This window comes from Prionailurus viverrinus, chromosome C1 (assembly GCF_022837055.1).
Source record: "Prionailurus viverrinus isolate Anna chromosome C1, UM_Priviv_1.0, whole genome shotgun sequence".
Lineage (NCBI taxonomy): Eukaryota > Metazoa > Chordata > Mammalia > Carnivora > Felidae > Prionailurus > Prionailurus viverrinus.
The window spans coordinates 42,861,774-43,005,952 of NC_062568.1; the positions used below are offsets into that span (position 1 = coordinate 42,861,774).

The 144,179-nt window shown below is 37.7% G+C and overlaps 1 protein-coding gene and 1 pseudogene across 2 annotated transcripts; one reads left to right on the forward strand and one right to left on the reverse strand.

Annotated features, from left to right (window-relative positions):
* Positions 1-9,939: 9,939 nt before the first annotated feature.
* On the forward strand, positions 9,940-10,727 carry LOC125171599 (tRNA selenocysteine 1-associated protein 1-like; annotated as a pseudogene).
* Positions 10,728-17,514: 6,787 nt separating this feature from the next.
* Positions 17,515-111,261, reverse strand: ITGAV (integrin subunit alpha V). 2 transcript variants are annotated; one of them, XM_047870107.1, is made up of 30 exons: positions 110,978-111,261; positions 100,489-100,616; positions 74,470-74,561; positions 71,956-72,070; positions 66,850-66,911; positions 64,364-64,409; positions 61,263-61,388; positions 59,206-59,250; positions 58,375-58,418; positions 58,229-58,285; positions 55,517-55,569; positions 54,960-55,162; positions 49,587-49,778; positions 47,311-47,356; positions 45,848-45,955; positions 44,061-44,119; positions 42,405-42,559; positions 40,570-40,707; positions 36,365-36,432; positions 34,394-34,541; positions 33,778-33,870; positions 30,682-30,761; positions 30,224-30,304; positions 29,400-29,505; positions 28,388-28,546; positions 27,582-27,692; positions 22,916-23,029; positions 22,707-22,814; positions 21,987-22,109; positions 17,515-21,254 (listed from the first exon to the last, which is right to left on the reverse strand). In XM_047870107.1, exons 1-30 carry the CDS (start codon positions 111,160-111,162, stop codon positions 21,159-21,161), a joined length of 3,141 nt encoding a protein of 1,046 aa, XP_047726063.1. In that variant the 5' UTR covers positions 111,163-111,261; the 3' UTR covers positions 17,515-21,158. The 2 variants fall into 2 exon arrangements, with proteins under 2 accessions (XP_047726063.1, XP_047726064.1); XM_047870108.1 differs by lacking the exons at positions 17,515-21,254; positions 21,987-22,109; positions 22,707-22,814 and adding an exon at positions 22,154-22,488 and having other exon boundaries at positions 22,952-23,029.
* Between the last annotated feature and the right edge of the window lie 32,918 nt (positions 111,262-144,179).

Here is a 144,179-nt window from a genome sequence, read left to right on the forward strand (position 1 = left end):
TTGAGTTTAAGTGGAAGGAGCTCTTAAAGACTCCTGACAAGCAAGCTGAGTGCCAATTCGTTCTATTTAATTTTTTCCCAATTTTTTACAATTTTTTCACCTACTTCGTGTTAAACTTTGTTTTCATAGAAAAATACACTTTGCTCAAATTTATATTTCACCCATTCCTTAAAATACATAGCAAAAATAAGTTTCAGAAGAGACATAACTGAATTTTTGGCACACACGCAGAAAGCAAAACCAAGCAGACTTTCCGGAAGGTGAATCCTGCTAACTCCATGTGGGTTACTTGTCAGTCAGTGTGTTTTACAGAGGAATGGAAGCTGCCAACTGATGTAGGAAGTTATTTTCAAGTTCATAATCTAGGATACTGTTCATGCTTGATACAATGTAACTATTAGTGTTAGAAATTCTTCATTTTTATTTTAAAAAAATACTGCCAGAGCCATCAAAAAGCAAAGTATACTACCATACATATATTATATAATAACTTTTTACTGCCTAAGATCTGCTGGTACCTCCCAATTGCTCTTAGCATAAAGTCCATAATCCCTAATAGACTTACAAAGCCATTTGCTATCTATCCTCTGACTACCTAGGCTCATCTCTGAATATTTGCTACATAAACATACTTTGCTGTGCACACGTGCACACACACACAGACACACACACGCGCGCACACACACACAGAGCGTGTACAGAGAGAGCACCAGCGAAGAGACAAAGCATTTCTTTTACTCCCTCAAATTAGACTTATTTGAGTTGCCCCTAGACCTTCATATGTTGATTTCCTCTGCCTGGAACTCTAGTCCTTCACATCTTTAACTGGTAAGCTCCCATAGAGCCCGAAAGGTTAGTTTAGATATTCCTTCCTCCAGAATACATTTCCTAACACCCTTAGCTTTGATTAGGTGCCCCTCATATGAGCTTTCACATCACCTCATATTTCCCCTTAGAATTCTATTATTTAAAACAGATTGCTCCTAAGAAGAATAGGGTTAGATTCCTGTGAGTCTCTGGTTCACAAAATTTTTATCAACTGATCAATGCATAACTTGTTTTATGTGTGTCTTTGTTTAAAGACACCTTATTACATTTTGTTAGTTCATTAACATTGAGCTCACAGCCAATAATACTATAACTCATGCCTGAAAGAACTTTTTCTAACACATGTACTTTCTCTGTAAGAAACATCACAGCCTTCTTGGGCTTAGGAACACTAGACAGCACTTCAGCACTGTAATTAAGGGCCATTTTATTTTTTATTTATTTATTTTTTTAATATATGAAATTTATTGTCAAATTGGTTTCCATACAACACCCAGTGCTCATCCCAAAATGTTCCCTCCTCAATACCCATCACCCACCCTCCCCTCCCTCCCACCCCCCATCAATCCTCAGTTTGTTCTCAGTTTTTAACAGTCTCTTATGCTTTGGCTCTCTCCCACTCTAACCTCTTTTTTTTTTCCTTCCCCTCCCCCATGGGTTTCTGTTAAGTTTCTCAGGATCCACATAAGAGTGAAACCATATGGTATCTGTCTTTCTCTGTATGGCTTATTTCACTTAGCATCACACTCTCCAGTTCCATCCACGTTGCTACAAAGGCCATATTTCATTTTTTCTCATTGCCACGTAGTATTCCATTGTGTATATAAACCACAATTTCTTTGTCCATTCATCAGTTGATGGACATTTAGGCTTTTTCCATAATTTGGCTATTGTTGAGAGTGCTGCTATGAACATTGGGGTACAAGTGCCCCTATGCATCAGTACTCCTGTATCCCTTGGATAAATTCCTAGCAGTGCTATTGCTGGGTCATAGGGTAGATCTATTTTTAATTTTTTGAGGAACCTCCACACTGTTTTCCAGAGCAGCTGCACCAGTTTGCATTCCCACCAACAGTGCAAGAGGGTTCCAGTTTCTCCACATCCTCTCCAGCATCTATAGTCTCCTGATTTGTTCATTTTGGCCACTCTGACTGGCATGAGGTGATATCTGAGTGTGGTTTTGATTTGTATTTCCCTGATAAGGAGCGACATTGAACATCTTTTCATGTGCCTGTTGGCCATCCGGATGTCTTCTTTAGAGAAGTGTCTATTCATGTTTTCTGCCCATTTCTTCACTGGGTTATTTGTTTTTCGGGTGTGGAGTTTGGTGAGCTCTTTATAGATTTTGGATACTAGCCGTTTGTCCGATATGTCATTTGCAAATATCTTTTCCCATTCCGTTGGTTGCCTTTTAGTTTTGTTGGTTGTTTCCTTTGCTGTGCAGAAGCTTTTTATCTTCATAAGGAATTAAGGGCCATTTTAAACAACAGAATAAATAATGGAAAGTACAAAACTGAAAAAAAAATCGCACTGAGTAGACCACCAAAAGGACACATTATGAGAGCAGAAGGAAGAAGGAAGAGCATCACCTTGCTTGACTTCAGCTGGGAATGTGAATGCTGTGTAACTAAAATTTTTCACTGATCTGCACATTTCCGTGAATAACCATGAAAGTACTGATTTGGGGGTGACAAATACATTTCAGCAAACAGGCAAATTCAGAAATATGGAATCATGAATGAGGAGGAACTACTCCTGTGTGTGTGTAATCTATATAATACATTTCTTTTGGTGTAAGTAAGAAAGACTGGATAAAAGAAATTGTAGGGAAGTCAAATGATTCTGAAAAAAAGATGAACGCTATCAAGAATTAAGAAAGAGGGGCGCCTGGGTGGCGCAGTCGGTTAAGCGTCCGACTTCAGCCAGGTCACGATCTCGCGGTCCCTGAGTTCGAGCCTCGCGTCAGGCTCTGGGCTGATGGCTCAGAGCCTGGAGCCTGTTTCCGATTCTGTGTCTCCCTCTCTCTCTGCCCCTCCCTCGTTCATGCTCTGTCTCTCTCTGTCCCAAAAATAAATAAACGTTGAAAAAAAAAATTTTTTTTGAAAAAAAGAATTAAGAAAGAATCTGCCCCTGCAGTCCCAGAATCCAGGCATGCCCTAATGCAAGGCTAGCCCCCTATATACCAGGCCGACAACCTTCAGACTCAGCGTCCAGTCTAGCTCCTATGGCCCCAAATTCCAGGCCTGCTCCACTGCCTGAATGGCCCCTATGGCCCCAGTCTCTAGGCCCACCACAGCCCTAGACCAGCACCCATGCACCCAGGCTCAAGTGGACTCTGTGTCCAGGACTTCCTCCTCGATTCAGGCACCACGCTTGCCTCCATCAACATCCATCAATATCCAGAAATCAGTTGTGATACACCACAATAACAAAATGAAGGATAAAAGTTTAATAATTTAAAAGTTCTCAATAGTTTCAGAAAAGGCATTTGACAAAACTTAACACCCTTTCATGATAAAAAACATTCTCAACAAATCAGATTGAAGAAATGTACCTCAACATGAAGGCAGATATGACAAGACCACAGCTAACATCATGCTCAATAGTGAAAACTGAGGAGTACTGGGGTGGCTCAGTCGGTGGAGCATCCGACTTTGGCTCAGGTCATGACCTCACAGTTTGTGGGTTTCAAGCTCTGCTTTAGGCTCTGTGCTGATAGCTCGGAGCCTGGACCCTGCTTCAGATTCTGTGTCTCCATCTCTCTCTGCCACTCCCCAGCTCGTGCTCTCGCTCTCTCTCTCTCTCTCTCTCAAAAGTAAATAAACTTAAAAAAATGTTTTTTAAAAAGAGTGAAAACTGAAAGCTTTTCCTCCAAGATCAGGAAAAAAAACAAAGATTCCCACTGTTATCACTTTTAATAAATATAGTACTAGAAGTTCTAGCCAAAGCAAATAGAGAAGAAAAAGAGATAAAAAGCATCCAAGCCATAGAGGAAGAAGTAAAATTGTTTGCAGATGACATGATCTTATATATAGAAAATCCTTAAGACTCCATCAAAACTATTAGGACTATTAACAAATTTAGTAAGGTTGTAGGATACTAAATTAACATACAAAAATCAGTTGCATTTCTATACACTAATAATGCATGATTCAAAAAAGAAATTAAGAAAACAATTCCCTTTACAATAGCATCAAAAACAAAAGCAAACAAAAAAACTTTAGGAATAAATTTAACCAAGGAGGTGAAAGACCTGTACACTGAAAACTGTAAAACACTGATAAAAGAAATTAAGACACAGAATTAATGAATAGAAATCCCTTGTTCATGAATTGAAAAAAATAATATTGTTAAAATGTCCAACTCCCTACAGCCATCTATAATTCAATGCAATACCTATCAAAATTCTAGTGGCATTTTTCACAGAAATAGAAAAAAATAAGACAACATAAATAAAAGGCATCCAAATTGGCAAGGAGGAGGTCAAACTTTCACTCTTAGCAGATGACATGCTACTCTATGTGGAAAACCCAAAAGACTCCATTGAAAAATTGTAGAATTGATCCATGATTTCAGTGAAATAGCAGGATATAAATCAATGTACAGAAATCGGTCACATTTCTATACACCAATAATGAAGCAGCAGAAAGAGAAATCAAGGAATCGATCCCATTTACAATTGCACCAAAAACCATGAAATACCTCGGAATAAGCTTAAACAAAGAGGTAAAAAATCTATACGCTGAAAACCATAGGAACCTTATGACAAAAATTGAAAACGACACAAAAAAATGGAAAAAACAATCCATGTTCATGGATTGAAAGAACAAATATTGTTAAAATGTTGATACTACCCAAAGCAATCTACATATCCAATGCAACTCCTATCAAAATAACACCAGTATTCTTCACAGAGCTAGAACAAACAATCCTAAAATCTGTATGGAACCAGAAAAGACCCTGAATAGCCAAAGCAATCCTGAAAAGGAAAACCAAAGCTGGAGGCATCACAATTCAAACTTCAAGCTTTATTAAAAGTTATAATCATCAAGACAATATGGTACTGGCACAAAAACAGAAACATAGGTCAATGGAACAGAATAGAGAACCCAGAAATGAACCCACATGTATATGGTCAACTGATCTTTGACAAAGAAGGAAAGAATATCCAATGGAAAAAAGACAGACCCTTTAGCAAATGGTGTTGGGAAAACTGGACAGTGACATGCAGAAGAATGAATCTGGACCCTTTCTTATTCCATACATAAAAATAAACCCAAAATGGATGAAAGACCTAAATATAAGACAAGAAACAATCAAAATCCTAGAGGAGGAGAACACAGGCAACAACCTATTTGACCTTGGCCACAACAACTTCTTACTTGACATGTCTCCAGAGGCAAGGGAAACAAAAGCAAAAATGAACTATTGGGACCTCATCAAGATAAAAAGCTTCTGCTCAGCGAAGGAAACAATCAGCAAAACTAAAAGTCAACCGACAGAATGGGAGAAGATATTTGCAAACGACATATCAGATAAAGGGTTAGTATCCAAAATCTATAAAGAACTTAACAAACTCAACACCCTAAAAACAAATAATCCATGAAGACATAGGCAAAAGACATGAATAAACACTTTTCCAAAGAAGACATCCAGATGGCAAACAGACACATGAAAAAATGCTCAACATCACTCATCATCAGGGAAATACAAATCAAAACCACAATGAGATACCACCTCACACCTGTCAGAATGGCTAAAATTAACAACTCAGGCAACAACAGATGTTGGTGAGGATGCAGAGAAAGAGGAACACTTTTGCACTGCTGGTGGGAATGCAAACTGGTGTAGCCACTGTGGAAAACATTATGGAGGTTCCTCAAAAACATAAAATTAGGACTACCCTACGATCCAGCAATTGCACTACTAGGTATATATACAAAGGCTACAGGTGTGCTGTTTTGGAGGGGCACATTGCCTCAATGTTTATAGCAGCACTATTGACAATAACCAAAGTATTGAAAGAGCCCAAATATCCATCAATGGGTGAATGGATAAAGAAAATGTGGTGTATATATATATATATATATATACACACACATATATATACATATATATATACATATATATACACACACATATATATACATATATATATACATATATATATATATATACACACACATATATACATATATATGTGTGTGTATATATATATATATATATACACACACACACACAATGGAGTATTACTCGGCAATCAAAAAAAATGAAATCTTGCCATTTGCAACAACGTGAATAGAACTTGAGTGTATTATGCTAAGCAAAATAAGTCAGAGAAAGACAAATGTCATATGATTTCACTCATATGAGGAACTTAAAATACAAAACAGATGAACATAAGGGAAGGGAAACAAAAATAATATAAAAATAGAGAGGGAGACAAACCATAAGATACTCTTAAACACGGAGAACAAACTGAGGGTTGCTGGCAGGATGTTGGGTGGAGGGAAGGGCCAAAGGGGTGAGGGGCATGAAGGAGGACACTTGTTGGGCTGAGCACTGACTGTTATATGTAAGTGATGAATCACTAAATTCTATTCCTGAAATTGTTATTACACTCTATGTTAACTAACTTGGATTTAAATTAAAAATAAAAATGAATAAGCAAGTAAAATTTAGAAAAAGAAATAGAAAAAATAATCCTATAATTCATATGGAACCACAAAAGAATGTGAATTAGCCAAAACAATCCTGAGGGGGAGAAAAAAAAAAAGCTGGAGACATTACATTGCCTGATTTCAAAATGTGCTATGAAGCTATAGTAGTCAGAACAGCACAGAACTGGTGTAAAAAGAGACATATGGATGAATGAAACAGAATAAAGAGCCCAGATATAACTCTAGACATTTATGGTCAACTAATCTTTGACAAATTGCCAAGAACACAACAATGGAGAAGGACAGTTTCTTCAAAAAATGGTATTGGGGAAATTAGTTATCCACATATAAAAGAATGAAATCACACCCTTATCTCATTCAATAAATAAAAATCAACTCAAAATAGGCTAAAGACTTAACTGTAATACCTGAAACTATACAACTACTTGAAGAAAACAAAGGGGAACACTTCTTGATATTAATCTTGTCAATGATTTTGCACATGACTCCAGAAGCACCATCATTAGGAGCAGAAAAGAGTGAGACTACATCATTCGTAAAAGCTTCTGCACAACAAAGGAAACAACCAACAGAGACAACCTATGGAATGGGAGAAAATATTTACAAACCATACATCTTATAAGGAATTTAAGCAACTCAATCACAAGAAAACAAATAAACCAATTTTAAAATCGGCAAGTAGAATAGAGAGCCCAGGAATAAACCCAAGCAAAAACTATTTATGACAAAGAGGCAAAAATATACAATGGGGAAATGACAGTCTCTTCAATAAACGGTGCTGGGAGAACTGAACAGCCACATGCAAAAGGAATGAAACAACTACTATTTTACACCAAATACAAAAAATAACTCAAAATGGATTAAAGGCCTGAGGAGCAGCTGGCTGGCTCAGTAGGCGAAGCATACAACTCCTGACCTCGGGGTTGTGAGTTCAAGCCCCACATTGGGTGTAGAGATTCCTTAAAAATAAAATCTAAAAAAAAAAAAAATGGATTAAAAACATGAGTGGAAGATTTAAGCTATAAACTTTTAGAAGAAAACATAAGCAATAAACTCCTTGACATCCACCTTGACAGTGAGTTCTTATATTTATTTATTTTTCTCTAGAATTTTTTACTTTTGTACATTTGCCTAATTATTAATTTCCCATAATAGACTCTTAAAGACAGTGAGTTCTTAGATCAGACTCTAAAAGCAAAGGCGACAAAAGCAAAAACAAAGAAGTGCAACTACATCAAATTAAAGAACATCAGCATAACAAAGGAAACCATCAGCAAAGGAAACCATCAGCAAGCCAGGGCATCTGGGTGGCTCAGTCAGTTAAGTGTCCGACTTCAGCTCAGGTCACGATGTCAGTGGTTTGTGGGTTCCAGCCCCGCGTGGGGCTCTGGGTTGACAGCTCAGAGCCTGGAGCTTGGAGCCTGCTTCAGATTCTCTGTCTCCCTCTCTGTCTCTCTCTCTGCCCCTCCCCTGCTTGTGCTCTGTCTCCTTCTCTCAAAAATAAATAAACATTAAAAAAATTTTTTTTCAAAAAAAATGAAAAGGCAATCCATGGAATGGGAGAAAATATTTGTAAATAATATATCTGACAAGAGGTTAATATCCAAAATATATAAAGGACTCACACAACTGGGCAATCCGATTAAAAACTGGTCAAAGGACTTTGGTGGGCATCTGATTGGTTCAGTCAGTTAACCATTCGACTTTTGGTTTTGACTAAGGTCATGACCTCATAGTTCATGAGATTGAGCCCCAAGTCTGGCTCCGTGCTGAGAGCATGGAACCTATTTGGGATTCTCTCTCCCCCTCTCTCTCCGCCCCTCTCTCTCTCTGCCCCTCTCTGTTCATGCTCCCTTTCTCTCTCTCTAAATAGCTAAGCTTATTTTTTAAATAAACTTTTTTTTTTAATTTTTTTTCAACATTTATTTATTTTTGGGACAGAGAGAGACAGAGCATGAACGGGTGAGAGGCAGAGAGAGAGGGAGACACAGAATCGGAAACAGGCTCCAGGCTCTGAGCCATCAGCCCAGAGCCCGACGCGGGGCTCGAACTCAGGGACCGCGAGATCATGACCTGGCTGAAGTCGGACGCTTAACCGACTGCGCCACCCAGGCGCCCCTAAATAAACTTTTTTAAAAAATTGGGCAGAGGACCTGAAATAGACATTTTTCCAAAGAAGACATGCCAATGGTCAACAGACACATGAAAAGATGCTCAACATCACTCATCATCAGGGAAATGCAAATCAAAACCACAATGAGATACCACCTCACTCACACCTGTTACAATGACCAGAATCCAAAAACAAGAAATAACAAATGTCGATGAAGATGTGGAGAAAAGGGAACCCTTGAGTCCTGTGGTGGGAATGTAACTCTCCAGCAAGGAAAACAGTATGGAGGTTCTTCAAATAATAAAAAATATAAATTCCATACAATTTATCAATTCTTCTTCTGGATATTTATCCAAAGAAAATGAATAAACTAATTTAAAAAGATATCTGTACTCTCATGTTCTTTGAAGCGATTTTTTAAATAGCTAAGATATAAAAACAACATAAGTGTCCTTCAGTGGATGAATGGACAAAGAAAATGTGTTACACAGACAGACAGACACACACACACCCACACACACACACTGGAATATTATTTAGCCGCAAAAAAGAATGAAATCTTGCCATTAGTGACAACATGGATGGAATTGAGGGCATTATGCTAAATGAAATAAGTCACACAGAGAAAAAAAAATACCTATGATCTCGTTTATATGTGAAATTAAACAACAACAATAACAACAAACCAAGCTCAGATACAGAGAATGGATCGGTGGTTTGCCAGAGGCAGGGAGTGAAGGGTGGGAGAAATAGGCAAAGGGTGTCAAAAGTTATAAACCTCCAGTTATAAAATAAATAAGATACAATGTGCAACATGGTAACTAATATGAAATGCTGTATTGTATAATTAAAAGTTGCTGAAGAGACCTTAAAAGTCCTTAAAATATATATATTATGTAAGTAAAATATATATATTTATGTAAGTAAAATATATAATATTTATGTAAATTATATATATATATACATATATATATATAGTAGCTGTGTATGGTGACAGAAGTTAACTAGACTTAGCGTGATCATTTTGAATATATACAAATATCCAATCATTATATTTTACACCTGAAACTAATATAATGTTAAATGTTAATTACACCATAATTAAAAAAATATATTTTTGAATGTTTATTTATTTTTGAGAGAGAGAGAGAGAGAAGGGCAGAGAGGGAGACACAGAATCTGAAGCAGGCTCCAGGCTCTGAAATGTCAGCACAGATGACTTCTTTGTAGAAATTGACACACTGATTCTAAAATTCATATGAAATTGCATGGGACCGCATATAGCCAAAACAATCTTGAAAAATAAGAACAAAGTAGATGGCCCTCGCTGGTATCCCAGCTGGCTACTTCTCTGTAAAAAGCACAGATTTGGCCACAGCTAAGAAGGGTTTGCATAAACTTAATGGGATACTTCTCCAGGAGCCACACTTGCAAAACGTTTTAAACTAAACTATGCCACTTATGGGAAATAACCAGATAATAGCCCTGAGTACTCCCTTTTTTGAGGGCGGAGGGCTGACTCCAGATGTTGATTTTGGCAAGTTGTATGTATATGGTTGACTGTCAACATCTGCCCCTCCTGTTGAGGAGGCAAGGTGGTTTTGGACCAGGCAGGCAGGTGTGACTAAGGGTTTTGGTTTTATGGAATTCACAGATGAACAGGAACAGAAGCAAACCCTGATAGAATGCCAGGAAGCAGTGAGACTGGGGTCTAAACCAGTGCTTTTGAGCATGGCAATGGCTAAAGTGAGCCATATGAAGCCAGTGGAATATAATCAGATGTGTCTTCATAGCTGTAGCCAGTGTTACTAGCAGTACCAGAATTACCATGCCTAGTGGAGCTATGACCAGAGAACACAGGCAACAACAGCTATAGTTACTCCCAATATGGCTACACCCAGAGCACCACACAGACCTATGAAGAAGTTGGAGATAGTGCACTGAATGATCCCTCGCCATAGCTGGATGTGACTAAGGCCAACAAGGAGTTCATGGAGCAGAGGAAGGAGCTGTATGATGCACTAATGAACTGTCACTGGCAACCTCTGTACATAGTGTCTTCAGAGACCCCCCCCACCCATGACACAGCCAAGACAAAGGAATAGCCAGAATGAATTATGTGAGGGAGAAGACAGAATATTTTGCTTATTTATTTTATTTTTTTTTCTTCCAAGATTTTATTTAAATTCAAGTTAGTTAACATATAGTGTAGTACTGGTTTCAGGAGCAGAATTTAGTGATTCATCACTTATATATAACACCCAGTGCTCTTCCCAACAAGTGCCCTTCTTAATGCCCATCACCCATTTTAGCCCATCCCCCCATCCACCTCCTCTCCAGCCAACCCTCAGTTTGTTCTCTGTAGTTATGAGTCTCTCATGGCTTGCCTTCCTCTCTGTTTTTATCTTATTTTAATTTTCCTTCCCTTCCCCTATGTTCATCTCTTGTGTTTCTTAAATTCCACATAGGAGTGAAATCATATGGTATTTGTCTTTCTCTGGTTTATTTCATTTAGCATAATGCACTCTAGTTCCATCCACATCACTGTAAAAGGCAAGATTTCATTGTTTTGATGGCTGAGTAATATATATATATATATCACTTCTTTATCCATTCATCAGTCGATGAACATTTGGGCTCTTTCCATAATTTGGCTGTTGTTAATAGTGTGGCTATATATGTTAGGGTGTATATGCCCCTTCAAATCAGTATTTTTGTATCCTTTAGATAAATGCCTACTAGTACAATTGCTGGATCATAGGGTAGTTCTAGTTTCAACTTTCTGAGGAACCTCCATATTGTTTTTCCAGAGTGACTGTACCAGTTTGCATTTCTATCAACATTGTTAAGAGTGTTCCCCTTCCTTCTCATCCTCACCAACATCTGTTGTTTCCTGAGTTGTTAATTTTAGTCATTCTGATGGGTGTGAAATGGTATCTCATTGTGGTTTTGATTTGTATTTCCCTGATATTGAGTGAAGTTGAGCATTTTTTCATATGTCTGTTGGCCTTTTGTATGTTTTCTTTGGAGAAATGTCTGTTTATGTCTTCTGTCCATTTCTTCTTAACTGGATTATTTTTTTTTGGTGTTGAGTTTAAGAAGTTCTTTATAAATTCTGGATACTAACCCCTTATCTGATATGTCATTTACAAATATCTTCTCCTGTTCCCTAAGGTGTTTTTTAGTTTTGTTGATTGTTTCCTTTGCTGTGCAGAAGCTTTTTATTTTGATGAAGTCCCAATAGTTCATGTTTGCTTGTGTTTACTAGACGTGTCTAGTAAGAAGTTGCTACAGCCAAGGTCGAATAAGTTGTTTCTGTGTTCTCCTCTAGGAATTTTGATGGTTTCCTGTCTCACATTTCAGTCATTCCTCCATTTTAAGTTTATTTTTGTGTATGTTGTAAAAAAGTGGTTCAGTTTCATTTCTCTGCATGTCGCCATCCAGTTTTCCCAACACCATTTATTGAAGAGACTTTTTTCCATTGGATATTCTTTCCTGCTTTGTCAAAGATTAGTTGTAGATGTGGATTCATTTCTGGGTCTTCCATTCTGTTCCATTATTCTATGTGACTGTTTTTGTGTCAGTACCAAACCGTCTCAATGACTATAGACTTTTAAAATAGTTTGAAGTCCGGATGACTACACGTTTGCTGTTCTTTCTCAAGATTGCTTTGGCTATTCAGGGTCTTTTCTGGTTCCATACAAATTTTAGAATTGTTTGTCCTAGCTCTGTGAAGAATGCTGGTGATATTTTGATAGGGATTGCATTAAATGTGTAGGTTGCTTTGGGTGGTATAGACATTTTAACAATATTTGTTCTTCCAATCCGTGAGCATAGAATGTCTTTCCTTTTCTTTGTGTCATCTTCAATCTCCTTCATAAGTGTTCTACCATTTTCAGAGTACAGATCTTTTACTTCTTTGGTTAGGTTTATTCCTAGGTATCTTATGGTTTTTGGTGCAATTATAAATGGGATCAATTCTTTGATTCAGAAAGAATCCTTGGGTACCTGGGTGGCTCAGTCAGTTAAGTGTCCGACTCTTGGTTTCAGCTCAGGTCATGATCTCACGGTTCATTAGTTTGAGACCTACATCTGGCTCTATGCTAACAGCACGGAGCCTGCTTGAGATTCTCTCTGTTTCTCTCTCTGCTCCTCTCTTGCTCACTTATGCATGTGATCTCTCTCTCTCAACATAAATAAATAAACTTTTAAAAATTTTTAGTTAAAAAAGACAGAATTCCTTTTAAACAAATTATTGCAAGAAATTTTACTTTTGGAAATATGATTTTTAAGATATAGTAATCGACTATTTCCTTACATTATGAATATTCCTGCAATACTGCTGTCTTCATTTGATGGTGAACCATTTCATTTGAGTTTTAAAACCAAGGGACCAACTGTTGAAGAGGGCTGAACAAGGTTAACATTTGTATTTCTTTCAACAAAAATCATTTACTCAATAGGTCTATCCACACTCCTGGAGATAAGGACAGTTTGGGATTATTAACCAAAGCGGATCATATGATTCAAACAGTTACTAAATCCCAGTTTTAGAGGTCTTTTTAGGTAACAGGCATGTAAGTCACTGAGATTATAGTCAGAATATGTAGATTACCTGCTGTAGGTCAAAGAGTAGGCAATTTCATCTACGGCATTTCAGGTAACACTCTCCACCCAACAAAGTTTTCCCAAGTCTGGTGGCTAGGTAGAAGAGAATTCATTAGCCATTCTAGCTGGGATGGCCCAATGTGTGGTAGGAAGTGATGGAGCCAGATAAATATAGACCAAAGTCTTAAGATATGGAGTTTGTTAAAAGACCGGGTCCAGATTTTCAAAAGCCTGCATTGTTTTAGGGGCAAACCTGTTGAAGAGCATTACCAGGCCATCTATGTGAAAGCGCTCCAAACTTGACCTTAATTATATAAATTCCATTAAATAGGTATACATTTTTAAAAAAGAGAACCCAGGAAACTAGGACTTTATGGTTTGGAAAATTGTCAACATATCTAGATTGCAAAAGATGCAAAAATTAAGAGATTCACTGTGAAAAGAGTTTGCAGTAAGGAGAACAAAGAGATTGTGCAAACTTCTGCTAGTATCTCAGAAAGTTTTCTTTGAAGAGATTAAGCATGTGACTCATTGATCCCCTCAAACATCTCAAAAGTAGCCAAAAATAGAGATAGGATCATCCAGCGAAGATATGTAGAGTAGCATCTGGTATGATGGAGTGAGTCTTCTTGATGTACACAGGAGATCCACAAGGTTCTTGAAAATTTTACATCAGCAGAAACACTGCCAGATTTGTCTAAAAGGGCTGAAGTTCAGAGTGAAAAAACATATGGGGCCCACAAAGTGTTCCCAGCAGAAATAGGCTGTTAACAATACAGTACTCAGCTGCAAACGTGCTACATTTCATGGTGGTGGTTGGAGGGTGGGGCAGGGGACGGTAAGGACCACTCAGGGTGTCGGGGCCATGAGCCACAGAGAACTATTCACAGACTTTGAAACCAAATGGAGTTTCCCAGCTGGATTTTTAAGTTGCTTGGGACCAGTGACTTCTTGTTTTTCCTTCTAGTTTTTTTCTTTTTTGAACCAAAATATCTCTGTTAGATGCTTGTTCCACCATGATATGTTGGGAACAGATAACTTTATTTCCTTAGTTTCACAGGCCCACACATAGGGAGAAATTGTATCCCAGGATGGACCATAACTCAAGCCTCATTCATACCTAATTTAGATGATTTAGATGACAAGATTCCGGACATTCAGGCTAATGAGATTAAGGAGGGATTGGGGACTTTGAGTTGCTGCTGTGCCAGTTTGGCTTTGGGTGACTTTGAGATGGGTTTAATGTATTTTGCATGTGAGACTGAAGTAAATCTTTGAGGGCCAGAGGTGGACTCTTGTAGACATAATGCAGCACTCCTTCCCACCACCCACGAAAGATGTCCGTGGCCTAATCCCTGGATGCTGTGTATATATTGCCCTTCATGGCAGAAGGGCTTCACAGTAATTTAAAGCTAATTTATTGTCTAGGGCGTGATAAAGGATTGATGTTCATCCAATGACCAAGATTGCATAGACCTATGAGAGGATACGGAGTGGGTAGGGTGAAGAACTGGATTTGGAAAATTAGAGGTGAGAAGAAGAGACCATCTCTCCCATGGTGTGCAAACCAGATTCACAGGTCTGTTATTGAACCACTGCTATACTGCATGCAGCTGCTTTACGGTTCTCTCGAGAGACTAGGACTGTCCAATGGGAATAAGGTGAAATTAGTTACTGCTATGTCATGTCTGTTACTAGGAGTCACTGAGTACCTGTGAGATGATTGAGAAAAGAGGTTCATTTTTTGCTAGTAATTTAACACCACTTGGTGGTGAAATGCTTGGCTTTGGTTCAGGGGTAAAGTCAAAATCAAAAAGTCAAAGCCAAAATTGGTATTACTACAAAGTAGGAAATTTGCATATTCTTTAATAAACTCTTCCCTTTCGTTCCCTCACTAAAGTACACTGAGAAGTTCAAACTCATTTACTTGTCTTCTAATTAGGTGATAATATCTCTGAATTTTGAAGGTGTTTGTGTCACTTTTAATCTCAAAAACAACTTTAACTGCACTGTTCAAAGATGAGAAAATTTATAAACCATCAACTTTTTATCTCTTATGGGAAATTTAACACGTATCCTACACAAGATCAAGAATAATTTCTATTACCCAGGTGGAGACCATAATTCTCCAAATTAAGTACTAATAATTATATACAGCATTTAGTACTTTTTATGAATAACTTTGTAGTAACTAATTAATATTCTAACTACAAAATTGGCTAAAAAGTAATCCCTAAAGATCCCATTTTGATACCCTAATTTCTGAGAACTGGAACAGAAGAACTTTGAAAGAAATTAGGGGTTTTTTTTTTGTTTTTGTTTTTTTTTTTTTTTAGTAACATGAAGGTAAATTACTGAGTAAAGCTCAATTCCAAAATCTAAATGCTCCTTTTATTAAAACAACACCAATATATGTTTGTTACTTTTCAGAAAATAGGGCTGATAAGGGAAGTGAAGCAGGGTGCAAAAGGAAATCTAACCATATAACTCTCTAGGCAATTCAGAACAGTTGAGAAAGTGATAAAAATATTACTTGGAAAAGTATTGGTGTTGCACCAACTAGTATGCAGGCATCTCAGCCTATTCACTAAATAGTAACAAATCTATTTGTAAATGGTGACTAGTAATCTAGGCATTGTGGCACAGCAGAAAGCATACGGAACTAGGAGTTTGAATATATAAACTGTAGCCCCAATCCTGCCAGTAAAAATTTGGACATGAAATCAACTCTGGGCATCGTTAACAGTACGAAAGGGTGAGGTAAACCCACTCCAACTTGTGATGTTTAGCTGTTTGACCATGATGCACATAGTGGTTTTTTTGTGATTGTACTATTTGGGGTTCATTGAGCTTCCAGACTGTAGGTTGCTACGTTTCATCAAATTTGGCAACTTTTTGGTTTCAAGTTAGTCTACCCCATTTGCTCTCCTGACTCCTTTTCTTTTATGCCTAGATTGACTCACGGGTCGGGAAGGCTATTTATTTTGTAATCCCTCCTCCCACCCACTGTCCACCTGCAGTGCTTCAGTTTAGATGAATCCTATTCATCTCCAAATTCAAGGAGTCTTTCTTCTCTTTTGTCCACTTTTAATCCTCCTGATTAAAAAATCCCCCTGAAATTCTGATTTCAGATATTGCATTTTTTAGTCCTAAGATTTCCACTTGAATCTCTCGTTAATTTCCAAATCTATTTTGAAATGCCCATAAACTTTTACATTTTTCTAGAGTCTTTAACGTATTTTTTATAGTTATTTAGTCATGTCTGCTAAACTGTTTGTGGGTCTCTTTCTACTGACCCATTTTTTTTTTCCTTCAAACCATGGGTACATTTTCCTTTCTTCTCATTTACACACACATGTGACATTGCAGATAAGACATGGCAGTCTTTATAGGTTATCTTCCTCTCAAAGAAACTGCCTAAATGAGCAAATAACTCACAAGTGAGTCACCTCAAATTTGTGGAAGCTTGATTTTTATGCTTTGTTAGGGTCAGCCATTGGCTTTGCTCTTCCTCCTAGGGCCAGTTAATCAATCTTGGGATGTAGTATTTATTCCTAAGGCATAGGAGTTTTCAATGGAAAGAATGGGTGTTTCAAAGCTCCTGTCACTGGGTAAGACATGAACTCCAATCTTGTTTCTCCTACAGCGGACAGAGCTAAAATAACTGTGCAGCTCTTTCAACCTTTTGTTTGCTGTTTCCTTTTGGGCTCCTTGGAGTTTCACTAGAGGAGGGTCAGAGTCAGGGTCGGAAAAGGATTTGAAGCATGGCTCTTTCTTTTCCTGGATTTCCCCCTGCACCTTTTAGCCATGATGGCAATACCATAATTGCAGGAAATGAGAGGGCCCTTTTCTGCTTGCATTCTACCCACACAACAGAAAGTAACTTCCAGGAAAAAGGTGGTTCCCCACTTTAAGAGTCAAATCCCCTTCACTTTCTGCCAGCATTTGGTAACTTCAGTGTTTTCAAAAAGTTTTTTTTTTCCTTTTTCCTTTGTTCATCGTTTACCATTATTATCTGATAAAAGCCACCCTGCCATTATTGGAATTTGAAACCCATTTTAAATGTTCAATGTCTATGATTCTGTGATCTGTAATAGGTGTCTTTTAACATTCAGTTCCTTTTGCTCTTCTGTGTTACTTTTCTTCAAATAAATAGCACTCTTAAGAATTCAGACTTTTAGAGATGTACCTCTTTGACGTCATCTTTTTAGTGCATTATTACTGGCTTATGTGATTAAAAAACAAAACATCACAGAAGGAAAATATAAAGTCCATACACAAAAGTGGCACCATATGCTCAAGTTTATTGAACAGACACAAGTTACACATTGGAAACTAAGCAGAACACTGTACCAGTTTTCACTAACTCAAATCAAGTCAGCAAATGACAAATTTTAGAAGACGCTCATTTTATGTCTCACCCAATGTGGGTGATCATAAGAGAAGCTTAACAAAGAAAATTACATTCTATGTTATTAGATAGCAAGTTAATTTGATATACATAGCTTCCAAGTTACTTTGAGATATTTCAAAGAATTTCAAAACCAGTAGGGAATAGCTCATGCCCAGCTTGAAATAAAATGTAGAATGTACCTTTTAGGGGTAAATAACTTCATTTGTATATCCATAGCAGAATCACTCCTTCCTACTAATCAAAAAATTACTGAGTCTCTATTTAGATTAGGTTTACTAAATTAACAATGACTCTGAAATTATCTAGGTTTGGTTACATTGTTATATTGCACTTGAGATCAATAATTCAAAAATCCAGGACTTGGTACCTCTCCCAAGAAGTTCATTATCTATCAGAAATTACAATGAAATATACACATATACGCATGCTACATGTCCATAGGTTCGCTGTTCAACCTAGCCTACCAACAAGTTAAAAGGGATACTCTCCAAAAACCAGAGCGTTAAGTTATTTCAGTGGCCATTTTTGATCCTTTATTCAATTTCTGAATTTTACATTTTTTAATTTACCAAACTACCCCATATACACACTACCTAAGAGCACTTACAAAGTGGCATTAAGATCGGCAATGGTCCTACACATGTATTCCAAGAATGACTTATTCTTCTCCAAGCTTGGTGTTACACTCTGCAACACAGAAATCTCTATCAACTTACAGATCGTTTGCTTTATAAAAAGCAGCTGAGGAATTACATACTGTACTTCTGCCACTTACATCTCTCTTAGGGTCATCATTAACCATCAAAAATCGTCCACAGTCCTCTTAAGGAAGCCATTATAGTAAGTATAGTCTCTTTTCCTAACACTTTAATTTTCTCTTTATATGAAGTATTGATGAGAATTTACTATGAAGTAGTAGTTTCATAACACAGGTAAAATTGTGGCACTAATGTTTTAATTGTTTTACACTTCAGAATTATTAAGAAATGTATCAGAATTATTACCATAATAATTCAGCACAAGAAAAAGGGAAAGGGGAAAAAAGGAAAGGGGAAAATAAAAAAGGAAAGAATGTCCCCCACGCAAATGTTTCTCAAAGTATCAGTTCTAAAATAAATGCCTAAATAAGAAATTAACAACAGTATCAATATTTCTCACCAATATGAAATGCTTTAAATATCCTCTACCTCACTCATGTTTTTAAAAACTGATCAGATTATAAAAAGTTTACACTCAAGATGGAAATCACAAACATAGCAGTATTTAAAATGTTTGCAAATTAAAACGGCTTTCATAGAACTATTGTTTGACAATTCACATGCTGCTTTAGGGTAAAAAGAATCCCAACATTTTCCCAAACATTTTCCTCGAAGAGTAAGCTTCCCGATTATACTTCTACCATGTGTTTGTAAAGATATACATTTTCATTTTTTAAAATACTATTGCTTAAAACTACAATTCATAAAGGGAATTTAAAACATCATACTTCCAACAACATCCTTCAAACTCCCATACAAGATTATACCTTGAGAAAGAGACCATAAAAGGAACAGAATGTGCAAAAGTAAACAGTAACATTTTTTTTTTTTTTAGAGTGAATTTCTATCCAACATATACTTTCAGGGATGACTATTATAAGGTGGGAAAACAGGTAAAGTGAAAGTTGTCACAGACCAACTTAGTGACTGGTGGCAGACCCTAGGATAAAAATATTTTTTTTCTTAAAAAACTTTAGACTTACTGGCAATAAAAATACTTACTGAATATGACTATGACCTTTTAAGCTACTAATGAAATCTATACTACAAAACCTATTAATTTTGAAATTCATTAAAGCTAAATACAGGGTCTTGTCATGTTCTAACATATATAACTCACGTACCTCTGTTTTATGAATATATTCTGGCTTAGCCACTTGTGTAGGGAATTGAACACAAGATAGGGCAAAGTAAACCTCAATTATATTTAAAGCATAGAAAAATATTCAATTATTTAAGGGAAATATTTATCGTTGCCTAATGAAGACAGCAGTTAAAAACTTATTAAACTCACAATTTCTAAAGCACAACATGATGTAATTGCACAAAATAGGTAAAATTAAGAGTCATTCCCAGACCTTGAGGAACCGTGAATAAAGCACATATTCCTCTAGAAGAAATCATCACCCTAGAGGCATATAAAACTATAACATGCCACCTGTGCAGCTTTTATATAAAAATTCCTAGAAAAGTAATTTAGGTTAATAAAACTATAAAAGTTTTAAAAGGCGCCCAATAACTTGAATTGCTTATAAAAGTAACTTTTAGAAGTCATTTCGATAGCGGAGACTGCTTTTACCCGTGATACCTTGCTTACATAAGGTAGTATCCACAGGAGTAGAATCATGCTGTTGCTAAAAGCGAACTAGTAAACTACTTTAAGAATTTCAACTCCAAGCGTTTCTCACGGGGTTGGGAGTTTAGATGCAGGTTCCTGCAAACTGTAAAAATCCCTCATTAATCTCAACCTATTCTTAGTAACAGTTTGGGAAATATAAGGAAAAATACATATATAGGAAGAAAATAAATTAATCCCAACTAAAAATTCTTGCTCTAAAAGCGTACCATTAATAAGTAACTCTACCAGAGAACTACAAACAGAATCTTATAATTTAAATGCTTTCTTTTGTTGTTGCATTGTAAATATCCAGGCATATACACTGGAACACATGTACTTTGGAAAGGATTCCCAACTGCATATGGCTTTAAGCATCATTAGATCAGGGACAATTAAACTATTACACAAAAGAGGCATTTTTGATTATAAACTTTTTAGTATAGATTGGCTTAAAGGATCTGAAATAGAACCTAAACTTCAACAAATTCAAATGTACTGAAATAGACTGTGGAATAAAACAAAAATAAAAATGTAATAGCATCTACCCAACTGTCATATTAAAATACTACACTTTTGCTATTCCAGGAAAGAATTTTGATGGATCTGCTTTTTTTTTTATTAAAGTTTATCATGTAGGTTTAATATTTTAAAATCCAAGTTCATGCAGTTATAAAGTTAGAAGCTTAAAAACTCAACTGTAGTGTAATGTATATTAACATTAAGTTCCTGCACAAAAGATGTGGATCCGAAGGTCCAAATATGGATTGCTTTGAAACAACAAAAACAACAACAAACAAAACCCAACATACAAAATCAGAAATAGTAATTGTAGGAGGTACTACTTTGTATAAAGTGGTAACTCAGGCACTACCTGTCTTATGTACACAGAAGAAGAACTATCACTTGAAATTTTATTAAATACCTAAAAAACACAAGTCAGTGGATGTGCATTAAATGTATGTCTGAACTTAATTATTAGAAAAAGGTTGACAAATATTGCTCTTGTTTTGTGGTTAATACCAACAGGCACCATCAGCAGTACAGTCTTGGAATTTTATTCCTTGTGAAGGAAACTGAAACCTATGATGAAGGTGGTAATTCTCATGGGTCAGGATGTAGCATAACTTAAAAATCACAGTTAAGTTTCTGAGTTTCCTTCACCATTTTCATGAGGTTGAAGCTGTTCCCTTTCTTGCTCTTCCTGAGGTGGCCGGACACGTTTAAAAAAGCCCATCTGTCAGTTGAGGAAAAACTAACATTACTGCCACATCAGTGAAGAATATTACAAGTATTCTGAGTGACTATATTATCACCAAGAAAACTTAAATGGCACGTCGTACAACTTCCTTAAGATATGCGGTGCTCCTCTCAACAATAGCCAAATTATGGAAAGAGCCTAAATGTCCATCAACTGATGAATGGATAAAGAAATTGTGGTTTATATACACAATGGAGTACTACGTGGCAATGAGAAAGAATGAAATATGGCCTTTTGTATCAATGTGGATGGAACTGGAGAGTGTTATGCTAAGTGAAATAAGTCATACAGAGAAAGACAGATACCATATGTTTTCACTCTTATGTGGATCCTGAGAAACTTAACAGAAACCCATGGGGGAGGGGAAGGGAAAAAAAAAAAAAAAGAGGTTAGAATGGGAGAGGTTAGAGTGGGAGAGAGCCAAAGCATAAGAGACTCTTAAAAAACTGAGAACAAACTGAGGGTTGATGGGTGGAAGGGGGGGAGGGTGGGTGATGGGTATTGAGGAGGGCACCTTTTGGGATGAGCACTGGGTGTTGTATGGAAACCAATTTGACAATAAATTTCATATATTGAAAAAAAAAAAAAGATATGCGGTGCTCCTTATGTATCATTAAAGTTCCTTCTCTATTCTTCCTTCTTTCCCTTCTCCCTTGCCCTTTTCTTCTGCTTCTCCCCGCTCCTGCTCTTCCTAAGTCCATTACTTACCCTGTACATTACAAACACCAAAACAGCCAGCAACAGCAATCCTGCTAACACTGCTAAAATGATCACCCACACAGGCACGGGCATGGGTGCGGGCTGAATGCCCCACGTGACGTTAGTGGTAACCTGGTGGGGGCAAAAAGGTTTTGAGTTTTAAAAATAATTCACCGAATCATTCAACAAATGTCTAAATGCCTACTACATCTTATTTTAATGATACTCACATTATTTTCTTTTGTTGTATATGATAATTTGTGATTGATTACATATTTGGTATCAATAGCATGCACATACACACATAAAATTCCCAACAACAGGTTAACTTCAGAAGTGATAAAGTGATTTTTAAATAGTTAAATCCATCTTTGATATATTAGTCCCATTTTTTCATCCTTAAATTAAAGATCTTTATAATCTTTAGCCTTCACCTATTATAGTTAATTTCCGACTTTCTAACTTTGTGGGGAAAAATTCCCCAAATTTCCACCCATGAGATTTGTATAAGCTAAGAATCTCTTACACAGGACAAGATGCTAAAGTAAAAGGTCGACCTTTAATATTCTGGGGTGAGGGAGTAAAATAATATTTAACTAGGTTATAGACCTATCAACCAACTTTTAAATCACCAAAACAGTGAAGGGGCCAATATTTAAAATAAAATAAAAAATATCTATGGCATTGGACTGGGTGTACTTATTGCATTTCCCCAAATCGGTGACTTACTAATGTGGAGTTGAAGATATCCTCAATTGGAAGGTTCTTATAAGGAAACTCAATGACATTAAAAGAAGCAGATGACTTCAGAGAGTATGAATGATTCTGGTTTTCTTTCTGTATGGAAATAACAATGAAATGATTTCCTAGATGGGAGGCCTTTTTCATGTCTTTGAGAAAATGGATAAGCTGGCTGAATGCTGCACCTGTCCACTTACATTCATAAAGGTCTCAGTCCACAGCAGGGACTTTACATACAGGATTGCACTCTTTCCTCTGTCTAGTCGTCCAACCTGGCAGACAATCTTCAAGCACTCAGCAATTCCACAGCCCTGCCAAAACAAATTCTTTACTTATAAAAAAATGTCTATCATTTCTTCAGCATATGAAAATTGGACATTTTAGTTGTTTTATGTGAAAGCCAAAGAGATGATCCAGATTCTTTTGCATTATAAGAAAAATGTTTAAAATGCATAGGCTAATAGTGGAGTCTATGAATGCTTTTGCTAAAAGGGGTTGGTTTAAGGGATGCCTGGGTGGCTTAGTCAGTTAAGCGACCAACTCTTGATTTCAGCTCAGGTCATGATCTCATGGTTTGTGAGTCTGAGCCCTGCATCGGTTTCTGCGCTGACAGCATGGAGCCTGCTTGGGATTCTCCCTCTCCCTCTCTGTCTGTTCCTCCCCTGCTCCTTCTCGCTCTCTCTCTCCTTCTCAAAAATAAATAATAAACAAACAAACACAAACAAACAAATACAGGGGTTGGTTTTAATGCGATGTGGTATAAAAGGATAAGACCTACAATATTAAAATATATATTTTTATGGCTAGTATTCAACATCCTTTAGGTAAACCCAGAGCATGATCATTTTAGAAAGACATGAAAATCAGATTAACAATACACCTGTAGAAAAGAAAAAGAAACAGAATGAATCTTGAGCAGCTCTTCCACGTTTCTGCTACATTCCGTGTTTTTATCAGTAACTTGAAGGCAGGCAGTCAAAGATAGCAAATATTCACCACCTTCCATGTGCTGGTCAAATTGCATTAGACATGTCACACGCATAGTCACAACGCTACCCAGCAAGTGAACTTGCAGTCTATGACAAGGAATAGCTTCTTTGACCTGAGGAAGGGCATCCGTGAAAAGCCTGTAACTCACATCACAATGGGGAAAGAACAAATGCTTTCCCCTGAAGGTGACAAATAAGACAACAATGCCCACTCATTGACACTTTTATGAAAGTTGTTCAAGAGGTTCTAGCCAGTATAATTAAGCAAGAAAACAATCAAATAAAAGTCATCCAAATTGGAAAAAAAGAAGTAAACCTCTCTCTTTTCAAGATGACAGGATCTTGTATACAGAAAACACTAAAGAATTGACAATAAAACGATTATAGCTAATAAACAAGTACAGAAAAAGAACAGAATACAAGATTGACAAACAATTAAGTTGCATTTCTATATACTGGTAATGAAAAATCTTAAAATGAAATGAAGAAAACAATTTTATTCAAAAGACAATCCCAAAAGAATAAAATGCACAAAAGTAATTTAACCAGGAAAGTGCAACACTTAAACACTTACAAGTACAAAGTATTTTTGAGAGAAATTAAACACTTAACTAAATGGAAAGATATCTCATGTCCAAGAACTGAGAGACTTAATATTATTAACATGGCAATACTCCTATATTGATACAGATCCAATAAAATTGCTATCAAAATTCCAACTACCTTTTCTGTAGAAATGATCAAACTGATCTTAAAATTCATATGGAATTATAGAGGACCCTACATAGCTAAAACAATCTTGAAAAAGAAGAAAATGTTGGAGGGCTCACACTTTCCAATTTCAAAACTTACTGAAGAGCTATAATAAACAATTTGGTACCGGCATAAGAATATGTATACAGACCAATATTAAGAGTCGAGAGTATAAAATTTAGAAAACCAAAAAACTTAGGTGTAAATTTTCAGGATGTCAGGTTTGGCAATGGTTTCTTGACTGTGACAGCAAAAGTACAGGTAATAAAAGAAGAAAGACTTGACAAATCTGAACTTCTTCAAATTTGAATACTTTTCACATCACTGGGATACTATCAAGAAAGTGAAAAGACAACTAACAGAACGAGAAAATATGTGCAATAACAGCTCTGAAAAGGGAAGTATCCTGAATATATAACGAACTCTTCATGACCTAACAACAAAGGCAAACAACCCAATTTAAAAATGGGCAAAGGATTTGAATAGACATCTCTAAAAAGAAGATATACAACAGAAAAGATGTTAGACATCATTAGCGATTATTGGGAAGTACAAATAAAACCACGATGAGATACCACTTCACATTGACAAGGATGACCATAAACAAACAAACAAAAAAAATTAAGGCAATAGTAAGTGATGGCAACCATGGAGAAGAAAAATTCATGTTGCTGGTTGCGAATGTAAAATGGCACAATGACTTTGGAAAAGTTTGGTAGTTTCTGAAAAGTTAAACAGAGTCCCCATATGACCCAGTAATGGCATCTCTAGATTTATTCCCAAGAGAACTAAAAATATATGTTCACACAAAAATGTGTACAAGAATGTGCACAATGGCACTATTCAAAATAAACAAAAGGTAGAAATAATCTAAATGTTCATCAACTAAGGAGGAAACAAACAAAATGCCATATACCCACAGAATGGAGTATTATTCAGGCATAAAAAATGACTGAAGTATTACTGCATGCTGTACCATGGCGAACCTTAAAAACATTATGCTGAGTCAAAGAAGCCAGACACCAAGGCCACATATTTTACGACTGTCCAGAACAGACAAATCTTTAGACACAGAAAGCAGATTAGTGGTTTCCAGAGACTGATAGCAGGGAAGAATACGTAGTGACTGTATAATGGGTACAGTATTTCTTTCTGAAAGTGATGAAAATATTCTGGAATTAGATAATGGTGGTGGTTGCACAATGTTCTGAGTATACCAAAAATCACTCCGTTGCATACTTTAAAATGGTTAAAATGGTGACTTTTATGTAAGTTTTATCATAAAGTTTTTTAATGTCCTTCTGTAGGAGGATAGAACACACAGGATCAAAAGTAGGGTGGGGGTTAAAAGTAATTTCTATTTCACATGGGTTGGTCAGGGAAGTCCTGTCATAATCTGATATTTAAAGACATAGAAGGAGATGGGGAAATAAGCCACAGGGAAATCTGGACAAGGAGCATTCCAGGAAGATGGGAGAACAATTTTCAAAGCTTGGATGTAGAAACATGCTTGGGATGTCTATTCAATGAAAAGCAAGGTAGCAAAAACAGGAGGTAGAGAATAAGGAGAGGAAATGCAAATAGCAAGGTAGAAGGGCCTACATTTTGTTGGGCCTAAAGGCTTTGCATGCTCAGGCTTCCTCTCTGACTTAGCTGGGAAGGCACTGGAGTAACATGACCTGATCTCCATTTAAAAGGATCACTATGGCTCCTGTGTGGCTAACTGTAGTGGGGAAAAAGGCAGAAATATGGAGTCCAGCTAGAGATTTAGCAACAGTCCACGTGAGACACAAAGGTGGGCTGGGTGAGGCTGTGGCAGAGGTAAAGTTGCTGAGAAGGGACCAAATTCAGGGTCTTTTGAAAACAGATACTGAGGGGTGCCTGGGTGGCGCAGTCGGCTAAGCGTCCGACTTCAGCCAGGTCACGATCTCGCAGTCCGTGAGTTCGAGCCCCGCGTCAGGGTCTGGGCTGATGGCTCGGAGCCTGGAGCCTGTTTCCGATTCTGTGTCTCCCTCTCTCTCTGCCCCTCCCCCGTTCATGCTCTGTCTCTCTCTGTCCCAAAAATAAAAAATAAATAAATAAATAAAAAATGTTGAGAAAGATTCTTACTAAATATTTAAGAGAAATTCCAGTAGGCAGTTGGATAATGGAGCTTGGAGTTCAATGCATAGGATCAGCTTCGAAATGTAAATCAAAGTCATCCAGAGATAGTATTTATAGCCACGAGAGTGAATAACATCTCTCGTATAGCACTATCTGATTTGAACTTCCTACAATGATAGAAATGAGCAGTAATGGACATATCTCTACTTCCCAAAGTAGAGTAAAATGTGGCTGATGTCTATAATATTAGCACAGATCTAATCAATGAATACATGCAGAGCAGGCAAGAAATTTGAGGTGTGAGCCCTGGAATACTCTACAGAGGTAAAGGTCTGGAAACAGAGATTAGGAAGTAGCCAGTTGATGTAAGTGAAGTATTAAGAGAGTAGAGTCCTAGAAGAGAATGAGGAGTGTTTCACAAAGGAGGAAGTGACAAATTATGCCAAAAGCCACTGAACAGTTGAGGCGGATGAGAACTAAGAAGAACTATGGAATTTGCTGATATAAAAGTAACTGGTGTTCGCTAATGAACATAAACACTATACCAGGTTCTCTGCTAGTGGATGGTTTGAAGATCTGTTAAACTTCAAAAATTTAAATGATTAGCCTTTATAACCTTATAGTCATTACACTGGCTGACTCAACAAAAGTTAATCATAGCGCTAATTATTCTTGTAATATATTTTTGTTGATGCCTCCTGGGTTCTTCTTCCAATATTGCATGAAAGCCTCCGAGATCAGGATGAGGTCAAGAAGGAGGTCAGTTAAAGGAGTAAGCCAGAAAAATAAGCTGGAACATGAAATATTTTTATTAAGCAATTTATAAAGATAGATCATTTGAAGAAACTCTGGTGTTAGTTTGAATAGGAACATGGAAAGTAAGAGGAGTGAATAGTATAAAAATATATGTAGTTCTTCCAAGCACAGCTGTTGTTATTTTTGAAATGTTCTTTGGCATCAGTTCTATAATCACATATTTTTAAATGTTTAAAGTGCTTGTTGTTGAAATGGCGCTTACCAAAGTGTGAACATCTCCTTCGCTGAGGGTGAGATCCCGCTTAGTGATGAGATGGTTCCGGTCACCTTGCCCAGCAATTGTGTCATTCTTTTCAGTTTGTGAACTTGAGATCTAGGGTTACAGAGAAACTGGTAGTACATAATATTGGAAAACATTCTGCACTGACATTTTGGCATAAACTGCTACATGTGATTAAAACATGATGACTGAAAATGTGGCATGACAAATTCACCAGTTAATATATGGTGGAAAGTAAGCACAAAGAATAAAGATCAGAGATTCCCTAATATGTGGGAAAACGTTATCTCCACCGAGCAGTGATTTTCTCCCTTGCACAGCTAGAGGGGAAACTGATAAGACACATTGAAACAGCCTGAAATGTCACGGTACATATCTGTGATAAGTGTCAATCATGAGTATATATTTTTTTGTTCTGTTTTCTAGTTAAGAAAAGAGCCAGGTTAAGTAAAATGTTAGATCTTTCTCCAAAGACAAAAATTTCAACAACAAAACACCCCTGACACAATATTGTATGTGGATAAACCACAGTGTAATGGAACCACAGTCAAATTAGGTCACTACATAAATAGATGACTCATTAGGACTTCACAGAGGAATGAATCAATCCTTTCTCATTATACAAATAAACAATTTAATCCTTAGTATACTGGTTATGAAGTAAATTATTTCTGTAGAGTAGGTGTGTGTATTAAAATGGTTGTTTTATTTCATGCATTTCTTTCACAGATTTAGAAAGGAAAGCTTTAAATATCATCATAATAAAGAGTTGCTATTAAGCACATTACCTTAATTCTCAAAGGGTTGATCTCCATATCTGAAGTACAGTTCATAGGTCCATCAATATCATATTGAAGGATGTATAACAGAGTGTTATTGTTGTATTTGTAAGGCCACTGAAGATTTAGCATTGCCTTGCTGAATGAACTTGGACCATTGTTTCTCAGCTAATGGGGAAAAGAAAATGTAAATACTTTGAGCAAAAATCAATTCCGTAATCCCCCTCCTACATCAACCTTAGGAATCATTAGTGATAGGATTTGAATAACGGCAGAGTTTCCAGTTATTCTGACGTTACAACATGATCATTACGAGGCAAAGGAGATCAAACTCAACATTTATCTCTAGTGTAGTGCAGTATGTGTCAGAATGAAAATATAAACAAAAGAGGAACGTATGGAAAAGTTTTTGATGAAAGATGGCATAGAAAATCTTGATGATCTGCTACAGGCACTTTCAATTTTTAGGTAGAGCTGCAAACCGTCCATATGCAAATACTCAGCAATGACCTAACGGCTGTTATTCAAGTAGAACTAATTGGTTTTGGACAACAATTTGTATGAAGTGCATTCTTTAATCACTTGAAGCTACTTGTCTTAAAAAGAGGAACTTCATGGGCGCCTGGGTGGCGCAGTCGGTTAAGCGTCCGACTTCAGCCAGGTCACGATCTCGCGGTCCGTGAGTTCGAGCCCCGCGTCGGGCTCTGGGCTGATGGCTCGGAGCCTGGAGCCTGTTTCCGATTCTGTGTCTCCCTCTCTCTCTGCCCCTCCCCCGTTCATGCTCTGTCTCTCTCTGTCCCAAAAATAAATAAACTTTAAAAAAAAAAATTTAAAATAAAAAGAGGAACTTCTGAATAGGGAAAAAATTCAAATAAATCTCTGGTACATCCTTAAACTATGCAGAGTTTACATAAACACTAAACAAACTTGTTTTGTTTTGTTTTGTTTTAACAAGTTGCCCATCTGTTCTTCTCTTTAAAGGCTCTCCACCAGGTACCAGTTAAAGTCAACAACCGCAAACCTCATAGATGTGCTGAACAACTGGCCCAACATCTTCTTCAGTCTCCGGATTCTCCTTATGCTCCCAGTTTGGAATTGGAAGAAAGATATGATCGGGACTTGAAACTCTAAACAATGACCAAAGAAAACCTACCATGAATACCAAAATGATATGGTCAGTTCATTTTCAAAAGTACCCTGTATCCACACGAATAAAATCAGAATTAAAAATATATATATATTTAAAAGGAAGAAAAAGCTATATGTATGTGAGCACGCACATCCACCTACACATAAACTTCTCTGTATTGAATCTAATGTAACAGGTGTATTGATAAGTCAATCTGCATGAAAGTTCAATACACTTATTTTGTGCCTGCTGTTGCCATGTCTGATTTATTTCCAGAGGGTTACCAAGTAAATATTTGGAGCTTTGGAATAATACAGCTAGGTCCTTCTTTCTACAGAAGCTCCAGCTCTAGTAAAAATATCATGAAATATGAGTGCTACTCCCCAAAAGAAGTTACTGGGCCTACTAGTTGCTTTTTAAAAGTAACTGCATTTTAAAGCAGTTTAGGGGCACCTGGGTGGCTAAGTCACTTAAGTGTCTGACTTCAGCTCAGGTCATGATCCCACAGTTCGGGGGTTTGAGCCTCGCATAGGGCTCTGTGCTGAGAGCTCAGAGCCAGGAGCCTTCTTCAGATTCTGTGTCTCTCACTCTCTCTGCCCCTCCCCTGCTGTGCTCTGTCTCTCTCTCTCTCTCAAAAAATAAATAAACATAAAAAAAAATTTAAGGCAGTTTAAATCTCACAAGAATGTGACACTCAACTTGGTAATCATACTGACCCTCTTATCTCAACAGCAGCTAAGACAGCGAGGTCAACCTTGTAAGATACAACTGGGCTTACTTTGTCAAAGAGATTGGAGCTGAAAAAGAAAAAAAATATATATTTAGGCCTGAACTGAGCATAATTTTCATCTAAGACGTACAGGGGCAAATGCAGTGAAACTAAAAATGAACAAATTAAAAGTAAGAAAGAAAAAAACGTACAAAAATAATTTTCATTAGCATTTAATTCCAAAAAGATGATCAAATTTTACTTCTTTTACTTTTGTTTCACAAGCTCAAAACTAACAAAATTATTCTTGTGATAGGAATATTTATTTAAAAAAATGGTATAGTCAAGTACGGGAATTTTAGCCAGTTTTATTCCATAACATTTAGAATATCTTACATAATATATTTATGACAAAGAGTATTTCCTCAATAGTTAATATGAACTGAAAACAAGTTGTTTTCATACCTTTGGATTTGTAAATCAAATTTCACAGAAGTATCCATCTCTGATTGCTGGTGTACATTGAAACGAAGACCAGCTAGGAGCTGGAGGGGGAGGAAGGGATAGTAACGTTAATCAAAACAATGTCTCATCAGTGAAATTTAAATTCCAGTGTCCAAATCAACGAGTTTTTCTAAAATAGGGTTTTTCTGAGCTTATAATAAAACTGAAAGTACTCTAACAAAGATAATTAAATCTGATCTTCTATTAAATCTTTTATTTCATATACATGGGCCAATCCACAAAGGAGCCTATTAAACAATTATTAACATAATTCTATCTCCTCATAATACCTGATATTAACTTCATAAAAATGCCAAAGTAAATATCTGTTGATTCAATGAAAATACACTGATTTGGTGACAGGAAGTTAACAACTGAACTTGTAATGGATCAGGAAGCAAGCAGTGAATGGGTTTTAAAGAGCAAGGAAACCTGGCCACCACAGGCATGAGGGGCAGGGCCGGACCCAGAATTTCCCCACCTCTCTCACAACTCCATTGCAACCATTATCCTAAGTTTCGCAGGGGGGAAGCTGTTACCTTAAAGAAAACAACGGGGCTAATAAGGTAAGAGAAAGCAGACTTCTTAGGGAATCATTTATCATACATAAAAGCAAGACTGGGGACTTCCATCAAGCTGCCTTTCACTTTACAAAGCCTGACGCTGGCCACCTGAAATAACCTGAACTTATCCACACTGGATGAGCTGTGAGTGAGAAGGCCAGAGAGCGTGAGAACATAGAAAAATAAACAACACAGAAAGCACAGAAATAAACATAGAAAGATAAGCAAAGAAAAATAAAAAGCATTTCACTTGTTAAACATCATTATATACATGTGGAAAAATGCAACTCAGGGTACTTTGTTCAAGGCGTCTTCCCTAAGAGACCATATATTTAGAAATAATAATGACTTTTTTAAATTTTTTTTTTTCAACGTTTATTTATTTTTGGGACAGAGAGAGACAGAGCATGAACGGGGGAGGGGCAGAGAGAGAGGGAGACACAGAATCGGAAACAGGCTCCAGGCTCTGAGCCATCAGCCCAGAGCCTGACGCGGGGCTCGAACCCTCGGACCGCAAGATAGTGACCTGGCTGAAGTCGGACGCTTAACCAACTGCGCCACCCAGGCGCCCCTGAAAGCACTCACTTTTAATAGTGACAGTACATAGTGACATGAGAACATAGAAAAATAAACAACACAGAAAGCACAGAAATAAACATAGAAAGATAAGCAAAGAAAAATAAAAAGCATTTCACTTGTTAAACATCATTATATACATGTGGAAAAATGCAACTCAGGGTACTTTGTTCAAGGCGTCTTCCCTAAGAGACCATATATTTAGAAATAATAATGACTTTTTTAAATTTTTTTTTTTCAACGTTTATTTATTTTTGGGACAGAGAGAGACAGAGCACGAATGGGGGAGGGACAGAGAGAGAGGGAGACACAGAATCGGAAACAGGCTCCAGGCTCTGAGCCATCAGCCCAGAGCCCGATGCGGGGCTCGAACTCACTGACCGCGAGATCGTGACCTGGCTGAAGTCGGACGCTTAACCGACTGCGCCACCCAGGCGCCCCAATAATAATGACTTTTAATGTTAAATATTCTTAAAGAAATGTGGAACTTTTATTGAAATATATTTGACATATAACATTGTGTAAATGTAAGGTGTACAACATGTTGACTTGATACATTTATAAACTGTAATATGATTGCCACTGTAGCTATAGTTAGCATCTCTCCGTGTCCCATAATTCCCATTCCTATTTTATGGTTATAAGGATCTAGTCTCTTAGCAAGGTTGATGATTATAATACAATATTGGGTTTTTTGGTGTGTTTTTTTTTTAATGTTTATTTATTTTTGAGAAAGAGAGTGAGTACACGAGTTGGGGAGGGACAGAGAGAGGGAGACAGAGGACTGGAAGCAAGCTCTGCACTGACAGCAGAGAGCCCCATGCGGGGCTCGAACTCATGAACCTGAAAGATCAAGACCTGAGCCAAAGTTGGACACTTAACTGACTGAGCCACCCAGCATTGTTTATACAATATTGTTTATATTCGCTATGCTGTGCATTAGATCTCTAAGACTTATTTACCACTAGTTGCAAGTCTGTACCCTTAAACAATATCTCTCCTGTTAGATGTTGTTTAAGGATAAATGTGGAATATGTAGCCCCATATTGTCAGAGATCTCAAATTACCAAAGTCTTCGTGCTATTAAAGTAAATCCTATTGAAAAAGTAACATGAAGTACATTCCCATTTTCCTTTGATAAGAATTCTACAAGACACATTTTTGTTTACTTTTTAGAGCATTTGGGAAGCGACCCATTGAGCGCATCTTTTCAAGCTCCTGGGCTCCCTTCTCTACCACTTCAAGGGGAGCCCGATCCAACACTACGGGCCTCTTTGATTCTATTCAGTTCAAAGATATAGGCTTCCAAATTCATGAGATAATTCTATCTCACGTAATAATGACAGTCTTAGTATTTGTCAGAGTAGGTCTAAAGATTCGTTAGGTTATGGGGGTGCCTGAGTGGCTCAGTCTGTTAAGCATCCGACTTCAGCTCAAGTCATGATCTGACAGTTCATGAGTTTGAGCCCCGCATCGGGCTCTGGGCTGACAGCTCAGAGCCTGGAGCCTGCTTCAGATTTTGTGTCTCCCTCTGTCTGCCCCTCCGTTGCTTGCACTCTGTCTCTCGCATTGTCTCAAAAATAAATAAACATTTAAAAAAAAAAATTAAAGATCCGTTAGGTTAAAATACCAGAGTTACAATTTGAGTCCTTAGTTATTAACCCATGTTCTCATCCATTTAGCAAACTGAAGGCACTGTAAACACGGCTTACTGACTACAGTGTAGCAGCACAATTCATTATTTTATTATCTTACTCAAAACCCGACAAAACTCTGCTAATCATTACATTCTAAATCAAAACCAATTTAAAGATATTATTCTGAAATATTTATTAAAAATTTACTATGAACAAACCCATAGAAAATTTTGCCATTTTCTTTAAAGGAAAATAAAATCCATTTAGCTAAATCATCTTACTTGAGTTCCAGCCTTCATTGGGTTCCCAAGGTCACATACCACCTGGCGGGTTTGGTTTTCTGTTTTAAATGCACAGGAAAGTCTAGCTAAGGCCTTTGATAGGTCAAAGGAAAAAAAAAGAAAAAGATTGGAAAGGTTATAAATTAATGACCAAAACAAACAACAAAAGAAGCAGAAGCCATAGACTATGAAGTTCCTAGATGACATCATACAATTGGATAGTTAAGTTTCTTGTTTCAAAAATATATCCATTTGAGCAAATGGGGGGTGGGTATTGTGTACAATTGCCACAGATGAATGTAAAGATGTTTCTGAAGGATCCCTAGAGGATTTAGATACATAACCTTATTATCCCTAACAAATTATTTGATGAACAGTCTTAGACACTTTATCTATCTGACCTTGTTTCAGGCATTTCGCTAGCAATTCTAAAAATGTCCTATCAGTGCAAAGTATTGGGCTTGAAAGGAATTATGTAAGACAGGCACTCTATTGCCTAGCAATGTAGCCTTAAGTAGAATGGCTAGGCTCGTACTACACTAAATAGGGGAGTAACTTATTAATGTTAATGAGACCTATGAGTGCATTTCGATTTTTAAAGAGGCAGTCTGCTTACTTCACTATTACGGACAACCCCGATGAAATCAGCCTGGGGTGGGATGGAAACGATGAGCTCAGCTTCATAGGCACCTTCTCCTTGATTCTGAGCCTTAACAATCAATGTCAGAGGATTGTCGTCTCCAATATAGATCTTCTTTTGATCACTACAAGTTAATACAAATATAGACAATGAAAAAAGACTGCACGGGGAGAATATGATTGTTCCAAGAAACAAGAGAAACACAAGACAGCACTGACATGTTCAACAGTGTCTCAAGATATTTTAAGACTCTTTCACAGCTCAATAGGAAACTGGAAATAGCACATTGGGTGCAAATCCAATGCTTCTCTCAGTAAAAGAAAGCATTAATGTCACTAGCATCTTGCTATCAGTCATATCTATTACTGAGGTAACTTTGTATCTCTTTGTAGTACTTTTTAATTCCCTGATTTTTTTTTCCTTAAAAGCTGAATAAGGGCCACTTGGATGGCTCAGTCAGCTAAGCATCCAATTCTTGATCTCCACCCAGGTCATGATCTCACGGTTCATGAGGTTGAACCCTGTGTTGGGCCTGAGCTGACAGCACAAAGCCTGTCTGGGATTCTCTTCCTCTCTCTCTGCCCCTCCTCAGCTCACTCACACACACTCTCTCAAAATAAATAAACTTTATAAATAAATAAATAAATAAATAAATAAATAAAGCCGAATTAATCACTGTCATGATTCTCACAATATTCTTTAAAATTTTGGGGCGCCTGGGTGGCTCAGTCGGTTAAACGTCCGACTTCGGCTCAGGTCGTGATCTCGCGGTCCGTGAGTTCGAGCCCCGCGTCGGGCTCTGTGCTGACAGCTCAGAGCCTGGAGCCTGTTTCAGATTCTGTGTCTCCCTCTCTCTGACCCTCCCCCGTTCATGCTCTGTCTCTCTCTGTCTCAAAAATAAATAAACATTAAAAAAAAATAAAAAAAAATAAAATTTATATATCATTGGGGTGCCTGGGTGGTTCATTCAGTTGGCCATCTGACTTCTGCTCAGGTCATGATCTCATAGCTTATGGGTTCGAGCCCTGCATCAGGCTCTGTGCTGACGGCTCAGGGCCTGGAGCTGCTTCAGATTACGTGTCTCCCTCTCTCTCTGCCCCTCTCCCACTTGCACTCTGTCTCTCTCAAAAATAAACATTAAAAAATTAAAATATAATAATAAAAAAATAAAATTTATATATCATTTAAAATACTAATCAGAGGGGCATCTGGGTGGCTCAGTTGGTTGAGCATCTGACTTCGGCTCAGGTAGATCTCATGGTTCATGAGTTCGAACCCCGCATCAATTGGGCTCACTGCTGTCAGTGCAGAGCCTCCTCAGATCCTCTGTCCTCCTCTCTCTCTACCCCTCCCCTGCTCACATTCTCACTCTCTTTCTCTCTCTCTCTCAAAAATAAAATAAAACTTTTTTTAATGTTTGTTTACTTTTGAGAGAGATACACAGAGTGCAAGTGGGGGAGGGGCAGAGAGAGGGAAGGAGATACAGAATCTGAAACAGGCTCCAGGCTCTGAGCTGTCAGTATGAACTGAGAGATCATGACCTGAGTTGAAGTCAGATGCTTAACCTACTGAGCCACCCAGGTGCCCCCAATATAAAATAAAACATTTAGAAATGTAATAGTAATTTTTTTTACTAATAATCAGAATCCTTTAGTTAACAGGGTATTTACAATGAAATATATCTTTAAGAAGATATACTGCTACCTTGTAACACTTCTCATGCTGAATGGAAATACATCTGTCAACCAAGGCAAGTAGTGAAAACAGTGCATATCTTTTTAAAGTTCAATACTGATAGTTTTACTATTAAAGAAAATCATGAATTACCTTTCAACATAACTAGTTCATGTTAAAATATAGAATAGGATATTCTATATTTGGATGGAAGAGTGTGTTCTTCCATTTAAATTTCTTGTTAGGCTCTTTATTGTTTGGAGTAACACTTACCTATCTACAGAAACTTCCAACTTGGGTTTGCAGACATTGTCTTCCCCACAGTCAAGCAAAATATGGGCCTAGAAAAAAGCATTTTATTTTTTCTATGTGAAAAAACACCAATACAGGATACATCTGCAGTGTAGATCAATATACGTGGATGTATGTGAATATACACATACACACATATATTTATATACACTCATCAAGTTATTTGCATAAAAGGTGTCATGGCTGCTTATTTTTAAACAGGTCGGTGTAGGTAGTCAAAAATGAAAAAGAAGAAAAACATTCATAGGATATAATACAATTAGTTGTAACCTTTCAGTTCTATCTCAACTTAAGCTGTTATGGTGTGGGAATGAAGTGTCGTGTAGAGAGAAAGTAACAGTCAAGAAGTGAGGATTCAAAAAAATGAGAAAGAAATGAAGATTCAGCGTGAACCTGCTGCTACTAAGTAACTTGTGTGATCGTGGGCAAAACAAATTTCCCTTTTAGAACTTCTTGTTGCAGACTATGCCTCTGCCAGCATCCTGGAAATATGGGGGCAGAGTGTCAGAATAAGGAGCTACGGGTGCATGGCAGCAATTCTGACAGGCAGATCAAAGGGAACAGAAACTGGACAAAATGAGGCCAGAATATGTGTGGCCACTTGGAAGGAGGTGAAGGAGAAGAGACTAGAAGCACTGAAGCCAATCCAGGAGGGGTGACATAAGCAAAAACTGAATTTTCTCCTTTCAGATCTGGCTGTGAGAGTGTGGAGGCTAGAGCGGTACGGAACGGTACGGAACACCCAAAAGACAAAAACAGTGGGAAGTAGCAGAAGAGACTGGGTAGAGTGTGAATGAAGGAAATACAAAAACTGTAAAAAAGAAGAAAGAGAAAAAGATGAAGCCATTCTTGGTTTGTCCAGTGTTAATATTCAAAGAGCTTCAAGCCCAGGGGCAGACAAAAAGAAGAGAGAAAATGACTTAAAGGGGGAAAATAATGAGAGGCTTCCTCTTCCAAGTCACAAGGGATAAACAGCCACACAGAGTAAAATTACATGATACAGATCTTAACTGCCAATTTAATTGGAATGAAACAACAATATACGTGAATTAATTAAATGACATAGACGTAAGCAACTGCTATGCGCTTCAACAAAGGGGAAAAGGGGGAAGGGCTGGGACTATTACAAGAACTTTGTGGTGATTCCATAAGTCATACCAGATACAGTCATTGCCAAACTCGTTTAGGAATAAAAAGTAGATTTTGTAGATAATAACAGTAACTAGTGATATGGTGAGTATTAAGAGACCCAGTCAAAATGATGAGTATGTTAGGTTTGGAGTAAGAAATATGTATGAAGTATTAATAATACTGTGGCAAAGGGATATTTGCCTAACTGCTACCATACACTGAAGAGAAAGGATTTAGCTGGCATTGGTGTAACCACAGTATTAAAGCTATTAGAAAAATAAGTTTCAGAAATGGAAAAGCACACAGCAATGCCTTCCATTCATAGGGAGCTAAATCTCTCTATATTTAACAACTTGCACAGGGTACGAACTTAATCTACATTTGCACAAATAAATGGAGGGCAGGGAAAAAAAAAGCCACTCTTCCTACAGAAAGCACTCTGGTCTCTTAACTGCAAAGCATTAGGCTACAGAGAGGGAAACTCAACAGCTGCCCTGTCCATTACAATAGCCACCAGTGAGCCACATGTGGCCTCTGAGCACTTGAAAGGGGTCTCGGGGTAGCTGAGAATTGATTTTCAAATTTTATTCAATTTTAGTTAATTTAAATTTAAATTTAAAAACTGATACTTAATTCCATTACCGGAAAACTGTTAGTATGTTAAGACAACTTGGGTATGTGAATCTACTTCTTCAACTATAAACCATATGAATTCCAAATACAGAAAAAATATTTAGCATCTGAATTGAGATGTGCTATTATCATATAATACATTCTGGATTTTGAAGACAGCAAAAAATAGAATATAAAATATTTCACTAACAATTTTTACATGGATTATGTGCTGGAATGACAATAACTTGGATATTGTTATGGGCTGATCTGTGTCCCCGCCCCAAAATTCATATGCTGAAGTCCTGAATGTGATTTTACCTGGAGATACGGTATTTAAAGAGGTAATTAACATAAAATGATACCATCAGGGTGGACCCTAATGCAACACAATGTATAAGGAGATTGGGACAGACACACGCAGAGGGAAGACCGTGTAAAGACTGTGTAAAGACGAAAGGAGAAGGTAACCATTTATAAGCTGATGAGAGAGGCCTCAGAAGAAACCAACCCTGCCAGACACCTTGGTCTCAGACTTTAAGCCTCTAGAACCATCAGAAAATAAATTTCTATTGTTTAAAACAAGCCACCCTTCGGGCGCCTGGGTGGTGCAGTCGGTTAAGCGTCTGATTTCAGCCAGGTCACGATCTCACGGTCCGTGAGTTTGAGCCCCGCGTCGGGCTCTGGGCTGATGGCTCAGAGCCTGGAGCCTGTTTCCGATTCTGTGTCTGCCTCTCTCTCTGCCCCTCCCTCGTTCATGCTCTGTCTCTCTCTGTCCCAAAAAAAAAAACAAAAAAAACAAAAAAAAACGTTGAAAAAAAAAATTAAAAAAAAAAACAAAAACAAAAAAACAAGCCACTCAATCTGTGGTTTTTCATGACAGCAGTGCTAGCAAACTTTATATTACTAAGTTTAATTGCACCTGTTTTCTACCTTAAGAAAATGTTGCCAACTAGCAAATTTAAAACCACAAATGTGGCTCATGTTAATATTTGTATGGAACAGCAGTACTCTATGGAGAAAGTGTGGTAAAACAAGTCTGTAATATGACCAGTGAAATGAAGGACCCATCTTAGAAAGAAGTAAATAATGGGAACAAAGGATGGATAATTAACATAGAAACAAGATTATATAATAAAGCTAAGCATGCATAGAGAGCATGCCTCTCTTGTATACACAGGCACTGTTGAAACATACGTAGGACGCAAAGGACACAACAATGAAGGAGAGCAGGAAAGAAAGCTAGCTATTATTATTAAAGTTATTATTTCTCTCCAAGGGTTTTCAAAAGTTATCCTACTTACTTAGGTAACTTTAAAACTGGATTGGTATTAAAGAGACTGGTGATCTCAGTAAGCTACTCAAAAGTAATGTTAACGCTAACAATTCTATAATTATAAAGAGAAAATAATCATAACTCCTATATCAAAACACATAATGTAAAAGGTCAAGTCACAACTTTTTCAAAAAGTATAAAACTGAATGACAGATCCTAAAAGGCTCAGATGTTCATTATAAAATGGTTAATTAACAAAATACTATATATCCATTAAAAATAAGAAATATACACAATATGAACTAATAAAGAACTACATTTTCAAGTTCTATATTGCTGGTGGCAGAAAGTATATATATACATTATATATGATACAATGTGTACAAAGTAAAAAATATAAATTGTTAAAATATAAAAATAATTGTTAAAATATAAAATATAATAAAAAATAAATATAAATATATAAAAATTGTTAAATAATAAAGACTTAAAATATATTTTAATTCGCTTTATGTTGCCTTACACAGTCTTCTCAAATTACAAATAAAAAAAAAACCTTGAGACCTTAGTAACTTAGACAAAGAAGATATAACAACCTAAATTTAGGGTAAAGTATTCTGTGGGAGTAGAACTATTAATCTAACAGTATAAACATGCAATAAAAAAGCGGAAGAAATAGGAAATGCAATATCTGAATACATGGGTTTTACACAGGACTTTCTTAAAAATATTGTAATATAGTCTTTAAGAAATTTTGTTTGATTTGATGAAAAGAATGACTTCCATACTACATATACATATGTGTATACATATGCTATTTTTTACAATTAAAATGTAAATCAGAGAAAACATAGATATAAAACTTATTCAGCAAAATACTAAAATAGTATGTAAATACATTGGCACTTTGTTTTCCTTGAACTATTTTACTGTTTTATGAATATGACCCTGTCTTTCTCTACATAACTAAGTTCTGAGTGGCTTCAAGTATCTCTGACCTGAAAATTCAGATACCTTCCCCTCTGACTTTGACTAGAAACCAACATTTAAAAAGCAATCCCTTATGATATTTAAAAATATGAAGTGTAAGACTTTAAAAAAATTAAAGTATAAAATTAGTGATAAGTGGAGATAGTACATACAGTACCTGTCGACTAATGTTGGCAGGAGTGAACTGGTTAAGGATAGGTTGCAAGCCTGTCACATCAGCAGCTGTTCTGTAATCCAACCGATAGTCCATAAAAACAGTAATCGGAGTGAGTTTGTCTCTAAATTCAGATTCATCCTAGAAACAGAAAAGCGTCCAATCAATGATAACATCAGTCTACGACATCAAAGTATCTGGAAAAATCTGTAAGTGCACAGTACAAAGGCAGCCATGTTCGACCTTGATCCAATTCTACCAAAACTCTGAAAAACTACAATATATAAGAGTAAGAATAGAATGTCCAAAAAGACTGGTTATTCAGCAAGGACGCTTAATCAATTTTTGTTTATAATACTTGATTCATACAAAAATATACAAGGGTATGTTAATAAAACAGGCACTCCACAGCCAATAGAATTAGAACATTACTAATAATTTTTCTAAGTTTATTTATTTATTTTGAGACAGAGAGGATGAGAAAGGAGGGAGAGATTCCCAGGCAGGCTCCACATGGCCAGTGCAGAGCCCAACACAGGGATCGAATCCATAAACCAGGAGATCATGACCTGAGCCGAAACGAAGGGTCGCATGCTTAACTGCCTGAGCCACTCAAGGTGCCCCAAATATTACCAATAATTTTTAAGTTACCCATGTACTCCCTTCTCATTTCTTCCCTCGGCCTTTCTTCTCAGAGGTAACCACCATTCTAAATTTTAAGTACACCATTCTCGTTTATTTTCAGTAGTTTTACTACACTGTATATGTCCTTAATATGTTCTTCTGTTTGCTTTTCCTTTTGTGTTCATTTAAAAGTGAGGTCATGTGCATTTTTCTGTAACTTGCTTTCTTTTTAATAATTTTTTTTAATGTTTTTATTTATTTTTGACAGAGAGAGAGAGAGACAGAGCATGAGCGGGGGAGGAGCAGAGAGAGAAGGAGACACAGAATTCGAAGCAGGCTCCAGGCTCTGAGTAAGCGGTCAGCACAGAGCCCAACACGGGGCTTGAACTCACGAACCGTGAGATCATGACCTGGGCCGAAGTCGGACATTTAACTGACTGAGCCACCCAGGCGCCCCTCTGTAATGTGCTTTCTATTCAACATTCTTGTTAAGGTTTATCCATCCTGTTGCAAGTAGCTGAGGTTAACTTTTACTGTTGAGTAATATTCATCATATAATAATAACCATAATGTATTTATCTATTCTCCTATCAAAGGTTATTTGGATTGTTTTTGTTTTTGCTTTTACCAAAAAAACAATGAATATATATAGATATATTCACATATACGTGTGTGTGTGTGTGTGTGTGTGTGTGTGTGTGTGTGTGTGTATTCTTCTATATAATGGCAAGTAGGAGGCTCAAGTCAGACCCCTGGCTTGCAAAAGTCCCAGATGAGTCTGAATTCCTGTGCCACTGGTATCTGCAATTACTGTTCATCCTTCCCCAGACACTCTGGCTCACGTATTTGCACACAAGTCACAAGTCAAATTTTGCCAATGTAGTTTTTTAACTGATTTTTTATTTTTATTTTTTTTGGACCGTGGGGATTTATTTTATGTTTTGAGAGTCTAGCAATATTTAAGAAATAGGTTTGTTATAATTTATTCAGTAGCAATGTCGCAGAAAGACCAGTTGAAATATCCAGTTTGTCAGGAAGAAAAATCCATTACTCAGGTTTGATACATTAAAAAGCTAAACTTCCTCAAGTGTATTCTTCTGTGTTTTCCTTTTGATTTAATACCCAAAAATTCACACAAAGTGAGAGTCATTTAGATGAAAAGGAAAAAATTTAGTAAAAAGTAAAAGACGATGAAGGAGAAAAGTATCTCTTACCCGCAGATATGCTATTAGTTCCTCACACTGCATCTGTCCCCCCCTTGAAATAGTCATGTTCTTGGAGTGACCTGGGGACCGGTTATGGAGAAATAGTGCTCGTCGAATTGCTCCTTTTTGCTTGAGTTTATCCAAAAGAAGCTCCACCTGGAAATCTATACAAAGGATTTATAACTAATATAATCGTTATGAACACCTATCTGTCCTAGATAGCTAGAGTTTTCATGTAAACAAAGATATTTATTCCTTAAGAAGCAATTTCCTTATAATTCACTAAAAATGTGTATACATTGTATTGAGACTACAACATATTAATCCTGAATATTTGCTAATTAATAATTAATCCAACTATCCCCAAAGTAAAGCCACATATTAATTCATACAATAGATAATGATGGTAGTAAAATAACTATCGGATGCAAGGGGAATTTTTTCTTTTAATTTAGGCCGAGAGGAAGAAGTTCAGAGCACGAAATATATGTGAATTACGACTCCCGCCATTAACACAAGTAGCAGCAATTTCCCACTGACTGCGATTAATATTTACTAATATGCACCCATATTATTCTATTAAACACTATGACAAATAAACAGTTTGAATCACCTGCAACTACTACTTTTAATGAAGCTACCATATCAGACTGTCAGATAAATATGTCCCTCGTGAAGCAGGTGACCTAATATAGTTGACTAGATCAAGAATTCTATTAAAGCAAACATGCAACCAATAGTCTGAAGCACGGTGTTAGGGTGACTTACTTCTAAGATTCAGCTCTTCTTTAAGTAGTTTCTTCAACATTAAAACCAAGTTTCTAAGTTTCTCTAAATGTTGAACCTCATGTTAACTTTGGGTTAAAATGCAGGGTGATTTTGCTTCCAATTCTGTTCTACCCACCCACACCACTCTCCTTGTGTCTCTCAAACACACTAAGCATGCTCCTGACTCAGGCCTCTTGAAATTGCCATTTCCTCTGTGCAAAATACTCCTCCAGACATTCCCTACAGGTCTTTAGTCATCTTCCAAGGACCCCACCTTGCCACTCTATGTGAACTTCCATGCACACACACACCCAGCAAACTCAGTCCTCTTCCTCTGCTTTGCAGTGGCTTCTCAGCACTTGTCACTAACAATGACCAATCTTGGCTACTTAGCTCTCCTGCCTTGCTCTCTGGACCATATAAACCATATGTTGGAAAGGAAGAGTCAAGTTAGGAATTTGCCGTGTGGGTAAATTGGATGGCCCAAACTTTTTCTCCCACTTCCACTATATCTAAAGCATTTCTGCTGCTTAGATTGCTGGGGGTTTCTCTGAGACATAAAATATGAACTTTTCAGTAGATCATCTATTTATAAACAATGATACCTATTTCCCCTAGAATTCATTTATCTCTCATTGGTAAGTGTTTAACTTTCTGAAGGCCATCTTTACCATTCAATGGGCTATTCTGTTCACAATGTCAACAAATAAATATGTATTTATATCTGAATTAAGAGTCAACAAGGTAATCATGTTGCAATGCTAGGTGCCTTTAAGCATACATATCCAAATAAAGAACAACAATAACAACTATTTGAGTAACTATTCAAATATCCTGAAACATTTTTAAGTGCTGTATATGCAGAATCATTCTGTAATTTTTCCATAGAATACTTACTAATTTTCGTGGGAAGTGCTCCTTTGCCATCTGCCTTTAAGCAGAACTTGACATTAAAACTGTAGAGAAATAAAAATATATACAAATCCTGTAATCCAGTTTAAACATATTGCTGAGTATCACCCCCAAATCTCATATTTCTAATGCACAGTTTATATAGTGAAGCCTTTTATGTCTTTCTTCATGTCATAATAACATTCTTGAAACATGAAACACAAAATACACAGAATGTCCTAACTCATCCTTCAGTAATTTAAGCACCTTTCCTTTCATGGTATCTTCATTTCAAAAAAAAAAAAAAAAAAAAAAAAAAAAAAAAAGAATCTCTGAACCTCCTCTCAAATTTATAGAACCTGTTGATAAATCTAAGTGAGAGAAAGGATGGGCCAGACGTAAAATAATCTCTCTTTTTTTTAAAAGCCCCCACCAAGCTTCCTTTAATTAGAAAGCTCCTCTAGAACGGTGTTCTTCATGATTTCTTAATGGGTCATGAAATCAGTTCAGTGGGTTGTGTCAACCAATATCTTAAAAAAATAAATCAAATAAATAAAACTGACTGAAGGGTAAGATTTCATGGAACTTTTGTTTTAATTATACACATGTATTTACTGCATTATGATACAAAATGTATTTCATACAATGTGCCATAACCAAAAAGATACAAAAGCTACTGCTCTGGTTAGTATATTCAAAGCTTTACAGTTATTAGCATACTTTTAAATATATTACTAGCAATTTCACAGGGGCAGGCAGGGTGATTGAAGGGAAGGCCATAAAACTTAAAGCTAAAATCTTGAAAACTTCACTGCCAATCAATATAAGATAAAATGTTACTAAATTTTTAATGCAATCCAATGAAAGAAATAAAATTTTGAAAAATGTTTTCTAATAACTATAACAATTTGAAGACAAAATCAGAATTATTTTTTCATTAGCCTCTTAGAAGTAAAATTTTCCCAGCTTCTAATCATTCCTCACTGCATCTGTAAAAGTTCTTTGATTTTTGAGTAACCAAGGAACTTAAAGAACAGTGTTCCCCAAAGTGAGGTACTCTTGGTGATTTTACTAGTATATGGGCCAAGGTTTTTCTTAATTTTATATTTATTTTGACATGTATGAGAAAGGTACTGGGGTTTCTCCATATTATTTTAAAATATTTTTAAGTAAAACATGAATTGATTTAAAGAAAAAAATTATTTTAATTATAAATACAGGTAGAATGAAAGTATAGCAAAAATCATACACTAGCAAAAAATAGCATACAAATAATGAAGACTTGAGAAACACTGGACTAGAGAAGAATTCCGATATTAAACTTACAAAAAATTGTATTTTTCTTTAGAAACTAGTTAGGGGACACGAAGAACAAGAAGAACAAGAAGAATATTATATTGGTAATATACTACTTATAGATTTAATATTATTTAACATTTAATAATATTTCATAATAATTAAATGATGTATTTTTCATACAACTGTTCATGGGTCAGTTTAGAATCAAATAATAAATGAGTTCTGAGATCTTATTAGCTTTTTTGTCTTTTTTAATATATTCATTGAGCATGCATCATTTTTTTTAATGAAGTTTATAGTAGTTTGTAGCATATTTTTAGAGCCTTCTACATATCTACTCTGGAACAACATTTCTATAATCCAATCTATGAAAAGAGAGTAATACACACAGAAACTGTTCTGCAATATTTCAGCCCCCCCTTCATTTTCAATTGTTTTCATAATGACTGTACCAATAATAACAATAGTAAATATTATTAAACTAATGCCCTTACCAGGAAACTTTGAGATCTGTCCCAGGCAATGGGCAGGTTTTATTGTCTTGATTTAAAATGCTAGGGTACACTTCAAGACCAGCATTTACAGTTATAACTGGTCTGGCCCTGGTTTAAAAAAAGAAAGAAGAAAGAAAAAGAAAGGAAAGCAAAAAGTTATTTACAATATTAGACTGATCTAAGCATTTTAGGTTTACATTTTTTGTATATATAACAACGTTTTCTAAAGCATTATTATAACAGCAAAAGGAATAAAAACAATCTAAACACAGAATGACAAACTGTCCCTGTTTGCTGAAGACCATCCTGACTTTAGCACTAACAGTCCCACATCCTGGTAAATCCCGCAGTTCCAGGCAAAGCAGGACAAGTGGCCATCCTATCTGAACTCAGTCCACGAAAGCAGAATGGTTAACCACGTTGTGGGGTATCTACCTAACGCAATGCAATACAGTAGGGGAAATGAGTGACATAAATCCATCTGTGTGGATACAAGATGATCTCTAAGATATATCCAATATAATTTTTATATGACAGGAAAAAAACCCACCATGTACAAAGGATGCATACGCAAACACATACACATAATTTTTTAATGCACAGAATAATTCTGGTAGGGTATACTCATAAACTAGTAACTGGCGTGAAAGGAAGTATGTTATTTTTGTTTATGTCCTTTCTGATTGAGTTTTTACTACATGCATTTTCCTATATGTATTACCTTTTAATAGCAATTTTAAAAACTGAAATAATAAATTAAAATAAATAGTTTTCCAAAGTTCAGATGTACAGGTTTAAGCCCTGTATAAAAATATAGTAGGCTCACGGCACTGTGCCTACTCAGTCATGATAAATGATTGGGCACACGTGGCCCCAAGAGCCACAATCAAGTTGACCCAACATAAATTCCATTACACAGAACTCAGGTTAGTTATTCTGGCATGTATAAACATAGCCCATAAAAGTGTAAGCATCTTCATCTACTTAGGATGCCAGATGATAGTCTAAAGCATGAGGAATTGATTAAATATAGAAAATAACTGAGAATATGAATGAAGCTGAGAAATACAGGTTATGTGGATTTATATATATTGCTCTAATAAAAATATTGATTTGGGAAGTCATTACATACTGCCCTGTGGTCACAGAATGCTGTGGCATAAACATCAAGTTAACTTCTTGCCTTTTAGAGGAAAATGTAAACTCATATAAATTTTAAAGAGAGATTTAAAACACAGAAGAACATCTTTGAACATAATTTAAAGAACAAAGAGAGAAAATTCTGAATGCGTTTCTAAATAAAAAAATCTACACCTTCTTCTGCTTTGGGATTTCCTTGTATAAATGCTGACTGAGCAAGGCTTGACTAGAAAGAACAAATTTTATCATTACTTCAAGAAAATTAAACTGAAATTCAAACAGTGGTAATATTCCTATATTACAGGATATGGAAACGTGCTCACCTGTATAATACAGCTCTATCTACACCAAAAGCTCCTACAATTAAGTCTTAAAAGAGAGTAGAAAAACATGTAAATAATAATAATAATAATTTTTTTAATTCATATACCATTCTATAAAACTTTCAGTTCATGTGATAAAGATTTAGACATAGTCTCAAAACTATTCTTCATTAAATGGTTGTAAGATAGTATCTCAAAGGCAAAAACATATGAAAACCCTAAATAAGGTATCAAATGGCATACACTCCACATAAAACTAATCTTTCATCCAGGGAGACAAGAATATTTTTAATGGATACTTTGTAAAGATGAGAATCTTTTTAAAGGGTACTTTATAAAAATTAGCAATAATAAGGAAGTGTATATCACCCAAATGCATATACCCCTCAAAGGAAAAAGTTTTATAAGTGCCTGTGGATTTTACAATTTCATTGCAAAATTTCATTACAAGTCTAAATTTCATTATAAATTTTTCCCTTTGTTACAAAAACAAAACAAAACAAAGCACATTACATATACATAGAATACTTAGAAGGACAGCAGATGGCATTCAAATTAACAAGAACAGAATACATTAATTTTTATATGCAGCTGGTACAATGGGTTCGTGATTAAGAAAATATGAAATAAGAGCTCTATTTCACAATATACCCAAGGTAAATCTGAGGAAACCCTTTCTAAGCAGACAAGTACATAAGGAACCATAAAGATGGGTAGATTGGATTACCTAAAAATTAAGAACTTCTTTATGCCCAAAAAGCAAATACGACAAACTGAGATATGTGTGTGTGTGTGTGTGTGTGTGTGTGTGTGTGTGTGTGTGTGTTAAGGGGTTACTATCCACAATATTTAAGACACTGTCCTAAGGAAAAAAAAAGAAAGGAAAACAACATCCCAATAGAAACAGAGCAAAAAAAAAAAAAAAAGTAAAAAGGGAATTTACAAAAGTAAATACATATAAACAAAAATGCTTACCCTCCCTGATAATTAAAAACTATAAAGTAGAACAAAGTAACATTTCTACCTATCATATAGTTTAATATTATTTTTACAAAAACAACAGATGACCCTCAGTGTAGGCACCCATGTGGGTAAATGATTGCTCATTCTGGTGAATGCTTAAAAAGAGCTGCAAAACCTTCTTTTTGAGGGAATGGGATTATAATTTGATGACATGTATCAACAGATTTTTTTTTTAAAGTGCCGTATCTTTGACACAGCAATTCTAGAATTTTGTCCTAAGGAAATAATCAGAGGTATGCACCAGAATTATATGCAAGGATATAAATGCCCAAAAATAAACTTAAGTAAGATCTGATACATTTGATAGAATGGGAAAAATATAATTCATATTTAGAAGAATAATTAGCAATACGGGGAAACATTTCTGATACTTTGAGTGAATAAATATGCTATTAACAGTGCCTAAAGTATAATTCTGTTTTGTTAAAGAACTATATATGAATGCATTGGAATAATGATTGAAAGATATGCTTTGCTGTATTTTCTAAAAGTTCTATAACAAATATACTGCATTTATAACCAAAAAATCTTCTGAAATAACAGTAACAGACAAGAATCACATTCCTGTCCTATTTCCAAAAGCACTTCAACACACTTGTATATTGGGCTCATACGAACTGTTTCAATAATAAAGGTAAATCAAATCTTCTGCATTATATCTCATTTAAAGAGTGGACCCATTATGACCAGATCTGTTATAATACTCCAAAGTATACAATTGCTAGAAAAAGGCCTCTGTTCCTGTCCTGGTTCAAACCAAAAGGCAACCTCAGGCAAATTACCTTTCTCAATCTTTTCTCATCCATAAAAATGGCATAATAACAACCTAAGCTAGCCTATATGCTTCACCAGCCTTACTGGGAGAATTAAATGAGATAATGTATCTTTTAACAATCACAATGATTAGTCAAGTCCATAAAAATGTTAGATGATTAAAAAATACAGGAGACATTTAAAATGCTAGAATGAACCTTCAAAGTTTTGTCTGACATTTCATTACAGAGTTCAGGACAACAAAAGAAGAAACTCAGAGTATATGTTTTATATTGGAAGCTCCCAGGAAATACAGCTGTCTTTGTCTCATATCCCCTTCGGTGATGAGAACAGTGCCTTAAAGAACATAGCAGGGGTATGAACAATAACTGAAGTATTGAACTGAAATAACTTACGACGTAAATCCAGACAGCAGTAACAAACTATTCGCTATTAGGACTGAATAACCTAAGAAATTGTATGTATTTCTAGGAAAGCACCTGGATATCCATTTCTGTCTATATCCGTGGCTCCTTTCATTGAATAGCCAAAGCTTGGTGGCATGCTTCGAGCAGCCCACTTCCCTTCAAGGATTTGAGACGGTACTGCATTCAAGCCTGTTAATCTTCCATTGAAAATATAAACAATTCCTTTTTTATCTTCGCCCCCATAGGGAGCAGCAATGGCAATATCTGTGGGGAGGAAGGAAGGGAGGGGGTAGTTTGGAGAGAAACAAGAAGGAAGAGAAGGAGGAGGAGGAGGAAGGGAGAAGGAAAGGAGAGGAGGAGAACAAGGGCAGAGAGAGGGAAGTCTTAGTGTTACTATTTATATGGCAAAGATCTTAATGCAGTTATCTTCCTTTCAAAAGTTCCCCTTACAGCACTTTGCTTTTAGGGAGGACCTCCATTAGTACCTGTTTTTTGCCAACTGAAAAAAATCTGAAGAGGATTCGCTTTTACAAAGAAAAGCAAAACTAGCATTCAGCGTTTGTTTTACAATGAACCGTTCTAAGAGTTGCCTGCTCCCCGAGCAGCAGGAGGGGCACCCTGAGCTCCTTCCCTGGGAACCACAGCCGACTTCTCAGCATCAAGCTGCCTGTAGCGCTCAACGGTGCCTGTGAGCATCTATGCTTTCTCTCAACTTATTCTTTGCATCCATTAGCAAGATGTGTCCTAAGGTATCACAAAACCCTGAGAGTGGTTACTTTTTGGGTCTGGGAAATTTGGGGGGGTTGGAAAATTTTTCTATATACATCACATTAATGATAATTGCTTCTTCACTTGAATACCACTTCTGCTAATGAAAGTTTTCATGGGAAGGCTCCACTTTCGGACAGCAGGGCGAAACCTGTATTCATACAACCCACTTACCACAATAAATACTGATTCAAAGTTTAGCAGAATACTCTTTATTCCAAAGCCAACGATCTAATTCAAGGAGATTAAAGCAAAACTATGTCGAAATGACATTAACTTGGAGCCAGATATTCTGGGTATGACCTTGAACAAATCACTTAACCTTTCTGGACCTCAAAATACTTCATCCTTAAAATGGAAGGGAGGGGACACGTCAAGAGATTCATCTAAGGTTCATTCCAGCTCTCAAAACTCTAATTTAGGTGGGCATGGTTTTTGTTTTTTGAAACTGCAGTCTGGCTCAGAAATTTGAAAGTTATGACTTCATCTCCATCTTGCTCAACTTATATTAAGATAACACAAGCAAATAAGAAGTTTGAAATTCTTCCAAAAAAGAAAAACGAGAGACAAATGGTCACTATAACCTTTTGAAACTCTGAAATACATTACAAATATGCTCACTTCCCTGTCTCTGCTGGTACTATCCTAGACAAGCCATTCTCATCCTTTCCCTGGAGCCCTAAAGCAGCCTGAGTGGCTCCCACTTCTGTTCTTGCCCCTAAAATCCACTCTCCTCAAAACGGCCAAAGGTTAATATGCCACCTTCGTTCTTAAAATCCTTCATTTCCCAAAGCATTTAAACACTACCTGATTTGTGTAGTCATTCCACCAGTGCTCCCCACCCTCCCCTACCACGCCAGTTCTAGCCCTCACTCACCCTTCCTATCAATCCTGACCTTTTCCTCTGTTCCTTAAACACACCAAGCTAGTACCCATGTTTGGATTTACACTTGCTGCTCCCTGTGCCTTAACAGCTCTTGCTCCAGGGCTTTTCAAGCTCTGCTCCTTCTGTTTATCCAAATCATAGATCAAATGTCATCGTATCAGAGAGGTTCTTTTTCCCTGACAACAAAGTCATGCACTCTCCCTTCTCACTTACACTGTCTAGGCACGATCACGTTAACCTGACTTTTTTTGTTTTAACCCACAGCCTTTATCACTACCTGAATTTCCCCCATTATGTATTTACTTTGTGGGTCTTCCATGAAACACAGGCTTCACAAGAGCAAGGATGTGTCCATCTTGCCTGTGACAGCCACTATGCGCCAGTCATTCCAAACTGCCTCAGTTATACCTTCCCATACACAAACTGCTTCCAGCCTCCGTGATGCTGCATCTCCTGAGACACCAGAAACCTTGATCACTTATCTTTAATGTAAGAGCATTATGCCCAGCATTATCCCAAACACGGTGATGAGGTGATGATTGCCTTCTAATGTTTACATAAAAGTTGCCCCTATTGATGCTAAATTCCTTAAGGACATAGATGGGCTCTAATTTATCCTGTCATTTTTAGCACTTGGAATAGGGCATGGTGTGCAGTAGGGACCAACTAAGAATTTGTTATTCTTCAAAAAAACAGTAGTATTTAAATTAAATAAGAGTCCTTCTTTTTTCTTTTTTAAGTTTCAAAGGTAGGCATAACTTCTAAATTGACACAGGCATTAAGAACGCATTTATCAAAGCACCTGGGTGGCTCAGTTGGTTGAGCGTCCGACTTTAGCTCAGGTCATGATCTCACGGCTTGTAAGTTCGAGCCCCGTGTTGGGCTCTGTGCTGACAACTCGGAGCCTGAAGCCTGGTTCGGATTCTGTGTCTCCCTCTCTCTCTGCCCCTCCCCACACATGCTCTGTCTCTGTCTCTCAAAAATAAGTAAACGTCAAAAAAATTTTTTAAATATATATTTATCAAAATGTAATTTCCCAACAGAAGACAACTCTAGTGTTGAAAAACCATTTAACAAAAATTATCTTTAACTTTTCTAAACTTCTCATTATTTTATATATCCTAATTATCTTCTTGTTTTCTTGGCTGGCATCTGTCCAGTCTGGAAAGCCCTACTTTTTCACACAACTGATTTCTTCCTTTAATCATTTTAGTTGCTCTTTTCTGTGTTTTCTTCCCCTCTTTTTGGAGGAGTATTGACAAAAACTGCACCTTATACATAACATATACAAAACATAACTTCACTGTTTTGTTTTCAGTGTCCCTCTTAATGATACCTAAGGTTTTCATAGTGGGTGTAGGTAGAAATGGGGGAATATAGGATGAACAGCTTGACAAAGGGTTAATGTCATCAGGCTTACACAAAGAAAAGATCCAGGTTATAATTAACAGTTCATACTATATATATAAAATATAGATACATATAAACTGTAAGTATATATAAATAGTTGCATAAATACAGATCAGATCATTTTCCACTCAAGATACCATGATTCACAAGCCACTATTTGAGGCAATAAGACTCCAGGAGAAACTTGGGGAGAACAAAATCATCTTTTCTGGTATCCAGAAAGTAAAATCTGTTTGTCAAATCTCTGTAAAACTTCATTATTTTTTATCTGTTGTTTATAATTATTGTATTCACTGGTAACACAGTTCGATAAAAATATAGAAAATAGAATGAGCTGTTGTCCAGATCATAATACTGAGGAAACTTCCTTTAAAGTGGCTGGAATACCCTTAAGGCAAGGTGATGGCAAACATGCCAGGCTCTCCCCGAAACCCCAGAGACAGCGGCCCTGCTATAGCAAGGCAGAACCTCAAATTTGGCCCTGTGTTTTCTAAGTCGTTTTGTTATCAATAAGTAATAGCTTGCTCTGTACTACAGTATTCTTTTCAAGTTCTATTTTAAACTTTATACCAGAGTTCCTTTGATTTAAGTTCTCTTGGTAGTACAAATCTTTAGGACTCTATTTTAGGCAGCAAGATGTTTCTGTGAACAGTTCTTACTAACAATGAAAACATCTAGAGCTAAGGTTAGAAATGACACTCCCAGTCATGACACAGAACTACCCATGAGGTAGGAGTAGAGTAGTCTTGAAGCCTAAAAGGTGTTTTCTTTTTCCACCACAACTTGGAAGATATAAAATTCAACTGTATTTTTGAAGTTTTCTCTTTAACTTATAACTTTAAATTTTAAGGGGCATATCCCTATATATGATCGATTATTCAAAAAACCAAAAGTTCAACTTTCTATTCTGAGAGTTTTGTACCAGTATTTCTTTTTTTAAGGGGTGCCTGAGTGGCTCAGTCAGTTAAGCGTCCAATTTCAGCTCAGGTCATGATCTCACGGTTTGTGAGTTCGAGCCCTGTTTCGGGCTCTATGTTGACAGCTCAGAGCCTGGAGCCTGCTTCAGATTCTGGGTCTCCCTCTGTCTGCCCCTCTGCTGCTTGCACTCTGTCTCTTGCATTGTCTCAAAAATAAATAAACATTAAAAAAAATTTTTTTTAAATCTTGATAATTTATAATCTATATTTTACTCTAAGTTAAAAGTCACTTTGATTTTTAAAGATATCTACAGATATTGGAGTGCCTGGATGGCTCAGTTGGTTAAGCAACCAACTCTTTTTTTTTTTTTTTTTTTTTTTTTTTTTTCTGAAATTTATTGACAAATTGGTTTCCATACAACACCCAGTGCTCATCCCAAAAGGTGCCCTCCTCAATACCCATCACCCACCCTCTCCTCCCTCCCACCCCCCATCAACCCTCAGTTTGTTCTCAGTTTTTAACAGTCTCTTATGCTTTGGCTTTCTCCCATTCTAACCTCTTTTTTTTTTTTTTTCCTTCCCCTCCCCCATGGGTTCCCGTTAAGTTTCTCAGGATCCACATAAGAGTGAAACCATATGGTATCTGTCTTTCTCTGTATGGCTTATTTCACTTAGCATCACACTCTCCAGTTCCATCCACGTTAAGCAACCAACTCTTGATTTCAGCTCAGGTCATGATCTCACGGTTTGTGAGACAGAGCCTTATTTTGGGCTCGGAGCTGACGGCGTGGAGCCTGCTTGGGATTCTTTCTCCCTCTCCCTCTTCCCCTGTCCCATTCTCACACACGCCCATGTGCACACATGTTCTCTCTCTATATATAAACTTAAAAAAATAAAGAAATTATTAAATGGGACTATTATAAAACAATGAGCTTATATTTTTTACTTGCCCTCACGAAGGGAGTTATAACATCCTTCAGAACTCTCAGGACTTCTCAGATAGCCACAACAAAGTTATGGCTTTAAAAATATTAAAGGCAAACTGTACCTCTAAGGGATACAATTAGAGTCAACATTGCCTTGACAATGTGCCTGGGTGCATTTTTTACATTTGTATCCAAATGGACAGTAGAGGGCACTGCTGCTAAGCAGGACAGAGACAACAAATCACCAGCTTACACTGGGCTCCCTGGGAATGCAAATTTCCTTCAGAATTTAACCATTCCAAAATTCTAATTTGAGGCTGTATGAATAATAACTTATGAGAATAATTTTTTTTAAAGTTTGCTCAGATTTTTAAGGAAGAAGAGCAACTGTCGTTTAACTTGGAGTCACTATCAATCCAGTGCTTCCTTCCAGGAAGGAGGTTTGCTTGTATGAACAACCACAGAGGAAGGTACAAGACTTTTCCAGGTAGACACAGAAAATTATGGACCCACAATTACTGAACTTTGTTGATCTTACCATTGAAGCCATCCTGGTCCAGATCCCCCAAAGGTGCTATGGCACTGCCGAACCTCGCAAAGACCTCAAACCCATTCAGCTTGGTCGTCTGGAAGTCTCCTGAAGGTCTTTGCAGGGACACTGAAACCTGTCCCACCTCTTGGAGTTTGCCATCTGAGCCACGATCCATGAAGAGAGGGGCTCCAATAAACACATCTGCGTAACTAAAAGAGCAGAACCTCTTTCACCAACGCAAGATCAAATTCCACCTGTTAATAAAAAACTCAATTTCCCTCTTTCCACATCTCTCATAACCAAACTAAAGCAAAAAATCATTTCAAATTCAAATCTTCCTTCAACTCTTTTAAGAAACTATGAGTAATTCATAAAAATTACTTTATTCCTTCATATCATAAAAGCTACTGAAAGAAATTATGAACATCATAGAGGTTTTCTCATATTCACAAGAAACAGATTAGAAAGGGGACAGAGAAACAGAAGAAAAAATGTTTAATTTTGGCAAAGCATTCATAAACATGAGAGGAAAACTGTTTCTGGAAACATCTTTTTAAACTTACTCATCCCCATTAATGTCAGTGGCAGCGACAGAAAATCCAAAATATGCAGCCATCTGGATAACAAAAAGAAAATGAAATGTTTACATTTCATCCAACTAGCTTTGACAGTTAATATTCATTGTATATTTAATCAAACGGAAAAGGTTTTTATTTTTCTCTGCACATAGTTTCAATCTAAATTTCTTCTCTTTTGGGGGCACCTGGGTGGCTCAGTTGGTTAAGCGTCTGACTTTGGCTCAGGTCATGACCTCACAGTTTGTGAGTTTGAGCCCAGTGTCAGGCTCTGTGCTGACAGCTCAGAGCCTGGAGCCTGCCTCACATTCTGTGTCTCCCTCTCTCTGCCCTTCCTCTGCTCATGCATGCACATGCACGCACTCTCTCTCTCTCTCTCTCTCTCTCTCTCTCTCTCAGAAGTAAACATTAAAAAAAAATTAAAAAATAAATAAGTAAATAAATTTCTTCTCTTTTGTTTATTCTACCAACACAATCAGGTAATGAGGCATTTTTATTTCCCTAGATTTATAGGCAAAACACATCCCGTGTACATCATTTCGGTGTCTTCAACACATGCCGCTTAAGTCTAAGCATAACTAATGCTCCTTCCCAGGCCTAACCTATTATCACCCTTCTTCTCCTCTGCCCCAAAAATGTCATACATACACCATCAGAAAGATACATAGTCACAGACAGAAGTTTTAACTGAGCCCAAGAAGTTATCAGTGGGAGTCTATGCAGTAAAGATAATAGATAATAATTATTAATAGATCATAACTGGCTCTCCCTATGTGACCTCTGCTACTCTCAAGAAATTACTGTTTAGAAAGATATTGGAATGACTTTGTTCTTGTCTCACATCTCATCTGATTACTTGCCAATAGCTTTGCTTTTGAGTTATACACAGTACAACTAGTTTTGGGTTTATTACAGGATTATGTGAAGGGAGAAGGAATGTCTTTTCCTCCACTACAGAAGACTGCTAGACATCACAGACAGAGCAGACTGGCTGGAAATAAACCTGAAAAGAAAAGTTCTAAACACAGCCCAACATGCAAAGCAAAACTAGGAGAGATGACATTTTAAAGATGAACTAAGGTGAGGAATGAGTCAACAAACCACAGACAGGAAAGTTAGCAAAAGCTTCCAAATTTTGACTGGTGGAGATATCAGGAAGGAATGATATGGGAGATTCCTGCATCATCTATTTTGGGTTGACAGAGTATAAGTGAAGAAAATGAAAGGTGCAGTCTGTATCCAATTGCAAGACCAGAGCATGTGTAATAAAATGTATTGTATTTACAGTGCAATTTAAGAGAATACTATTTTGGGGTCTTAACCTTGCAAGGCGTTCGGCCTGAAAGTGTAAAGAAAGGGCATTTACTTAGACAAGTTTTTTCCTGGGCACTAGGATTAAAATGTTTTCATTTGATTTGTTACTACAACCCCATAAGAAAGTTACCAGTACCCCTATTTTTACAAATGACCCACCAGATTTACAGTGGCATATACCTTGTCCAATGCAGTTAAGACTGAGAATGAAGAGCCCAGGTCTGTCCTAAAGCAAAGCCCATGTTCCTCCCGCCCCACAGCAATAAAGAAAGCATCATGGACTGCGTACGTGATCCAGAGACATACACGGGCATCTGACAGAAGGTGCTTGAGGTCAAGAAGTCAAAACCTCACAAAGGGATAACCACCCCCTGCCATGACTCTAACGGGCTGTCAACTGCGGGCCGTTTGTTCTGTGCTGTGAACCAACACTGACCGCTACACGTGGGATGAGGTTTCTGGGGGCTGAAAGTCTACTTCCTCATCCTATCAATCCTCTTGCAGAGCCCAAAAATCTCTACTGAATAAGAAGTGGGCTTGAATCCCAGATCTGCCACCTGGGATATAATTATTTTTTCTGTAGCTACTGATTTTTCCTTTGCCATTACTAACTGGGCATTTAATTCTCTGAGATACACGAAACAAAATGTTATAAAATGCCTGTACCTGCAGAGAATGTCTAGTGCCTAATAGTACTACTTTTTAATTGAAGAATGTTTTATTTCTTGAACTACAAATGAAGTTTACTGATGACATCTATAATATACACATCTGTGCCATGCTTCGTTTTGCATCGAAAAAAAAAAAAAATGAAAGGGCATAGATCATTCCTTAAAGGAGAATTTAATGTCATCAGTAAAGAAAAAAGGAAGTTTTTGTGGTTTTGTGTTTTTGACATGTATGTGTGCAGTTTGTTGATTTCCTTAAAAAACAAGCCATCATGTGCAATTACAAAAGGCTTTGTTTACACAAATTACTCTGGTTGAAACAAAGGTGAATTCTTTAAAGCCTATTTTACATTTACAACATTGAATATTAAACCAATATTCATTACATATTCAATGTAAACCATTATGATGCTTACAAGAAAAGTTTTAAGACATTGTTACAAAATGCTGATGTGGGGAAAACAAAAACATTTTAATTTTTTTTTTTTTTTCAACATTTATTTATTTTTGGGACAGAGAGAGACAGAGTATGAACGGGGGAGGGGCAGAGAGAGAGGGAGACACAGAATGGGAAACAGGCTCCAGGCTCTGAGCCATCAGCCCAGAGCCTGACGCGGGGCTCGAACTCCCGGACCGCGAGATCGTGACCTGGCTGAAGTCGGACGCTTAATCGACTGCGCCACCCAGGCGCCCCGACAAAAACATTTTAAAAGCATACCTGCTCACCAGTAAAATTGTGTAAGGAGGACATGTTTTTCCCATCATAAATATAAACCTGTGGAGGAAAAACAAAAGCATATGAAATATAGTAAAATATAAGATAACCTAGAGATTTTTTTTTTAGGTTCCTTTTAATTTTCCTACCATTCCCAAAGTCCTTGCTGCTCTTGGAACGCCTGAAACAAAGTCTGAAACAAAACAAAACAAAATAAAACATAATAACTCATATTCAAGACCAATACTGAAAACTGTAGGAGGAAATGGATATCTCAGAAAGCTTTAAGTTCTGTTTTGTTATTTCAGTAGAAAACAACAACAACAAAAATTCTTTAATGGTACTCCATAATAAATGACCATAGTATTTTTTAACAAGATCAAATCCTTACAAAATACAGAAAGATTCTTGAGAACTCTCAAAGAAATGCATGTGTGCCCTCAGGAATTTGTAATCTTATTAAAAAGAGAACAGCTAAGATCAAGTGACCTAAGAACAAGGGAAAGGCAGTGACACCGAAATGTGGTCAAAATCAGGTGAAGTCTGTGATTCATAAATTGAGCTCTGAAGGGAGATGGATGGACAGACAGAGGATGAGGTAACAATCTTACATACAGAGCCCAGAAAGTTACAAGTTCTGTCTACAGGAAGAAGGAACTAAGACCCTCCAAGAGGACCAAATCTGCTGAAAAGCAAGAAGGAAGGAGCTGAAGAAAAACTGAAACGCCAAGGGCGGGAAAGGAGTGGATGGGGGAAAACACAGGCACTCAGCAACTGGCTGGTTCAACTTTCAGCAGCTGCAGAGAAAGTTTAATGTAGACCAACCTTACATCAATGTACTAACATCTCCCCATTTCTGTTACATTCTATAACAATGGTTTCAAAACCCTTTAACTGCTGAGGTTTTTCAATGTCACCTGTTTTGAATGTTTAGTCTATATTTTTTAAGAAGGGGTAAATATAATTCAAGTGCATCATACCATCGATGCCATCACCATTGAAATCTCCGACAGCCACGGAATAACCTGAATAGGAAGAACAAAATGTGAAACTCCATCAAGGCACAGTCACCTACGGCATACTTGCTGAGTAGGCTTCCCTTGAAAATATTTTCAAGAAGGATTGACCCTTGAACAATGGGTTTGAGCTACACAGGTACACTAATACACAGGGGTTTTTTTCAATAAATATAGTGCAGTACTGTAAATGTATATTCTCTTCCTTATGGTTTTCTTAACATTTTCTTTTCTCTAGCTTACTTTGTTGTAAGAATACAGTATATAATACACATGACATACAAAATATGTCTTAATTCACTATGCCATTACTAAGGCTTCCAGTCAACAGTAGGCTATTAGATTTTGGGGGAGTCAAAAGTTATATGTGGGGGGGCGCCTGGGTGGCTCAGTCGGTTAAGCGTCCGACTTCGGCTCAGGTCATGATCTCGCAGTTCGTGAGTTCAAGCCCCGCGTCGGGCTCTGTGCTGGTGGCTCAGAGCCTGGAGCCTGTTTCAGATTCTGTGTCTCCCTCTCTCTCTGACCCTCTCCCGTTCATGCTCTGTCTCTCTCTGTCTCAAAAATAAATAAAGGTTAAAAAAAAAATTAAAAAAAAAAAAAAGTTATATGTGGGGCTCCTGAATGGCTCAGTTGGTTAAGCGTCTGACTCTTGGTTTTGGCTCAGGTCATGATCTCATGATTTGTGAGATCAAGATCCACATCAAGCTCTGTGCTGACAACACGGAGCCTGCTTGGGATTCTCTCCTCCCCCGCCCCACGCTCCTCCCTTGCTCGATCTCACTCTCAAAATAAATAAATACATAAACATTTTTTAAAAAGTTACACGCAGATTTTCGACTGTGCAAGGGATTGGTGCACCTAAGTCATACACTGTTCAAGGGTCAACACAATTCCTTTAGTTATGCAGTATTTTGTTCTCTAGAGGTAACAGATGCATATGTACATGCTAAATGAATCTAAAGGAAATAGTTAAACCCTCAAATAGTATTTTTCTATTAGAAAAATAAGACGTTAATCAACTTTACAAAGGAGTCAGTTAAAAATGGTAAATTTCTCATAGATACAGAGTAAAGATTGGAGGTTAGCAGAGGCAGGGGATAAAAGGTGGGCAAAATGCATGAAGGTGGTCAAAAGGTACAAACGTGCACTTATAAATAAGTCACGTGATATAACCTAGAGGATGGTGACTGTAACTAATACAACTATGTTGTATATTGAAAGTGTAGAATTTAAACGTTCCCATTACAAGAAAAACATCTGTAGCTGTGTGTGATAATGAATATTAACTACACTTATTGTGACCATCACTTCACAGTATATAAAAATATCAAATCATTATGTTGTATACCTAAAAGTAATATAATATTACAAGTCAACTGTATCTCAATTTTAGAAAAACAGGGTAAATCTGTAATTTATCTTAAAGGAGCAAAAAATAACATATTTTTTTCAATCAGCAAAGTACTACTGCTGTCCTAAGTCCTTGGTTTAAAGAATAAGAGAAAACTAAAGGGAGAAAACAAAACTTAATAAACTTTAAAGACCAAAGTTTAACACAGTGAATAACACAGAGAATAGAAGCTTAGGAGTCAGACTGCCTGGGTTTGAATATTAGAACAGCAAGTTACTAAGTGAGTGACTTCAGGCAAGTTATTTTGCCTTTTTGTGCCTGAATTTCTTTACCTACAAAATAGGGATAATAGCAGTATACTGTCATAGACCTGTTGTAAGGATTAAATAAATTAATACAGATAAAGCACACTTAGAACAATGCCTAGAATACATAAGCATACTTTAAAAGTTATCTATTACTATTGTTGTATAAATAATCACTCCTAAATTTCAACTACTGAAATATAATATAACCTAAGTATTCATTAACAATTTGAAGTTATGTTCCTGTTCCTTATATTTAAAAAAAATTCAACATAAAAGATTGTCCTGCTTAAAGCAGCATATGCAAATACAGGGCAAATACAGTGCAACTCCATATAATGAATCCGTATTTTGGTTTTACTTACCCAAGTAACTGTCATCAAAAATAGCTTGAGCAGTCCGAGTTGCCAACTGGTTATTATACTGGATGCTGTAAACTTTGGGGTCATATTTAGATACAATTTCTGCCACTTGATCCGAAATGAGCTGACCTGAAAAATATATAATAACTTTCTAATGGGAATTTATGATGCAGATGATGGATGGCACCAGCACAAGAGTAAATAGCATTCAAGGGGTGCCCAGCTGGCTCAGTCGGTGGAGCATGTGACCCCTGGTCTCAGCATCGTGAGTTTGAGCCCGGTGTAGAGATTACTTAAAAATAAATATAAAATCTTTAAAAAGAGATTGGTATTTCTAATTATTAGCTTTAAATAACTCTCCATAATGCTCAATCTGAAAGCTGATGTTCTGTTCAAGCTAGTTCTTAAAATTAGTCACTGCTAGGAGTGCCTGGGTGGCTCAGTGGGTTAAGCATCCAACTTCAGTTCAGGTCATAATCTCAAGGTCTGAGAGTTCAAGCTCAGCGTCAGGTTCTATGCTGACAGCTCAGAACTCAGAGCCTACTTCAGATTCTGTCTCCCTCTCTCTGCCCCTCCCCCACTCACCCTCTGTCTCTCTCTCAAAAATAAATAATTTAAAAAAATTTTAAAAAAAGAGTTTGAAAATCTACTTAAATAATTACCTTTACTGTTATAAGAAGAATGAATCAATTGTTTTTTTCCACAAATTATTTGGATACCTTTATGAAGAGGCCTGAATGGGCGAGTTCACTTTTCTTCACAACCTTAAGGTAGCCAAGAAATCTAAAGTACTACACAAAAATCAGATTGTTTCCGACCCCAAGAAAAGTTGGCTGACTTATCAAAATGCCATCTCCATACATGAAGAACATAATCTCCTCATTTCTGCTGTTTCAGAAAAAAACCTCATAGCCAATATTTATCAGTCTGTTCCAATCTGTCCAGTCACAAAGGTTTAGTTTAAAGGTAGGAACACTTTCTGTTTGGGTCAATAATTTATCCTCTGTGCCTAAACAGACCTAACACATAGCAGGAATTCAACAAATATTTCTTGAATCAAAGAACACAGGAAAATTCTATCATCTCTTTTGAGTAAAACATTACAATTTTCTCTATTCGTATAGAGATAATTCTGAGATCTGTGGAAAAATTCATTCTGACATACCTATTAATTCAGGGTAAAACTCGATGATTTTAATCTCATTAGAACAAAATATTCACTGCCCAGCTACTGAGTCTTTCAGTTACATTTCCTAGACCATTTACTAATAAAACTCAAATCAACATGGTATTGATTGTATCTGTCCTAATTTTTAAATAGGAATGAATACAGATACTGTATAGTACTCAAGGTATTAAAAAAAACTCATCATTTAAACATGTTCACAGCTGTGTCTCTTAAAAAGGCAGAGATAACTATCAGTCCTGACTGAGAATTACAAAATCAGTCTTCGGTTCCCAGGCATCCCAGCAGACACTTCCCTCCCCTCCACCGAATTACATAACTAGCAATGGAGAAGAAAAATAATTCCATGTTTTTTCTCTTACTAGAAAGTATTAATCTCATATACGATTAGAATTATTTTTGTGTTCATTTTAAACCTCTAAAACTCAATTAGAATCTTCCTAAATCGTTTCATTTTTCAATAAATGTATATAGTTCACAGGAATCCAAATTCTTTCATTTAGTGTGTCTCACATGCTGATCCATCTTTCCTCGATTTTTCTCTTTTCTTCATTCCCTCCTTTGTCATCCCTTTCAACTTTTCGTTTATTCCTATTTCTCATTCCTTCTTATTGTCTTTCTATCCTATTTTCCCCTTCAGTAAATCTCTTTCTTGAATTTCCCTTTCTGTGAAACAAAAGCAAGTGTGGGTTTTCCTATGGAAAAGCAAGTAAGGAAAGCACAGTGTAGAATACAGAAGTAAAATTCAGAATTAGAAAGTAACTTGCACATCCATGCAGTCACAGGTTTTTCCAGTTCTTCCAAATACTGACAATGCTTAAATGTCAGAATGCCAAGAAACAAAAGTTCTGACTCTGTGAATAGCATTTATTAGCAGAAAACAAACGTGAATAAATTAAATATATAATTGTGTGTATATAATCATAAATGAAACATAAAACAAGTAAGCAAATTTAGGTACCTGCTTTCAAACTTTCAGCAAATAATGATGTTATGCATTTGTTCAAATAGTAATTTTATTGGGCCTCCCAGAATGACTGAAGAATGCAGTGTTTTATCTTTATTTTGATACCAGTTTAATTACATTCTTTTGAAACTTCCTAAGACCCACTATTTTAAAATAAGCTCCCCAAAACGAAGAAGTCATTCATGATGTCAATGGTTAATGAGAAAATAACCATTTAAATATTCTAATGAACAAACTGAAACTACTTAAAAACCATGAGCTTTCAGAATACCACAATTTGCCTGAATAGATCCGTTCCACACACTTCCTAATGTTTCCACTATAGACTCTGGAGTACAGAGACAAGAAAGCATGTATCACAAACAATAAAAATAAATTGCTTTAAATTACTTTGTAGATTTACTTTATAATTTACTTTAAAAATATTGTTTACTTTCTACTAAAAATATATATATATGTTATGTATTATAATATGCCACAAATTTTCTATATATTATATTATATATAGGATGTTACAGTGCTTTTTAAAAAAAAAATACTGTGAAACAGATAGCAATTACACATTTAAATTGTATTTCTCAATTTCTTTCTTTAAAATAATTCAAAAAATCGTGTAGGCACATGGTAAGCCAAGCAAGCATTAAACACAATCATTACTGAGTAATTTAAAAAATATTATCCTAAGGGTGCTTGGGTGGCTCAGTCGACTAAGCATATGACTCTTCACTACTGATTTCTGCTCAGGTCATGATCTCATGGTTAGTGAGATCGAGTCCCATGTAGGGCTCTGCACTGACCATATGGAGCCTGCTTGGGATGTTCTCTCTCCTCTCTCTCTGCCCCTCTCCCTACTCATGCCCGCTCGCTCTCTCTCTCTCTCTCTCTCTCTCTCTCTCTCCCTCTCTCTCTCTCAAAATAAATAAATAACTTTAAAAAAATATATCAACCTACCTTGCCAATAAAAGCTACCAGGACCACCAAGAAGTACTCTGTCAGCCTAGATTAAATCAAACAACAAAAAAATACATATTTAAAAATAGGTAGATTTAAAAAGTGAAAGCAATGTAATACCCACAAAAGCCATATACATATATATATTTAATACACATAAAAGCTATATAAACATAAAACAAAATCACAAATCTCAAACTCTCCTAACTCATTTTCAGTAAATTTTCATTGTACTTTTCTAAAATACAATAAAAATGTTTTAAAAGTTATGACTATTAATATATGAAAATATACAAATATATACACACATTGATTCTATAGATCTGGCTGGTTTGCAACTTGTTAGCAAGTACTACTATAAAATATTTTTGAGTTATAGTAGAACAAAAAGTCATTAATTTTGTATATTACATTTGTGACTATATACACAAATTTTCTTTCTAGTAATCATTAAAATTTTTTTGGCTAGAGATGCTTCGGGAAGCTCAGTCAAGTATGTGACGCTTGGTTTTGGCTCAGGTCATGATCCCAGGGTTGTGGGATCGAACACCATGTTGGGCTCTGTGCTGGGCATGGAGCCTGCTTGGGATTCTCAATCTCTCTCTCTCTCTCTCTCTCTGTCTCTCTCTCTCTCTCTCTCTCTTCCTCTGCCCTCCCCTGCTCACAAAGTCTCTCTCTCTAAAATAAAATTAAAAAAAAATTTTTTTTAATGCTTTGAGAGCACCTGAGTGGCTCAGTCAGTTAGGCATCTGACTCTTGATTTCGGCTCAGGTCATGATCTCACAGTTCATGAGTTCGAGCCTTGCATCCAGCTCCGTGCTGACAGTGTGGACCCTGCTTGGGATTCTCTCTCTCTTATTCTCCCTCTGCCCCTTCTCCACTTGTGCTCTTTCTCTCAAAATAAATAAACTTAAAAAAAAAAGAAAAATAAATAAAAGAAAAAATTTTTTAATTCTTTGGCTAATGAAAAATTCTTTTTAGTGTCTTGCAGATCTAAACAGGAATGAAGTTAGAAGGTAAATTTTTCAGGGTATATAATATATACAATTTACATTTGACTAGCATTTCTTGTATCTGTAACCAACTATAAGTATCTAATTCAAGATAACTGTATTTAGTGTTTGAGCATAATGTTTTGGACATTTCTTCCCCCCTGGAGACAAAAAACGTAATTCTTCCCCTCCAAACATACATATAGCCCTTTCAAGCTTTCAACAGACAATTTCCTGTCCTGGTTATGTAAAAGGTACTTCTAAGTTGTCTGCTGTAAAATGACACCTTTTTCCCAGAAATGAGTTAAAGAAAGTAAATAACTAATTTAGTAGTGAATGATTGCTATATGAGAATATTTCTGGGGTTATAGTTACATAGGCATAGGTACAGAAAACATAGGGACTTTTTAAAATATAACACCTCTTTGAAAATATATCATGGAAGTTTAACCTAATATTATTAATATATTTTACCTCTCTTTGTTTTGCTTCCTCAAATTTTGAATTATGAGTAATTATGAGTAAATTTTGAATTATGAGTTTCAAATTGAATGACTTAAATCAATTATGTAATAAGGAAAGTTAACTATAATTATAGTCCCAGTCTAGAAAAAAAATTTTTTAAATAAAGATAAAATATAAATTAAAAAAAAACAAGAAAATGCTTTATTAATTTTCTGAATTACATGATTGTAGTTTATATCATTTTAGTAAATTTATGGCATTTGTTGCTCACACTTTCTAAGAAAGCCATATTAAGCTTTCTAAGGAAGCTCTACTTTTAATTAATATATTTGAGGTTTCTATCTCAAATAGAGAAATTAATATTCTCAATTTGATAGTCAATATTTTCACATATCTCACCAAAAAAATCCCCACATACACAAAAGAAAATGACATAAGGAAAAGTATTTAAGAAAAATTTCCTTTGAAAACATAAACTGAATTGTTATTTCAGGAAAACAGATAAAAACTGTCAACTCTGGAGAGCATGCTCGCTTAGTTAAAAATACAGAGTCACGCATCTGAGACGTTTCACAATAATTAAGCTGCTTCAGCTTTACTTGGTGCCTGTAGGCACATAATAGATGGCAAGCATGCATGTTTCTGAGCTTTTATGTAACTAAACTCTAATTCTGTAATCAAGCTCCCAGTGACAGCTTTTGTGAATTTCAATCAAAAAGACAAAACTTTAGTACTATATAAATTTATCTAATTAGAAATTTTAATATAAAGTCATAATAGTTATCTGTCATCTACTGAGATCTTTTAGTGTCCCCCACTCTCATTTTGATGTCTATTTCAAATAGGCAACGTCCACTAGGGAGAGAATATGGGCAAAGAATATCAAAATGCATGGGACATTTTTATTAGGTGTTTTCATAGAACAGGTAATAATTATAAAGAAGCTGAAGTATTGAGCAAGTAATTTTTAACAATGGTTTAGATAATGAGGTAGATCTGAATCTCATTCAGTCTTAAATGAGAACTTACTTTGGTAAAATCAATGCTGAATCCTCCTTGACAAAATCCCTGTCCATCAGCATCAATATTTTCTAAAATAAAAAGATTGGAAATATACACAAACCCAAAAACAAACAAATGACATAAAACAAAACATGAGAAAAATCTGTATCACTGTAATCATAAGATAATGTATTGTTGAACTGGGAGTGTTCATTCAATGTGGCATTTAATGAGTTTTTATCACACTCTAAAAAAGTTACTATGCATTTTTACCAGCACCATTCTCTCAGATAATGGCAATAGAGAGAGATCAATGTATCCGGAATGGTCACCAGGAAATAGAAACATCACCTAAGATGGTAGATTTCAAACTTATTTTTAACCATAACCCACAGCAAGACTATATTTTATTACACAGTCCATATAACCCAACATGTATGTTATTGTATGTGTGTATAACAGATACATGAATAAGACAAAATTTCACAAAACTATCACTATTACCATGGACAATATATTCTGATACTTTCTATTTTATTTCACTCCTTTTAAAAAAGAATTACTGGTTATGCTCCACTATTCTGATTTCATGAAACAAAGATGAGTTGTGATCTACAAGTAAAATTCCAGTTTGAATTTGAAATTCCAGTTAGCACTCTACAAATTTCTTATGAATACCAGTAAAGAGATACATACACTCCTAATACATACTGACTACACACACATTTTACAGCCAACAACAACAACAACAACAACAACAACAACAAATCTATTAAAAACGTACTTCAGGATTTTGGGAGAGGGCCAGACCCTAACTTAATATTCAGCAAAGAGCAAAATACAAAACTATCTTCACAACATATTTAGAACTGCAGTCTAATGGAAGTGAACATCTTTAAACACGACACTGACTATTTTCCAAATGATAACAGACTCAACAGTTTGACTCTTTTGTAGTTGCCCTTTATTTTGTAGTTCTCACACGGGGACAATTTCTGGACAAGTAGCCAGTTCATTTAGATTAACCCTAATCATGAGTAAAACTGGACCTAGAACACAGGTAAGGATGAATCTGAAGGCTCTCCCTTGTTTTATTTCGAGGATAACAAGGAACAATAAAAATACTACTCTTTAGTTATCAAGCATTTCCTATAGAGAATTACAATATGTAAGTAATTATGCTTTTGTATTACTAAACTTGCCACCCAAACACAGGAACCAAAAATATCTATTTTCAGTATAACTGAAAGGACAATTTCCAAATATTCCCATCAAAATTTTTGAACCCATTTTAAAACGTGGGAACTGCCCCAAGATTACACACTTAATAACTAAACTTAGAAGTTGTTTTATTAAAGGCCTCAAGAGTGTAATGCTGCCCCAATGTGAATTTTTTTTAACAGGAGGGAATGGGAGAATGTGGGGCTGGGGTTTCCAGTGTCTAGTGAATCATACTGAGGAAGTCTGCTCCGACCTCAAGTTGGCTCTTTATTTCCTTTCTTCAAGTTGTATTTAGGGAACTATTTCAGGCTATTTTTAGAGACATCCCTTTTTGATTATCATACTGTACAGTTATCTCCTTTATTTGGTTTCTCAGAACATCCCATCAAGAAAACATGACTGTCCTTTAAAATTTTATTAACAGGTACATATTAAACTGAATGTTTATGACAATGTGAAGAATTTTATGTTAACTACAACTATTTCCGTGAAGGCTTTTGTTTTTATTTCTACAGATGAATAATATTTCTCCCATTCATCAAGCCTGACAGCATTATAAATAATATTACTGATTATGATAGTAAGAGCAGTTAATGTTCACAAAGCCCCTTCTGTGAGCCAGGTACTGTATGAAAGCATTTTCCAAGGTATGATCGTTTAAATCTTACAGCAATCCTATGAGAGATACTAGTATTATTCACAATTTACAGATAAGGAAACTAAGCCTTACAGAAACTTAAGTAACTTGACCACAGTCAACCAGCTAGTAAATAAGAAAGCAAGGATCTGAGCCCAGGTGTGTCCACACCACTAAACTGCACTATCTCAAATCAGCAATGTGCTTGTAATTTCCTGAGTTAACAATCAAGGGGAAAGAAAAGCCGGCTCATTACCATTACTGAGAAAAATCTATGTACAAATGTCATCAGAAAGCGGAAGGAACAAAGGACTCAGTCTGATCACAGAATTAAGAGCATGTAAGTTAAATGATTTGTGGGTCAGGCACTTTTAGAACAGAAAGTCATCTGGCCTATTGTGTAAAGCCATTAGGTCACAGACAGTTATGAAAAGCCAAAAGCAAACATAATCAGGAACAAGGAAAATTTTTCACAGACAATGAAGTTTCATGTCCAGCGTGCTCACACAGGTCATGTTGAAAACAAAAGCAAACAAACAACAACCCCCCAAAAACTACCACTACCAAAACAAGCAAAGTTATCAAGAAGTTAGCAACTTAGCCCTTCAAAACTGGCACCCCCATGCAAAATCAATCATTGGTTGAACAATCTATGGAAGCATGAAGAAGATACAAAATACAAAAACTCTATCTCTGAAGTCTTTTAACCAAATCAGTGTTTTACTAATAGTGAAAACAAAGGCCCAGAGTGGTTAAGTGTACCACCAATAGCTATCACCAGGTTGCTGACAAAATGCTAGAATAACCCAGGTTCTCAGATTCCCACTCCTGAGCATTTCTTCACCTCTGGTCAAGTTGCTCTTCGTAATTTGGGTCTGTACATAGCTTCATATTTCAAAGTTTGAGTCAGAAAACATGTACAGTGATCAATGGATACTGAAAGCTAGATTTATTAGGATGAAAGGCACTCACTTTGATGTTTTGAGGTTATTCTTTTGCTTTTTCTAAGATTTTAGGTTTTATTATTTGATTAATGATCAGCAAACTTTCTGTGAAGGACCATATGGCAAATATTTCAGACTTAGGGGCCAGCCAGTCTCTGTGGCAACTATTTAACTCTCCCTTTATAAACAACATGTAAACAAATAGGTGTGGCTGCTTTCCAATAAAATTTTATTTACAAAAAGAGGCTCACAAGCCAGTTTGCTGACCTGATTTGGATGTTAAATAATTTAGAAAATAAGGGTTAAAATGAGTTTATAATTTTTGTGCCTATATTTACAATTTCTGTGCCTAAACCAAATAAGCAAAAGCATTATGTAACAGATGCATCATGCAAATACTGCCTTCATCCTTTAAATACATGTTGAGAAAAAAAAAATGGTCATTACAGAAAAGGCAAAATGAAAAAACAACACTAGCCTAATCTAACAGTATATCCACATGAATGGATCATTTCTAGAATGCTTGCTTTCAGAAGGGTACCAAGTATTTCACACACCCAGAATTATCCAAACCTGTATTCGTGAGAGCACAATGTATTCTTTAAGGAAAAGCTGTGGTTAACACTGAGGCAATTGAAATGGAAAACATATTCCATTGTTAGTATTTACAAGGGAAGGGCTCCTTTGGAATAAGACAGAACTGGGTTCAAGTCCTCATTAGATCACTCACTACTAAAAGATGTAGGAAAAAATTACTTCCAACAATCTGAATCTCAGTTCCCACATCTATCATGTGAGAATAGTGTGATTTTTACCTTTATGTCCATCACATAAATGGTAAGTTACAAACCTGGCGGGCAAGAGTTAGCTCATTCCTCATAGCTATCAAATTGCCTTCTCACAATAGCAACATTTTTGCAATACAGAAATTGCAAACACAAATTGAATCCTCACATTTTCCACATACCAAAAAGACGACAGGACTCTAACCCAAACAGCAACATAAAGGTGGTGATACAGATAGCATCAAACACGGAGTAGAAAGCTGCCAGCCTCCTCTGTCCTGTGATGCCGTGTGCTTTCTGACCAATCCAAATAAACAATGCACTTCTAGGGAGGTATCATTCTTTTGATGTTTACTTCTCACAACATGCAGGGTCAAGTCGGTGGGTGAAGAAATAAGCGTTAATAAAACCGTCTGCAGCTTCTTGGAAGTTCAACTGCTTAAAATTTTAAGGACTGAACAGTTCCTTTGGCCTGGTGTCCCAAGTCACCTAACACGGATGAAAAGAATCTAGCGGTTAACAGTCTTACATGTTCTACTTCTGTTCCTGATTCTCTCTACTAAACTATCTGGTGACCAATGGAACATAAAAAAAGAAACGGCCTAAAAAGTGCTCTGGATATAAATACCATAAGGCACTTCAGTAAGCTATTTTTACATTTCTTGTATAAAGAGGATCTGGAGTGGTGGCCACTGAACAAAGATGGGAAGGCAAAAGAACTGGAATCTCCTTTGGAAAAGCACGATCAAAATTGTAAGGACTCAAAATCACCTTTAGTCACCACATGAATTTCATTTGAAATTTCAAATAGTGTTAGACAACAAAGTGAGATCTTTTGGATCATCAAAAGAAGAGTAAGGTTGATAACAGACTGACAAAGAAACGGACTTAAGAGGAGTGCCTGGCTGGCTCGGTTGGTGGAGTGTGTGACTCTTGATTTCAAGGCTGTGAGTTCAAGCCTCATGTTGGGTGTGGAGATTACTTAAAAATAAAATCTTAAAACAAAATTTGTTTAATTAAAAAAATAATAAAAGGAGGCAAATTCAGACTCAGAGTCCTGAGCTCAATGTTTTACCTTCCTATATAAACTCTGGCTCTTTAAGACATATATATGTCTTAAAGACATACATATATTATACATACATTATATTATATTATATTATATTATATTATATTATATTATATATTATATTATACATACATTATAATATATTATAATATAATATATATATAATATATTATACATACATTATTAATATAAAGCTCTAGTTCTTAAACTCTGGTATCCATCAAATCGCCTTGAGGAGTTTTCCTAAAAATGCGGGTACACAGGCCTGAGGTAGACCTACTGCATCAGCTTCTTTTGTTTTAGGAAGTCCCACATCTGTGTTAGAGAAGGTCAATGGAACATCTTTTGACTAACACAACATGTCTACAATTTCTAGACACACACGCGCGCGTACGCACGCACACACACACACACACACTTTTAACAAATTAGGCTTCCCAACCCTCATTTAAAAGTTGGTACACTTCTTATACATACTTGATCTGCATGGAGCATACTCTACAGTCTTTGCTCCATCCTGAAGAAAGCATGTTCCAACTGGCTCTCTCTCCTGTTTCATTTCAGTCCTCCAGTGGTACAGTGGGGCACAGGCCTGAAATCAAAGGTGGTGGTCCACAACATAAAAATTCCCTGAAAAGATTAGTGTTTCAGACAATCTACACTACCCCAGAATTGAACAACACTTTCTAAGCATTAATAGAAAGTAACCACACCTATCCTATACTATGAATTCCAGATCACAACAGTGATAAGTACCTTTTTCACATATTTCATTTTCAAAATGGCAAAATTATTTCATGTAGCACTTTTTTTGATCAGCACTAAGCTGATCGAATCAACATTGTAACTAAATAACATTCTTACACACGTAGACTATACCCTAAATTACAAAGCAAATAATTTATTATTAAGAAAAAAGTAAAAGACTTTGCAGTGCTCATTTGATCTACTTTCCAAATAAATTGTGACCCTTCTGTTTTCAGAGTTATGGATTTTAACGCCATGCATGAGCAGTAGAATAATGCATGCTTTAATAACGTAGTAATCTACCAAAATGTAACATTTTAACTTGCTGGCAAAAAAGTTCAATGAACTTTCTGTAATACTTTTTGAAGCAAAACATTAACACAAATGCTGCAGACTTCAACAGTGGGTTACTCTATATTTACCCTGAAAAAAGTGAAAGGAGATGATTGTTGCTACTTCTCTACATGTACTTGATGTTTCGTGTATAAGGACTATTTGCACCTGCTTACTTCTGCTTCTTTGCTTTGTGCCTAGAATGACCCACTCTCAACCCCATCCTTGACCTCCAATTAGACACATCCTGTAGAGTTCCTGTGAAATTTCAGCTCCTAAACAAATTCTTCCCTAATGCCCCACCATCATATTTAAAAAAAAACAGCAATAAATACTATGCAGGTAATTACAACAGGGAAGGGCTTTCTGGGGAAAAGAAATGAAAGCTGAAGTCAGAATGACAAGGAGCTAGCCAAGTGAAAATCAACAAGGTGAGCATAAAACAGGGACAGGGAACAAACACACTAAGGTACTAACTGCAGTGACCTGGCACATGGAAGGGATGAAGATTAGTGTGGCTAAAGCCTGCAAGACGGAGTGAGATGATGCCCAAGAGACAAGAGCCAGTGACCTGGTTGTGGGGATGCTTATAAGCCAGGATAAGCGGGGATTTGAACTCTATGAGTGATGGAAAACCACCTGACGGTTTTAATTAAGAAGATGAAATGCTCTGGTTCACTCTGGGCCTCCTCTGGAAAAAGGATTACAGAGGAGGAACTGCAGAGGATGGACTGCAGGAGAGGAAGAAGAGGAGATGCGCCACTGCAGGAACCCACGGAGGTTACAATAGTGGCTGGGTACAGGGTGGAAACAGTGCAGGTGATGATTTCTAGATGGATGTGGGATACATTCTGGAGGCAGAATTGATAGGGCTTGCTGGTGGAGGGGATAGAGAGTCATGGCTGTAAATAGGCTGGGGAAGTTTTACATGGAGAGCATTATCTTTGTGTTTTTTCCTTTCTGATGAAGGATAACAAGAGTTCTATTTTGGCTATGTTCATTTTGAGCAACACAGGAGATATCCAAATGGAAATGCCATATAGCTAGTTCAGAAACACTCTGAAAATCCAGGGAGAATTAAGAAATAGAGATATAGCTTTAGGGATTATGACATATAGACTGTATGTATATGGGACAGGATAGGAACAGCCAGGTAAAAGGTGTAGTTAGAGAAGATGGTGGCCCAGAACCCAGCCTAGGACACTCAACACTTAGAAACTGAGCAGAAGAGGAGCTGCTCAAAAAGACAGTGAGGATCAGGCAGAGAGATGGGAGAAAACCAAGAAAGTACAGTGCTCCAGAAGCCAAGGGAAGAAAAGCAGTTCAAAAAGAATGGGCTAACTGACCTTGCTGAGTGGTGCTGAGTGGCAAGAAACATTCAACAAGTACCAGTGATTTCAGTGACCTGAAAGCCAAGGGTGACTTTAGCCATGCCTACCTGAGTTTGACTGTGGTTGGGAAAAGAACAGGCAGTGAAGAAGTAGAGGGGATAACTGAAGAAAACACTGAAAAAGTTTCTGAAAAGAGGAGCAAGGAATGTGGCACAGCAGGGGAAAGAGGCAAAGGGAAGGCTGCTGTGTTTTTAAAAAGAGGTATTAGTGCGTGTGATTAATCACAGGCACACTCATCCTGAACCCGGCTGGACAGAAACACCCTGAGGGGAAGGATCAACAAGAGTGGAGAAGGTAACAAGGCAGGAATGAAGGTGGAAAGTATCAGAAAGCAAGTCTGTGAAGGGCAGGACACAGAAGATCTTTGATAGGACGGCCTTTGATCAGGGCTATCTTATCTCGTCTTGTCCTGTACTCCTGAGCGCACTGAGTTTTACTACTAGCTTTCAAGCAGAAACTTTTCTGTGTTTCCACATAAATTGACAAAACTCACCTACAAGTAAATATCCAAAAGACTTACCAAAATTTTGTCTTGTTTTGATCTCACAGATGCTCCAAACCACTGGTGGGACTTAAACTCCAATGGATCATCCTTGGCATAATCCCTGTTGCCTAAGAAAAAAATATATTCTTAGTATAACAGAGTTTATTTCAATCCAGACACACAAAGAGTATGCCTTTGATTAACCAAATTTGATTAATCAAATGCCACATTAGCTATTTATCTCGTGTACTTGATGAATATCAGGAACTTTCAACTAACCAAAGAAATAAAATACAGGATGACTAGAAGTGTCCCAGGGTTGTTATCAACCCCCATTAACTGTAATGCAGATGTGAAAAGGTAATACTAAGTAAAGTTTCCCAGTGGCTAAATTATAAGATAACTATTAAACACTTATAATTACCTACTGTGCTCCTGAAAGTTCTATGATATAAATATATTTATGAAAACAAAAGGCCTTTGTAAAACACGAGTAGTAAAGACTGAAGTAAAAGACAAAGATAGCGCAAGTGGCATTATAACACAGGAGTTAGAATCTAGGAGACACGATCTGGCTGGTGGGAAAAAGAATCAGATTTGGTACACTACATGGAAATATTTATTTTCAGTTTACATTTTCGAGAAAATTATTCCCAATGTACTAGCCACTCATGTAAAGTATTGCAAATTAAAAAGAAAGAAAGAAAGAAAGAAAGAGAAGAGAAAAGAAAAGAGAAGAAAAGAAAAGAAAAGAAAAGAAAAGAAAAGAAAAGAAAAGAAAAGAAAAATCCTTCCATGAGGGGTGCCTGGGTAGCTCAGTCAGTTAAAACGTCTGACTCTTGATTTTGGCTCAGGTCATGATCTCACTGTCCACAACATTGAGTCCCACATCCAGCTCCATGCTGACAGCACAGAGCCTGCTTGGGATTCTCTCTCTACCTCTCTCTCTGCCTCTCCCTGCTCACACTCTCTTTCACATGCACATCTCTCTCTCTCTCTCTCTCTCTCTCTCTCTCTCTTTCTCTCTCTCTCTCTCGGTCTCTCTCTCAAAAATAAATAAACATTAAAAAAAAATCCTTTCCATGGAAAAGCTCCTAAATTGATCAAGGAAAGAATTATGGAAACATATCCATAAAGCATTTGGGGAAGGAGAGACTATTTTTCTTGAGAGACTAAAGTCTAGTATGTTCCTCTTAAAATCTATTTATAATAATCATTCTTTACAAACATATATTTCAAGAACTATACTGGACAAAATATAGCAGACAAGGATCAATTTTAAGACTGCCAGCCAATATGTAAATAGTCATCACAAGGTTCATGTTAAATCTATTTCCTAAATCTCACTCATCTAAGGTAGTACTTATGGTTATTCAGTTCCATTCTGAAGACTTAAGACCAACTGAAGATTGAGATTAACCTTGAGATTGAGAATTTCAATAATTCTAGATGTAATACAGACAAGGTAAAGGATATAATACTGTTCACTATACTATTCTTTTTCATTATTTTAAAAAAGTTTTCTTTAACGTATGAATCTCCAAAGGCCTCTTTCTGTACTCTTAATACAGCTGATTTCTGTCAGTGGTCACAAAAACACATTTTTATAAGTAGGGGGAAGGAGAAATGGAACTTAGCCAGTATACGCCCTTCACCATGAAAACCAAAGTTTCCCAACAGTATGGTTGGCTTGCCTCTGAAGCCTGTGTTCACCAAGCCATCATCACTGGGAACACTACATGTCAGTGACACACAGGTCACTAATCAGTCCATGGACTCACTTACATTTCCCATCCTCCCACAGTTACGTTAATGCCACGTAACTAGTTCTTGCCACGAAGCTAAGAGCAAAAGTGGCAGATGTTGCTTCCTGTTCAAGTAAAAGTGGATATGAGCTCACTAATCACTAAGCAAATGCAAATCAAAACCACAATAAGATATCATCTCACACCAGTTAGGATGGCAATCATCCAAACAAAACAAAACCCCTAAGATAACAAGTGTTGGTAAGGATGTGGAGAAAAGGGAATCCCTGTACACTGTGGGTAGAAATGTAATTGACACAGCCATTAAATAGTATGGAGGTTACTCAAGAAATTAAATGTGGAACCACTGCATGACCCAGGAATCCAACTTCTGGGTATATATCCAAAGGAATGAAATTATTATCCTCTAAGGGGTATCTGCACTCCCATGTTCACTGCAGCATTACTCATAATAGTCAAGACATGAAAGCAACCTAAATATCTACTGAAAGATGAATAAAAAAGAAAATGTGGCATATTCATACAATAGATTATTCAGCCATAAAGAAGAAGATTATTCAGCCATAAAAGATCCTGCCAGTTGAGACAACATGGATGGATCTAGAGACTTAGGCTAAGTAAAATAAGTTAAGACACAGAAAGACAAATACTTCATTATATCACTTATCTGTGCAATCCAAAATAATCAACTCATTAAAAAACAAAACAAAAAAAATAGATATGAATACTCTGTGTTTTCTCTCTCTCATCCGTAAGTCTGTAATAGATGGTGGAATCACATGATACAAAAAGCTTCAGCCAAAGGTTTTAAAATGTAAGAACAGCCAAATTCCCCATACTCAATGATGACATGAGCAAGAAATAGTCTTCTTTTTAAGTGAGTGAGATGTGGGATTTTGTTTATAAAGCATGTTGTTACTGAAGTATATAGCCTAGCACAGCTTGAGTAATATACATTCTGCTATTTCCAAAAGGGCCTGACCAAAAACTACAAAGAAGCTTAGCCTCTAGGCAGACTGGGTTCACCTGATAATTTTTCAAGGATTTAAACCATAAAATGTATGGTTACAAGTTACTTAATATAAACTTTTTATTCCACTGCAAGCTACCTGTTCTCTTACTGTGCTGCAGACTCTATTCTATTCCTTTCTACAAAGGAAATGAAGTCATTTTCCTCCTTATATTAATGAGGCAAGAGAAATACACTACAACTGTGAAAGAAACAGCTGGTGCTCAGAAAGATTCACTTCCACTCACTGTCCCTTGAGACCACAGATAAACTCAGGTAATCTTAGCCTAAGGGAATTGAGTTTATGAGCTAATAATGCATGTGAACTGAAAAGTGCAACATTCTCAGAACTGCTACTTCCTGCTTCTGTTTTCAGGTAAGACAAAGCCTTTTCAGCAAGACCCTAAACTATGTCCAACTAGAACCAAAGCTTTTCTTTTTTTATATATTTTGTTAATGTTTATTTATTTTTGAGAGAGAGAGAGAGAGAGAGAGAGAGCGAGCACTTGAGCAGGGGAGAGGCAGAGAGAGAAGACGACACAGAATCCAAAGCAGGCTCCAGGCTCTGAGCTGTCAGCACAGAGCCAGACACAGGGCTCAAACCCATGAAGTGGGAGATCATGACCTGAGCTAAAGCTGGATGCTTAACCAACTGAGCTACGCAGGCACCCCGCAAAGCTTTCCTTTATTAGAGGAAATCTTAGGCTGTACCACATCAGAAAGATTCAAATGAAGGCTCCATATAATTTCTCATAATCTTTAAAACTGACATTTACAAAAACAAAATGATGCAGAACCAAAATCATGATATTCTTAATGCAATTTTTCCTGCCTACAAGACCTAATACAGATTCCTCAAAAATGTCAATGTCATAAAAGACAAAATAGTAGGGAAGATTCAATACTAAAAGAGAACAATGAGGGGCTAATTGCTAAATTAACATGATGAACCCTCCAGAAAATGGTGTGTAATATATATATGGATTAGTTAGTTGGTAATCATGATCCTGAGATCAAGACCTATGCTGAGATCAAGAACCAGATGCTTAATCAACTGAACCATCCAGGGACCCCTAAGATGTATTTATTTTTTATGTAAGAGTTCCCTTCCCCTCAGCCCCCAGTCTCTTGAACAAGTCACATTCATTCCCATTTACAAGCCTTTGTTACCATGGCCCCCTAAACTTAAAAACTTTTATTCCTTTCACTATTGATTCAAACCCTTCAGTTGTGGGGCTCCTGTGTGGCTCAGTGGTTGAGCGTCGTCCAACTTCAGTTTAGGTCATGATCTCACAGTTCGTGAGTTCAAGCCCTGTATCAGGCTCTGTGCTGACAGCTCCGAGCCTGGAACCTGCTTTGGATTCTGTGTCTCCCTCTCTCTCTGCCCCCCACCCTGCTAGTAGTGCTCTGTCTCTCTGTCAAACACAAATAAACATTAAAAATTAAAAATTTTAAATTAAAAAAAAAAAAAACCTTCAGTTGTAGCTGTCCATTCATGATGCTAAGGCATGATGAAACAGGGAGTCTGACCCTAAGGAAATATCTAACAAGGAGACAATCATAGGAACAAGCCCTTAAAGTAGAACAATGGCAGAGGAATGTGTGAAATGTTATGGGAAGAGGGTGGCAGAGTACAAGGAAGAGAAAGCTTTCTGGGCCAAGGGAAAATCTTGTGGCCAGAGATTAAAGGGTGGATATACTTGGATTTTTTACAAAACTGTGCGTTGTTGGCTATGACCAGAAAGAAGGGTCAGGAGGGGAGTGGTTGTGAAGAGCTTTGCTGCCGTGCTAAGAACGGGCTGCATGGGGTTTTTGAACTGCCCTCTATGCCCAGCAATTGTTCTTTAACTGTATTCCTGAAGGCTGAAGAGAAGTTTCCTCTTTATATAGTATTATCCAGTTTTCCATTGAAAAACTGTCACCATGATTCCTTTTTTTCTGAAGAAATAGACTCTTCTCCAAATCTGCATGTGGTAGCAACATGGTAGGATACTGCTCTGCGCTAACACCATGTGCTTCTCATTCGCTACCACGTTTTATTTCTTATTTTAAACCATCAAAAACATTCACTGCTATAATGATTAGGATACCTGCCTTTGCAGATAAACAGGTTTAGCTTAAGCTAGAAAAGGTCATGAAACAGAATTACAAATTTTACAATTCTCTGTTTTATTTTCATCATCACACATTGTGGAGCACAAAAATCCATAGCTCTCTCCATTTGGCAAGCTATGTCCCCCAATAGTTTTTAATGAGAGTGAAGGACCACCAATCAAATGTGAAAAAAACATCAGGCAATGCGGCTTTTTTTGATAACACAAAATGCATTTGAAACACCTGGAGCTTGGGGCGCCTGGGTGGCGCAGTCGGTTAAGTGTCCAACTTCAGCCAGGTCACGATCTCGCGGTCCGTGAGTTCGAGCCCCGCGTCAGGCTCTGGGCTGATGGCTCAGAGCCTGGAGCCTGTTTCCGATTCTGTGTCTCCCTCTCTCTCTGCCCCTCCCCCGTTCATGCTCTGTCTCTCTCTGTCCCAAAAATAAATAAACGTTGAAAAAAAAAATTTAAAAAAAGAAACACCTGGAGCTTTACTAAACTTTGGTACGGCCAAAAACCAAACAGCCATGTCTTAAGTAACATATGATTAAATGTGTTTTCAATTATATTACCAAACAAAGGGAGTAAAATATATTTGGTTATAATGCATTGGCATACATCAGCATCCAAAACTTAGGCAAGAGTCCTCAAGGAAACATGTATTACCCATTGCTTTAAGTGTCTTGAGTTTCAACAGGGTCACAACCTCAGATTACCCAATTTTTGAGAAGTTTCCTAAACAGGAAGTTTTCCTTTATCAATTTTAACTCTTTTCCCAGAGACCAAGTCTTAAAATGCTTGACTCAGGCAGAAGTTTTGCTCAGAGGAAGTGTGAACAAAGAAGGGGGTGAGGAGAAAAAAAAGAAAAGTGTGCTCTCTGAACTGACAAGGAGTTCATTCATAATCTGGCTAAAACTGGCAGCTATTCTGGGCCCTCAGTGAAGTAAACATTTTGAGTCACAGCCCTGAAGTCACCATTTCAAGTGATGCTGGAACATCACAGGCTGCTTGGCCCATGCCACCAACCTCGGAAGGGAAATTAGACCCAGACAACTACAGATAATGCAGTGATGAAAGAAATGTCTCCTCAGGCAACAGTCAAGAAAGCACAAAGATTTCTACCCATAGTTCTGTGAAATACCTTGGAAGACTAGCTTGCTCTCCCAAGTAAATCAAAGGGGAAAAGAGTGTCTCACACATAGTGAAAATGAGAAGAAACCACCCTGAATTAAATAAAGTGGCATGAAACTAACTATTAGTCACTTTCAAAAATACATAGGGGAAAATGTTGCAGAGAAACTTGACATTATTTAGCAAGTAAATCAGTAGAGGCTTGAAAATTTAATATCTTTTTTTGCCAGCTTTTAAATCTGTCAATGGCATTTTATCAGAGTCCCGTGATTGAAGACTTGAGGACAGAAGCATATTGAGCAGAGCAAACTTTAGACTCTGTCCCCTGATTAATGGTCAGCTCTTCTCATTTCCTCTCATTCCCTCAGGGTGTTTCAGAAGACACTAACATTCAGCTTGCTCTAGAGGGGATGCTTTTTTAAGACAAAGTTACCTTATCACCCTAGAGTCAATTCTGTTTGTTTTTTGTTTCTTCCTTTCACACCTAAAGAATACCCTTTGGAGCAACAAGATTATGTCATCTTTCGTGAAAAGGCCAAAGTGAAAAAGAAAGCCAAAGCATAAGAAAAGCAAGGCAATAAACCTCTATTTGGAAGTTACTTCTGTTTTTAATCATTTGGTTCCTATTTATAATTATAGGACTTTATGAATAATGAAATTATTTAGGTCCCTCAGAGAGCTTATTCTTTGCTCAAGAAAGTGACTATGAACACAATGTAACACATAGCATCATGGTGCCTATAGTTAATAATACTGTAGTGTACAGAAGTGCTAATCCATAGGGGCACATGTACCCCAATATTTATAGCAGCACTATCAACAATAGCCAAATTATGGAAAGAGCCAAACTGTCCATCAACTGATAAATACATAAAGAAGATGTGGTTTATATATACAATGGAATACTACTTGGCAATGAGAAAGAATGAGATCTGGCCATTTGCGGCAACGTGGATGGAAATGGAGGGTATTATGCTAAGTGAAATAAGTCAGCAGAGAAACACAGATATCATATGTTTTCACTCATATGTGGATCTTGAGAAACTTAACAGAAGACCACGGAGGAAGGGAAGGGGAAAAAAATAGTTTTAAACAGAGACAGAGGGAGGCAAAACCGTTAACAGACTCCTAAATACAGAGAACAAACTGAGGGTTGATGAGGGGCGGGGAGAGGGGAAAATGGGTGATGGGCACTGAGGAGGGCACTTGTTGGGATGAGCACTGGGTGTTGTATGTAAGCGGCAAATCATGGGAATCTACTCTAAAGCTAGGAGCACACTGTATACACGGCATGTTAGCTAACTTACATTAAAATAATAAATTAATAAATTAATAAATAAATAAAATAAAAATAAAATAATACTGTATTGTGTATTTTATTTATTTTTTATTTTTTTTAATGTTTATTTATTTTTGAGACAAAGAGAGACAGAGCATGAACGAGGGAGGGTCAGAGAGAGAGGGAGACACAGAATCTGAAATAGGCTCCAGGCTCTGAGCGGTCAGCACAGAGCCTGACCCAGGGCTCGAACTCACGGACCGTGAGATCATGACCTGAGCCAAAGTCGGACGCTTAACCAACTGAGCCACCCAGGCGCCCCTGTATTGTGTATTTTAAAGTTACTCAGAGAGTAGATCTTAAAAGCTCTCAGAATAAGAAAAAAAGGTTCTGTAACTATGTATGGTGACAGATGTTAATTAATCCTATTGCAGTGATCATTTTGCAATATATACATTATGTTGCATATCTCATTATATTGTATACCTGAAACTAATATATCAATTATACTTCAATAAAAACAAAATGAAACAGTGCCACCCCACTGTCATCCTTTAATAAAATAGACAATTTACAGGCTTCTTTAAGCAGCTTTTTACCTCAACCATCACTTTTTGCTCAGTTGTACTTCATGCAACAAATTTGCCTCAAAGAAAACTCTGCCAATATTGTTTGCTTATTTATGTGAAAATCAACAGGCCGGAGGAATAAATCTCTTTGATCATTCATTTAAAGAAATAGATCATGTACCTCTTATGTATACATGCAAGGAATATAGCAGTAAATGAGACAGATGAGGTCCCTGCTTTCAAGGAGAGACATAATAAACAAATAATTATATAAGATACTTCCAGAAAGTCACAAATGCTATAAAAGAAATCTGAGAGAAAACAATGAAGAGGTGGTCAGACAGTGCTGGTATTTGTAACCTAATGCTATTGTAAAATAATGTATTGTACTGATTTGGAACTGCAAATATTAAGATACAATTAACGTCTTTGAAATCTGAGTGTGTATTATAGCCAATGGTGACTTAAAATGAGCAGTGTGTTTTAATAATACATATAGCACCGTTTAACATCAATGGCACTATTACATTTATAGTCAACTGATTTTTTTAAAGGTGCCAAGAAAATTCAATGGGAAAGAAATAGTATTTTTCAACAAATGGTGCTGGGACAATTGGATAGCCTTATATAGGCAAAAAGATTCATGAGGAACCCTATCTTAAACCTTACCAAAGCAAAACAAACACAAATAGATCACAGACTTAAAGTAAGAGCTAAACCTATAAAATGCTATAAGAAAACAGGAATAAACCTTCAAATTTACATAAGGCAAGATCTAGAAAACCAAAGTCCAAGAGATAAAAGGTTGATAAATTAGACTTAACAAAATTTTAAACTTTTGACCTTCAAAAAATATCATACAGAAAAATGAAAAGACAACCCACAGAATGAGAAAATATCAACAAAGCCTATTTTCTTTCTTTTTTTTTTTTTAATTTTTTTTCAACGTTTATTTATTTTTGGGACAGAGAGAGACAGAGCATGAACGGGGGAGGGGCAGAGAGAGAGGGAGACACAGAATCGGAAGTAGGCTCCAGGCTCTGAGCCATCAGCCCAGAGCCCAACGCGGGGCTCGAACTCACCGACCACAAGATCGTGACCTGGCTGAAGTCGGACGCTTAACCGACTGCACCACCCAGGCGCCCCAACAAAGCCTATTTTCAAAAGGAGACTTGTATCCACAATGAACACTCATACACACACACACAGACACACAGACACACAGACACACACACACACACACACACACACACACAAACCCCTTCTCCTTGCAACTAAAGGTTTTTTTTTAAACCCAGTTAAAAATAGACAAGGAACCCGAATAGATACTTCTCCAAAGGAGATAAACAGATGCCCAACAAGTACCTGAAAAGATGTTCTACATCATTAGCTGTCAGGTCAACACAAATCAAAATCACAATGAAATGCCACTTTCATACTCACTAGGATGGCTGGAATTAAAAAAAGATAAAATAACACGTCCATAAGGATGTGGAGAAACTGGAATCCTCACACACTGCTAGCAGGAATGTAAAATTGGTGTGGTCAATTTTTGAAATAGTTTGGCAGTTTCTTGAAAAGTTAAACACAGAGTTACTATATGATCTAACAATTCCACTCATACGTATTCATCCAAGAGAAACAAAAACATGCCCAAAGATTCGTACGTGAATGTTCATAGCAGCATTGTTTACAGGAACCAAAAAGTAGAAACAACCCAAATGTGCATTTACTGGTGACAGGATGAACAAGGAAGGGATCAAGGAATGCTTCCGGGCAATAAAACAGGAAAGGAGCATTTACACATGTGGATGAACCGCCAGACACAAAAGACCACATAGTGTATCATTCTATTTATATGAAATATCCAGAGAAGGGATATATACAGACACAGAAAGTAGATTTGTGACTACTTAGGGTTAGGGTTGCAAATGGGAGAGTGGCTGATAATGAACATGAGGTGTTTCTTTTCAAGGTGAGATACATGCTCTGGAATTACATTGTATCTGTAAAACTATATAGTAAAAGTCACTGAATTGTACACTTAAAAATGGTACACAGGTGAATTTTATGGTAAATTATAGCTCAATAAAGCTGTTTTAAAAAGCAATGACAGGGGCACCTGGGTGGCTCAGTTGGTTAAGCATCCGACTTCGGCTCAGGTCATGATCTCACAGTTTGTGAGTTCGAACCCTGCATCAGGCTCTATGCTGACAGCTTAGAGCCTGGAGCCTGCTTTGAATTTGTGTCTCCTTCTCTCTCTGCTCCTACCCCATTCATGCTCTGTCTCTCTCTCTCTCTCCTTCAAAAATAAATAAAAACATTTAAAAAAAAATTTTTTAAAAGCAAATGACAAACTTGTCAAGTGCAAAGACAGCTGCAACACTAAGCAAAAATGTATATATAATAAAGACCTCTTTTCAAAATGGACAGAAATAAATAGATGCATTAGTCGGGTTACAGATCAAGAATAAGAACAGGGGAGACTGGGTGGTTCAGTCAGTTGAGCTACAGACCTCGGCTTAGGTCATGATCTCATGGCTCGTGGATTTGAGCACCACATCGGGCTGTGCTGACAGCTCACAGCCTGGAGCCTGCTTTGGATTCTGTATCTCCTTCTCTTTGCTCTTCCCCGATTCATACTCTCTCTCTCACAAAAATAAAAAAAAAAAAAACATTAAAAAATTATTTAAAAAAAGAGTAAGAACAGGGGCGCCTGGGTGGTGCAGTCGGTTAAGCGTCCGACTTCAGCCAGGTCACGATCTTGTGGTCCGTGAGTTCGAGCCCCGCGTCGGGCTCTGGGCTGATGGCTCGGAGCCTGGAGCCTGTTTCCGATTCTGTGTCTCCCTCTCTCTCTGCCCCTCCCCAGTTCATGCTCTGTCTCTCTCTGTCCCAAAAATAAATTAAAAAAAAAAAAAAAAGTTGGAAAAAAGAGTAAGAACAGATAATACAAAAAAAATACAAAGAGCTAATAAACATGAGGAAAGACTTAACCTCACTAGAAATCAGAAATATAAATTAAAACAAATGTTTCACCTGTGGTACTAAGAAAGCGTAGGAACGTCTGGTTCAGGGATAGGTTGTATCATTTTTTTCCTACTTAGCAAATATGTATCAGAAGTATGTTAAAAAACACACTTCATTGGCTTCTAAGTCTCATTTCTAAAAATCCTAAATAAATAAAAACACGAACAAGCCTTAATAAGCATGTTTGCTTTGTTAACAATAGTTTTCAAAAACAGCAAAATGTCCAATAGGAGACTGACCAAATTATAACTTTATGTATTTGTGTACACACATACACACACACACACACACACACACACACACACACACACAGTATATACATAGGCCCAAGATACATACACAAACATGCTATACACACACACACAAATATATCTTATGGACACTAGTTTCCAGGGCGGTTGGGATTTTTTTACCTCTTGATGTTTTCTTAATTATTCAATCAATGAATATGAATTATTTGTATGTTTCAAAGGTGACAAAAAAAGTAGTGTGGATATATATCCACTAATCTTCACATATTAAGCTTTAGTTATGAGCTTCTACATCCCCTCCTAATCGACTTTATGGTCACACTTTCATCTCCCACACATTAAAGCAGTTTTAGCTCACAAAATTCAAGGAAATTTAGTAAACTGAATAAACATTACTATTCTTATTCCTCTATTCTGTTTTAGAGTCAAACTATACAGCAGAATATTGCAAATATAATTCATCAAAAAAATAAAAATAAAAATTCTAGAAATTACTGAAGACCAAAATGGAGGTTAATGATTTGACTTAGTAACAAAATACAGTTTCTTTTTTTTTTTTTTAATGCTTATTTATTTTTGAGAGAGAGAGAGAAAGAGACAGAGTGCGAGTGGAGGAGGGCAGAGAGAGAGGGAGAAACAGAATCCAAAGCAGGCTCCAGGCGTCAATCTGTCAGCACAGAGCCTGACACGGGGCTCGAACTCAAGAACTGCAAAATCATGACCTGAGTCAAAGTCAGGTGCTTAACCAACTGAGCTACCCAGGTGTCCCTACAGTTTCTTAATTTAAGAAATTCTGATAGATAATATGTAGCAGTTAGATATTAGTATTAATGGAAGGGTGATTTGCTTTATAAACTTCAAAATGTCTTTAAAAGTCTCTAGAAGCATAAACGTATTGACTCAAAACATGAGATAAAAATCCCTAACCTCAAAGTGTTTGGAGTTACAGACAACTGAAAAACTAATTATCTGTGAACATAAAAATAAGTTCTGAAATCACAATCTATGAACATGAGAAACTGTTACTAATTCTAACACAGAGGTGTCGAGAAACATCTTTTGCATAAAATTAAATGTAATTGTTTTCCAAAAGCAAACAAGAAGAGAGTCAAAAGTAGAGCCAGAAGAAAACATGATGAAGCTTGTTTCTCTGGCGTTGGTATTTATTTATTTACTGAGTTATGACTACCACAAGGAACAGAGAATCAAAATCTCCTTCCCCTTCCATGAGTAATTCTGATGGCTCTGCTGGAGCCAGCACAAAGAATACAGGCCCTTTGAAAACACCCATTGCTTTATCAATGCTGGTTTGTTTTTTCCTAGAGATGAGAAGGAATGATCCTGAAAGCATTTAACAATTTTAAACACCAAGTCTTTACTGAAGATTAAAAAAAAAAAAAAAAAGTCAAGTTAAGTCTTAAAATAATGAGTCAGGTCAAAGCGAGCCAGGGAAAAGATGGATTTTAAGGGATCCTATGAATCTACTTTTGGTGAAACACTTAAAGTGTTACTAACTGCATGAGTATTAGTTGACTAGTAATAAAAGAATTAGATTAATTGATTTTTAGGTTGCCTCCCAGCTCTCCCGTTAATAGAATTCTGCACCAAGGGATGACAGGTTATACCAAGAGAAACAGTTTCATTCACGAAACACAAATTCCTGGGGGTGTCTGGCTGGCTCAGTGGGCACAGCATGCGACCCTTAATATTGGGGTCATAAGTTCAAGCCCCACGTTGGGCCTAGAGCCTACTTCGAAAAAAAAAATTCCTTAAATTTATTTTGTATTAACAAGGGTAGGGACTCTATTTTTCTTTGTGTTTTTAACTTCCTAATCTGTAGTCCTGTCACAACTGTAGAAAGACCTAGACGCAACACTGAAAGAAAATGTACAAAGTCAAACTTAAGCTGTTTTTGAGACGGCCTGATTATTTTTATTGCAATGAATGCAAAATTGAATGGCACAGAGGCCAGAGAGCAGCTGAAAGTTTTCTATTTGCTATTAAATACAAAGTGTAGTAATAACATCTAGAAAATATTCCACAGCGTTTTCTTTACCAGAGAACCAGCAAGGCCAGTTTGTGGGTTTGCCCACAGCCTGCAGCCAGGCCCTTCTGGGAATAAGTGCTGAGTGTTCCAGCAAACTGTTTTGGGTAGACAGGAGAGTAACCTGACTTGGGACCTTCTCTAGGACAGATACTGTTAGTGAGAGGTGACACTCATTCACTGAATTTGGAACACAAATGTAGAAGCTTCTCCTGTTTTTAAGAGACATGTTTAACAATCATTCAGGGAAGCCGTATTTCTAAACGGAGACTTTGGCCAGGTTTTCCTCTGTCAGTGCTGATCATCAGTGCAATCTTTTCGGAAAAGACTCATCACTGAGGAAACGGGGCAGTAGTCAGTCTGTTCATAACATCCGCTTCACAGAAAAGGAAAGCACGAAGAGGATTTTCCCAAATGTCACCATAACAGGTTAAAATGCAAACCCAGATATAACCCACTTAAGAATATCTACAATTATCTTTATTTCTTTCATTTTCCATAATTACTCACTTCCCCACAACTGTTGTCTGGGCACGATATAAACAACCTTTTCTTTACTTGTATACCTCTTCTTTCTTTAAAATACCTTCAGGCATCTCATTTGCTCTCCATGACAACCCTTAGGCGTAGGTATTACCCCTGGCAAACTTAAGTCACTTGCCCAAGGTCATATCTAATGAGTGTCAGAGCCAGACCCTGGGCTTACCTCTTCTAAGTCAAATTTGCATTCCTTATACCCACAGAGCCAACGCAAAAAAGGATAAGAGGGAAAGAGACCTACTTATGTAAGCATGCCCCTTGCCCCAAAGTAGCTTGCAGTGTAACCAGTATCAAACAACAAAATATATAAAAGGGCACTGTGGTAACAGAATAATGCTCTCATGCCCAAAGATGTCCGTGTCCTAATCCCCAGAACTTTACATGTGAACGTGTCCCTGCATGGCAAAAGGGACTTTGCAGATGTGATTAAATTAAGGAACTCGGAAGTGGAAGATTACCCTGGATTATTTTAGCAGGCCCAGTGTAATCACAAGAGGAGGCAGAAGAGTCAGTGTCAGATGATGTAGCCTGAGAAAGACGAGATTAGGCACTGCTGGCATTTACGATGGAGGAAGGAACCACAAACCAAGGATGCAGGAGGCCTCTAGAAGCTAGAAAGGTACCAAAACAGATTCTTCCCTAGAGCCTCTAGAAGGAACGCAGCACTGATAAAAACACTGATTTAACGCAAATCCCATTTGGACATCTGACCTCCAGAACTAAAGATAATAAAATTGTGCTATTTTAAGCCACCAAGTTTAATGTAAATTGTTACAACAACAAGAAATTAATTCAGGCATGAAGACAAAATGGAGAAAACAGACCACATCTATCCTGCTACACGAATATTCTTGATGTTGTTTTGCATCTCAATATAATACATTTTAGAATATTTTTACTTCTAAAATATATTAAAGTATACGTTAATTTTTTCGTAAGTCTTAGTTTTCCACATGGCTATTCAGATAAATTAACTGTGTTTTCTACGTTATCAGTCATCTTCATACCCTAAATGACCTTTTGTTTCATTAATTCCACAATGGTTCAAAGTTCATACTATTCTGTCAAATAGGGAAAAATCAGTTTCAGCCATTATGCAGACCTTGGTTAAAACCTACTAATGATGTGCAGTCACTAGATCAAAGGGTTTAAAAAATTCAAGAGGGCAGGGCGCCTGGGTGGCTTAGTGGGTCAATTGAGCATCTGACTCTTGATTTTAGCTCAGACCCAGGGTTGGGGGATGGAGCCCCACATTGATCTTAAACCCTGCTTAAGATTCGCTCTCTCTCTCCCTCTACCACTCTCCCCCGCTTGTGTTCTGTCTCAAAAAAACAAACAACAAAAATAGTTTAAAAAAATCCAATTGTACTATTTCAATCACTACACAAGTATGTAAAATATTTGAAAGACACTAGGCTTTCCCTTTTACATTCTAGCTTTGGCTCCGTTTACATATAAAGTCAAGAAAACCAGCAGGAAAAAGAAAAATAAAAAGTCACACAAAAAAATACAACTAGAAATGAAATAAAGGTTATGTTTAAAGTTAACAACAACAACAAAAAGATGAGAAGCACAAGTCAATAGCTTGAAAGAAAGTCCTCAACAATATATGTGAGAGCAAAACTTCACAAATCTAAGAAATAAGAAATTTTAGACTGAGGTTTCCTTTTGTTCCTGCAGGCTCTGTAATACATAAATATCATTCAAAAATCAATTAAGCTTGCCACCTTGCACTGAATTTTCTACTAAATTAAACTTTTAATCACAGAACCCTCCATTTTCCCTTATTGTTTGAAAGGCATATGTATAATATTTTGAAGATATTCAGGGCAATATTCATTATTTCATATAACAAAATTCTACTGAAAATAATGACTAGTAAAATTACTGAAAGTGTTATTTTCTAGGTAACGTTCATGTCAAGTGTACTTAGTTGGGCAAGGAACCAAGGTCTACCCACTGAGATCTAGATCTTTTCATTTTTAATACAGTGTTCTACATGTGTTAGGCTTTACAGTCAATGGATTTGGGTTGACTGCTAGGGTGCTTTTTTAAAGTTTTTGTATTTATTTTGAGAGAGAGAGGGAGCGAGGGGGAGGGACAGACAGCATTGGAGAGAGAGAATCCCAAGCACGCTCCACACAGTCAGTACGGAGCCCAATGCAGTGCTTGAACTCAAGAACCATGAGATCATGACCTGAACCAAAATCAGATGTTTAACTGACTGAGACACCCAGGTGCCCCCAGAGTGCCTTCATTTAGATGTCTCCTCAGCTTACTTCCACTTTCATTTCTCATCATGCCCTCAATGCCCTCACACTACACATAGAAACTTTATACTCACATACAGATTCCACGTATGTGGGTCACACAGAATTACTTTTCATTCATAAACATCTTTTACTAATCCATGCACATACTGTTTCCTCTACTTGGAACCCTCTTCTATATGTAGTGAATTCCATTTCCTTTTTCATTAGCTAGATCATATGTCACCAAGTGACCTGGGAAGCCTTCCTCAAAGGCACCGGGCAGAGTTCGATACTTCCCAGTTATGCCTTCTTTATTTCGGTATAAATGTATTTGTGTCTACCACTCAGAATTCAAATAAAATAAATGTAGATTGGTCTTCCAAAAATATTTCTGAAATCTTCCCTCCTCTCCACCTACCCAAAATCATGCCCTGGAGTAGGAAGGAAAGCACACTAAGCATATTTATCTTTTTGTTTAAGAGCTTCTTTAGTTTCTTTAAGTGCTATGCTGTCTTTAAGACAAAATCCAGACGTCCTTCCTTAGCTACTACTATGTGTCTTAATGTATGTGACCAGCTACAGTGAAATCACCTTCCAACAAATTTATACACTGTCTAAGCATCCAGTTACATCTTTGGTAAACACTGAAAATAAAATTAGCCCGTAAGTTATTTATCACTCAGTAATAGATACACCATGTATTCTTTAATTTATTTATTTTTTAATTTACATCCAAGTTAGTTAGAATATAGTGCAACAGTGATTTTGGAAGTAGATTCCTTAATGCCCCTTACCCATTTAGCCCCTCCCCCTCCCACAACCCCTCCAACCACCCTCTGTTTGCTCTCCATATTTAAGAGTCTCTTAGATTTTTGTCCCCCTCCCTGTTTTTATATTATTTCTGCTTTCCTTCCCTTATATCCATCTGTTTTGTATCTTGAAGTCCTCATAGGAGTGAAGTCATATGATATTTGTCTTTCTCTGACTAATTTCACTTAGCATAATACCCTCTAGCAATACCATTAGCATAATACCCTCTAGCAATACCCTTGCAAATGGCAAGATTTCATTCTTTTGATTGCCAAGTAATATGTACACGTACACACACACACACACACACACACACACACACATATATGTACCACATCTTCTTTATCCATTCATCCACTGATGTGGACATTTGGGCTCTTTCCATACTTTGGCTATTGTTGATAGTGCTGCTACAAACATTGGGGTGCATGTGCTCCTTCAAAACAGCATACTGGTATCCCTTAGATAAATACCTAGTAGTGCAATTGCTGGTTTGTAGGGTAGTTCTATTTTTAATTTTTTGAGGAACCTCCATACTGTTTTCCAGAGTGGCTGCACCAGTTTGCTTTCCCACCAGCAGTGCAAAAGAGATCCTCTTTCTCCACATCCTCGCCAACATCTGTTGTTGCCTCAGTTGTTACTGTTAGCCATTCTGACAGGTGTGAGATGGTACTGATTTGCATTTCCCTGATGATGAGTGATGTTGAACATTTTTTCATGTGTCAGTTGGCCATTTAGATGTCTTCTTTGGAGAAGTGTCTATTCACGTCTTTTGCCCATTTCTTCACTGGATGATTTGTTTTTTGGGTGTTGAGTTTTGTAAGTTCTTTATAGATTTTGGATACTAACCTTTTATCTGATATGTCATTTACAAGTATCTTCTCCCATTCTGTCAGTTGCCTTTTAGTTTTGCTGATTGTTTCCTTCACTGTGTAGAAGCTTTTCATCTTGATGAGATCCCAATAGTTCATTTTTGCTTTTGTTTCCTTGCCTCCGAAGACGTGTTGAGTAAGAAGTTGCTGTGGCCAACGTCAAAGAGGTTTCTGCCTGCTTTCTCCTCAAGGATTTTCATGGCTTCCTGCCTCATGTTTAGGTCTTTCATCCATTTTGAGTTTATTTTTGTGAAGATACACTATTTATTCTTAAACGATGTTTTCTTTCTATTACCTTATTTTCCAACCAAAAAGAAAAAAAGGCACCCTCTTGCTTCTATACTTTTTCTTCTTTTGAAGGACGCTAAGTTTTGTTTCCTGACACAAGCTTATAATCTATCTTTTCTTAGTTGTGTGAGAGAAGCCAGGCTTTTCCTGACTTTCACAGGCAGGAGACATAGACTCAGGCCTTCAGATACTATCACAAAAGCTTTGAATCTCTAGCAAGTGATGCATAGAGACAGGGATGTGTAAGAAATTATTCTCCTGCTGCTGTTCCATGCTCAGCAACAGTGATTCCAGCAGCAGTAAAACACAGGACCAATGGTTCCTCTGCTAGCTTCTGTGGCCCATTTTTTAGAAAACTAGTGAGTTATCAATATCCTTCTAATAACTTCCTGTTCAGCTAAATTTAGCCAAAGTCAATTTTTATTGCTTTTCACAAAGAACCCAAACCTATATGCAAAATACACACACATGCATTCTACCATATATACCTGTATCTATATACCCTACCTCTCCATACACTACTAGCATACAATGGTGAGCAGAAATAAATTTGTTCCCTGCTTTGAAGAGCTTAGTCTAGCCAGGAAAACAAACACATCATAACATAACCAGGAAAAAAAATCAATGTAAATTTTAGCTCAATGAAGAATAAGAGCTTCAGTTAGGGCACTAAGACTGTCTGTATAGCAGAACCTCATGAAACAGAGGAGGAGGGAAATTGGTAAAGGCTGTTCACAATATACTATTTAACACCAAGCATTTCTAGATTTGCAAAAAGCACCCTATTGTGGAGCTGGCTGAGGTCTGTTCTTTTTACAGGAAGGGCTAAAAGCCACTATTGTTTTCTTAAACAGTCCATGAAACAAAGGAGCCTAAAATACTTCATGCAGTTAGTTACCAACATCAAATGTTGTGGCAAAAATCATCAGGGAGCCTTCTCAAGGCTCAACTTAAGTTTCAGACTCACAAAACTGCCAAAGGCCACACACAGCACCAGTCTACTTAGAGGATATAGGACAGAAGCAGACGTCCCTCCCTGATCAGAGTGCTTACGTGACTTTCCCCGTGCAGTAGTGCATACATACAGATATTCAGAGCTCTTCTCTTCGCCTCACTAGGTAACAGCTCACACAGGAAGAAACAAGATATGGTGGGCAGAGAGGACCTACCCCAGCTTCAAAGCTTCATGCCCCAAAGGAATGGTACCTCTTATACTAACTTCACAGCCATTGCTTTCAGAATTCCCACAAAGGACATGCCGTTTATAAATCATTGTACTCAGGGAACCCTAGAGCTGCATACAGCATCCCTATCATGTATTTTCAGTCTATTTACAATTTCTCCCAGTCTAAATGCAGTTTACTGACCCAGGACCATTTTTAGCATAAGCAATGATATCTAGTCACTTAACCACTCAGGATCCAGTAAAGTAGAACAAAAAGACAAGATCAAATTGGCATGCAGACAGGAAAGGGTTTCAGTAACCATTTTCCAACAGCCAACTACTGATAACATTCAATGTCACTGTCCCTGTATGTATTAATTCAGTTAGGCTGCATTATGCTGTAATAACAAGCGTCCCTAAAATCCATTAGTTGAAAATAACAAAGAATTATTTTGTACATGTACATCATAGATTAGTAAAGCGTCTATGCTTCATGTCTTCCTCACTCAGCGACCAGGCTGATGGAGGCTCTATCATTTAAACTATCACTACTTACTATGGCATCTGGTAAGAGGAGAGGAAGAATAACTCCTAATCCTTCTATCCACAATTGATACACTTCTACTCATGTTTAATTGGCTAGAAAAAAAGTCACATGGGCATATTTAAATTCAAGGTTTTCCCAGTTTTAGAAACACGATACTGATGGACAGTCGTGATATCTACCACATCATATAAACCAGATATAATTTTAAAAAATGATTTTATGAATTTTATTTCCAAAATATTAGAATCAGCATGGAGCCCTTTTAAGCATTAAAGTCTCTTCTGCACCCAGAAACACAATAAAGTAGCAGATAAACTACCTAATTTAAATTCTTCATGATCACCCCAGCAATGTATTACAGAATGTAGAAAGGTAGGTAATTTTCCCAACTAACATTGAAAAAATGACAAAGCTGGACAAGCCTGTCTGACTCCAAGGCCTATTTCCTTTTCAAGACATCACAATGTACAGCAAATATAAAGTCAGTGAAGAGAGAAGAGTCACAGGGCAAACTGTACCACAGCATCAAGAAGGTTGGGGACATGAGAGTTCCAGTCAAAGAGCAGAGACTTTAAAATAAGGAAGGAATGGTCAGTGGAGCAAACTGTAAAAAGTCCAATAAGATGAGGGGTCCAAAGTGTCCACTGAAGTAGGTGGCTACTAACAATTTCAGTTAGAGCCACTGCTGAGTTGCCAGACTGAAGTGACTAAACATGGAAAGTGATGAAGTGGATTCAATTATCCTGGATGTGAAGAGACAGAGAAAGGAAAATGACTGAGAGGAGATAATGTTCGAGGGGAAGCTGTTTTGATTAGTTTTTCAGGTAGAAACAATTTAAACATGTTTGAAAGTCAGGGAAAGGAAAAGTCAGAGGAAGGGAAGGGAACAGAAGGGAGAAAAGAGAAGAAAAGGAAATGAAAGAAAAGGAAAGGAAAAAAGGAAAAAAATAGGGGCACCCGGGTGGCTAGGTCGGTTACGCATCTGATTCTTAGGCTCAGGTCATGATCTCACAGTTCAGGTTTATGAGATTAAGCCCTGCATTGGGCTCTGTGTTGACAGCAAGGACCCTCCTTGGGATTCTTTCTCTCTCTCTCTCTCTCTCTGTCCCTCCCCAGCTCATACTTTCTCCCTCATTCTCTCTCTCAAGTAAATATTAAAAAATAAAAAGAGAAAGAGAGAGAGAATGAAAGAAAAAGGGCAAATGCAGAGCAGGGACAGAGAGAAATGAAAGAACAGGCAGTATCCATGAGAAAGCAGAGGGAGTAAGTGGTAACAATACAAAGCAGCTTGTATTTACTGAGCCACCACAATGTGCCAGTCCCTATACTAAGCACATTACACGTCTGAACTCACACACATATTAACTCATTCAGCTGAACACATACCCAGGAGCAAGTCTGATGAGGACAATGCATCGGGCAGCTGGCAGTAACAGACAGTGCAAGTTAAATAGCTGTAAGTGCAGAACCAGGGTTTGAGCCCAGGTAGTTCGCCTCCACAAACCACACTAATATGCTCAGCTATTGTCTCCCTTGACATGCGACTGAGATGAAGGAAAGATAGACAGAAAAGCCACTACCTCCCTTGAGATGCTGAAAAAGATAAAAAAGATATTTGTGGTGCAGAGATGTTTATGTGTTTGGGCTTGGATGGAATGAGCTCCTCAGGAGAGGTGTAAGACAAGTTTGGGGGATGCTTAAACGTAAGCATTTCTTCCACAGTCAAGACACAGTCTGACAGTGTCTTTCTAGATACACGTTATTCTGACTAGCTTATTGCAATCTATATTATCGTCTTTTCTTAAAAAACAAAACAAAACAAAACAAAACCTATTTGGACAAAAATTCTAATTGTAAAAAATGAAGTTTTAATTTATATATTCCTTTTATGAGGGAAGTCTCAGAAGTTATACAACATGATTACAAAAATATCTTCAGGAAAAAAGAGAACAGACCAAAAAATACTTATCTGTACACCTATAACTAAAACTTTATTTCTTCGCTACAGGAAAGGCTCTTATGATCCATTCATTCACTCACCTATTCAATTTGCTGAGCACCAACTTGTACTAGGCACCAGGCATTGCTGTAGGCCCTAGGGCTACAGCAGTGAACAAAACAGATTAAAACACACACACACACACACACACACACACACAACTGTTCTCATAGAACATACAAACTAACTGAAAGAAGGAGACATTAACTACCTTACATAAATACCTTATGTAGCAATGTGAGTATTCCAGGGGAAAAAAAAGCAGAAAAGAGGACAGAGCACAAAGTGGGAAAGGGGCAACTGCAATTTTAAATTAGATGGTCAGGGAATGACTGAGAAGATGGTATTTGAGCTATTCTTGAAGGTAGGGGTGGAGGGGGCACCCAATGGACATTTGAGAAAACAATGTTCCAGGCAGAGAGAAGAGCCCAAGCAAGGGTGAGGTGGAAATGTGTCTTTTGTTTATGAGCCACTGCAAAGAGACCCAATGAGGCTGGAAAAGAATGGAGAGGAGAATAGCAGAAGATAAAGTTAAAGATACAAATAGTGGACTGAAACTCAGGGACCTCTCGGCTACTATAAGACAGATGGTAAGGTATTATTGGAATATGAACAGGAGTGTTATAATCGGAATGTTTTAAAAGAATCACTCTGGCTGCTGTAGAGAACAGTCTGGGAGTATCCAGGGCAGAAGTGGGGAAAACAGTGACACATACCAGCTCTCTTCCAACTGCTCCTCCAGGTTTCCTATCCACCCTGCTCTTGGGCCCAGGATGTTGACCAGGATGAACTCACGGACTGCCGTGTCCCCTGGCTCCCATGTGGATTCCACCAGGGGGGAGCACACACAGGATCAAAGGGAGGGAAGAGAGTGAGTCAGGGTGGTTTTTTTCCCCTGCTCCTCCCTTCCAGTTACTCTGGACTGGCTACTGCCCTTGGACAAAAGCCACAGGTCCTGTCCTGTGGCTTTCTCCACCTAATCCTCTGAATTCTAGTAACCACTCCCTTCCCGATCTACCTTCAGGCCAAGGGGCCCAATTGTAATGAGACCTTGCACAGTACTCTTTTAAAATAGTTCTTTTACTAAAAGCTCCTCAAACTATCCCAATTTAAGCATACCATCCTGGCAGTACCCTTGCTAACTCAGGAGTCCAGGGCAACAGTGCAGGTGGGAGACAATGGTGGCTTAGACCAGGATGTGAGCAGCAGAATGACAAGAAGCAGTTAGATTTTGATTTTCTGATAGATGTAATGTCACACATAACTCCAGATTTTGGCATAAGCAACTAAAAGGATAGAATGCCATCAACTGAAATTCATTTCTTAAAATCACAAATCAATAGAAAATATAAGTAAATATAGTAAATAGTGGTGCACAAGAAAAGGAATGCTATGGCTTACAAACAAATGCAAAGATGACTAATCTTACCATTAAAGGAATGTAAATTAACATAATCATATAAAATATACATAAATAGATACATAATATGGATAGGATAATTACAATATAAAGTTGACAAAGATAAATGTATGATGATAAATGGTGTTGTCATGGATGTCAGAAAAGGAGGAATTGTAAAATTCTTCCCATTGTAAAATTGGGGGACTATACACCTCTGTGAAGAATAATTTGCCACACCTATCAAAACTTCAAATGTACATATTTAAAAATGCTCTGCTAGGACTTTATCCTACACACATACTCACACATTTGCATAAATAGATACATATAAGATTTTTCACTACTGCAGTGTTCATAATTACAAAAGATTAGAAACAATTTAAATGTCCAGCAACAGGAAATACAAGTTAAATAAATTAGGTTATATACACTAAAGAATAAATACCATCAGTATTTTGCAAAGAACAAGATAAACTCTGGCTTATATATACATATGGAAAGGAAAACTCTACAAAAGATTTATATTGTTGGGAGGGGTGGGGAGGAGTCAAGTGCTTAACAGAAATATTGAGTATATTATTATTTGTGTCTTTTTTTTTTAATTTTTTTTTTTTAACATTTATCTATTTTTGAGACAGAGAGAGACAGAGCATGAACAGGGGAGGGGCAGACAGAGAGGGAGACACAGAATCTGAAACAGGCTCCAGGCTCTGAGCGGTCAGCACAGAGCCCGACGCGGGGCGAGAACTCACGGACCGCGAGATCATGACCTGAGCCGAAGTCGGACACTTAACCGACCGAGCCACCCAGGCGCCCCTTGTGAGTCTTTTTTTTTAAGGATATACACATATGTGGGAGTAAGAAAATTCTAAAAAGATCAAAGAAATTGTTTAGAACAACTGCCTCTAAGCAGGTTGATGTGAGAGACTCCTTTTTTTTCATTGTATACCTTTTTGGACTGTTTGAAATTTTTTTTTTACCAAGTGCATATATTAATTTGTTAATGAACAGAACAGTACATAAAGCTAAATTTTAAAAAAGCAATAAATAATCTTGTGTTCCATAAAAACCTATGGTGTTGAGTACAGAAATATATCTGAAAAGTACAACCTATCAAAACTAAAGTATGGTTTCATTTTATTATTATCTTATTTTGTTAGAAGATATAAATGCCCTGACCCGTATTATTTTGAATCACTGGTGTTTCTCCATTTGTAGTCAAATAGAGCCTATTGACATACTCTTGGGGTTTTCCAAATGTCAGCCATATATGGAAAATACAACAGGGCTTAATGTAGATGATTTCAAATGGAAAAAAACAAATATGTGACCTGATTTCTATTAAGAGTTAACTTAATGACAGACACTCATTTTGGCACTGACCAGAATGCCAAATGGAACAGCCTACACCACAATCCTGTTTCACTAATATTATAATTCCCAGAACTAATATATTTTAGAACTAGCAGGAAACAACAATATGGAAAAAAAATTAGTTGTCTTTCGGCTTATCTTAAAATATTCTCTCAGGGTGGGAGGGAGGGGAGGGTGGGTGATGGGTATTGAGGAGGGCACCTTTTGGGATGAGCACTGGGTGTTGTATGGAAACCAATTTGTCAATAAATTTCATATTAAAAAAAAAAGAATAACGTATTATACTGTATGCAAATTAAAAAAAAATATTCTCTCAAAGCCAGCAAATCAAAATTGTTAAAAAATTCTGTAAAACTATTTTACCAAAAGAATGCCACATTATTTCTTTGAAGATTCTCTAAGTTTGCACAAATGTAGACAAATGTACCAATACAAATGTGTACAGGATTCTATATATTTTATTTCATTGATGTAAATGTAAAACAACTTTTTTCTTCCCATCTTCCTCATGCTATTTTTCTCCTTTCCACCAGTCTTGTCTGACACAGAAATTTGTCCCTATAGATAAGATTTTAATGTTATCCAAACCATAATGCATAATTTATCCAAGAAATTTTGGGTAAGAATTTTTTTTTAAGTCAACAAAATCTACTTGAATACAAAAATTCCTCAACTGGTTTTGGTAGCACCACTCAAGGTTTTAGATTATTTCATGATTAGGGACTTGATGTATAATTGTCAGGGAGTTGCACTTCAATTTTGCTGACAAAGAAAAAGACAAAAAGCCTTGTTCCTTCTTCTCAGAAGAGACAGAAAAACACTTTAATATATTTCCCCAGATTTCTGCAAATTCACACAGTTTGAAACTGAAGACATCCAAAGCAGTGAAAATACAATGTATTTTTAAGACTTTTATACATATATGACAAAATTGTAGGAAAAATGTTAAATCTTTTGTCTTCATATAACCTTCCTAGGGATCTGAAGTGCTTATATAAATTGTTTTATTAAGTTGTTACATTTAAGGTAAAGTAAGTTCTTTTAAAAATTAAATGATACTAAATAAATATCTAATGGGAGGAATGAAGGGGTTTCGGGACAGCACCCGCCCCCCCCCCCCCCCCCAATGTGCCATTTTGGCATATGGATTATTTTGAGCTGAAGGCACTTGAGATCCTGTGGACTCAAGAGACTTTTGTCGCTCCCTTAACCACACAGATGAAGCTAAATTGAGTATTTTTCTCAGAATATGGGTTATTAACAGAGACAAACTTTATCTGAGTGACCCATCTGTATGGCAGGGCAAACATCTAATTATCAAACATCTGCTTCTCTTATTATCACTCCATGAAATGCATTCCTTTCCTCTGAAATCCCAGACCCCTACCCCCTTTCTCCTTAGTTCAGGATGACATACTATACCTCATTCTGCCTGTCTTCAGAATTTCCATGTCTATATGGATTCCTCATACATACATGCACCTATTAATTTTGATTTTCTCCTGTTATCTGTCTCCTGTCAACTTGATTCTTAGCCCAGCTAGAAGGGCCTTTAATGGAGACAGAAATTCTTGCTCCCCAACAGAAGGGAAGGGAAGAGAGGGTAAAGGAAAAGAGGCCACTGCTGCAATATTTACCTGTGGCATCGAATTCGATTGGCTGGCACCCGCGGTGAGAAGACCAGTCACACTTGAGGACTTGCCCTCCTTCCACAATCCCAGGCTGGGTAGTGTTTGCTTTGGGTGCTCCCACCAGAAGAAACATCCTGGTATACAAAAGGGAAGATAAGATTTTAAATGGCACAAAGCATAAACAGTAACCTATGATTTAGAAAGAACAATCATTCTCTTGCTATTATCCACTATTATTTTTAACCATTCACTGAGGGCATAATCTATCTTTATCCATTCACTGAGGGCATATTCATTTGATGCTCTTACATACATACATTATTCAATACAGTTTACCCATGCTAATAATAATAACATCTTATAAGGCAACTTCAGAGTGACATGTCATTTAAAAATCTGTGCTGGTCAAACTGTACACTTTAAACATGTACAGTTTATTATATATCAACTGCATCTCAAAAAAGCTGTTAAAAATGTGTGCTGGCTAGACTCTGGGACAGATGTTTTGATTTAGGGTTTTTTGGAATGGTTTTTTTGTGTGTGGTCTGCCATAGACTTTCTATATCCTGAATGCTAAGCAAAACTAAATAAATAAATAATTCTAAAGTATTGTAATTCTACATACTATCATTTTTTTCTTTTTAAAAACATACCTTGTTTTGGAACTACTGTACTTCAGTAATTTTTTTTTAATGACTAATAAATTTATCTTTTCAGAGGATTAATCTAGTCAATCCTGGCCAAAGAACAGGATCGCTATTCAATTTCTTATCAGGATAAAATGAGCAGGAGACAAAATAATACAGAGTCCAGTTTTTAAGCAAAAGAGACCTTTTCATTAGTTTTTTCTATTCATTCAGAAAAAGAAACAGCTTGAGTGTCTCGTCTACATACAACACAGTCCTGGGCACTGGGGACATCACCATGAATAAAACAACCTCGTTTTCTGCTCTCAGTGGTGTTTACATTCCTTTTGGGAAGAAATGGAGAACCTGACCAAGAAAATCAGTCATGCTTACAAATGCTGTGAAGGAAAAACTTCTTTACATAAAGGAAAGTAATCTTGAAGGAATAGAGGGGAAAGACTTACTTTACATAAGGAGAAGTCAAAGGAAGTTTTCTGTAAAGAAGGAAGAGGAAAGACCTCGTTTAGATAAAGTAGCAAGGAAACTTACTGCTAAATAAACCGAGATGTACAGGATTAGATGGTCACCAAGGAGTGTTTGTGTGTTGGGGTGGGGGGAAGGGGTTGGGGGGGGAAGGCAAGGTGAGAAAGGTGGGATAAGGGTGTGGCATGAAGAAGTAGATGGGAGCACCCTGGGCAAAGAGACAAAGACCCTCAGCAAGAAAATGATCAGTGTCGGAGAGTTTCAAGAAAAAGGTGTGGCTGAGGGAAAAAAGCAAGCTAAGAGGGACACATGATAAAGGTGGGGAGCTTGGCAAGAACTAAATCAAGCAGGGCCGTTCAACTAATGTAATACTCTTGGATTTTATCATAAGGTCTATGTGAAGCCTTTGCATTTTTTTTAAGCAAAAGAATGACACAATCTAATAGAGAAAACTATATTTGGTGCCTTCTGGGGAAAGGATTAAGGAGGGAGGGGAACAAAATGGAACAAGGAAAGTAAGAGACTTTCAGCAGGGAAGGGAGGAGATAATAGTGACCTAGATTGGGAAGGTGGGTGGAGAAGGAGATGGGTGGGCAGACTTTGGAAATATCTGGAATAGAATGAACAGCAATAGCTGATGGCTGTAATATGGGGGAAAGGGAAGATTAAAAAATGTCACCCAGGTTTCATTCTGAAGTGCATGGATGGGACAATTTACTGCACAAAAAGAAAAAAGCCTAAAGAGTAAGGAAGCAGAAGGCAGATTAAATATTTACAGGAAAACCAAGAATTCCGTTCTCAATGTTACTCTGAAGTATCTGTTAGACACCAATTGGTAGTCCGGAGCTCTGAGGAGAGTTTTGCCTCAGAGATCATGTATTGAGAATGTCAACTTAGGGTAGATGGGTTCATGCCAGGAAGCTTCAGAAAGAAGAGAGCCAAACAGTGAGCTCTGGGGAGCAAGAGCCTTTAGTCAGGTAAAGAAAGAGGATATAGTAAAAGAGAATGAAAAGAAACTGATTGAAGTATAAAAGAAAACAGGATATAGTTATACATGGAAGGCCCTCAATAAATGCTACCACCATTATTATTTCACTTCCTCATTAAACATTTAGTCACTTAAATTGTAGCATAGAAAATACTTCACTGCCTTTCCTTTTTTTTAAAGTTATGAACAAAGCTACATTTTAATATGAGATGTGCTCATTTTAACTTTTACTTATCAATTTCAATTTCATTTCTTCTGGGTGGTATCTGCTAAATCATACTTAGAATCGTCAAGAGCTGGCTGCATGACTGACTGGCTGGTTTAACAGGAATCCTGCTTTCTGATATTCATCTTAAAACTCCATACTCAATTAAAAAAAAAAAAAAAAAAACCACTCCATACTCAAAATAAAGGCAAAACTCCCAACCGAACCACACCCTGTTTAATAAAGCTTTATGCAGTCATATTTGGCATCAGTAAAACATCAATGCTGGCTCCTTCTCATCACAACCAACTTAGTTTGCACTCAGCAGGAAAAAAAAAAGGCTATGAGTAGGAGAGGCCGTACCCCCATGAATAAGAGGGCACTCAATGTCATCCAGCCTCCTTTACTGCAGGGGAGCTGGTTAATAGCTAAGATATTTATGTAAATAAATATAATTTTATATTATAAATATAAATAAATATAAATAATTTTCCATTTCAAAAGGTCAAAAATTTGGCCATTCACATCATAAAACTTCCCCTATTCATCTGGATTAAATGTTTTTTGGTTTTTTTTTAATTTTCTTTCAATGTTTATTTATTTTGAGAGAGAGAGAGAGAGAGCGAGCGAGCATGAGCGGGGCAGAGGCAGGAGAGAGGGAATCCCAAGCAGGCTCCACACTGTCAGCACAAGAGCCCCACGCGGGGCTCCATCACATGTGCTCAAACTGTGAGACCATGATCCGAGCTGAAATCAAGTGTCAGACACTTAACCGACTAAGCCACCCAGGTGCCCCTGGATACAATGAGTTTTGAGCGCATGATAGGGAAAAGAACATTTCAGACAAGTATACTTTTCAGGGTCTACACCTGAAAAGGCTGGGGTCAAGTCCTGCAATAGTCCTAATAACCATAATACAATCACAGGTATACATATGATTTCAGTGCTGGGTAACAGCCAGGTTCCAGATGAGGACCAAGGAGGTGGTTCTCAGAATTTGCCTAGAAATTTCCAAGAAAAACTCATTTCCTGACCATCACCACATTGCACATTATAGAATCTTTTATAATTTTTTTTATCAAAGCTATTCTTCCTAACTTATAATAAACTGCTTCCTTGAGGGGTACCTGGGTGACTCAGTCGGTTAAGTGTCTGACTTCAGCTCAGGTCATGATCTCAGAGCCCCTCATCCTGCTCTGTGCTGACAGACTGTGTGTCTCCCTCTCTCTCTCTGCCCCTCCCCCAGCTCACACACTCCCTCTCTCTCTCTCTTTCTGTCTCTCTCTCTCTTTCTCTCTCAAAGGTAAATAAATATTAAAAATAATAATAAAAATAAATAAATAAATAATTTGCTTCCTTGAAAGTAGGAGACTCTAATTTATCTTTGGGCCTGGCACATAACAAGCACTCAAGAAAAGTTTTTTTAATTGACAGGTAAGTAGCAAGTAAATTCGATAGTTACAGGCTTCAATCTTAAGAAAGCCCTATGTAAATAGCCATTTCCACTACCACCAAAAATCATCCTCTATTAAACATCCAATTATTTAAATTACCCTTACAACAATTTCTTTACATACATATTTCTTCTTAATTTTGGATTTCAGACACTTTCTTTACTTGGGCACTATGAGAGAGGGCTGGAAAGTTACTCGCAGTAAGGGACTTCAGCAAAGACACAAAAAGGGACGTGGTAGGAGGGTTCTGAAAGAAAACTGCACTCCACTGGCAGCACAAAGTTCGCATTCCTTGGATAAGACCATGAACATGGCTGCTGCTTCTCATCCGGCCATTTGCACATTGTAGGCATGAAATGATGGGTAATTAGATGTACTAACATGGGTGTTCGTTAGGTTTTCCTAAGCATACTTTCATGTGCAGTCTTGCACATTGGTGAAATGCCACAGAAATGGTAGAATAATATAAAAGGAATGTGTGAGCACTGTTAATTTCTAAATGCTAGGTTAATGGGGGAGAAAAAAAAGCTGAGGAATAAAAGTACTTTGTCCAAAGTGTCAACATGATATTTACTTTAAATTTTTTTTTTCAACGTTTATTTATTTTTGGGACAGAGAGAGACAGAGCATGAACTGGGGAGGGGCAGAGAGAGAGGGAGACACAGAATCAGAAGCAGGCTCCAGGCTTTGAGCCATCAGCCCAGAGCCCGACGCGGGGCTCGAACTCACGGACCGCGAGATCCTGACCTGGCTGAAGTCGGACGCTTAACCAACTGCGCCACCCAGGCGCCCCTGATATTTACTTTTAAAGAATATTACAGAAAGTTTTTAAAAAAGAAAAATGGGGAGATGGAGAAAGTAAACTGCCTTAGACAAATGTTAAGTCCTAAGAAGGAGCTATATAAAGAGAAATTAAATATTTATAGAGAATAAAAAGTAAAGGATGATAAAAGATGATATTTGAGAAAATTAAGGAATATAAAAGCAACACAGACTACAGAAAACAAAAGCCCTGTTGATGTATTAGGAAGATGAATTTTACATCACGTATTTTTTTACTAGAATAACAAAACAGCCTGCTAATGAAATGCTTTATAAGAATTAAGTAATTATTGAAGTTCATCTAAGAATGTCTAACTAATGTCTGTAACAGCTTAATTAGGATAAGAGAAGTGACAGAGCTGAAAAAATTTGGCAATATAAACAGCAGTGTCTAATAAGCAGTTTGATACTATAGGTTACAATTACCCAATATAAATCAACTGAGAAAGTCACTTGTTCAATATTTGAGCCTCAGCTTCCTGTATAACAATGCCCACTGTGATTACTTCTAAAAAGATTTCTGAATGTGGACAGTAGACAAAAACAAACTTAGAAAATCTGAAGGCATCATAAAAATATAAGATGATGGCCCCAGAATTAAAAACAATTAATAAACTATTCTCTCTAATAAAGTAGAACACATAAAAGTTAAAAGCTATTTTCAAAAAGGCTTTCCTTTCCTCAGTTTCCTCAAAGGATCATTAATTAACTTAAATGCAAGACCTCAAGAGGAAAAAAAAGGAAGAAGGGCACAAAGTAGGGGACTTGCAACACTTCCTGACAAGAGTGGGGAGCTGGGGAAGACACTTGGGGTTAGCTGGAGCTGACAGAGATTTCGCTGATTAGCAGTGAAAATCTGAAGCTGAGCAACTCCGTTTCACATGCCTGCCGCCTTCTGCTGGCAGACTCCATCTCCTCCCAAAAGTTTACCCAAGAACAGAATCAGGATCCTTATCCTCACTATTCTGGTCAAATGACTCAAGACATGTCCATCATTATGGTTTACATACACGGGCAGACTATTAATCAACATCATGCCACAAGAAATTCTGAAAGATAAAGAGCAGAGTGTGTCGGTGGGGGAGGAGAGGTAGAAGAAAAAGGGAGTGAGGAGAAAGTGCAGGAGAAGGGAGGTGGGGGAAGACAGGATGGAAAACAAAAAAGGGGGAGGAGAGGTACAGGAGGAGTGGGGAGGAGAAAAAAAGAATAGATGGGGAGGGAGAAGGAAGAGGAAGCGAGAGGGAGACAAGAGGATCAGAGAAACCAACCAGGAGGATGCCTTTCGGATGCACTTCCTATCCAAAGTGGACTTTAAGGGCAGTTGCTTCAGGGAATGTGACCTTCACTACCAAGGAGAGGCAACCAGCCAAACAATGACAAGTACATTTTTTAAACCCTCCAAATGAACTAAGTTATTTGGCTGTTTCAGCACTGACTTCTCCAAGATAAAGCATGTCTAATATATCTGGCTGACTCCGGGCTGACCAGTGAATGAGCCTTCATCAAAATCAACTTTCGAAAAATTACCACACCCGTATATAGAAAAAAATGTGTATAAAATAGCATGAATGTTTTTTCAGAGAGGTAATTCCAGTCTCAGATTTACTTTTCATTTAAAAAAAAAGTGCTGCAGGGTCAATATTTATATGACATGAAACAAGCACAGTAACTGTAAATTCTAGACATTTCTCTTTTCTTTTATAATGTCCTATAAACCCCGGGGGGCTTAATCAGGAGTAATCAACACAGAGCTTGCCTTTTAAATTATAAGGGTATATGTATAGTCTATATATGTATATTATTTATGACAAGAATAAACAACCAATATAGCCAGAGCCACACAAAGTTCACAAAAATGAGCTGGCATCACTATGAGAAGGGTTATGAACATGGTTACAACGCTGAGGTGAGAAACTGTGTGTCAACATTGAAAAGTACATGCAAGTTGTGTCAGGAAAAGGGGCTTCATCCAGGTTAAGCAGTCTGGACTTTCTCTCTGGCCATGGACGTACTGTTGAGGAAATTTTAGTAGAGTACCAGATCAAAAAGATGCTTCAGAAAGATAAAACTATTAGAAACATGTAAGATCTAAGAGCCAAAGGATGGGGACAGGGATGAGGATCTGAGTGCCACAGACCACCCTTCTAAGCTGAAATCAAGGAAGCTGAAGTCAGGTGCAGAGCAGAGATGAATGCAAGAAATATTAACAAGGAAGAATTTCTAGGACCTTCTGTCTGGTGACTAATCACTGACTAATATTAGGGGACTACAGTAGGAGAGACAAAGAAAAATAGAAAATGAGAGGGAGGAATATGAAATTATTTCCAGGGCAACAGAGAAAATGATGGCACCATTATTAGAAACAAAGGTGCAACTGACATCACCACTTGGTGAAAATGAGTGGAGGTAAGATGGGCTGGTCAAGGAGGAGAGATCCACAGGCTGTGGGATTATGAAGTTGAAGCTCTATTTTTAAATCCAAGATGCTGCCAGGGCAGCAGTTTTATTTTAAAAGTTTTCCAGGTGCTACAAACAGGAAGTCAGAATTGAGAACTACTGAATGCGCTGTAGGACCTTCTGCGACCAGGGCAAACTCACCCACACCTCTTCCTTGGGGTCACAGGAACATGAAGCAACTGTAAACAAGGCTTCATTAGTATTTAACGGGGTGGGGGGGGGGGGGGGCAAGAATTCCAATCCAGTGTTGCTCATTATAGTATTATGTAAAAATAAATATATATGTAAAATGAGAACTGTATACCTTATATTTGAAGAATAAATAAGAAAATTGTCCAGTTACTTTCTTCTTAAAAATTTAAAATTTGTGGGACACCTAGGTGGCTCAGTTGGTTATGCGTCTGACTTCAGCTCGGGTCATGATCTCAGGGTCCATGGGTTCGAGCTCCACATGAGGCTCTCTGCTGTCAGTGCACAGCCACCTTCAGATCCTCTGTCTCCCTCTCTCTGGTCCTCCCCCACTAGTACTTTCTCTCAAAAATAAGTAAACTTAAAACAATTTTTTTTTTTAATTTGAATCCTAAAATTAAATGGACTTTAATTTCATACCCTGTCTTTTGATCCCAACTTGCCCCCATCCTCACACCAATCCACTCTAACAAATAAAGACTGAAAACCTTTCTGGCCTCAGTGTCCTCATCTGTAGCAATGAGTTTATCTACTTCCCTACTTCCCCTGGTGCTTTGTGCTATAGAGTGAAGTGAGATACCATAAGTCAAAGTGCTTTGTGAGTTATAAAATAGGCTAATCAACACAAGATATCATTATCCTAATTAAACCTAAGGTGCAATTTTCAATTTCTCCAATTATTCCCCCAAGAAAAATGTGACTTTACTTCATGGCCTGTATATGATGTTTAAATTTTATGTAAGTTTGGCAATATAGTCACTGTAAATTAATGTATATAGGGGAAAAAATGCAGAATGCTGACTTATTATTTTTCACAATTTTAAATCACAATTTTTGTGACCTTTCACTTTAAACCTAGGACTCACGATTGAAGGGATTTCTTGAGGAGTCACCTTAATATTTGTCCTTAGTATTTTTCCTTTTCTTTAATAGTGACTCATTAGTTTTCACAACAATATGGAAATTAACTCAGTAACAATTTTTTATAACAACAAAAATGAAACATAAAATAATTCTACAGCTTGCTGGGAGTATTTAGATACCAAAAGAAACTAGAAGCAATGGAAAGAGACTTCATTACTGTTGCTTCCTCATTGATCGAGGGATTCTTCTTTTAGGAGAAAGGAGTGTTTAATAAACACTTTGTTATTTGTGGATTTTTTTTTTTATTTTAGAAGTTTATAATCACACCAAATAACAACAACAGTAAGTGCAGCTGTTAATATAAATCACATCCTCATGTACCTTGGGTCCAATGCTTGTTAAATTTAAAACTATCTTTTACAAAATTAAGCATAATTTTACACTAAGCTTTGTTAAATCTGAAAAGCTAAGAAGAAGCCTTTGTTTGTATGTGTTTTTTTTTTTAATCTCAAAATTGATGTCTGTTTACGGTAGACTACATCTAGAACTCATTAGTCTATCAGTAACAAAGTCACTGATGAAGATTTCAAAATATTATATGGAATCAAAGCAAGTTCAATTTTACCTTACCATTGAAGGCCCACATGAGAGGTCATGCAACCTGTGTATTCATAATATATCCAATAACTACAATGATTAGTCAAAGATTAGCCGTCCAGGCTGGCAATCAAAGATGGTAAACCTCTCATGACAACAGTTCGATATTACTGCATTTTCCATAGTAACAACACTTAAAGTTTATCATCTTGTCATTATCTTTACACTGCTAAACTCAGATGGTTTCAACTTACACCATTTACAAAACATTCCATCAGCTCTGAAGTATTTAAGCGCTAACTCTTGCTAATTTAAGTACCTACTCTTGTCAAAAGACAATATATTTTCTCAAAACTACTAGAATTTCTGTACCAATTAAAGCTAAAAGAGCACCTCTGATGACAACTAAAATCGGTACTATCAAGGCATACCCTTGAAGCTATCTGGAAACAAAAGAACTTTCAAATAACAGATAAGGCTGACAGAATGATTAAATCAAATGAGGAGGGAGTAAATGTTGCCCAAACTTAGTGATCATTTTTTTATCATTTTGGAAAATCTGTGCTTAGGTCTGGATAGATAGAAAGCGCTGACACAGAAGACAACAAACAAAACTGAGTTCACCACATAAAACAATGCCTAGTTTCCACTAATTGCTTCCATACTATTTACTGCTGCAAGGTCGTCACCTTTGATGAATCAACACTCAGACAATCATCAACACCTTTGATGATCAACACTCAGACAGTATGAATAAATCATTGAAAGATATTTAGATCACCCTCAAAGTAGGCACACATGAGTTGGAAAAATGGTCCTATCAAAGTACTGACCATCAAGATTATTCCCCTTCCACCGCCTCAAAAATAGTACCTTCAACACAGAAAAAAAGGAAAAAATGTTAGAATTTCCAAGAGCCCTAAGAATAGTCTTCCTTCTTGAAAACAGGACTTAAACATCAGAAGGCATCCAGTGAACATCTATCAAATCAGCATTTCTAACGCCAATATGGGGGTGAGGTGGTGAGAACGATGATGTCAGGTTCGGTCAAGTCAGAGACAACTTTGAATCCAATGGTGACATTAACTCTGTTACAAATCCTGACGGCCTTTGCAACGCGAAAACGTTAGCAGTTTGAAAACGTAACTGAATTCTTAAATACTGCAGTATTCAAATGACCCGCAGTGAATGAAAAGTCAGCAAACACCCTTGTTCTTTGTGAACAATGACCTAAATAATGAATCACTATAAAAAGAACACATGACACATTGAATTCGTCTGTTCGCCCTCAAATGTGCAAAGGTCTGACAGTATCAGAGATAAGACACGAGTTTACTACGACGGTATGGTCATTTTAGTCATCAGAATGTCTGGAAAAGGAGCGAACGAGAAACGGAATCAGCCCGCGAGGCGGAAAGTGTGGGGGAGGGCTTTTTAAGTCTGCGAAGCAGGCTACGGGGAAGGCGAACTGGTACCGGAGGAAAAAAGAAGTTCGGGAATGAGCCTGACCTAGCCCGAGACGCTAGCAGGGGCGGCGCGGAGTCCGGCGGGACCAGCCTTTGTTGCTTTCCCACTTGCCCCGAATTTGAAGCGCACGTCTGCTTCAAAGCTGTCCGTCCGGGGAGAGGCGAGGGGGGCACTGAGAGGAGGCGGTGGGTGCCGCGGGGGTTCGCCTCCCCAGACCGTCCATCCGCCCAGAACCTAAACCCCGGTGGGGGTGGGGGGGACGGACAGTCTCCCCCGGGGAACGCAGGGTGGGCGCGCGCGGTGGGGGAGGGGGCTGACTCCCCTTCCAAGTGCGGCCACTTACGAAGACGCGCTGGGCACGAAGAAATCCACCGCGAAGCCGAAGTAACTTCCTTCGGGGCCGGAGTACTCGGCAGGACTGTCCACGTCGAGGTTGAAGGCGCCGCAAAGAGGCAGCAGGAATCCGGGAAGAAGGAGCAGGAGGCGGCGCGGGCGAAGGCGCAGCCGCCGCCGCGGCGGAGAAGCCATCGCCGGAGCGCGCGCGGGGCGCCGAGGCCGGAGCCGCTGCCACCCCTCCCGGAGCGCACGGTGCCCGCGGCCCGCCGCCGCCTGCGCGCGCCGAAACTGGCCGGCCGCTCGCTTCGCGGCGAGTCCCCGACAGCGCCCGGGGAGGCGGGAGGGCTGAGCCACCGAGCGGCCGCCCGGGAAGTGGGGCGCAGGGCGCGCGGGGCGGGGACAGCGGCGCCGGCGGCCCCCGACCTCCCTCCCGCTCGGCCGCCCCGCGCCTGGGCTCCCGCTCGGGACTGCGCGGGTGAGCGCCGCACCCCCCGCCTGAGTGCTGCCGCGGGCGGTGGAAGGAGGTAGAGAAGGGGGAGGAGCCGGCCCGGGAGGCCTGGCAGCGGCGCTGGAGGAAGTGAAGGAGGAGGAGAGCCGTCCTCCGACTGGAGAGAGCCGGGTGCACTTCCGTGCGCGCGGTCGCCTCCCGTCCCGAGAGCGAGGTGCCAATGCCGAAGCCCCAGTCCCTCAGATCCCCGGGCCGCGGCAGCGCTGTTGGACGAGGGCCTCGGACCCAGCTCCAGGAGGACAGTGGTGCACGTAGGGATGGCCAAGGGTCCCAACCCGCCCGCGTCCAGGGGCACCCCACGCTCCCGGGTCCCGCCGGGCACTCCTGTGCTACTTTTGTTTAAAAATGAGGACAGCTTTATCCGCCTCTCGGTTTCTACTCCTAAAACCCTGGCAGGCTCTCACAAACGAAACTCTGTAATTAATGGTCGTTTTCCTCCCCCACTCTATCCCACACACACACTGAACTTAATTATAAACTTTCAGAATGCTAGCACAGCCCCTTCCAGGAGTCGTGTTAAAGCTGAACTTGAAGGATTGGCAGGGCAAAGAATTGGCAGTAATCGTTTCAAATCAAGTCAGACTAGTAGAAACCTTATTCCTAGTTTATTAGCTGAAGTTGGGTGATTGCGAATAACTAGCGCATTGATTTAGGACGCGTGAGTAGAAATAGAATTTTAGAGTTGGAAGAAGGAATATACACCATTGAAGTAAGGCCTCTGTGAACCTGTTGCTGTTAGGGTTTCCACGGCCTCCAGGCTCCTGACAGTTCCCCGGACTTACTTGAGAACTGGAACCTTGACCTCTTTCTTTATATTCTGTAGTCTTACCACCTGGCCAGGCAGATAGTGAGAAATCGTTAAAATGTTGGATGGAGATGAAATGATGAGTAAACTTTGTCCAGAGAGGGGACTTTCCTATATTGTGTATCATGTGTGAAGGAATTTGGTGAACAAGACAGAGTATAAATGCACTGCATAGACCTTAAAAACCTACAAGTACTGGAACAGTAATTTTGGATTGTTTTCCCAAAGTAGGTATTAAAACTGAATCACAATGCACACTAATCTCCTAGCTTTTAATTAATCTTGTGAAGGAGCATGTATTTAAGTGGAAATGAAATGTCTAATTTGAATTTTTAGTACTTAATTGCATTATATGTTTTGATTCTTAAATTTGACTCCAAGATATGTCCCCAAACCTTGGCCATCTTTCACATACCATGGCCCAGCACTTGTCTGAAGGAAATTACCTCGTGAGGCAGGTGATCCTGGACAAATACGTAGAAATACAAATGTTTTCTTTCCCCTCACTCTGTTCCAGATGCACTGAAGAGGCAAAAACTCAAAGGGTCTTTTATTCCTTAAAAGCCTGATAACCCTTTGGAAATCTGTCCAGCCAGGAATAGCAGAAGATTGTGGAGATTTAAACTCTAGCTGAAATCAGTAAGCCTTCCCACTCCCCAACTTCTGATCCAGGACAGAGATCCAGTAGGCCAGAGGAGGGAAGAACACCAGGAAAAGGAAGAATACAAAGCAATGGCAACACGTATGTGCCCACCAAAACTGAGTGAACTCAGGTCCCCATTTCTGTTAGGAGACCGTGAACCAGACTAACCCAGTATCTTAAGGCACTCTTGAATAATAAATGCAGGCATCTTTGTAACAGAGTTATCATGCTTGAGCAGTCACCTACCCAACACCTTGCAAATTCAGGGAGTTTATTATAGTACGTATCAATTCAGCCAGCACTTATTCGGAATCCACAGTGTACCAAGGCATTGTGTCCATGGGAGAGGGAGAAGCATATTTTATTCTATGGAAGAAAAGCTGTGCCTCTCACCTAGTCCAATGACGCTACTCTTCACATCGTAACAATTTCCCCACTTAAAAGAGCTGGATAATAATATATCTACATTAAGTACAATCACTTTCTTACAGAGGAAATAAAATATTAGATAGTAAAAGGAATTTTGACTTTGAATTTTACCCTCTTCCAAGGCTGTCCTTTAATTAGAATGTTGATTCCATTGGTTTCTATAAATTCAAATGCCTGAGTTCAATTGCTCAGTTCACCCAGTACTAGTTAATGACCCTGGTCAAATCACTTCAACCATTCTGTGCCTCAATTTTCTTATCTATAAAATGGGAAGGATGGTAACACCTGCTTATAGAATTGAACAGTACCTGTTGCCATCAATACTTTTACTACTGTTAGTTTAGTACAGTGGTAATAGTAAATTTGTATGACACGAAATTTGTATTATTATACTCTCTTAGTTCTAGTACCTATCCAACAGTTCCTTCGATAACCACAATCAAACTAGAACTCCACTTGGCTTTGTCTCTGCACACACAAAAGCACAGTCCAGTTACTCCAAAATAATTTAAGAAAAATTTCAAATTTTTATCTCTCAATGTCAAGGTGGATTCAGTTCATAACTCATGGAAGCCCTTCTGCAACCCCCTTCTTCTACTCTCCATTTCTCTAGAGACTTTAATCCACTAAACTCAACCCTACAATGTTGCTGTTGCTTTTTTTGTCTGACTCTCTCCTGCCTCTCCTCTCCCACGTATTAACGAGGGAGATTTACTTGGCCTCTCAGGCTTCATCCCCACTCCCAACCCCAGTGCTGTCTTTTCCTATCTGAAAAGATAAGAAAAGATGCCAAGCCAGCACCCGGTGCTCCTTGGGTGGCCGGGAAGGCAACAAAAGTAGAAAACTTATCTCCTTTTTAGGTTTGCTTCCTAATCTACCCCTACGATGTTAGGATTATTCAAGTCTCTGCCTTGGTTCACTGCACTTCTTGTTCTACACATCCCCTGCATGATCTTATTCATCACCACATTCTTGCCACGCCCCACCTCCCAAAGTGGCTTTAGCCATATTAAATTAATTACTTACAGTTTCTACAGAATGACATCTTGGTTCACAGGGCTCTGTCTTCCTAGAAAACACTAGCCTTTCTCTTGGACCACTTCCCCCAGTCTTCTTCCTTCTGCCACATGCAAACATACACAAGGTCCTCTATCTAGCTATTTCCTGCCCTTCTTTCAAAATGTGTATCAGGCATCATTTACATCCTCCATGAAGCCTTCTATAAAGAACCATGCCTTCTTGTTTTTGTATCCTTTGTGCTCACCACTGAGCTCAACAATGGAATTAATTCTACTCCCTAGAGACTTACTAATAACTAACAATTTTATTAAGCTTACTCATTATGTGCTAGACTCTGTGCGGAGCATTTTGATGTGTATTAAGTCATTTAGTAATCATAAAATCCTATCAGATAGATTCTATTAGTAGCCCAAATTTAAAGGTGAAGAAACTGATTCTCTAGGAGATTGAATAATTTTTCCAAGGTCACATATCCTTGTGGGCAAGGAAGGGAGCTAGTAATGATCTCCAAGGCCTTCCCCATTCCTGAGAACCTGAAGCTTCAGTGACCTCTCCAGGCTAACTAGGATGGTTGTTCATAACACCCATGAAATGAACCCATCTGGTCTTGCTCAAATACTTTCCCCCTACACTAGGCAGACTAAAGATGCCTACTGAGGATAAACTGGCTCGTATCCACAAACACTGAAAATGAAAAGGGGCAATGTTTCTTGTCCTCATCTATATGTCTAACCCTCATCATAAAATTTTCATAACAGCAGGAACTCAATCATTTGTTGCCTTTAGATCAGACACTCCTTCCATATAATAGGAGAAGTTAGTTACAAACTTAAGGTTCAGATAAATGCTGGGGAAAATGTGGAAATATCTTAGTTCCCTTGTTAAAAGAACAAGACAAAGATAACTAGTCTTTCGAAGTTTCAAAAACAAATATGCAACTCTCCTGACTTGTTTTTGTTTTTGTCTTTAAACGGGTTTAACTTATATACATTACTGTTAAATTGAAATATTTGCTATGAAGGTAGTTCCTTTTGATTTTTCCCCTGAGGACTGAATATGTTGATAAGCCAAAGAAAATATATACTGTCTTTTCTCTCTAGCTTGATGAATAGATAATATTTCACCATCTGAATATCTCTTTTCTCTCCAACACGCTTTCAGTTTACTCATTTCACCTGGTTTTTAAATGTTCACCTTATCTCTTTAATACCAATGGACTTAATGGTCCAAACGGAAATAACCATATTGATGACTTTTGTATAAAAATCCTAAGAACGTGACATGTATACGTGTAAATATTGAAACTTAATAATGATATCACTACATAACTTCAAGTGTGAAGTGAAAGTGAGTGGATTAAGAAATTATATATAGGGGCGCCTGGGTGGCGCAGTGGGTTAAGCGTCCGACTTCAGCCAGGTCACGATCTCGCGGTCTGTGAGTTCGAGCCCCGCGTCGGGCTCTGGGCTGATGGCTCAGAGCCTGGAGCCTGTTTCCAACTCTGTGTCTCCCTCTCTCTCTGCCCCTCCCCCGTTCATGCTCTGTCTCTCTCTGTCCCAAAAAATAAATAAACGTTGAAAAAAAAAAATTAAAAAAAAAAAAAAGAAATTATATATAAAACATATTGCTTCCATTAAGTCAAACTTAGATTTTAAATATCGAGCCATATTTCCTCCTGGAGATGTACAATTATTGAGCACCTTCCTTGTGGTCCTATTGCCATGAGTCCTTTTTTAAACAGTCTTCTAGGGTTTGGATAACCCATGATAGAAGATATCCTAGAAAACTGAGATTCAAAGACCAAATTAGAAATCACAACACAGAGTAACTTTAATAGCCATGAATAGAAAAAACAAGCACTTGGAATTCTGTGCCTCAAGGGAGCAGAGCACGGTGGGCAGGAAGCCTTAGTAAAAGTGTCTGTGTGGTCTCCTCACGTCTGCAAATCTGCTGTGCTCACCACTTCCTCTGTTCCTGAGGTTCGCTCTTTCTTTTCTTTTCTTTCTTTCTTTCTTTCTTTCTTTCTTTCTTTCTTTCTTTCTTTTCTTTCTTTCCTTCTTTCTTCTTTCTTTCTTCATTTCTTTTTCAATATGGAATATCTTGTTTCACCTGGTCTCCCACCCCAATTCCACCCAAACTTTAGCATTCAGTTCAAGACTCCTCTTTCCCAGAAAACGTTACATAGTTTCAGTTTCTCCCTTCTCTTTAAAATGACTTGTGTTTCCAAGTCTAATCCGCTCACAACTCAACATTTAATTGTTGTATTTATTTCCTGGAGTTTTTGACAGTATTTGAATAAAATTTTATTTAATATTAATTCTTGGTATTCTCAGGCATCTCAGGATTTTTTTCCTAGTGAAATTATCAGTTCCTTATAAATAGGAGCTATGTTTTCTTAATTTATATATTCTCCCATAGCATTGAGTGCAGTGCTGAATTTATATTTCAAAAAATCACTAATAACTTATTGAAGAATGGGGTGCTTGGGTGGCTTAGGCAGTTAAGTGTCCGGCTCTTGGTTTGGGTTCTGGTCATGATCTCACAGTTTTCTCAGTTTGAGCATCATCAGGCTCTGCGCCGGCAGCACGGAGCTGCTTGGGATTATTTCTCTCTCCTTCTGTCTCTGCCCCACCCCAGCTCACTCTGTCGCGGTCTCTCTCTAAATAAATAAACTCGTGAGAGAAGCAAACATGTTGATCTCGAGGCCCCCAGCTTTATTGAGTCATAACTGACAAGACTGTAGCGAACATGTTGCTCTTACTCATAATTAAGTGTTCAGTGCCCAGCACAGTTCTTACTGAATATCAAGAAACTAAGAAGTATTTGCTGAAGGATAAATGGATGAACGTATGAATAAAAAAGCAATTGTTACTTTTATAAATTGAACACATGAAGTCACTAACTCAAAAAACATTCTTGCATAAATGAATGAATGAATATATATTTTTCAAGAAGTAGAAAAGCCCAAGAATATCTCGTAAATTCATTTTATAACTAGCAAAGAAATAGGATTAAACTACTCACTTTATCTAGAATAGTGTTTCTAAGCTTTGTAGCTGTTTTTCATTCCTGGTTGTAATTTGGGATTCGGTTTTGGGAATGAAGGAGATAAAAATTAATCACAAATGGCAAGAAATGTCCTGTGCATTCCTGGAGTTCTCTGCATCTCATTGTGAAAAACCACTCTGCTCTCAAGATAGGCATTTTTTTGTTTTAAGTTTATTTATTTAAGTAAGCTCTACTCCCAACGTGGGGCTTGAACTCACAACCCTGCGATCAAGGGTTGTATGTTCTTCCAACTGAGCCAGCCAGGTGCCCCTAGGTATCCGTTACTTCAAGGACATGTCTGGTAGTTTTCAGAATTTCCCTTCAAATAACCAACATGTTGTAAAAATGTAAAAGGAAAATCGTGTATATTATTTTATTTAAAGTAATTAAAAATTACAGCATCCTCTTACACTACAACTACTTAAGAGGATTGAATTTGTTTTAAAGGCTTGGAGTGTTGATGTGTGCCAAGACATAGACCACATTTCTCAGTACAGCACTTATCATACAAAAAAAAAAAAAAAATCCATGTTTGAAAGAGGGTAATGCTGTCCAAATTACTGTTCTATCACTGAAAAGTCAAATTAGAGGCTTAGGTAAAGAAAGCAAAGTGTTTGTGGTATGTACAGAATTAGCAAACACATTTTTAAAAATAATCCATTGAAAAAATGGAATTTCAAAAGAACACTATGTTTTATTTATATCATGAGTCATAAAAGGAAGCATGGTATAATTTAAAATGTCCCTGGCACTTGATAAATGATTGCTAATACTTTCCTCCTACTAATCATTTTGTATAAATGTAGCCTTGCTGTAACTGGAGACTATAACCCAAACTTCTAATTCCTTTTTCCTTCAGATTATGATAAACATAAAGTCATAATCAGAAGATCTTTAAGAACTATAATCTGCAATGTTTTACATATATTTATTTTTTCCCTGGAGAAAATGGCAAGAAAATGTGTCATTAATGACAAAACACACCATTTTTATATTGTACATGTATGTATATTATATGTGTATAGTTCTTGAAATCTTTTCCTTAGATACATGCTTTAATCCTACTATTGTTTAGTAATATGCCATCTATATTATTATTGAAATTTTTTTAGTCAATAAAAATAAACTCCATATTTCAAAAATACATAGCTAGACATGTCTACAGAACACAACTTTTCAGGAGAAATTTTAATATCAAGAACATAAGAAGGTGATATTATTGTAGCTATATAATACTATTATACTGTGCTACTATATAATACCTTATAGTTTTATATACCAGTGAATGTTATTGAAGTTATATAACTTAGTGTACGTTACATATGTATTCACTTTTTCATGCCCTATCATATAAAAAGAGCTATGTAAACCTATTTTTAACACAAATAAAACATAAATTTATTCACATGACTATTGAATTGTTTTTCTTTCCACTCACTCCTCCTAAACTGGTCTTATTAAAGAATATGTTACTCATTCGTTTATTCATTGGATATTTATTATTAAGCATCCTTTATATGCCCAACACTGCAATTAGAGCTTGAATTACCAAGACAAATCATATATGACCCCTGCCAGGAACTTAAAAGTTTAATTAGACAAATACGTAAGTAAATAATGCTCATTTACATTTATTAAGGGACATATTTTACTATTACCAAGTGCTCTATTAAAATGCTGTATATGGATTATGCCTCTTCATAAAATACAATTACTGCATGTGGGTAAATTTAACCCATTTTACAGATGAGAACAATAAGTGTGGTACTGTTAAGATACGTCCCCTTTGGGGGGTGCCTGGCTGGTTCAGTTGGTAGAGCATGTGACTCTTGATCTCAGGATCATGAGTTCAAACCCCATGTTATGTATGAAGCCTACTTTTAAGAAAATGTTTAAAATATTCTCCCTTCAAGATGTGGAGCTAAATTCCTCACCTCTTGAGCTTGGACTGGATTTCATGAATGACTTTTAATGAATAGAAGAAGTGACTGTGCAATTTTGTTGACGAGGACGTAAAAGGCACAGGACTTCTTTTTGTTCTATCACATGGGAAGCCAGATGCCATCTGGTAAGAACATACAAGGTGCCCAGGGAGAGGCCCAAATGACAAAAACCTGAGGTCTCCTTCCAACAGCCACCTGAGTGAGTGGATTCTTCAAAGTGGATTCTTCTTCCCACTCTGGCCTTCAGATGATTGCAACTCTTGCCAACATTTAAACTCAAGAGAGAGTCTGAGCTAGAAACCATCCCTTTAAGCTGCTGTTTAACTACTAATGCACTGAAACTGTGACATAATAAATATTTGTTGCTTTGAGCCAATACATTCTGGGGATAATTTGTTATTGAGTAACAGATAACTAACACAATGAGTTTAGAGAAGTTATGTCATTTTTCATTAGGGTCACAGAGCTAGAAAGTGTTAGAGATTTGTACACACAGTCTATATAGCTAAAGTGACCATATAATTTATCATCCAATTGGGGCACTGTAGTGAGTAACAGGGATGTGGATAATAATTATACCGACACAACAGCTATATGCAGGAACCATCTAGGGGAAACTGGGGCATAGGATCACTCTAATTACACCCTGCTTTTTATTGTTGCACTACTCTGTCTCCTATATAAGTAAGTGTATACAACATGACTAGTCCAACACTGGAAATAAAAGTACAAGGAAAGGATAAGCCATCTGCTCTCACAGAGACTGCTAGCTACCTACCCAATATTCATTGTCCCCTTCTTGTTTGGTAATAAAATCCTTATATTGTGTGGTGGCAATAATATGTCTAGATGGAAAACAAAAACAAAAACCCCTGCATTTCCCAGCTCCCTTACAGATGACGAGAAGGTATTGGTAGAAAATGTCAGGTAGAGCTACCAGCCTCTTAGAAGAGGGCTAGTTTAACTATCAGGAGCCCTTTTTCCTTGGCAATGTCTCTACAGCTGATGCCTGGGACACAGATGTGATGGTTAGAGCTGAAGCAGCCTCTGTGAGAACATAAAGAAGCATACTTGGCAAAAGAGGGCATGGTCTAAGAATTACAGAGCAGAAAGTCTGGGTTTCTGAAAACCATGGACCTATCATTCTGGTCTTGGATAATAAACATGCAGATTATATTCTATCAGAAGAAAATATACCTCTTTGTTTAATCAGCTATTGCTAGAATTTTCAGTTACACCTTGACTACCCTAATCCTAACTGATATACCCACCTTAATTCCTCAAACAATAGCTTTAAATTTTTAGTACCAAACATTTATATTTTTACCCTATTTTAATAGAAATTATTCTAGATATATTGACCACTCTTCCTACTTTTTCAAGTAGCTAGAACAGAAGCATTGTATGATAGTTTTCTTAATGATATAAAGTTCTTATTTACAGAAAGCAGAATCAGTTCACTTTTTAGTGTCTAATAGAGTTTAATTTGCTCTACGGAAGCTGTTTCAGTTGTTGGTGTTAAAGAAACAAATATGAGTTAAGTTCTTATGAGCCATACTCTTTTAGATCAGCTGGTGCCTTCATCAATTTTGTTCCTTTTAAATGATTCATTTGGGGGGTTTTCTAAACTCTCCACTCTTACTTCCTCTAAAAGCTTGAACACTAATTAAGGATTTCCACCTTTCAGTCATTATGGAAATGTGCCAGGGGATTTTCATGAAATGTTAAATATTTGGGTTTAATAGAAAATGATTACATTCATAAAGGTGTTAGATACAGAGCTCTTAATCACATAATTGCATTAGGTCTAGCTCATAGGAACATAAAATAATTAAATAAAAGGCTTGGTTCATGTTCAGCATTTTTGTGAAGCTTAAAGGTATTTCTACAGTTAGTTTTCTTTTTCTTTTGAGTTTTAAAAAGATAATTACTATTATGGGATGTTTACACCAATGCTACTCTTTAGGCATAAGTGAGATTCTTTAAGAAACCAAGTTAACTTTTTTACTCTAATTATTTCAAATTAGTTAATCTATTTCTGTTTAGAATACACTTATCATTAACAAGATTTTTAAACAGTTATTGTAATAATGTGCTTCCTATAGAGAATAAATCATTTCATACATCTAAAAAATCTAGGATAAGGATATAGAAGAAAACTTCAAGAACCATCTAACAATTATGTCTGACCCAAAACATAATGGTGAATGACATTTATTAAAAGTAATTTAGGGGCACCTGGGTGGCTCAGTCGGTTGAGCTTCCGACTTCGGCTCAGGTCATGATCTCATGGTCTGTGAGTTCGAGCCCCGCGTCAGGCTGTTTGCTGACAGCTCGGAACCTGGAGCCTTCTTTGGATATTGTGTCTCCCTCTCTCTTTGACCCTCCCCCATTCATGCTCTGTCTCAAAAATAAACCTTAAAAAAAAAAAGTAATTTAAACTGGAGATCCTGGGAAGCTCAGTCAGTTAAGAGTCCAACTCTTGATTTTGGCTCATGTCATGATCTCACAGTTCATGAGTTCAAGCCCCGTGTTGGGCTCTGCGCTGAGAGTGGGGAGCCTGCTTGGGATTCTCTGTTTCCCCCACCCCTCTCTCAAAATAAATAAACTTTTTAAAAAAAGGAATTTAAACTAAGGCTGAATGATAGAGGTGATTTGATAGAGATATGGTAGATTCATGTTGTCTAATAGAACTTTCTGCAACAATGGAAATATTCTGTATCTATACTGTCTCAAATACTTGTATCAGCCACATGTGGCTATGGAGCACTTGAAATGTGGCTAGTGTGACTGAGAAATTAAATTTCAAATTCTATTTAATTTTAATTGCCATGTGTGGCTAGTGGCTAGATGGTATTCATACAGAGACAAAAGAATGAGATTTGTTGGGATTCTACAGTCTTTCCCAACTTCATATTACATTACCACAGCTACAAAAATGAGTGGTTAAACTTTATTTTCCCATGTTCTCTATTCTGCACATTTTCCCTGTTTCTAATACCTATAATTAAATCACTCATTAATTTAGTCATCACAGAACCACAATGTGTCAAGCACAGTAAAAAATCAAAATCTGTTCTGGCGTTAACATTTCTAACCTTTCTGATTTTCCCTCTTCCTGCCTTCATTAGCTCTTCCTCTCTGGGACAGCTTTCTCATCTTCAACTGTGATAACTAGGTAGCAGGCTGTGAAGACCATACCCAAATACTGGAACTTTCAGGTTCACCAGAGATCTCTCTGCTTGGGTAGAGCAAAGCCATAGCAATTGATGGGCTCCTGCAGGAGCACTAAGGGTTCTGAGTCAGATTCCAGTTGCTTTTAGAGTAAATAATATGATTTAGTTGCACATCTGAGATGTGCTTCTGGTGGGTTGGAATTCCCACTCCTGCCAGCAACCTTCCTGATGATTCTCAGGATTCTCAAAGGGGCTTCAGCCTACATGGAGCTCTCCATCTCACTTGCACCTCACTTCTGCACCTGGTCTGTTCACTCAACACTGCACGTACCCTAGCTCAACCCAACATGGAACATGGTCCCTTTTACATAGAATCTACAAAGCAACCTAAATGCAAGGTAGTCACGTGTAACAGAATTCTGCAGAAAGTCTGAGGGCAGTGGTGGATAGGGTATGTTGCAGGTGAATATTAGACCTGTTCTTTTTTTTTTTAAGTTTGTTTGTTTGTTTATTTTCAGAGAGACAGAGAAAGAGAGAGAATGAGTTGGGGAGAGGCAGAGAGAGGGAGAGACAGAATCCAAAGCAGACTCCATGCTGTCAACACAGAGCTTGACTTAGGGCTTGGTCTCACAAACCGTGGGATCATGACCTGAGCAAAACCAAGAGTCAGATGCTTAACTGAGCCACCCAGGTGCTCCAATTGACCTGCTCTTTAAAGCCCTCCCCATTCCCTCTGTGGGAACCTCCCCTGCTTATGACTCCTTCTCAGACTCCTAACTGCCCATCGCATTGCATCCAGCTCCAGCAGACACTCTTGTCTCTTATCCTCACTCTCAAGCCCCCATTTCTCCTCTCTGGGCTGAGACTGTGTCTAAATCTCTCTAACTTTTATAACCTGAGCAATTCAGGCTTCTCTTTGTTTGCCCTCAAAACCTTGGGACTTACATTGTCAGACTCCATTTTTCAAATAAAAAACTAAGTAAAATGTATCTTCTTACCCTAAAAAACATTCTGGTTCCAAATTTTGAAATAAAATTGTCTGTTTTTCATATAACTATATATGCTATATAACTACATATTACTCTAAAGTAGTTTCAGAGAAGGCTTGTTATAAAATTAATAAAGTGTTATGGGGACTGGAAGGCAGAACAGGCATTTATTTATGTTTCTATTTTAGTATAGCCACAACCAATATGGGTTACATAAGATTTTGTAAACATGTCTGAGAATCTTACAACCTACTTACAATATTGTCTTCAATAGGAAATATTTCATGAGCACTAGAAAATGGCATGACAGATACCTGAAAAACAAATCATGAAAATGAATTATTTTTTTTCTTGGAGTTGACTTACAGAAGCAAGTGGGCGATAATAATTATTTTCACAAAACTATGTCGCGTCACCTATAATACCTTTCAACAATGCATAAGATAGGTCCATGTATACTTTCACTAAGTGAAAACACTTACTGAGTCACTACTACGTGTAAGATACCATGGCACTGTGGCAGATCCTACAGGGCTTTCAAGAATGGAGCGTTTGTCCTATCTCAAGAAACAAGAAAAATCCCAAATACAAAATCTAACAGCACACCTAAAGGAACTAGAAGCAGAACAGCAAAGGCAGCCTAAGCCCAGCAGAAGAAGAGAAATAATAAAGATCAGAGCAGAAATAAATAATATAGAAACTAAAAAAACTGTAGAGCAGATCAACGAAACCAAGAGTTGGTTTTTTGAAAAAATAAACAAAATTGACAAACCTCTAGCCAGGCTTCTCAAAAAGAAAAGGGAGATGACCCAAATAGATAAAATCATGAATGAAAATGGAATGATTACAACCAATCCCTCAGAGATACAAGCAATTATCAGGGAATACTATGAAAAATTATATGCCAACAAATTGGACAACCTGGAAGAAATGGACAAATTCCTGAACACCCACACTCTTCCAAAACTCAATCAGGAGGAAATAGAAAGCTTGAACAGACCCATAACCAGCGAAGAAATTGAATCGGTTATCAAAAATCTGCCAACAAATAAGAGTCCAGGACCAGATGGCTTCCCAGGGGAGTTCTACCAGACGTTTAAAGCAGAGATAATACCTATCCTTCTCAAGCTATTCCAAGAAATAGAAAGGGAAGGAAAACTGCCAGACTCATTCTATGAAGCCAGTATTACTTTGATTCCTAAACCAGACAGAGACCCAGTAAAAAAAAGAGAACTACAGGCCAATATCCCTGATGAATATGGATGCAAAAATTCTCAATAAGATACTAGCAAATCAAATTCAACGGCATATAAAAAGAATTATTCACCATGATCAAGTGGGATTCATTCCTGGGATGCAGGGCTGGTTCAACATTCGCAAATCAATCAACGTGATACATCACATTAACAAAAAAAAAGAGAAGAACCATATGATCCTGTCAATCGATGCAGAAAAGGCCTCCGACAAAATCCAGCACCCTTTCTTAATAAAAACCCTTGAGAAAGTTGGGATAGAAGGAACATACTTAAGGATCATAAAAGCCATTTATGAAAAGCCCACAGCTAACATCATCCTCAACGGGGAAAAACTGAGAGCTTTTTCCCTGAGATCAGGAACACGACAAGGATGCCCACTCTCACCGCTGCTGTTTAACATAGTGCTGGAAGTTCTAGCATCAGCAATCAGACAACAAAAGGAAATCAAAGGCATCAAAGTTGGCAAAGATGAAGGCAAGCTTTCGCTTTTTGCAGATGACATGATATTATACATGGAAAATCCGATAGACTCCACCAAAAGTCTGCTAGAACTGATACAGGAATTCAGCAAAGTTGCAGGATACAAAATCAATGTACAGAAATCAGTTGCATTCTTATACACTAACAATGAAGCAACAGAAAGACAAATAAAGAAACTGATCCCATTCACAATTGCACCAAGAAGCATGAAATACCTAGGAATAAATCTAACCAAAGATGTAAAGGATCTGTATGCTGAAAACTATAGAAAGCTTATGAAGGAAATTGAAGAAGATTTAAAGAAATGGAAAGACATTCCCTGCTCATGGATTGGAAAAATAAATATTGTCAAAATGTCAATACTACCCAAAGCTATCTACACATTCAATGCAATCCCAATCAAAATTGCACCAGCATTCTTCTCGAAACTAGAACAAGCAATCCTAAAATTCATATGGAACCACAAAAGGCCCCGAATAGCCAAAGGAATTTTGAAGAAGAAGACCAAAGCAGGAGGCATCACAATCCCAGACTTTAGCCTCTACTACAAAGCTGTCATCATCAAGACAGCATGGTATTGGCACAAAAACAGACACACAGACCAATGGAATAGAATAGAAACCCCAGAACTAGACCCACAAATGTATGGCCAACTCATCTTTGACAAAGCAGGAAAGAACATCCAATGGAAAAAAGACAGTCTCTTTAACAAATGGTGCTGGGAGAACTGGACAGCAACATGCAGAAGGTTGAAACTAGACCACTTTCTCACACCATTCACAAAAATAAACTCAAAATGGATAAAGGACCTAAATGTGAGACAGGAAACCATCAAAACCTTAGAGGAGAAAGCAGGAAAAGACCTCTCTGACCTCAGCCGTAGCAATCTCTTACTCGACACATCCCCAAAGGCAAGGGAATTAAAAGCAAAAGTGAATTACTGGGACCTTATGAAGATAAAAGCTTCTGCACAGCAAAGGAAACAACCAACAAAACTAAAAGGCAACCAACGGAATGGGAAAAGATATTCACAAATGACATATCGGACAAAGGGCTAGTATCCAAAATCTATAAAGAGCTCACCAAACTCCACACCCGAAAAACAAATAACCCAGTGAAGAAATGGGCAGAAAACATGAATAGACACTTCTCTAAAGAAGACATCCGGATGGCCAACAGGCACATGAAAAGATGTTCAGCGTCGCTCCTTATCAGGGAAATACAAATCAAAACCACACTCAGGTATCACCTCACGCCAGTCAGAGTGGCCAAAATGAACAAATCAGGAGACTATACATGCTGGAGAGGATGTGGAGAAACGGGAACCCTCTTGCACTGTTGGTGGGAATGCAAATTGGTGCAGCCTCTCTGGAAAGCAGTGTGGAGGTTCCTCAAAAAATTAAAAATAGACCTACCCTATGACCCAGCAATAGCACTGCTAGGAATTTATCCAAGGGATACAGGAGCACTGATGCATAGGGCCACTTGTACCCCAATGTTCATAGCAGCACTCTCAACAATAGCCAAATTATGCAAAGAGCCTAAATGTCCATCAACTGATGAATGGATCAAGAAATTGTGGTTTATATACACAATGGAATATTACGTGGCAATGAGAAAAAATGAAATACGGCCTTTTGTAGCAACGTGGATGGAACTGGAGAGTGTGATGCTAAGTGAAATAAGCCATACAGAGAAAGACAGATACCATATGGTTTCACTCTTATGTGGATCCTGAGAAACTTAACAGGAACCCATGGGGGAGGGGAAGAAAAAAAAAAAAAAGAGGTTAGAATGGGAGAGAGCCAAAGCATAAGAGACTGTTAAAAACTGAGAACCAACTGAGGGTTGATCAGGGGTGGGAGGGAGGAGAGGGTGGGTGATGGGTATTGAGGAGGGCACCTTTTGGGATGAGCACTGGGTGTTGTATGGAAACCAATTTATCAATAAATTTCATAAAAAAAAATAAAATAAAATAAAATAAAAAATAAAATAAAAAAAAATAAAATAAAGTAAAAAAAAAAAAAAAGAATGGAGTGTTTGTTAGGACTCTTTCAAAAGCAAATGACAATAACCCAACTCACATTAGCTTAACCAAAAAGAGAATTTCCTGGTTTCACATAACCAGGAAACTCGGGGCTGGTTCTGGCTTCAAACACTTCAATACCCAAGGAATATAGTTCCCACCCTCATCCTCATTTTCCTGTCTTTTCCAGCTCTGTTTCCTTCTCTGGTTTAGTCTCACCCTCTCCTACTGCTTCAGATTCCTCAGTTGAACAGGGAAGATAGTTATCTACAATCTCAGGTTATTTGTCATAGTTTAGCAATTCCATCCTAGCTGAAAAATCTGTCTTCCTCTCAAATCAATACATCAATTCCAGGCAATGATTCTTACTGGCTCTATTTATAATAATTGCTTACCGTTGAACCAATTACTATGTTCAGAGGAGTGAGATATTTTGATTGGTCATACCTCAGTCAGGTGATTACTCCTGTGGCACATTACTGTAGTAAATAGGATGCTCTTAACCATTCAGGATGGAGTAAAGATGAAGCCAGACATACAAACATAATATATGCCCATTGTGAATTGATAAGTAACATGCCTTGTCCTCAAGGACTTTTTCTTATATAAATCTTAGTAGTTACGGAGGACAAAAAAATGCCCCATGTGTGCCCAAAATTTCTAATTTCAGTATAAACCAGTTGTCTACATTATAAAACATTTAAATATCCCCAGCATCCTTCTTACTATTATGTAAATCTGGATTTATTAATTTTAAACTGAGTGTGAAAACTATTTGATCATTAGCATAATATTTTTGTGGTTGAAATGCTATGTTGGCTTAGAACTTTTTCTGAATGATAAATTTATCTTTAAATATTGTGAAAACTATGTCAAATCTAATAAGTCATTTCCTCAGTTAACTCTGGTTTTGTGGCTATAATGGTTTGAAAATTGTTCCTTGGTTTAACCATACTTTGGTTGCTACCATATTTAGAGACAATTTATTTTAGGGTGGACAGAAAAAGCTATTATTTTTATAGGAATTTTATTGGGTAGAGAGTATAATTTGTGTTATTTTCTACTCATGCTGTCATGGTATATAGAAAGAATTTTAAAAACCTGATGTTTGCATCATATATTTTTACTAAATGTGTTTCACATGCAATTGAGTGAAATACAAGCTTTTGTTGCCCTAAGCCACTTAGATTTTTGAGTTAATTTTATACTCTAATATAATCCTAAGTAATCCTGACAAATATAGATGTGTTCAGTGGTAAGTTATCATAATTTATAAATGAAAAGATTCTCACCATAATTCTGTAAATATTGTAACTTTTCCCTTGTTGCATTATGTACAATTTATATTCTAGGCAAAAACACACATACATTTGAATGATTCCCCTAACAGGGAATTATTTCCACCTTTTTCCCCAGAGAAGGGAAAAAAATCATAATTTGGGGAGTGTCAGAGATTCTTCAATGCCAACTATCTGTGCATACTGATGATTTTTTTTCTTACTCTATTTCAGCAACTAAACTTCCACAAACAGCTCCTGAAAAGGAAGGTTTCTGGGTAGAAGTTATACTACTACGCGAGAAATCAGGGTTTTTATAAGTTATTTCACTTTCACTGTGGCAAAGAGAATTGACCTCACCAAACTACTTGGGGAGAGGCAACTATTGAGAGTCTTCTGGGTTCTCATCTCCTGAGAGCAAACAGGAACCACGAGAAGACTAAGTTTAACTTGTCATCTGCCACTGGGAAGCGGCCATCTCTGCTTCTCAAATACCACTTTATCTTTCTCTTAAGTAACACTTCCTTCATGCTTTAACTCCCTCTCGTTCAAATGTTTCTTGGCAATGGGACCTTCTCTTCCAATGGCATATTAGCAGAATTCACATAAATAAAACAGATAAAAGCAGGACCCAGACACTTCAAGTAAGTATCACCACACAGCACAGCCAAGAGTCATGGTGTTACATTCTCAAACTGGATTAGTTATGACGCCCCAGCACGGGGATAGGAGCAAGGTGGACACATGAGTAAAAGCCCGAGTCATTTCTTTCTAGCAGATTCCCCTTAATCTTTCTATCATGACTTCAGGATATTCACCTGCAGTTCATATTGCTCTCCACTCAGCTAAAGCTTCCAGGGGAATCTGCCTTCCCTGTTGGCCCTTCTCCTCCTTTCATGATGTTCAAGACAATCCACACACTCTTTTTCTGCTTCTGACTCAACTCTGCCACATTTCTTATACCTGACCTCTTACTTCAAGACTCTAGCCATATCACGTTTCTAAATCTTTGTTTCCCCAGGAGGACTGTTACTGTTATTCCATTCAACCCCCTCCCCAATGAACCCATATTAGAGGAAGAGGAGGAATAGGGACCTGGGATCTGCTTTATTTATTTTTTTAAATAATTTGTTAAGTTTATTTATTTTGAGAGAGAGAGATAGAGAGAAAGAGAGAGAGAGCACAAGTGGGGAAGGGGCAGAGAGAGAGAGGGAGAGAGCGAGAGAGACAGAGAGAGAGAGAGAGACAGGATCCCAAGAAGGCTCAGTGCTGCCAGCGCAGAGCCCGATGTGGGGGCTCAAACTCATGAACAGCAAGATCATGACCTGAGCTGAAACTTAGAGTCAGATCCTAAACTGATTGAGCCACCCAGGTGCCCCAGACCTGCTTTTCTAAAACAAAGAAACAAACAAACAAACAAACAATTTCCTCTGGGGAGTTTTAGTTACCTATTGCTAAATAACAGTCCTCCCCCCACCTCTAAACAGAGTGGCTTAAAGCGATCTATTATTTCTCATGATTCTATGTGGGTTGACTAGCCCTTTCTCCTGGTCTCACTCAGGCAGCACCACTCTGGTGGATGCACAGCTGGAATGGAAGGTCCCAAATGGTCTCACTCACATATTTGACCATTAGCGCTGGCTGTCAGCTCTCAGTGGGGTGCCTCAGTTCTCCTTTCTGTGACTTCTCACCTTCCATTTGACCCCTGAAACTAAGAGCAGCTTCCTTACATGGCATTCTCAAGGCAATGTTCTACAAAGGTGGAAGCTGCAAGTTCTCCTGAGGCCTAGGCTTTCCTGGCACAACATCATTTCTGCCACATTCTATTGATCAATAGCAAGTTACAAGGACAGACCAGGTCCAAAGTATGGGAAATAGACTGCATTTCTGGATAGTCAGTGGCAAAGCCTTTGTGGCTGTATTCCCCAACACACCATAGAGCATTGCTAAGTATATATTAGGTACTTAATACTTTTAGACTTCATCATCATGTCTGCAGTGATTGAAGTGGTTATGAATCTCCTGGAATATGGGATTGGTGGGCTTTTATTTTTTCATGCCCAACGTGGGGCTTGAACTCATGACCCCAAGATCAAGAGCTGCATGTTCTACCAACTAAGCCAGCCAAGCGTCCCTTGTGGGCTTTGCTTTTAAATGGAAGTTTCTGCCTGTATTTGCTAGAAACAAGCTAATTTATTTTCAGGTCCTGAAAACAGCATTGCCAGTGTCATGATTTTTTAAATAAAGGGGCCTGACCTCAGCAGACAAGATGTAGAAGCTCAGAAAAAGAGTTGGTATCTACACTTCCATTTTCAACCTACTCAAAATCAACTATGGAATTATTTAAGGAAAGTCATTAATATACAAAATTGCAAATTTTTCGCAACTATTTTACTCAGATTTTTCTCTCTCTTTTTTAAGTTTTTAAATTTATTTTTAAGAAAGAGAGAGAGTGTGAGCAGGGGAGGAGAAGAGAGAGAGGGACACAGAATCCCAAGCAGACTCCACACTGTCAGCACAGAGCCCAAAGTGGGGCTGGAACTCACAAACCATGGGATCATGATCTGAACCGAAATCGGACGCTTAATCGACTGAACCACCCAGGCACCCCCAGATTTTTCTGATAAAATTTTCCAAGTTAAAAAAGTTCAGAATTGGCTAATGTAAATTTATTTTCCTCTTTTACCATAACTTTATGCTTTAGTGATTTTGATAAAATGGTGAAACCGTAGGACAGAGTAAAGGATTGAAGCCAGCCTGAGAAGCGAGGTAGAAAGTTTAAGATTAAACAAACATTCTAGGAGAAAGGACTGAGAGATCAGATTGCTTGTTGTTGCAAAGCCTGCTGTGAGTCAGTGACAAAGGGAGGGTGGCCGTCCAATCTGCACCCACATCTCTGCTAAAAAATGTACTACTTTATTGTAAACTACATGCAGTATTGAGAAAATGGATCTAAAATGTATTTTTGGAAAGTGGCCTCTGAGGAACTTAAATAGCAGTAATTCTTAAGAAAAATGCCTCTGCGTGCAATGTGGAACAAACCGTGAAAACATCTTTTAGTCAACTAATAGAAAACATGTGATTATAAGCCCTTGTGTTTGCCTGCAGCCTCAGGTTATAGCATTTTATATATTGTACTATATCTAACATTTGCTTTGGAATTTTCTTTCTTTTGGTTTAGACTGAAGGACAAGTTTACCAAGGTTTATGTCTTCCTGAGTCAGCAAGTAAATTTCCCATTACTCTCCCAGTTGGGTGAGTCACCAGCCTGGTTTAGGAAAGTCACAGAGGCCTGGCTGTCTGTGCCGGATGAGAAACTTTATAGTCAATCAGTCTAGACAGATTAGGGGACAGCCACTTGGCCATTTATGGTATCATTTCCTCTTTTTTACTGGGACAGCCTAGAGAGCAAAGAGACACTCCTGGGAATATAACCAGGGTTACTAGACTTCACAAATAAAAGTACAGGATGCCTGGTTAAATTTGGATTTCAGACAAACAATGAACTATTTTTAGCATACATATGCTCCATGCAATATTTCTGACACACTTTTACTTAAAAAAACAATCGCCGCTTATCTGAAATTCCCATTTAACTAGGCATCCTATATTCTATCTGGTACCCCTGAATATAAGGATCTTACTTCATATCATCCACCATTTATTACTCTGTGGAATGTCACAGAGGTGGAAGTCTGTTTCCTGAATTTCAGAGAACAAAAGTTGAGCTATTTTTTCTTTCATCTTTTATTAATCATGTAATTACAGTCCAACATCAGAGAAAGACAAACTCATCAAAGACAAGAATTCTGTAGAGCAGTGATTCCCAGACTTTAATTGTACACATGTGATGCATTGGGTTCTCGGCAAAACTGACATTCTAATAAGCACCCTGGGGTGGGGCCCGAGATTCTGCTTTTCTAACAAGCTCCCGGATGATGGCGATGCTGCTGGACCGTGGACCACCCTTTTCAGTAACAAGGTTAGTGTTTCTCAATCTTGGTTGCATATTAGAATCGCCTGGGGAGCTCTGAAGACTCTTGATGCCCAAACTGCATCCCATCCAAATTTAATCCAAATTGCTAGAGGGGGGAGCCGGGTGTCAGCACTGTAAAAAGCTCCTCAGTTGCTTCCAGTGTACAACTAATGTGGAGAACTGCTGTCTTTGAGGAATCCACTTTGTGCTGGTTAATGTTTGCTATCACTTGGCTGGGAAGCAAAGCCTTTCAAAAAAATTGGCAGGGCAGTCATTCCACATGAACTGCAATCTTGAGAGATTGAAATGGGGAGAATTGCCACCACTGTCTTTTCAATGTGTCCACTTTCAGTTATACTTTCTAAGCAATTGAGGACAGCAATAGATTTTATTATTTTAACCGTTAGATCACTAAATATTGTCCAAATTTGGAAACTTTATGTCTGTAACACACATTTTCCCGTGAGTCTCAAATAATTTATTTCTCTTAATGTTTCTAATAGAAACCAAGCCACCACCTCAGAGTGAGTCTGGCTTGGAAAACACTGGAATGTATCATCTGTTACTCTTTGTGAAGCTTGGCTAGAGTCAAGGAATGTGACTTATGGAAGACATTCAAATCTTTAAGGTCTTATTGTTTTTCACATAAAGATATGTCAACAAAAATAAAAGTGTGTCTCCAAAGCTACTGGTAACAATATAGCATGTTTATAGCACATGTTCACACAAAACAAGTGCTAACATAAAGTTAGCTGTGGAAAAGTTCGACAAAAGCCCTCTTAGCCAAATACGTTCCTCCTTTTTCTTCTAGTTTTGTCACTTTAGTGTCATCCATTTTAGTGCCATCTCCCCTTAAATCACAATCTTTTCTGTAGTATTGTTTAGCTCGAAGAATGCTCTCTGGGTTTCCTGTACTTTGCACTCGTGTGTTATCTTACAGATTTATTTTCTTCTTTTTAAACTTTATCTTGTTTTTTGCTTTGTTTTGTTTTTGTCCGTGTCATTCATCATGCATTCTCTTCTCATGCTCGTGCCTAGTCTCCATCACTTCCTTGCTCAATTCCCTACCTTGTGTTCAAACATTCTAGAATCGATGACTAGACTTTTCACTCACCAGCTCCCCTCACCAGCTCCAGGAGTTACCATACCCTGGGAAACAACCCTAAGAAGCCCACACATGCCCCGGACCCTGGGTGGCCCCAGCAGCAGGTTGAAAGGCTGCCAACATGAACAGTTGGCTCAGAAGAGGCACAACAAGACCATTAGGGGGTGGATGGCAAATTGTTCTGCAAACATTTAACTGTGGCTTCTCTCCTTGGTGTGCCCTTTCAGAGAACTTTTGCCGAGGGGAGAGCAGAGTGGAAAGTAGCACTTAGGCAACAGAAGTTTCCCACTTCTGGAGGAGGAAGTTAACCTGATCCATCCTGCATACAAAGTAGTCACCTAGAAATGTGTTTGTTCTAAATAATGATGGTTTACTCTTCCTGTCATGAGAGGCTTAAAACTTAGCCCACAGTATAGCAGTGTACAATAAAATAAAACAGTAACTAAGCTAATATTTATCAAGCATTATGTGTTTTGATATGTATTAGACCTTTAAATCTTTGTAACAACACCAATTACTATGGCTACTCTGATTTTTTTTTTTAATTTTTTTATGTTTATTTATTTTTGAGGGTGGAGGGAGGGAGAGAGAGAGAGCACACGTGCCAGTAGGGGAGGGGCAGAGAGAGATTGGGGGACAGAGGATCCAAAGTGGGCACTGTGCTGTCAGTGCAGACAACTCGGGGGCTTGAACTCATGAACTGTGAGAACATGACCTGAGCCAAAGTCAGACACTTAACCAACTGAGCCGCAGGTGCCCCAGTTACTGTGATTTTAAAGATGAAAAAAACTGAAGGGCTGCCTGACTGACTCAGTTAGTAGAGCACGGGACTCTTGATCTCAGGGTGGTGAATTCCAGCCCCTGGCTGGGCGTGGAGCCTACTTTAAATACATAAATAGATATGGAACCACAAAAGACCCTGAATAGCCAAAGCATCTTGAAAAAGAAAAGCAAAGTGGGAGGCATCACAATTCTAGACTTCAAGTTCTATCACAAAGCTGTAGTGATCAAGACAGTAAGGCACAAAAACAGACACAGATCAATGCAACAGAAGAAAAAACCCAGAAATGAATCCAAACTACATGGCCAAATAATCTCTGACAAAACAGGAAAGAATATCAGTGGAGAAAAGACAGTCTTTTCAACAAATGGTACTGGGAAAACTGGACAGCAACATGCAAAAGAATGAAACTGGACCACTTTCTTATACCATACACAAAAACAAACTCAAAATGGATGAAAGACCTAAATGCGAGACAGGAAACCATTAAAATCCTGAAGGAGAACGCAGGCAGTAACCTCTTTGACACTGGCCACAGCAACTTCTTACTAGATATGTCTTCTGAGGCAAGGGAAAGAAAAATAAAAATGAACTATTAGGACTTCATCAAGATAAAAAGCTTCTGCATAGAGAAGAAAACAATCAACAAAACTAAAAGGTGATATTTGCAAATGACATGTCTGATAAAGGGTTAGTATATTTATCCACAATACATGAAGAACTAACAGAACTCAACACCCAAAACCCAAAATGATCCAGTTAAAAATGGGCAAAAGACACCCAGATGGCTAACAGACACATGAAAAAATACTCAACATAACTGAACATCAAAGAGATACAAATCAGGAGCACCTGGGTGGCTCAGTCAGTTGAGGGGCTGACTCTTGGTTTCATCTCAGGTCAGGATCTCACGGTTTGTGAATTCAGGCCCCAAGTCCAGCTCTGTACTGATGGCACGGAGCCTGCTTTGGATTCTCTGTCTCCCTCTCTCTCTGACTCTCTCTGTCTCTCCAAAAATAAATACACAAACTTTTTTTTTTAAGTTAAAAATTGGAATTACCCTATGATCCAGCAAAATTGCACTCCTAGGTATTTACCCAAAGGATACAAAAATACTGATTCGTAGGGATACATACACCCTGATGTTCATAGCAGCATTATCAACAATAGCCAAATTATGGAAAGAGCCCAAATATTCATCACCTGACAGATGGATTAAGAAGATTGGCATAGGGGTGCCTGGGTGGCTCAGTCGGTTAAGTGTCTGACTTCGGCTCAGGTCATGATCTCATAGTTCGTGAGTTTGAGCCCCGCATCGGACTCTGTGCTGACAGCTCAGAGCCTGGAGCCTGCTTCACATTCTGTGTCTCTGCCCCTTCCCTGCTCATGCTGTGTCTCTCTCTGTCTCAAAAATAAATAAACATTAACAACAACAACAAAAAGATTGGCATACACACACACACACACAGATTAGTCATCAGAAGGAATGGAATCTTGTCATTTGCAGCAACATGGATAGAGTTAGAGTGTATGATGCTAAGCGAAGTAAGTTAGTCAGAGAAAGACAAATACCATATGATTTAACTCATATGTGTAATTTAAGAAACAAAACAAATGAACATAGAAAAGAAAAACAAAAGAGAAGAAAACCAAGAAACAGACTCTTAACTATAGAGAACCAACTGATGGTTCCTGGAGGGAAGATGGGCAGGGGGATGGGTTAAACAGGTGATGGATATTAAGGATGAGCACTGGTGCTGTATGTGAGTGATGAATCACTAAATTCCACACCTGAAATTAATATTGCGCTGTATGTTAACTATCTGGAATTTAAATTAGGACTTGGAGGAAGAAAAAAAAGAGGCTCGTGGGTGGTGGTGGAGGGAATAAGTAGAAGGAAGGAAGGAGGGAAGAAGGGAAAGAAGGAAGGAGGAGAGAAGGAACTGAAGCTTAGACAATGATGACTTTCCCCACAGTCACACAGATAATTTGTAGTGTACCCACGATGCGAATCCAAAAAAATCAAGTTATTGGTGAAACCCCAAGTATAGTTTAGCTACCATGTATATGTCCAAGCCTTCACCTCTTTCAGTCCTTGCAGGAAATAACAGGATCCTAAAGGACTTTAAATATTTATGGTAGTAAATGCATTAACTGTAGTAGTTTTCTCCAAACTGAACCAGTGGTTGAAGAGGTTACTAGAAGTGTTAAAGAAGTGAACCACAGTAATAATTTTCCTCCCTTTTCAATTTTCTTTTAGTTTTTCTGATTATAACAAAAATGAAATCTCAGATTGGTGCTAACGTGTATTAACATCCCCACTCACATTTGCTGATCTTCCTTTTTAACAAAGAAGGGCAGGCCTTGGAGTAGGGATATTTAGCAGACAATACTATCTACTGAAAAGTTAGTAACATTGTTTTATATTCATTCTAAGGTTACCTTCTATCTATGGCAAATGATTCTATTTTGTTCCGTTTATGGCAGGAATGTATATGCTGTTAAAACTTAAATACCTTTTTTTAAAAAAGTACATCATAGAGTAGATATGCAAATGTGTGAAAAATCACACCATTGGTACTTCAATGGCTGAAGTCTGGAATATCTAAACAAAATAAGAAAAAAAATACACAAATAGAGTCTGCAGTCTTATTTCCACTAGCTGCATGAAAATGTTTGTTAATTCCTACACTTAAAGAAGACAGAATGTTAACTGCCTTTGAATTCCCCTAATCTCTAGACTTTAGGGTTGGTTCTAAACTACAAAAAAAAAAAAAAATCAATTATTCTTCATTCCCTACTATGTGGCATTGGAGTAGGAAAAGAGCTTTTGACTCACTTTCAGAGGCTACAGGTTGAATCCAAGCTCTGCCACTAACCTTAGGTAGGTCCTCATACCTTCCTTGAAATCAGTTTCTCCATCAAGAAATAAAGGCCCAAATTGAATTGTTTCTTCTAACCTTTTAATCTGCAATACTGCAAGTCAAGGTGTTTTCAGTGCTCTGCACACTGTGAAAAATTAAGGGAAACCTCACTAAAGTGAGGTGAGAAGGGGAGCTATTCTACCCAACTGTCAATTACAGTTAGAATTGTCAGTTGCAGACTCGTGGACAGGGAAGAATCACCAATTACACCCAAACAGGCAAATGTATACATTGAATCTTCTACAAGAAATCCACCAGTTCAGCAATTCAGATAACAAGAAACCACCAACCGACTTTCATTCACAACAACCCCTCCCAACTTCTTCCTTCTCCCTAACAATCCTCTCCTTTGTGTGTTGGGCTTGCTTATGGTTTTGCCATAGCTTTCACGTCCCAAATTGCCATTCTATACCATTCCCAAATAAAACCATTTTTTTTTTTTGCTGGTAAAATAACTGTTTTATTTTTAAGGTTAACACTTTCAAAATGCTTATCTAGATGGATCTTTGTGTAGGTCTGCACAAATAACTTATGTTTATTGAGAGGATATAAACAAATTAATGCTTTATTTTGTCAAGGCTCGGTTTTTATCAAAAGCCACTAAACTTAAAGATTCATTTGGGGGTATGAAGAGCGTACTCTTATGGGTCAGCTGCCTGTTACAACCCATATTATTCTGGGAGGAAGCGAGGCTTTCACTTCCTTTACAGGGTTCAAAGAAAGTAGCCTAAATTCCAAGAATGCCAGCAGCACTTACCAGGCACTGCACTTTTCCCTGTGTTTATTCTTACGTGGGGCACAAAGTACAATTAATTACCACTGGTCACTGGAATAGAACGTAATTATGGCCTGAAAGGATGACCAAGCTGCCTCTTTCAGAATGACTAACTGCAGAGACACACTTGTCCAGAGCTACTCATCTACGTGATCAGCTCAGCGAATTGTTGACCATGTTCTGGATGCGATGGCCCAATTTTAGTCAGTGCCCTTAAACCTGCAAGGTTCAGGTTGCCTGATAAAAACTAAAATCAAATTATATATTGAAAATACAAAAAGGCAGAAACGCAAGACCAGTCCTTGTTGGCTGTATGAGATCATAAACCCCAAGTTGTACAATGCAGATTTTAATAAATGGCTTTATGAGATCATAAACCCCAAGTTGTACAATGTAGATTTTAATAAACACCTTTTCGAAGGTTATAGCATAGTTGGAAGAGAAGAGACATAATCTACTCCATAATCAGGCATTCGCTAGAAAGAGGGATACGCTGTGTTTATTTCATTCCAGTTTACCACCTGGCATCAAACCACATAATTCTCCCATTCTGCTTTTTTTTATGTTCACAACATCTTGAGCACTTTATGCATGAGATGGCTCTCATAAGACAAAATGGAAAGTGTGGAAAGAACAGAGTGAGATTTAACTGCATTGAGATCGTGGGAATGCAGAGATAAACACCTGCAAAATAATGACTTTCCCATTAACAATAACCATTACAGTTCCTGCATTGGAGTCCATATTACTTGAAAATAATAATGTATTTGTAAAATGTCCCATACAACAAACCTCCTAAGAAAAGTTTGATATAAAAAAATCTAGCTCTGTGGTGCCTGGGTGACGCAGTCGGTTGAGCGTGGAGCCTGCTTGGAAATCTCCCTTTGCCAATCTCTCTCTAACCCTTCCTCCCTCGCGGTCTCTCTCACTCTCTCTCAAAATAAATAAATAAACATTAAAAAAAAAAAAAAAAAAAACAACTAGCGGAGCGTCTGGGTGGCTCAGTCAGTTAAGCATCCAACTTTGGCTCAGGTCATGATCTTGCAGTTCATGACGGGTTTGAGCCCCGCATCGGGATCTGCCCCTCCTCTCTCCCCGCCCCCCTCTGTCTCTCTCAAAAATAAATAAACATTAAAGCATTAAAAAATATATATCTAGCCCCATGACCTGGATATGACACAGGGTAACAGTGTTTCTGTAGTTTTGGTTATTGCCAGAACTCTAGAGCAATCAACCTGAGCAAACTCGCAGTTGACATTGTTCAGTTTGTAGTAAACATCAGTAAATATCCAGTTTGTCAGGATTGGTGGAATAGTTGGGGAGGAGAAAAGAGCTAACTGGAGCAGAATCCGAACTTTTCAAAACATTATATACCCACATCTCTTTTATTTATCACCTCCACTGGACACTCTCACCTGGACTCCTCCCCTGCTCATTCAAACAACCATATATAACAAATCACAAGAAGCTTAGAAACTTGAAAAGATGTGAGTTTTGTCATTTATGGTTAAAGCAACTGATGGGTCTCTTCACAATGTGATTTATAAAAATCTTCCCACGGTTCTCACCAATCTCAAAAGCTTTTTTTGTCGTAACTTGTTAAATCCCTATAGAGAAGCAAGGGTTTAGTTTTGTTTTGCCTCAAGTCCTTGCATGTGATTTTTAGTAATAAGTTTACTCTAAAGAGATTTTGCCTTCAGACTGAGGTTTTCCTATGGAATTCAATAGCTTCTATTTTGCCCTGTAGGAAACTAGGGTGGCCTGATGTTTGGAACATGGTGTGGGACCTGTAAAGCTATGTTTTGAGCTCCAGTTCTGCCACATTTTAGCTGAGTGACCTCAGGCAAGTTACTTAACCTTTCAGTGACTTTTTCTTTTCCAGTTCTATCTGGTCCTTTTCCAAATCCACCTGTCCTTTTTTTGTCTGTTTACTTATTTTCAAGAAACTTATTTCATAGCCTGTTTTTTTTTTAATTTTTAAAGATTTTTTTAAGTTTATTTATTTATTTTTAAAGAGAGAGAGAGAGCAGAAGTGAGAGAGAGAGGGGAGGAGAGAGAGAAAATCCCAAGCAAGCTCTGCACTCTAAGCACAGAGCCCAGTGCAGGGCTCTAATCTATGAACCACAAGATCACGGATCGGAGCGGAAAGGAAGAGTCGGACGTTTAACCGACTGAGCCACCCAGGCGCTTGGTAGCTTATTTCTTATTATTCTGTTTTCCCAGGTTCATGGAGGTGCTAATCTCCCCAATTACAGTATCTGCTGACTCTCATTCATGACAAATCATTTTTTTTTTTTAATTTTTTTTTCAACGTTTATTTATTTTTTGGGACAGAGAGAGACAGAGCATGAACGGGGGAGGGGCAGAGAGAGAGGGAGACACAGAACTGGAAACAGGCTCCAGGCTCTGAGCCATCAGCCCAGAGCCCGGACGCGGGGCTCGAACTCACGGACCGCGAGATCTGACCTGGCTGAAGTCGGACGCTTAACCGACTGCGCCACCCAGGCGCCCTTACAAATCATTTTTTTATGTGTCCTAGAATTCATCAGGGATGGTTTTTGCTATGGAAACTTCCTGTGGCTTTTCTTATGGATATGTTCTTCATAATGCTGTTTCATTTGTTTCTACCAGACATCACTGACCTCCCTGGCCCAGAACCGAATTGTTTGGACAGAGATAAGTGTCCTTTTGGGGGCTCCCATACAAGTTTTTTCTCGTTCTCCTTCCAAGGATGAGAGACCTTTGCAGGTCTTGGTCCATGTAGAAATCTCAGTTTCAAATCTCTGCCTTAGAGATTTGAAATCTCTAGAGAAACAAATCTTCTAGAGAAATCTCTAGAGAAACAAATCTCTTGTTTCTGTTGAATGGTAGATCCAAATCTCTGGCCTTTAAGGCCTGTTTCAAACTTAGAACCACCCAGCACAGACATCGTGTCAGCTCACTTTACTACACCAAGTTTTAGTTTGCTCCTAATGCCTGGTAGTTTCCCATTGTTTTTTGCAATATAATTTATTTTATTTTGTCTAACAGTGTTAGCAGGAAGGGCTCTTATTATTTAGTCCTCCATGACACCAGAACTGTTTTCTTACCTCTTGAAAGCTGGATATCTGCATATGTGAAATAGGGATAATGATGGCATATACCCTGAGTGGTTTGGGTAAAGATTAAATGAGATAAGGATTAATGTTCCTAGGGATGTGCCATGCATAGTTGACTGTATAATAAATGTAAGCCTTTAGTGGCTGAATGCTGTTGCTGGTATTGTCAGTATTCACCAGCGATTGATCTGTGATATGACTGTTGACACTTGATGAGATCAACAATTTGATACGTCTATTGCAATTCACCAAATTAAGTTGGTGGTTCTCTCTCTGCTAGATGCAACAGCATCTTTGGTTGTCATGCTTGGCTCCTAGCAAACTAGAGAGAACAGAAGGGTTGGGATCTACCAGTATCTCCGTCCCTGTAAGGTGGCAAGTTGAAAGTAAGAAAAACTAACACGAAGGGAGGGGGGAGAATTAGTAAAAAGTCAGTAAGATTAGTGGTAAACTAGGACAGGTTTTTAGCTGCCACGATAAAGGGCCAGGTACCCGAGACTAAATGTGGATATTGAAAATTTAGTTTACTGAAGGCCAGTTATCCAAAATCTAAAATCAAAGTAGGGTCATACTTTGGAGGCACGGGAAGAAGCTTTCAAAGTACAGCATAAATTATTGCCACATAGCCCAAATATTCCAGGAGTTTCATCTAGAAATAAGGCAAAGTAGAATGTGAAAAGAGGCCATCTGCTGGAAAGCAGTTTTGGTCAGCCAGGGCAAGTGGACTACAGATCTCCAGCCAATAGTAGAACTCTCTGTAGAAGGTCATGCCTGGAATTAGAGGCCTGGGAGTGTGGAAACTTCAAGCACCTGAGAAACCCAAGCAAAATTCATCCAAGTAAGTAAAGCATATCACATAAGCCCTCAGGGAGATTACTTGATGTTATACCTGGAATGGCATAACATACCTGGACGCAACAGTGGGCTGGGACTGGCACCCAGGCTACAGGAAGTATAGCAGAGACACAGGGCCTAAAGGAGAATGGAAATCCAGGCAGACAGTACAATTGAGGTGTCATTCGGAAGAAAGCTAGCAAATTGACAAAGTTTAGGCATCAAGCAAAAGTCTGAAGCCCAGAATGCCAGAGCAGAGGGTTTGAAATTGCACACAGGTGGTAGATCACGGAGGGTCCACACTGCACTGCGATTGGAATAGAATGGATTTGTTTCGTAGAGGCTACCAGGCTCTCCCCTTAAGGACTGCAGAGGTACCTCTATGGGCACTGAGTTTATTCAGGCCCAATTTAACGTTCTTCATAAAATAGCATGGCATGAGGAGACTAGAAACCTGAGATGTGTGGCTCTTGGTAGAAAATGACACACAAAATAATCATACTTGAGTGCGGAATACTTTCTAAGTATGGATTAGAATGGCAATTAAATGAAAGAAAGGTTGTAAACATCTGAAAACCAGGCCTGTGTGGTAAAATTGTGGCTTCCCTATGCAGTGAAATATGATGCTGGCATTAACAGGATAATCATAAAAAAGTTTCCATAACTTCAAAGTGCTCTTGGGTGATGATGCTTTCCCTCTCCCACAATACCTTGAGTTCTTCCTTTCCAACATGAGCCCAGGTGAATGGCCCTGAAAAATAAGGGTGGTGAGAAAAGAAGGGCCATTCTGCAATCAAGGAGGTAGTGACTGGAGAATCCACCATCAACATTTGCGAGCACATCCATAAAGTGGGTTTGAAGAGGCGTGCCCTGTGGGCACTCAAAGAGATCCAGAGATTTCACATGAAGGCGATGGGGAGCTCCAGAGTTCCCCTGTAGACACAAGGCTTGGCAAAACTATCTGGGATAAAGGGATGAAGAATGTTCCATGCCCCATCCAAATGCAGTTTTCCAGAAATGTAATGAGGGTGAAGATGCACCACACAGAAAGCTCTGGGCGCTGGTGTCCTACATGCCACCACCACAGTCAAAAATCTGCCGACAGCTAGTGCACATGAGAACGAACAGCTGACCATCAACTAAAATTATAAAGCTGCTCACAAGAAGCTTTCACTATGTTGAGTGGATAAAAGAGATTCGTTACAGAATTTCAGATTTCATCAGTTATAACTTGTGTTCAGCTGCTAGTACTAAAAATGAATAAAACAAAATGCCAGTCCTTAAACAAGAGAAAATGAAAATCCTTATTTTTCCTCACACAAAGTAAGTCCGGAGCTGGCAAGGCAGTTCCATGGTTGTCAGGCACACCTCTTTTTTGAATCTTCAAAGTCGGCTAAAACGTTGCCAATGCTCTGGCCCTTTTGTCCATGTTACAGGCAAAAAGCAGAAGCAAATAAGAGCCCAAAGGGATCATGCTAAGGGCATGTCCTCTTTTGAAGGGGTGATCCCAGAAGTCTCCTGTTTTACTTAGAATTAAATTAAGCAAAAAGTAACAGATGATCAGAACAACAGTGGCTTCAGTATGGCCAAAGTTTATTCCTTGAGGAATTCAGCAGCCTAGGGTCGACATGGCGACTCTGCTCCAAAACACCCTCGGGAACTCAGGCTCCTCCTGTCTTGTTGGGTATCTCTTGACGACTTCCATTCCAGGATCACCTCATGGATCAGAATAGCTGCTCTAGCTCTGGCCACCATGTGATATTGTGATTTATAGTAAGAAATATATATTTGGTCTTCAAGGTTTCTAGGACAGAGCTCCTTGAAAGCCTTGGAAATTCCAAAGTGTTCAGAGCAATATAGGTATCTTTTGTTTTTCTTAAAAATCACCTTTCAACCACATCAGAGTTTATGTAATGAGGTGATTTTTGGAAAACTCATAAATATGGGGGCTTTTTGCCAGAGGAGCCAACCATAAGTGCTGGGAGAGTGGAGGCCCAGAGAAAGCATGAAAGCTGTGCACTCCTTCCCATACACCTCGCCCTAGGCATCTCTTCCATTTGGCTGTTCCTGCATTAGATCCTCTTGTAATAAACTAGTAATCTAGTACGTACACTGT

Coding starts and splice junctions, on each gene's coding strand:
- ITGAV (XM_047870107.1), bottom strand. CDS start 111,162: ATGGCTTCTCCGCCGCGGCGGCGGCTGCGCCTTCGCCCGCGCCGCCTC. Junction 30,762..33,777: donor CAATGAAGGCTGGAACTCAA/GTAAGATGATTT, acceptor CTCCCCCTCCAG/CTCCTAGCTGGTCTTCGTTT. Junction 30,305..30,681: donor TTTGATTTACAAATCCAAAG/GTATGAAAACAA, acceptor TTTCTTTTTCAG/CTCCAATCTCTTTGACAAAG.